Genomic DNA, 143,862 nt, shown 5'->3' with positions numbered 1-143,862 from the left:
ATATCTTCACCATAAATGCTCAACAAACAATCCTAAAGGAGGTGTTGTGCGGTTGTGTATCCCTGTGATTTGGCAGAAAACTGTATCGGCCCCGTAGTGTTTTCAACCCCTGTATTTACGGTACAAGAAGCCTCTTTTTTCATCCTGTTTCAAGTTGTCTGTAGTGGTGAAAATTATTTTGTGACATCGGAGAAGACAACACTTGTTGTCAGTGGGTTTGGATTTTTCCAGTGTGGTTTTATCTAGAATTAATGATGCAGGATGATGGCCACCAAAACAGTGTACTGAAATTAGCTGTCTGTAAATACTGGTTCATATTTTATATCTTTTAACTTGTCGGTAATAAGTCAGCATGAACACGAACCGAGTACCAGGTGTTAAATCCACCCTCCGCGTGATTAAATGAAAGATATGCAAATATAATCAGTAAATATTGGAATGTGGCTTCTTCTGTCTCCAAGGTGCCATGGATGTCGCTCTTGGCTCGGCAGCGACTGGTGTGTTTACAAACTCTGACTGGCTCTGGGAGCAGCTGCACAAGGTACTGCACAACAAGCACACTCACAGCATCTCAGAGTCTCAGCTCCTCTGTTGACTAATGGTGTGTGTGTGTGTGTGTGTGTGTGTGTGTGTGTGTGTGTGTGTGTGTGTGTGTGTGTGTGTGTGTGTGTGTGTGTGTGTGTGTGTGTGTGTGTGTGTGTGTGTGTGTGTGTGTGTAGGCCAGTGTTGTGACAGGTGACAGAGTGTGGCGGATGCCTCTGTTCCAGCACTACACCAGACAGGTGACTGACTGCCAGCTGGCCGACCTCAACAACATCGGCAAATACAGCCGGTACGTACCTCGCTACACTGAGTGAGCGTGTGCAGCACCTACCTCAGTCATGACAGCAATGCAGTGACACGAGACGGTTTATTTATCTGGAACTGTCAGAGCAGCAGGTCCTTCAGTCCAGACCCGTAGAAATGCAAGAGACAGCTGGCTTGATCAGTGTCAAGACGGATAGAAATTGGATAATTCTAGCCTGATGACAGCATGTCGGCCTGAGCCACAGGAGTGTATTTACTCACGTTTATTTACCTGAAACCGACTGTTGTGTCTGTTGATGGTCCCTCTAGTTCTGGCGGTGCGTGCACAGCAGCTGCATTCCTCAGAGAGTTTGTCACAGCTCCTCACTGGGCCCATCTGGACATCGCTGGCGTGATGAGTAACAAAGATGAAGTTCCCTACCTGAGAAAAGGCATGTCTGGAAGACCAACACGTACGCTGGTGGAGTTTGCTGCTGGACTGGCCCACGATAGCTGAGTGACTGGATGTCAGGTCGGACTTAACAAGACTCTCGGACTGTGAGTCTCTTCTCTGGCGGGATACGACGGTGGTCTCAAAACATAGACGGACCGAGCCGATGGCCACGTTTAGAAGTCCTTGTACTCAAACGGTATCATGAAAATGTTGGCTAAACAAATCTGACTGTGCAGTTTTTGTCTGAGCACAATGTTATAATTTCAGTGTCCTGCCACACGGTTGTGATTTCAGCAAAAAAAAACCAACAACCCTGAGGCTCTGTAGTAATTACATAGTTCACATAATTTATATGTTGTATAAATAAACTCTTAAGATTTTAAAGATGTGTTTGACGGTTGTTTCTGTATGGCTCATATGTTGACACAACACGGATCTACTCTAATTGATGAAAAGTATGTGGACATGCAAACACGCTACAGTATCTAGTCTTCTGAGAAAGCTTACCGTTATATCTCAGAACCTGCTGGCTGCAGGGACTCTCTTGCATTCAGCCCACAAGAGCATTGATGAAGTGGGACACGTACTGTTGTGTGATATGTCCTGGCTCACAACTCGCGTGCATCCACACCAAAACGCTATAAACATTTTCTTTATTTACCACTCATTGTGCAAGAGGGCACTGTCATAGCGAAAACAAGGCCGGGCACCTCCCCAATCTGTCGCCACAAAGTTTGAAGCACACCATTATTTGCAATCAAGTTTCCCGTGACCCCTTAAAACAAAAGCCTGCTTCAGTCCTCGAGTCCCTGCATGACTTGCGATTAGATATATCATCCGAAAAACTGTTTTTATTACAATGATCCCTCAAATATGGTTTTCATACACTTGCGTATGAAAATATATAACTGACGCGGGATATATTTTTACAATAAACAGCAGTGCAGTGACATTCACTGTGGATTAAATAATCATAATCATCCCCAGCATCTTCTCCAGCATTATTATCTTTGAGAGTAAGGTTTTATGTTTAAAACCTTTACACCAATACAGCTATATTTGTGATATGCCATTATTGGACGCTTAATATCAGATAACTGATATATCAGTCGAACTTGTCATGAGTTCAATCAGTGTTTTTCCTTCTTTTATTACTTCAAGTGACTGATTTGTTGAAAGAAGATAGAATACATAAGAATCTGAAAAAACAATGATAATTTGTGTAATATGTTATACACACCAGCCTAAAATATAGTTCTATGTTGTGGCATCAACATGACTCCACTAAAAGGCTGTCCACATACTTTTGGCCAGAGAGTGCACACAGGAAACTGTTTCTGCGCATGTGCGGAACTGGGGAGACAGAAAGGCTTCGGATCAAGATGGCATCGTCCATGAGTGGGATGTTTTCGGGCCAGCAGCCGTCTGGTGCGCATCCCGTCGGTGGTCCCGGTGGACCGGGCCAGCCGGGCTTCCCGGTTACCGCTCCCAGAGCCCCGGGAAGCAACACGCTGGTGGATGAACTGGAGGCTTCCTTCGAGGTAGGAGGCTGCTGTTCTAGCTTCCGTTAGCAGTGGGTGCTAACTGTTATTAGCATATTTAGCTAGCTAGGTGAGTTTTGCAGCTAGCTAACGTTTGCTTCACCGGTGTCGCTGAAATGATGCAGTCACAAAGCTCATCGTGTTAACCACGTCTTTAGAGCACACGAATTATGTAGATAACTTAACTAATTAGATAACTAACTAATGCTACATTCATACTGGCTCATTAGCATCACGTCCGAGGCTCTAGCTGCACTCCTGTCTCCTTATCAAACTGAAATCCTCGGAGTCCTTCTAGAGCTCAAACGTTTTTCTTAATCTCAGCCTAGAACATAAACAGCCATATAACATCATAATAATCTGCACAATGTACAAATGTATCTCGACTTCTTGTATATGCCGCAGACAAGACTACAATTCTTAATCACTTGCTTCATTACTTTTGAAGTCATAAACTGGACACTTGTATGCTTTGGTTTACATCTGTTCTGGGACTGTCTGTCATAGTTTGGGCTTGACTCTTGGTAGCAAATAATTAATATAGACATTAGTGTTCCATTAACTTTATGGTAACAGGAGGCACTTTACTCTATTCCATCAAGATAATCTACTTTGTAGTGTCAGAACTGTTTTCCAAGGACGATTAGTCTAAGAAGCAGTAAAACAACAGGCCTACCACAGGAGACATTTTCAGTTTCCTCTCACCAGCTAACTTCTGTGTGTTTATAAGAGGTGTGTGATGTTGTAATCAGTGGTAGACTGATTATTGGCCCTGGACGACTATTGGGGCAGATATTCATCATTTTCCGATTATCGGTATCAGTGACTTTTCTGTCAGATTACCGGTAGAACAGTCTTTTACAATGTTCTACTTTGCCTCTGATGCAGGATCCTTTGACACAGTGTCCCTCTAACATCAATATCTGATTGGTACCATGTCTCAGTTAAAATAAATGTAATTTTCCAGTCTCCTTGTTTGTCATTAACCTGTATTGGTATCGGCCATGAAAAGCCAAACCAGTCGACCCCTAATCGGAATACATGATATATACAAGATATAAATATATAGATGGTTTGAAATCTCCTCAAATGCACTTCATAAATGCGACAAATCAAATCATATCAATTATTGACTAAATACTTTGATATAGCTGCAATATTGATGTGATGGTATTGAAGGGATGTCTATTGGTACTTTCACAAATATCAACAAAATGAGACTTTTCATAAAGAATCACGAGTAATGTGGATATAATAATTAAGGGGGTAAAAGCAAGTATGAGAACAGTTGAAACAGTATGGAGAATTACATCTTTTGACTGTAAGGCAGACTTTTGAAAAACAATATAATACAATACTTATACTTCTCATATCAGAATATTGATATAGTAGCGATAGAAGGCCCGAGCAGACAGAAATAGCACTTTAATTAATCTCATTAAGAAAACAAATCTAGTCTCTGTAAATTTCATTTACATGTGATTTCTTATTTCACATGAGGTTCAGCAGGTGTGCAAGCAGAAGGCAGAACAGACACATAGGGGTTCAGTGTGGGGGTGTGTGTGCGCGTGTGTGTGCGCGTGTGTGTGTGTCTGTCAGTTGTTCAGCTGTGTCAGCATCCACATGCTCCATCTGCTTGTCGTATGTAGCGGCACCTACTGTACCAATCTGATCTGTCACGTGTTCCCACATATGAGATAACACTGGAGCATATTGCCTTCCCTACCCATGTGTTCATATACTGTTTATTTGTAAAGATTCTCATGAATTTGGAAAAAACTGACAAATCACAAGTTAAGGATATCTAAAATCTAACATATATTCTCATATCATGATAAAAAATATAATGAAATTGATTAATCAACCATCAGAATAGTTGCAGATTAATTTGATAGTTTGTTGTCTAGTAGACCAGTCTAAACATAGTCCATAGTGGCACCATGAAGCTGAAAGTTTTTTTGGCAGCTGGGATTTCCCTGAGATTTAGATAACAGCCTCTGCTTTATCCCTGTGCATCTGTAGAGACTTGGCTGACCCTACGTCTTTTCAAAATTACTTAGAAAACTAGTGTCATTCAAGGGGAAACTGTTTCTTTTCTGAAACAGCGCATCCTTATTCATCCATCAGGGACTAGTGGGATACAGAACCATCTGTACTGAAGCCCCAACAAGCCACATTTTGGAGCATTCATTAAGAAAAAGTTACTGATGTTGTTCTCTCTGCGTTTATTCTTCAGGCATGTTTTGCATCTCTGGTGAGCCAAGACTACGTAAATGGAACTGACCAGGAGGAGATTCGAACTGGTGAGTGAAGCCTTTAGATTTTTTTTGTTCATTTTGCTCATATTAGAATCTGTATGTTGATGTCTCTTTCTGTTGATGTCAGGTGTTGACCAGTGCATACAGAAGTTCCTAGACGTGGCGCGACAGACGGAGTGCTTCTTCTTACAGAAGAGGCTTCAGTTATCTGTGCAGAAACCAGAGCAGGTGGTGAAAGAGGTAAATTCTCATACTGACTTGCACTCTCATTTACCCTGAATCTTCTGAAGTGGCCCTCTCCATCTCCCATCCACTTTACATGACTCATGATCCCCAAATCATCTGTGTAAGCACAAAATGAACTCCCGGAGAACCCAAACTCCTTGTTGTGAACTGTTATCCGTGCTGTATTCATCGTTCACTGGCAGCGTCTTTGGTAGACTTTGTGACATGCCGTCAGTGTTTACATATTATTTATTCATCACCGTTTGTTCATTTTTAATTTGCCTTCTCTCCTCACTTACATGTTTTCTTCTCACCTCAGGATGTCTCAGAGTTACGCAACGAGCTGCAGAGGAAAGAGCTGCTGGTTCAGAAACACTTGTCCAAACTGCACCACTGGCAACAAGTGCTCGAGGACGTGAGCGTTCAGCACCGCAAACCCTCAGACCTCCCCCCTCCTGGACCGCTGGCCTTTCTGGAGCAGGCGTCCGCGAGTCTGCCCCCCGCCCCTTTAAAACCAAACTAACACACTAAAGGTACGGTCACATGAGTCTTCGGTTAAATGAAATTCGCCCCGCGCTCAGAATGTGATGTCGAACTCTGACCTACAAGGTAGCTACAACCAGCTGGACATCGCACTGACGCAAGAAATTCATCCCTGCATTGATCAATCAACACAGGCTGGATGTGAGTAACTGGGAGATGGAAGTTTAGTGTGGCTGCACCTGAACAAGTGAATCCTGACTTAGATTTAGTTTTATTTCTACTTTTTTCGGTATTTTGATTTATGTAAATATTTCTGTTGCTGACTTTTTACTGTAAAAATAAATTTTGTGAGTATTTTGAATGACTGACTGAAGTCTTTATTATCTGTTGTCGTTGCACACTGCACACATACTCACATGTTTCTGATTAAAAACAGGTTCAAGCATTCACAGTAGAATTTAAAGGGGCGTTCTGACAATTTCACACATGAACATTAGTTTACCAGTCATAAAGAGCAGTGCTCAGCAATTAAGACAGATGTATTCAGTGACTCTGGAAGTGCTTTAAATCTAGAAAGAGGGGTTTAACAAAGAGATACTATGAAATTTCATTCTTTAAACTGGTGTAAAAAATAAAGGAACAGTGCATCCAAAAATGAAAATTCAGTCATGATCTTGTCATCAGCATTTGGGGGGAAGTCAACAGAGTCAGTCAAAGTTTTGTATTCAACAAGACATTTCTGGAGCTTCACAGCAAAATTGTCTTGCAGTATTCTTCTAAACAACTGAAGCAGACGGGGACCAAAATCAAACAAACAAACAAACATAAAATGGCTCTCTAAAGCTCTCCCAGCGTAATCCAAGTCTCCAGAAGCTCTGAGATCCAAAATTGATTTGAAACGTATCCTTTAAGTCTCTCACGAGTGCCCAAACTTTATGTTAATTCAAGACTAAATCACTGAGTAAGCTTTCCCATATGTGAGTGATTAGTTAATAATGAGAATAATAAATAGAAATAGAAAAGCAGCACCTACAAACTATAAAACTATAAAAAACTATACCCTAACCCTAACCCTGTAATGCATGCTTTAAAACACATTACAGAAAAACAATAAATATCAAAGTGGAGTCTTGTCATTACAGGACAGACAAAACCCCGCTGACAGCTTTAACTTCCCGTCACTTTTGTAAGAAATCATGATAGAAATGACTTCAGAGAAGCCATGACTGAGCCTCCTGACAGCCTGTAACGTATTCAGCGTCTTCACACCATAACAGACTTGTTCTCCCCGGTTTCACAGCTATCGCCTGTCCGCTGACAGTACAGCCAGACAAAAATCTTCACAGATGGGCTCCGGGGACAAAGCTTTTTTGCAAAATGGGTCCGTGGACTTGGCATGAGAAAAACAGGGAACCGTGGATTGACAGGATTATTTGCAGAACTCCAAATGGGCTTCCCTTTTGTTCCATTCACACATTCTCTAATTGAGATAATGCGTAATTAACCGAAGTAGCTGTAGTTGTGTAAACCTTTGTTGTGCATCCTCTGGCTCAGTTTTTATGCAGTGGAAGCCTATGTGTGTCTGAAAAAAAGAGAAACTGATGCAACATTACGCATCGGGAAAATACATCTTGTGTAATAAGTCAAGTTATGAAATTTAAATGAAAAAAAACCAAAAAACTTATTTTCCATATACTTAATATATAGTATTTTATGATGACATAGCAACATTTTTGTGTACATTGAGGAAAAGCTTCCTATATGACACAAGGGAAATAGTATATATTTGGCTTATATGCCAAATTCCAGGTACATTTTCCTTATCTAGGGAAAAAAAGGGAAACATTACAACTTATCTCGGACCACAGAACTGAAAACCTGAAAGGGTTTTAATGAATATAATTTTAGCTGTCTGTAATATACACTGTGTGTTATAGACATATTATATGAGCAGCACGTTATAGACACTCTGAATGTAGAAGTGTCACACACAACTCGATGGTTGTGTGTGAAACTGTTTGAACTTTGATCTTTGTAAGTTGTGTATGGGGTCGGGGAAAGGTGACGGTACACCTGCACGAGAAAGTTTTAGTTTTGTCTGAGATCAATCAGCAGTGTGTGTGTGTGTGTGTGTGTGTGTGTGTCTGTTTTTTGTAGTCTGTAACTGACTCTGCGACTGCCCGAAGACAATCTTGTAGCTTCCATGGAAATGTGAATAATGAATAAAATACGTCATTTTTCTAATGTTGGGGTTACTTTAGGAAACATCATAAAAAAGATAAAATTAGTAAAAAAACAAATCATAAAAAAACAACAACATTTAAGAGGTTCTCTCTGCTGTTAAACAAAGTTTAGGGTTTTTAAAAAAATATTAATGGCTTAAGTGTAGTCTGCCTGTTTGTAATATACCCAGTTTGTTATAGACATGTTATTGGAGCTGAGGTTGACCTCTAAAAGAGAAAATACTATATGTGTTAATACAGCAAAAATTATCCAAAAATTAAAGTTAAACAAACATCAAATGTATCAGCAGTTGCATGAGAGATATGTTATATTATGAGACAAAGTCCCCTGTAGGACAGAAGGAGAACACAGGTACATTTACCCTATTTAGTGAAAAACAGTAAAAATGACAAACACTCACCCAGGACCACAGAATGAAAGATTGAACCTAGATAAGGAAAATGTACCTGGAATTTGGCATATAAGCCAAATAACATGGGATGTATGAATGATTTTATGCTATAATGACAGATAGACGGAAACAATAATCATATGAATGGTTTTAGCCGTCTGTCTGTAATAAACCCCGCTTGTTACAAACATATTATTTGAGCAGAGGTTGAACTTTCAAAAGAAAACAGTAACAAAATGTATACAATATGCATTAACACAGAGAAAATACAACAAAAAATGAAAGTTATAAAACATAAAATGTATGAGGGTTTAGTCTATGTGTAAAACTGTGACATCAGGTGGTATCACATGCTTCAACCTGCCTGTGTACGTACTGATCCCTGCGGTGCTGATCCATCTGAGCTGACTGTTTATTGACTGGCTGGCTGACTGGCTGGCTGGCTGCTGTGGTCCTCTCCGTGTCTCTCCCCCCGGTCAGTCTTCCACAGCTAGAGGGAGACAGTGCTTTCTTGCGGGACGCCTTCGCCGCTCGGTGGACCGTCTTTGCCGACATGTCCTTGTTTGTGCGTTTATAATCAGCGATTGGAAAATAACAGGTAGCGCTGTCCGTCCGCCTCTCGCACCCAGATACACCCAGGAATGAAGCGCGGACCGAACCGAGCCGGAGCGAGCCGCCTCTGACGCTGCGTCTGGCTGCCTTTTTAATTGTGTTTTTACGCGTTGTTCGGCAGGAGAGGGGGGCCGACAGGAGCAGCGGTCCACTGGGGTACAACAGCCGGGTTGAATCGCAACGTGTTTTTTAGTGTTGAGTGTCACCGCAGTCGGGGCTTGTGTGTCTCTACATGAAGCAGCAGGCTGGGGTTCACAGCCCGCCGTCTCGCCGCCTCCGGACACATGATCGCCGCTTGATTTAAGACCCACCAAAGACGACATCGTGTGGATATGGAATGGTGCATGCCGCTGGGCCAAGTTTTCAGCCTCTGAAAAACACCGGAATCATGGACAGTCATCCGCTGTAAGTGTGTGTGTGTGTGTGTGTGTGTGCGTTGACGTCTCCCACTGGCTGCTTGACTGATGGTGCCGCATTGACAGAGACAGCGGCCAGCCGGTGTGGCTGCTCGCTGACCGGGGGGATCGCTCACTGACACCCGGGGACTCGCACCGAGCCTGTCCGCAGCAGCAGCAAACACACTGGAGGGTGTGTGTCTGTGTGTGTGTGTGTGTGTGTTTGTTGTGTTATCATGTCACAGTGTGTTGATGTGCTGTGTTTAATAGGCACAAAAAGGGGGGTGTATGTGTTATATTAGCCATGTGTGTGTGGGTGTGTTTGTGACAGAAAACAAGGGCCACGTGATTTTTCCTTTTTTTTTTTTTTTTTTTTATTGAACAGCATAAATTTGTGAGAGTCGGATGTTTTATTATGAAAGGGAGAGGCTGCTTGTGTGTGTCTGTGTGTGTGTCTGTGTGTGTTGTATTTCATTTTCTGCTCTTTGAAACTACATTTCAGATGCAAATACTCAAGAACATAATATTCGATAGATAGATATCATATTGATAGATTATCGGACTGATATCGGGAAATGTGTGTTATCGGTTATTTATTGGTAGCTGATAAACAGGACAGGTGATGTGAGGCCAAGCTGGAGCAGCATTTTACAAACTCTGAAACATCAGGCGCCTTGAAAGTGTGTGAGCTGCTAATAAACAACAAGAAATTAAAATTGTAATCTGCATGGCGATCTTTTCCTTAACCTAACCATTTCTGTTGCCTAAACTTAATCAAACTGCGACTGAAAACTGTTTATTTGTAAGAAAAAAATATTTTTGGGATGGCTGCCAACCCGTCCGAGAATCCCAAAGCGTTGTTTTTTTTAAACGTTTTTGTTGATGAGTTGGGAATCCCAAAGACCCCAAAAATATTTATTACAAATAGGACCTTTAAGATACTATTTCAGATACTTAACAACAAAAAAATTATGAAGTCTAAAAACAAAATGACAATTAAAAGCTCTGACCACACAACAAAAAGAGCGATCTGTTTGTCTGTCTTTAGAGTACGAGCTGACTTCCTGAAGGCTTCCCTAGCAAAACAGAAGAAGGCACAAAAATCTGAGGTCAAGTACGCAAATTATTGAAAACAGTGTGCGCCCAGTGTGACGGGCTGAGGCGGTCACAGAGCTGCACTGCTACGTTCTATAAAGCCACGCCCATCCAGGTGAAATACCAAGTTCTTGGTGAGCCAAACGTGTCATTACCGCTGTCGACGGTTTACACTTTCACTGGAAGACAACAGGATTGCAATTTGCAATACAAGTTCAACAAGCAATCAGAAACTCTTCAAGTTTCAACACGACAAATCCAATCAGAGCCGTCCATCCCTCTGTGCTCACCATCTGAGCCTTTCTTACCTTCAGGTGTGCATGGACTGCAGGTTAGAGACTTATTTTGGATATACAACAATGTGAAATTATCGGTTATCTTATGCGTAACGACTATGAGAGGCAAGTAATTATGGATAATCAGTATGGGGCTAGAAAAAAATCCATATGGTGCATCCCTACCACTTTTCTCTCCACTTGCTTGTTTTGGGGTTTTTAAGATACTGCTTAGATTAGACACAATTCTGTGTAAATTTGTCTTTTTAAAACATTCCCCCTTATTAATCATCATCTTACAATCCCATAGATTTATCATGTGACCCTGTGGAGGGGCCCAACCCTGAGTTTGGGAACCACCAGACGTAAATGTATAATCAGCTCCAACTCGAACAGTAAAATTCGTCAGTGTAAACAACTTAAAAATGCAAGTACTGGTACTTTTACTACACGCACATTATCTGAGCTCTTCTTCTGTGCAGCACTGCTAAATATTACTTAATGTTTGTGTAATTGATTGAAGTGCTGAACATGTGCATCAAATACACATTCAAATTTACACTCAGTGGCTTCTGTTTTTTTAAAGGCCAAGACTTTTAAGGTTTATCTGGTGGGCCCAAAAACCGCCACAATCAGTGTTATGATGTGCTGATTTTTAAAATCAGTTATGGTTGCGCATGTTGTGGTCTCGTTTTGTACAGCAGCCACTTGAGGACCAGATTTAATAGATGATATCAAATTCAGTTGGTGCGTATCCTTAAATAAGTGTGTGGTTTTAGTCAATTCACCTCAAAACAATTGACACAATGAAAAACTGAAGCAGAGTCAGTATTATTCCAGAATAAATATTCTGGTCTGTCTTATCTTTACTTACAATTGTTCTCCATTGTATGTACACAAGAACGAGAACTATACATACTTGAGTCTGAAAACTCAAACCTAATGGATCAAAAACAAAACACTTCAGTCAATGTTCAGAGTGTAATAGAGGCCTCAGGTGACCTTTTGGGGAAAAAAATGGACTAGTGTGAAGGAAAGAGAGGAGGAGGAAGAGGAAGGCAATCCAATGTTGCTAATGAAATCCATGCAACATTGTGATTTGTGAAGGAAATGATTAACCCTTCTCAGTTTTGTGTTTAGGGCTTGGACAAATTGAGCTGTAGATGTAGAGAAAACTGTTAATGTAATTTTGAAGCAAAAGCGTAAAAAAAATGTATGTCCTGCTCTGAGGACGGGAGGTGAGTGTTGGGGGTTTAGTTTGTGCTGCTGTTGAATTACGTATATTGAAAGGTGGGTTTACATTTGTTATATTCTAACATTCTACCCAGTTACACACCCAAACACAACAGAGGTGAATGGAATTTAATATGTGTCGATCACAGCGTGAAAAATTACATTTTTAAAAGCACATAACGGCAACAATCTCTGCTCACAATGACCAAACTCCTCCGAATAATCCACACAACACGCTGTGAACAGTTTTTTTCATGGGGACTTTGTCTGCAATTGGAAGTATTGTGCTGTGGTGGAAGCAAAGCGGCGTCTGAAAACCCTCAGAAGATAAAGCCAACACCACATGGCTGGAAGTCTCTAGAGGTGAATGCCCAAAAATATACACCAATCAGCAATGACATCGAAACGCAGAAGGGAACACTGTTTGATTGATCATTTCGTTAGAATTAAGGCTGCACAACTAATTTAGATATTATCTGAAAAGCAATATGGACAAGCGTGGTTCTCCAGACGTAAGGAAAAGTATGAATCATACGGCAAAATATCTGTCAGAATAATCATAATAACCTCTTTTTTGACTACATTGTGCAGCCCTGGTTATAATGCAATGTGCTGTTGGGAAACCTTGTGTCCTGGCTTTCATGTGGATGTCACCTGACACAAATCACCCACCAAAACACCATCGCAGGCCAAGTATTCCCCTCATGGTGATGGCAGTTGCCCTCCCAGCAGGACAATGCACCGTGCCGGACACACTGCCAAAGCTGTAGAAGCCGAGTCAGGGTTTTCCGGCACAACTTTATTTACTTCCCCTGACTTCCCCGGTGCAAGGAGAAGGGGGGAAAAAGTATAAAGAGGTCAAAACTGCAGCAACACTTTAAATGTTGCACCATCTTCTTAGTTGCTCTTCTCCAAAATGTGGGTGAAGCCACATAATCTTTGTAGGTACTCCACTCTGATTAAGGCCACAAGCTTAAAACCGTTTGGTCTAATAATAACCTTGTTCTATATACTACAAGTGTTGCTGAAGATCTGACCTCTTTACACTGGAAAGAAATGCTCACAAACAGCCCAATGAACATAAAAAAAGAGCTCAACCTGGTCTCCGAATTCCCCAGATCCAAATCCTATCAAGCATCGGAGTCTCAGTCTGATCCATGTAGGCCCCACATCGCAACCCACAGGACTCAAAGGATTCGTCGCCAACAGGCTGGTGCCAGACACCACAGTAGCCCTCCGGAGGTCGTGTTTTCATGCCTTAATGGGTCAGTGCCAGGTTCAATCCGTGATGGGGGCATTGGGTATTGTCCCGCTTGGGAGGGCCACTGCCATCTGGGAGAGATGTGCCAAGAGAGAGTATAATTGGTCTTGGTGGGTTGTGCATGTCAAGTGGCTTCCACATGAATATACCGTGACCCAAGGTTTCCCAGCACAACATGAGATTGCAATGAGAAAACGTATAAGCAGTCGTCCACAGAGCGGACGGTCGTTGCTTTGATCCCTGGCCTCTGCTGTCTACATATCAGAGTGTCCTTAGACAAGACACCGAACTCCATATTGCATCTGATGGGCAGCTGGTTCCCTGCATGGTAGCCTCTCCCACCATCATATGAACGTGGCTGTGAATAGATGAATGCCAACTTATGTTGTAAGGATATGCGAGTGGTCTGTAAGGCTAGAAAAGCTCTGTGTAATTTGTGAGTTGTAAAGTCATGAGGTCAGAGTTGTAAACTGCTTCAGAGCTGACTCATACTGTTCCCTCTGCTTCCTCTTCTTCATGTAGCTTGGTGTCTGTGCTTGGTGTTTATGGATGGATGGTGTGTATGTGTTTTTTTTTCCAAGCTAATAAGAGAACCAATAAGTTCAGAGACTGTAGACTGTAGTTTATGAGGCATAGAAAGGGGGGGGAGTTCGTCAAGGTGCTCAAGGTATATTAACCTGAGGGAACCAAGATGACATTATATCGGCCCTCCGTCATGTGCAAAATAAGAACCCAGACATTCATCGTTACTCAGTTATTCTCTGTTAATGTGTGTACATGTTTGTGTGTTTGCTTCATGTTCATATATCTGTGCTGTCCCTCTCAGGTGCACTAGACTTTGTCCACACGCTCTGGACAAAGACGACGGAGTCGAGAGGCAAGGTCCTGTCACTCTCAACCCTCGGCACATGAGGAAGGCGTTCAAAGTCATGAACGAGCTGCGCAGGTGATTCATTTCTTTGTTGTGTCATTTGTTCCTGAATCCTCTGGCTGCCCCCGTTAAACATTAAACCTCCTGTCTCTTGATCTCTTTAATGCCCATACAGCCAGAGCTTGTTGTGCGACGTGACCATAGTGGCGGAGGATGTAGAGATCGCTGCTCACAGGGTGGTTCTGGCTGCAGGGAGCCCCTACTTCCACGCTATGTTCACAGGTCAGGACTCTCCACCTGCGTCCTTCTGTTTCAGTTTCTTTTTTTGGTTTTATGTCCTAGTTTTATGTGGTCAGGGTTGTCTAACACGTGTGTGCAAACAGGTGAGATGGCAGAGAGCAGAGCGAAACGGGTGAGGATAAAGGAGATGGACGGTTGGACTCTGGGCTTGCTGGTGGACTACATCTATACAGCAGAGATCCAGGTCACAGAGGAGAATGTGCAGGTACACACACAGACACACACACACACACACACACACACACACACACACACACACACACAAAATAATAACTTCTCCTTTCCCAGAGTCATTGTCGTGGTCAGAGTTGTTGTAAATCACCTCCTTACTGTATCCTCAGTCTTCAAACTGGCCTCTGTAGGTCGCACTGCAGTGTTCCCCTCATCATCCGAGGTTGTCGTGCGGCAGACGTAACCGAGCTACTTGCTAAATTGAAAATAGTCGCTACAACTGAAAATAGCTCCAGCAAAGAGTCTAATGAGCTGCGGTCAGCTGTGATGCTGCCCCCTATAGTTTTGGAGCTACTTTTGAATTCTGGCAATTTCTTACAAATTACACCTTGAACAGTCAATATACTGCCAATCCAGTTTTTTTTTACTTTTCCTTGGGTCATATTCAAGAGTTTGGGAAGTGTAAGAGATTAAATCAAACGTAAAAGGCACTGTTATTTATAGTTTGGTTTGGAAACATCTTAAACTTCAATCCACACACTTTTATCAGAGAAGTCTCTAGTGGAGCAGATTTGTTTCTCACTAAAGGAAACTGTAGCAGCAACAAAGAGGTCATTTTAAGTGACTGAACCTGTGATCAACTGAGATAAAGATGGTGTCTCTACACACATTGCTACCCTGCAATTTTAATTATATTCGCATTATATACCAAAGCTATCACTTCATGCAGGATATTGTGTGTGTGTGTGTGTTTGCCAGGCGTTGCTGCCCGCAGCAGGTCTGCTCCAGCTGAACGAGGTGAAGAAAGCTTGTTGCGAGTTCCTGAGCTCTCAGCTTCATCCATCCAACTGTCTGGGAATACGAGCCTTCGCCGACCTACACGCCTGCTCTCAGCTCCTCACACAGGCCAACAGCTATGCAGGTTTGTGTGTGTGTGTGTGCAAATCTCCATGTCTGTATTTGTGTGTGTGTGAACAGCGTCTGCTGCTCCACTGAAATGGGTTTGTGAGGATGTGGGACAGTGGATGAGACAGAATGAGAGCGGGTTTAATTAATGAAAATGTTGAGTCACAAAGTCGTTTTTTTTGTCACGACAGAGCAACATTTCACTGAGGTGGTCGGGAGTGAGGAGTTCCTCAATTTGGGCATGGAGCAAGTATCCAGCCTGATCGCCAGCGACAAGCTCACCATCCCCACAGAGGAGAAGGTATATACACACAAGCACACACAGACAGACACATAAACACACACACACCCTGCTCGCTATATCAGGTAGGGCAACATGAACAAATGACTGTACCAGATGTGATTTAAAGTGTCTGTGTACTTCATTCTGTAGGTTTTTGAGGCTGTGATAGCTTGGGTCAACCACGACAAAGACGTCCGGCAGGAACACTTGGCTCACCTGATGGAACATGTCCGCCTGCCGCTTCTCTCCAGAGAATACCTGGTTCAGGTACGAGCGTCTGCATCTGGGTGTCTTTGAATTGAGCCGTTGTTGTGTCGCTTCAGCGTCTGACTTGTGCAGCTGCGGTTTCTGAACGGGTCCAGCTAAACTGGGACTCACGGGGGTTTGAGAAAGCAGCAGCGTGATAAACTGGAGTTTCCATTGTTGCCAGTTTTCCCACATTGTTGTCCATAAACCAAAATGAGTGAATGCGATTACATAAAGAGTGATAAAGTGTGCATGATTATTGAGATTCTCACCCTTGATTCTCACACAAATCTAAATTGTACCGGAGCACGTTTGCCCCTATTTCTTTTCAATCTACTGCAGTATTAATTAATAAAAAGATATACATTTTTATCTTAGCATTATCTTACAGAACCTGGTTGTCAGGATACATGATATACATTTATAATTCATTGGCCAGATAATGAGGCATTTATATTGTCGGCTATTTGTTGACTATAAATACACCACAGTTCAACCACCACTGCTGCTTAGGAACTGCTTTATCCATCAGTGTCAGTCTTGTTTCAACACTCAGGCAGGACACATTTTGTCTGTGTTTGCTAGCAAACAGCCAGGCAACATGTTGCTTACACATCCAGATTACAGGAGACGTTGTCCAACTAGTTTTTTATACTGGCATTGACAGCGCTGGCTGCTAATGTTTTCAGTTTGTGGGTCTGTGCCCGCGTTTGTGTGTCTGTCATAGTGGGAACTAACACGGAAGTGAGTTTTAGGATTTTGCCAGGTGTTTGAATTTCTGTCTGTGGATGGGATTTTTGTCCGCCCAGTAGCATCAAAGCTGCGAGATACAGTCACGAAACTGAGAAACTGAGATCATAACGAAGGCCGATTTTGAGGATGGATGTCGTTGGAGCGAGGAAGTAGGAATGTGGCCATTGGCTCTCCACTTCATGGCATTGAGCGCAGTTTCTCCCTCTTTTTCTCCTCTACCTCTTCGCCAGTACCATTTGCAACTTCTTATCAGACATATTATCGATCTGCAGTGGCCATATAAGCCAGAGGAGTGTCAAAAAATGCTGCTTGATCCTAACAACGGTTTGTAATTTACTAGAGAGGTATCTCCTTTCACGTAGGTCACAGTCTTTGCAGTGTGTTAAAGTGCAGCTTTGCAGGAGGAGACGAGAGCCGACACAACAGTCGGCCTTCGATGCAGCTTGACCTCTGATGTCACTTTGGTGTGTTTGGGAATTAACCCAGTTTCAATCATTCCCCTCCACCGTATCACCGCTGGTATTGTCTTCACCATGTCCGTCTGTCTGTGGACAAATTTGTAACTGTCAAAGCCTCCGGAAACCTGATGGGTGTGTTTAGTGGTCATGAGACACCTATTGTGGCGGGAACTACCACAGAAGCAGTTTCTTGCCAAGTATTTCCATTGTCTGTCTGTCTGTGGTGGAGCGAATGTGAGCACTGCTTCACTTTTCATGAAAGACAAGGTGATTTTGTCTGAGAGGGAGAAGAGAAATCCTCTGCAACCGCTTCTTTAAATACTACTTTAAAGGCTCATGTCGAATTAAGAAGTATTAAAATTCCACCTCTAACTAAATGCTTCCTCTCTCGCTGTTTTGGCCGTGTTTAGCGGGTGGAGGAGGAGTCTCTGATAAAGAACAGCAGCGCGTGTAAAGACTACCTGATCGAGGCCATGAAGTACCACCTGCTGCCAGCTGACCAGAGGGCTCTGATGAAAACCGCACGCACACGGATGAGGACGCCAGCCTGCTGTCCTAAGGTATCCACGCATTCTCTACGGAGTTGAGAGAACTCACTCTTAGTTAATAAGAACAAAGAGTTGATCTGCACAATTGATGATTTCCTGCCTTTTTAGGTGATGGTTGTGGTCGGAGGCCAGGCTCCCAAGGCCATCCGCAGTGTTGAGTGTTACGACTTTGAGGAGCAGCGATGGTACCAGGTGGCCGAGCTGCCGACCAGGAGGTGCAGAGCAGGTGGGATGCCCTCATTTGCACTTATCACAATGAATCGGCTGAATCCTCTGTGGTACGCTGACTTACAAATAATGAGTTAATAGAAGTTTATCAGCCCTCAGACAGCCATAACAGGTGTTATGTATATGGCAAATATTGTACAAGGTTAATATTTGATAAACTCTCTCCGTATAACGTCATTTAATCTGTGTTTGGTAGACAAACACTTTGATCTGATATTTCCACCTGAACACTACTAGGATTCGGAGGGTTGCAGAGAATTGGCTGGTCATGTCCTCCGAATTCAAGCAAAGGGAGGCTGCGTTTCCCCGACAGAGTATGAAAAAGGAACAGGCCTCGTCGACCTGTCGTAATATATTCAGTTTTAGTTGATTTTTTCGACATGGACATAACGGTAACACTGGTACATGCTCAAGAACTATTGGAGGCTTTTTGAAAAAATAAAAGTAGACACCAAAGGGCGAATAAAATTACAATACATGTATAAAAATACAGAACTGTGAAGTATCAGTAATGTCTGTGCAGGTGTATTAGTTATGTGAACAGCGTCGTTTCTCTTCCAGCCATGATTTAACACCTCTGTTAAAAATGTTTAAGTTGTGTTGCCTTTTTTCCAACTCCTTGGGTCGACAGAAAGTTTTTCTCCTTTATCAGAGACGACTGATTGTCCAAATGAGGCTTTGCCCGTTACAATGTGACTGTTGCCATAAAATGAGGGCCTGTGTGTTGCCTCTACTGGAGTTCCTGATGTCTGGCAACAAAGTTATCGAACAGGACACGATGTGCAGGACCCCTGACATTTGATTCAGAAGCACAGACACGACTCCAGACTGTGGTAACATCTGGACAGACAGCTGCGTATGCTCTCGACTCAGGTGTCGGTTACCTTGGCATGTTCTGATGCACCCCTGTTTGTTTTTTCGGTACTGTGCATGTTTGAATATGATCTGGGTGTTGCTGCATACAGCACATGCTTGTTACCGTGCTGCCCCCTGGTGGCGCGTTTCTAACCATCTTTCATCACACACCCATAGACAGAGCTGCCATCTGCACTGCTCTGTCCTCAGTGTTAGATATTTGTATATAATTATATGTATTTTTACTAAATATTAAAGGTCCTCTAGTATGGCGGCAGGCCCATCCTACAATCACAACAAATTGGGGATGAGACTCCAAAAACAACTTATCGTACAAAAAGGGCTGTTAATTAAAAATGTGATAGCAGAGATATTGTGACTAATTCTTGTGTTTTGGATAAATGACTAAAATGATCTTCAAGATTAAATTCACAGATGAAGGCGGCCCTCCTCTGCTCAGTAATCGCCCTCACTCGACGGGTGTGTGAGTAACTCCTGTGTTGATTCCCTTTAGGTGTGGTGTACGTGAGCGGGTGCGTGTATGCCGTAGGCGGTTTCAACGGATCTTTACGCGTACGGACGGTCGACTGTTACGACCCCATGATGGACCGCTGGACGAGCGTGAGCAGCATGCAGGACCGTCGATCAACGCTCGGAGCTGCTGTGCTCAACGGACTCCTGTACGCTGTGGGGGGCTTCGACGGCAGCACAGGTACAGTTGTGATGGTGTGTCAGTGAGGTCAAGACAGTGAATCCCCCTTCAGGCTTTTATTTGGGTGTAACAACAGGAAACGATGAGCCCTGCACATTCTCATGGTGTTTCTGCTCCACGTCCTGTGTGTGTTCGCAGGTCTGTCGACAATCGAGGCGTACAATGCCAAGACAGACGAGTGGTTCCATGTGTTACCCATGAGCACCCGACGGAGCAGCGTGGGAGTGGGTGTTGTCAACGGTGAATACAGTTCTCAGATTTACAGCCTGCATTTAGAAATAGACCAGAGGTTGGACAAAATAACAGAAACACAGACACAGTAGCACCGCAATTAATACATTTTTGTATGTTTTTTTTAGAGGAATTGAAGCTGGTTTGTAGAGCTGAACGCTGGCTTTGCTTTCTAAATTATGATCTGCGTCATTTCTTGTGTTTTTTTAAGGGATCCTGTATGCAGTCGGTGGTTATGATGGTGCAACGAGACAGTGTCTGAGTACAGTAGAAGCTTACAATGCTAAAAGCAACACGTGGAGCTACATCGCCGAGATGGGCACGAGACGCAGCGGAGCAGGTTCATTCACTTATTCCGTTAATCCGACAACACAACACACTCAGTGGAAGATTAGAGTGTTTTTTCTCCTTTTGACCAAATGTAAAATGTGTAAATCTTTTGTCTTCCTCAGGTGTTGGTGTGTTAAAAGGTTTGCTGTATGCTGTGGGAGGTCACGACGGCCCGCTAGTGAGGAAGAGTTGTGAAGTTTACGATCCGGCCTCTAACAGCTGGCGACAGGTAGCTGACATGAACATGTGTCGACGCAACGCAGGTAACGCCGACCCCGTCCGTCCAACCACGCATCCTCTTGTTCGAGATGTTTGCTCCGTTGGATGTGCATTAATCTTTGCTCTGTTTGTGTTTTCAGGCGTGTGTGCTGTGAACAACTTACTGTACGTGGTGGGAGGAGACGATGGCAGCTGCAATTTGGCCTCCGTGGAGTTCTACAATCCAAACTCGGACAAGTGGACGCTACTGCCGACCTGCATGAGCACAGGACGAAGTTATGCAGGTGTGTAGGCGACACGTGAACGCTCGGGGCCGAAAGCTTGATTTGACATTTTGCATCCAAACCTATACAAGAGGTGACTTTGGAAAAAGACTCGGGCAATAGTTTAGTGGAATGTTTTCATCATCAGTTTTTGTTTTACATATATATAACCAGTTTTGTCTGATGTAATGCATTTTAAAAAAAAACTTTATTATACAGATTTTAAACATTAGCCCTGAACTAAAAATCAAATAACTTAGCAAGTGTGCTTGAAGTGGGCCGGTACTCTCAGGCACTTTTACATTTGAAAACATATATAATCCAAATTTCAACAATAATAATATGTCTGTGTAGAGATTTAATTGAATTCTGCCACCTTTCTAGCCTCAGACTGTTCTGGGGACCTTTTTTTCTCTAAATTCTTCCCTAAATTCACGTTTTCGCCCCTTTTGTGACCGATAAAATATAAAGAATGTATAAAACAAGAAGAGCCTGATATTTGACTTCCTTGTTTTATCAGTTATGAATATGTTTTTAAATTCTATTATTTAATCATAGTAACATATTTTATGGTCATTTCACTTACTATTGCAAAATTAGGAAATGAAAAAGCGTATTGTAAATGACCTCTTGTGGCCCACCTGCCGTTCTGTCACAGTCCACCTTCACACTTTGAGAATCACTGTAGTAGATTTTTCCAACATAAGTGTGATAATATGTTCATGATAATGATATGTATATATTTATTTTCATACCACAGGTGTGACTGTGATCGACAAGCCCTTATGACTGCACTTGACTCCTGCCATTGATTCCGAGCAGACTGTACTCTGCTGAATACTGATCTTGGATCTGTCTATGATGCCAATGCTTCGATGTCAGCGTTAGCACGTTAGCACAGGCGCTGACGAAGATGAAGAAAAATGACAAGGTTGTTGTTGTTGAGGAAGAAGATGAAGATTTTTTGCACTTAACCTGAACGGGGGGAGCTGTAACAAACCGGGGGGGATTGAACCCGCGTCTTGATCCCCTCCTGGGAGGACTGCCACAGCGACTGGACACAAACCAGTTTGAAGCACCGTTGCAGTGTCATTGAACGCTACTGACATGAAGCTACTTTAACTGCAAAGTTACTTTAACATTAGTAATGTTAACATGAAGCGGCTCTGAGAGAGAGAGACCACTGATCTAATCTATGGGAGAGGGAGGCAGAGAAAGGACCATTTGGGACTGACATCTTTGTTTCTCCTTCGTTTTTTAATCCTCCTGAAAAGTGTGTTTGTGTGTGTGTGTGTGTGTCCGTATGAGTGTGTGTGCGCGCGCTTGCATTTAAAGGTGCTCCTTCGCTTGCACATATGAGCATGCGTGTTCGTGTGCATCTGTGTGGTGACGCCTGGTCCGACGCCGCATGAGCGCACTCTGTCTGACCTCTGACCTTTTTACATTGTTGCCGTGTGGCTGTTTCAAGAGTGCCTGAATGTCAAACTACACCCCGCCCTCCCCCCGCCGCGTCCCTCCTCTCCTCTCCTCCTCTTCTCACGCCTCGAGCACTGTTTCTGGACAGAGCTCAGCCGGACTCTGCACCTCTGCACCGGGGACGAGGAGTTTGATTCCAGATCGACGATGCTGCGTTAGCCTGCATGAGTTCAGAACAGCCGAGGGAGAGGGAGTCACAAGGAAATGTACATTTCTACTTAAAAAAAAAAAAAAAAAAAAAAGTATTAAAAAAAACTTTCATGGGAACTCTTCTGGTGAGGGAGAGAAGCCTCGTTCGCGTTGCCAAAAAACAGTGACGGACCGAGGGAGAAGCTGTTTGAGATGAAAACAGTTGGATGTATCAGTGCTTTACTGTCTCCTGGCAGCCATCTTTGCTGTGGTTGTAACCACTAATGACAACAGCAGCCTGAACTCACTGCATGGTCCCCCGACTCTCCTTCAGCAGCCCCCTCCTCTCCCCTTGGTGTAGCAACCCTATTAACTACTGCGCACCCTGACGTACTATGAATGTGCCAATTTTAATATGTCTCTTTATTTCCATCTCTCTTTACTACTTTACTAATCTGTTCTCTTCTCTTTCTGGAAAGTGACCAAACCTAGTCTTGATTTATTTTTTCTTTCTTCAGTCTCTTTCTCTTCCCTCTCTCCTCCTATATTGAAAAAAAAAAATTGCTATAATAGTAACTGGTATCGCTGTTTCTCGTCAGTGTATTGAAGAATGTCATGTAGGCTAATGACTTTGAAAATGTTTCATTACTTGTTTTATATTCTCATTAATAAATATGCTTCTTGTATTTAAAGCTGTGAAATGATATACTCTGTTTTTAAAACTTTGCCAAATCAGTAAAACATTGAAATGGAAAAACGCTGTTTGTGATATTTCAATAACGTTGATACATTTGTTGAGTTTTATTTTATACATCACTATTAGTGGTGAGTGTTGAAAATGAATACTTTTTGGCTCTGATCAGTAAAAGTAAAAGCTGGCATCATTTGCCTTCCCAGTTACACACTCATCTTAAATTAGTCTCTCTATGGAGGACTGAACCTGCCAAAATAAAAATAAATAAATATAGAAACGGCTCAATTAATACATTTATAGACCATTCCATGCATGAAATAAATGCAGTTATTAATTCATATATTAAATTGGGACGGTTCCACCCGAAATGCAAATTGTAAATAAATCGGGAATGTAAAAAAATGTAAATGAATGAATTAAATGTGAAATTACACAGGAAAGTAAATTAATTGTTGAATTAACAAAAAAGGTAAATACATGGAAGCAAATTAAAGCTGCTTTTTATAAATTAATTTGGTTTTGGTACATTTATTGCCATATTAATTTATTTATTGTTTAGCCCTCTATATTTTCTGCCATTTTCTGTAAACGTGCACATTTCAGATGTTCTGACTGTTTCTCACTGGATTCACCGCCTGACTGGTTAACACACGGTTTGTCAGTGATGCCCATCTAGTGGACATATAGCAGAAGTACATCACCTCAGTGATAGCAGTGTTTCAAACTGCTCCTAGATCTGTAGATAGTCCCAAAGTGTCTCAATACCTAAATGCTCCCTAGAAAATATATTGTGTATGTGCTCAGTGACCGGAGTTAGCACACATCCACACAGCTGCAGCTCATTAAACTAAGAATGTTTAGAAAAAATATTGATCATTTATGTTGTTTTTATTGATAACTTGATAGCAGAGTTTTATGTGTGGACAGTCAGATATATCTTTCACAGATGAAGAAAACATGTGTATTGACACAGATGTTGAAGTTTAGGATTTAGGGCATTTGGGACAGAAACTTATTTATGTTGATATTCATAAGATTTTTTCCCCATAAGCTTATAGGGTGATAGATGCAGCTGATGCAAGGACAACGATGAGCTAACCTCTGAAGGAATTGATTTGACATAAGGTCAAAACTCAGGATACTGTAAATAGAATTTATTCATTTTGGAGGTGATTCTGAGGTGAGAGTTTATGGAATTACATTTGTGCCAAAAGAAACAAACAAAACTTCTTAAATGTCAAACAAAAATAGGAATTTGAGAGAACATAAAACTAATTCCAAAAATGAAACCTATAACTTGCAATCAAATGATTATTTTGTTAACGGTTCCCCCTGCTTCTCTCTCTCCGCTCTGACTGTTGCTGATTTTTGTTTGCAGATTCGGCACAAACCTCTCGGGTGGGCGGGCTTATTCAGTAGAGCGTCCCCATTGGCTAATTGGTTTTTGAATGACACAGCTCAGATGTTTTAAAATGGAGAGGAGAAGAAGAAGATGACGACGACAATGAAGAACAATATATGTACAGTATGTAATTACTACTTACATTTAAATAGTTTATCTTGTTGTGGATTGTTATTGTTGTTCTTCATTGTCGTCGTCCTCATCTTCTTCTTCTCTCTGCTTCAAAGCCAACTTCGTTTAGCGCGCCAGCTACCTACACAGCTGTGTCAGTCAAAAACTAATAAACCAATGGGGACGCTCTGCTGAAAAAGTCCGCACACTCGAGGGGTTTGTGCCAAAACTGATGCAAAAAAAAAAAAAAGATGCAAAGCTGAGAGTCAGCACAACAGTCTGAGCGGAGAGAGGGAAGCAGAGGGAACCATAAACAAAATAATGCATTATTAAAAGAGTAAAAGAACAATACTTTACACTATTTGACAAATCATTTGATTGCAAGTCATAAGTTTTATTTTTTAAATTAGTTTTATGTTCTCTCAAATTCCTATTTTTGTTTGTTTCTTTTGGCACAAATCTAATTCCATAGAAACCAAGTCAGAAAACTTTTTAGGGAGAATTTTTTTTTTCATGTTTGAAACAGAGTGAAAAAAGTTTTTAGCAGAATTTTTTATTCGTGTGTGAAACTGAGTGAAACGTTTGATACATTGATACTTCTAAGTAAATGATCTCAATGCTTTCCACCACTGCAAACAACTGTTCCCAAAATACCGATAAAATGAATTTCATTTGCATGAATGTAATCTCCAGTGAGCGTAGGCGTGGCGTTTGTGTTCCTGTCTTGTGTACCAGGACAGGGTACATTGATTAATGGTTATCCAAACCTTCAGTGCCAAACAAATGTAACTAGTTCAGGTTGCCATGCGGTAGAACTTCAAACAATCCAGTTTAGGACCAAAATTCATCTTGTAAGTTTAAGGACAGGCTATGACCTGGCATGGCCTACAGAAAACAAACAAAACCAAAAATTCATGACTGTGTCCTATCTCAGACCTCACATCTTTCATTCAGAAATCTGAACCAGAACTTATTTCATTGACAAGTGTGCTTCCTATATTGGACAAGAAAAGACCAGCGTTCAAATTTGGCTGTGATGAGTGGCCGGCATTCATTTTAAAACCCAACACCCAATTTCTCCAACAGGCTAATGTTGGTGTTAACTTCTCTAAAAGCCTCACATGAGTGTTGGCTTCGCTTTTTACCATCTCAAAAAACAACATTATTTGTCTCAGTTGTCTCATTGTCAAACAGAACTACCAACAGTGGTGCTGTCAGTCGGGCAGACATTGTGAAGTCAGGACAGATTCCATCTGCCTAAATAAGGACAACAAATTAGGAAATTCTTCAGTTTGGAGTTGGATGATTCTCCAGTTCCCAGATATGATAGGGTTTATTTTTCCTAAATGAAGTTAGGAAACATGTTTCTGTAGTAACAAAAAGCCTAACTGTAGGCCTAATTCTAAATTGAGATAGGACAGGGTTTCAGATTTTGGAGGTTTCTGAGTGAACAGAAAGATGGAAACCTCTGTAGGTCACAATGTAGCCTAATCCAAATCATGGATTCTGTACATTTGCGGAAACTGAATGTTATTAATGGTCATTGCCATTATAGATGAAGCAAAACATACAAATGTTTGAAATTAATCATTTTGAAGCTGCTGCATTGCATTACATGTAGATCTGTATGTCTTTTTGCATCAAGACACGCCGGGTATTTCCTTTTACAAGATGCTTTTGTCCCATGCCTACATTGTTTTCCAAAGAATACTGATTAAAAGTCCGAACTGAGATTGTCCAATGAAATGATCACAAACCATATTTGGTTAAGAAAATACATTTATTTAGTGCTCAAAACCACGCTGAAGAAGACAAGGAAAATGTGAACGTCAGTGTCCTGTGAGGTCAGATCAGCCAAAAATGCACACAACACACCCAGGACACATCATGAAGTCAAAGATTCTCCAAGGGGAGGCATGTTATGAACACTTCCACCGCAGCATAAACGGACCACAAGCATATTGGACTACTCCTTAAGAATCGCCGAGTCCGCCAAACTGCTTCGCCCCGGAAGTCTGTCCGCCTGCTGTGATGCGACTGAGGGGAATGATCTTCATGGTGGTCTCTTTCAGGGAGTACCAGCGGTTGTGCCATGTGACCCAAATAATGCCGTTGTCGTAGCCGTATTCACCTGCATCCTTTTCCGTGTACCTGCCACCTAAATGAAGAGACCAAGGACAGTTTAGAAAGGACATCAGATAATACGGGCTAGGATAGGAGTTTTGTCTTCGGGTGCTTCTTATTGACTTGTTAATAAAAACACACTTCTTGGACTTTCAGTCCGATCATGCAATCAAACACCAATGAGATGGTTTGGCGCTGGTTCTGACCACGTGCTCTTACCCTGGTAGTATCTGCCGTTCAAATGTGCAGCATGACATCTGTTCATCCACCAGCCGGAGCCGTCCTGCAGAGCACAGTTGCCATCGTACTTGTCGTTGTCCTGGTCGATGGTACTGAACTGCATGCCGTTGTGGGACGTGTAGAACTTGTCGCTGGGATCATCGCCGAAGTCAAAGCCATCGAAAGCATCTCCGGCATCGCCACCAAAGTAGTAGCCGTACGTCAGGCGGTACTTGTCGGCCTCTGATCCAATTCTGAACATGTTGTAGTCAGCATACCTGGAAGAAACGAGGCCACAGAGGGAGTTAACGCTGGTCTTCTGTAACCTCTGCACAGTTTTTTCCTCTTCAAAAGGAAACCGTCATCTGTGCCTTGTTATGTTTGCCTTGTCAGTGAGCCCCCTTTGCTCTCCTCTTACATAATCTGTTATCGTGTGTGTACGTACTTCTTGGTGCCATCCCAGTCAACAAGCTCTATCCTCAGGATAGTCGGGATGGTCGCAGTGGCAGTCAGCTGATGCATCTTCTCGTTGCCGAGCCAGAACTCTGTGGTGTCGTCTGGTGAGAGGTAACCGAAGCCGTTCTTGTACTGGATCCAGTCCTTGCGGAAGTCCACGCTGCCATCGCGTCTCTGTGGACATAAAGATTTACCTTATTACATGTAACGTTTCCCTTGTTTTTGGTAGACCAAAAGCAGTTTTTTCTGTGTATTAATGTCTTCCTCAGCAAAATAATTTGTTGAAATCATCCAGCAAAAGATGAGGACAAGAAAGAGCGATGATCCTTAACTGTGAAGCAATAAAAACAAAGCATACCCTCTGAATAACTGTGAAGCCGCGTCCAAAGTTGTCGATCTCACAATAGACCAGGAACGCCTCTGTGGCTGTCGCTGGCTTAACATAGTAAAGACCGCTGGTGGTGGCACCTTTGTTTGCAACGTCCTGACAGTCTGATTAAAAAAGGGAAAGAAGAAAGAAAAGTCTAAAATATGACAAAAAAACGTTGTTTTGTCTGCATTTCTTTTGATCGTAAAGTTTAGAAATAACCTGTGTGAAATCAGGTCACAACAGATTGCTTACTCTGCACTTAAGCACTGTATTGATTTTAGTCTGTAACTAAACACTGAACAAGGACAAATGTTGTTCAGATGAGGCGTGATTGAGAAACTTCTTGTGAAATGGGAATGGCCCGAAGGTCAGTGAATTGAATTTTTTCTGTGTGTGTGGGTGTACCTGTCCCTGTGGTGGGCTGGATCTCAACTGAGTCCTTGCAGGGCTCGCTGCATTTCTGCTGCAGCTGAATGGAGAGTGTTTTCAGCTCCGCCATTCTCCTCTCGTTGGATGTGATTAAATTCTGGAGTTCGCTGGAACAAGGGAAACAAATATGAGCAGAATTCTGAGCAATTATGTCTAAAAAAAAAGCAAAAAACAAGGAGGCGCAAACATTTTACTAAATTGGTAGATGATATAAAACAAAGAAAAACAAACAAGTTATTAACCAAAGACATGACATATGATTAAAATCAAGTGTTTTTTTTTTTTTAAATGTCTGGAGCGAGTCTGAGTGCAAATGTTTACAAATGGCAAAATGCCACATTGATCTGTGGTCAGTGCGACTGTGTGGTTGTGGAGGCTTGGTGTGCATTGACCCGAAGGTGTGGGCGGATGGTACACTGTAAAATCTAACTTTAACTAATAATTTGTGGAGTCGTTGAAGCTTTTTAGCTCGTACAGCAACAAATTTTTTAGTCTTTTATTAAACTTGGTAATTCTGTGGTAGTCGGTTTCCTGACTTTCTTTCTTAAAGTGAAGTTAAGTTTTACAATTTACAGTGTTAAGCAAGACTTGCACTGGTATAATACTTATAAAAAGTATCATACGTTAAGGTCGCAGTGGCAGTTAATTTTATATTTTTATATATCTTATATTAAAAATTATATCAAATAATTAGATTCTTGCAGTCTTTTAAAAAAATACCCTGAAGTCAAACTTGAGAAAAACTTCAGATAAGGCGTTAACATTTTTAGTTGGTAAAAGTGAAAAACCCTCATACAAATAGTACTTGAGTAAAATTCTTTACGTATCCAATATTAAATGTAGGTACGCATCAAAAAACAAGGAAATGTAACTTAAACATACTGTATGATTACACATAATGTATGTATATTGTTGCTATGGGTCGACCTGGCTGATTATCGGACCTGACATTTTTATTCTAAGAATTACTTTTATTTTTTAGGCTGATTTACGTTAGAATTCATGAAAAAAAAAAACCCTAATCCTAACCAAAGTTATCAAATAAATATAGTCAAGTAAAAGTACAATATTTCCAAAATGTAGTGGAGTGGTAGTCTGAAGAAGCAGAAAATAGAGGCACTTAAACAATGTACTGGATTGTTATCATGTATATGGTTATGAAGACTTTAATGTTAAAACTTGTAGAAAGGAAGCAAATTTTATAAATTTAGAATTTTGGGTTCTATCTTTAACAATTTTTTTTTATCAGACAACATAGTAACTACAGCTGTGTAATAATTGTACTGGATTATATAAAGGTATAAAGTAAAACATAACAGAAATACTTTGGTGACTCAACATTGTGTTGACACGCAGTACTATATTTGCTCTGCTACTTCCCACCACAGACAAATTCTATCATTTCAGAGCGTCACCTACAATATTTGCTGCTCCTGAGTGATGATGGTCTTCTCGAACCGGAGAACATCATCCAGAATGCTTGATGACTTTTTGAAGTGTGTGTCTGACATAAAAAAAGAAAAGAAAAAAGAAATCAGACATTACTTGACAACAATGCTTGAAATATTTAGACGTGATGACACCAAAGCAGACAGCAGACAGACCTGGTCCGCCACTCTTTTGAGCCGAAGTAACAGAATCTTTCATGTAGACGACGGTCTCGTCGGCCCCCTGAGTCAGATTGGCGATTGTTTCGAGATCCCGTTGCATACTGTCCAAATCCCTGTTCACATTTGGCAGATACCTCAGCATGTAATCGGCCACCCCGCATGTGGTGGGACAGTACCTTCCCTGCACACACACAGGACAGAGAAAAGCATTGATCAAAACTGCGCTCACAGGCCTATATGTTTACAATCAAAGCTTATTATTCGTGTACTTACAAAGCCGTCATTTGGGTTGCATGATGACAATCCGAGGTTGTCTCCTCTGATTTGCTACAAAGACACACGAAAAAGACAAAATGGTTTTAGACTTTTAGCGCTCAAGAAAACTCTGAGTGGAAAGCTGTCAAGTCGGTGACTTACTGCTGACGAGAAGGAGAAAAGGAGCAGAAGTCCTCCTGCGGCGGCGAGAAGTGATGGAGCCATGTTGCTTTGACCACTTGTCTTCTCGGAGAATGAAGAGCTGCTCAACTTCTGCGGGATATTTATCTGAACAAGGTCCTCAGTTCACTGTCTGATAAGAGGGTCATATGCAAACATCCCACTCACTGTGTAAGGACAAAGCTGTGACTCAGATGTCCAACAGCAGTCATTTCTCAGATCTGACGGGCTCTGAAGCTATCAGAACACAGGCAAATATGACATTAAAATAAAGAGTATATTTGTGCATGACGCAGCGTTGGTAATGATGACCAAGCAAGGTAAAAAGAGCGATGGCTCAGCTTTGTATGCTGCTTCATTTTCTATCAAATACCTCATGGAGTATTTGTTTTCAGTTGCACTTGGATCGTATTTGAACTGAACTTCTTCCAGTAAGAAGAACTCAGACTGGAACACAGTTTGTTTACAATTCTTAATCATCCTAAGATAAAAATCAAAGACAAATCACAGCATGAGTCATTCCTCAAAAAAAAAAAAGGAAAAAAAGAAACATACACCATTACAACGTCCCTGTCAAACATTAACGCGAGTGTGTTGTCAACAAAGCCGCGCCAACAAAGTCTGGATGAAGAAATTGTTTGTGAAATCACAGAAAATACTCATTGTGAACTGGTCAGTTAAACATATTTGAATATGGCGTCTTGAACATATGGAAGAATTTAGAAAATCTCCAGATGAAAACACTTCACAAATCCCGTACCTGATGAAGGCCGGAGAGACTGAAAAAAATATCATAAAATCATTTCAGCTGTAAGCGAGACAGTGAGTTCTCCTGTGTTCTTCTCATTGTTTCCAAAATATTGAATAGAATTACATGTTTGAAACTCTGCAGAACAAATGTCACACCTGGAAGCAGGAGACTTCTGCTGGCTTGATGTCTTGTAACCAAGACCGCAATCGATTTGAAGATTTATTATGTAAGAATTCTGCGTTCAAATTTCTAAAAGTGATTAGCTTGTATGTTTGTTGTATATTTTTGAGTCTCGTACTTAGATTAGCCCAAATGTTTCCAAGAGAGTTCAGACGCAGAGAATCAAAAAGTTTACTTGAGAGGTGAGAGTGAAGATATATCCACTTTTAAAAAGGTAAAATGTGTGAAAGTCATCTCTGAGCTCTCCTCCGGGTGTTTATTCCTCCAGAAGGTCCGGGTCTGCACCCAAATAGGGTTGTAAATCACTACATTGATAAAGACACAATATTATATTGATTCTTTGGACAACGGTACCATATTTGCTGATATCACAAAGGCTCATATCATCTGGCCAGAAATGAGCTTCCATCCAAAAATATAATGCGTATAACATTGAAGATATATATTCAGTGAAAGAAACAAAATGATTATGAGCTCTGGCAGCAGGATTAATCAGGACAGTTTGTGAATTAATATTCATTATTTCTTAAAATTTCAGTTTTACCCCTTCACTTATTCATGCTGCGGTTTGGTGGATGGTGCTGACCTCTTGTCTGAAACTTGGTTGCAGTGGTGGGTTAAACCACTAGGGGGAGTGGACCAACATTAAACGAAACAAACACACATTACAATCAGTGAGCACAACTTCAAACTGAAGACTGAACCCTCCTGTCTTCACATCCTGTATACGCTCCTTGTGCTCCGGGTCAGAAATGACCCACTGCAGCTTCCATGGAAATGTGAAGAAAGGCAAGATTTCCCTTTTTCTAATCTTGGGGTCACTTTAGGAAAAGGTCAGTCAAAATTTCGAGTTGAAAAAACAACATTTAAGGAGTTTTCTCTGCCGTTAAACACCCGAAGACAAGAGGAGGGTTAAGTAGCATTCAGAGCACAGAGAAGACACAAAGAATTGAGATAAATTCAACTGTTTGTAATGAGATTTACTGTGATATCACAGTGAAAAGATGTTGTATATTTTAACAAATGTCCCCAAGAAGCTAAATGTGATCGACAACTAACATAAATATTAACATTATGCATTAACGATATGTTTGACCCCAGCAGATGTGTCAATTGTAGCACATAAGGAAGACAAGTGAATCACTGGCGGAGCTATCGGTAGATAACTAATAGATATCACAGCTTTACAAAAAAAATATTCTTCATGACAACAGAGTTTAAGTAATTTTCCTCCTGCAGGGAAATCAGCTGCAGCATGAAAACAAAGTACGTTTTTCACAGGCTTTAATTTGTAAGAAGCACATGTGCAGCTGAGGGACTGCTGACTGAACCGGAGCTGGAACTCTGACACAAAGCGGATCTTTAGACGAGAGCAGAGGGACAGAAATCTCCTCGGTGTAACTGCTGAGCGCTCATCAATCATGTCTGTCTATAAACCAATAGATATGACCTTATTGGTCAAACCCTGAACCTTTTTCGATGGTGTTAAGAAAATGAAATTAATCTATTCGGGGTAATCTGATTAGGAATGCTAATCGTGCTAATCTGCATTAAAGTCTGAGCGCTTTCGAATAAAGTTTTCTTTTCTTAAAGAAACAAAAAAACAAAGAGAGTATACACAGCAATCACACCTTGTCAGGAAAGTGAGGAAATGACCTGATTTTGAGTGAGCCTAAAAAAACAAACCAAAGAAAAACTCAAGATATATGTTGTTGTTGTTGTTGTTGTTACATAGTACTCAATTAATAAATTAACACCTGAAGCATTCGGTATTTCTTACTTGGGACAACTTGCAGCCGAAACCTGGCGACAGAACCAGGTAAGTTCAACTTTTCTGGATTTGTCCCGGGGAGGGTAGATTGGTTTTACAGCATCAAGTGCAACATAGAAAAAAAACTGCAAATTCATCAACTGAACTGTCACCAACAGCAATTAATCAGAATCAGTATGAACGTAAAACAGAACAAACAAGAACAAAGTATAACCGGCAGCTTTACAACCAACGTACATCAAGAAACGTTTCCAGCACCAACGACATAATAGCTATCAGCATCAATCATCCCACAGGTCGGCACAAATGCTTGTCATGGGGGAGGTAGCTCTTATTTTCCTGCACTGAGGAGGGTTGTGGCTTCACCGAGGGGGGAATCTGAGGCGGTTGTCAGAGGGAAGGGATAGAAACTTCTTGACGAGGTTGAGAGCAGTCGGATAAACCAAAGGTGTGATCTTTTCCTAATCCTAACCGTCAGCATGTCGATGTCACAGCATGGAAACACAAAGAGTTTCAACACATCTGTGGTTTGCAGAAACACGATCCGTTTGAGTGGATGCTCCATCTTCCCTTTGTTAAAGGGATAGTTCGGGTTTTTTGATATGAATCTGTATGGCATCCCCGTCAGCAGTGTCGTGCATCAACACTGACTTACCCCCGACAGTGTCCTGTGCGTCGAGTTCTTGCCCCGGTTTCGGTGCTGACGAAAGTAGTCCGGCAAGTTGTCTGGGGGTCATGAAAATAAAGCCTTTTTCTTCTCAAAACAAATGTGTTCAAAAGAGTGATACATTTGCATCACAAAACCGTTGTCCACGAAAAAGTCAGACCTCATAATCGCTTGGCGCTATTTTCTCTCGATTCGTATCACCGTGCGCTGCCGCCAGCTGACAGCCACGCACGAATCCAACACTTTTTTCAGTTGTTTGGCAGTGTTTTACGTGCTCGGACCAACGACCACAGCGACGCGATAGGGCTAACGTGAGAGCTAGCTAGCGATAAGTTTATAAGCTTATATAAGCTATATAAGAATATATATAAAAATGGTGAGGACTTGTGACTATCCAGGCTGTAACAACAAAAATCACAACCACTTCTCTGTCCCTCCTCTCTCTCTCTCTGCCTGTTCTAACTCCATCTGGCGAATTTCGGCATCAGTGTATTCGAGTTCATAAAGATTGTTAACTTTCTGAGCAGTAAACACAGTGAAACAGGCTGGCAGCAGCGCGCAGTGATCGAATCGAGAGAAAATAGCACCAAGCGATTATGAGGTCTGACTTTTTCGTGGACAACGGTTTTGTGATGCAAATGTATCATTCTTTTGAACACATTTGTTTTGAGAAGAAAAAGGCTTTATTTTCATGACCTCAGACAACTTGCCAGACTACTTTCGTCAGCACCAAAACCAGGCAAGAACTCGGCGCACAGGACACTGTCGGGGGTAAGTCAGTGTTGATGCACGACACTGCTGACGGGGATGCCATACAGATTCATATCAAAAAACCTGAACTATCCCTTTAATACTATAGCTTTAGCTACAGGTCTGGCTTAAATGATCGATGATTCGAAATCAGGAAAACAAAAATACTCAACCCAAATGTGTCCCACAATGCTGGGCTCGTGGTTGGGTTTAGGCACAAAAAACACTTGGTCAGCTTTAAGAAAAGATGTTTCGGCTTAAAATACCAGCTTTGGTTGCCACAGACTCAGATGGAGATGTTCCGACTTCTCATCAAAAAACACACACGACAAGTCATACTAAGGGATGTTGAAACACAGTCTCCAGCCGTGGTCACTGAAGACCCAGCCTCGTCACCTGTTACTCCACCAACCCCTTCGACCTCAAGGCATGAAAGTCAGGTCATAAACGTGCAATGTGAACATGATATGATGTGTTTTGTAGGAATGTCAGTAGCCTGCGACACATACAACCGTCAATGTGTTGTGCACAAACTTTAAGTGGCGGCATATTATTTCGTCCTGGCGACCGGGCGGAAAATTTACAATCAAGCATGATTCCAAAGACAGCACAGCAATCCAAGAACCAAGACTAGAGTATGATAGACTTCAGCTCAATCAACTCTTTTCTCAGTCACGTTTAGCCTCCCACAGCGGCCTGGTGTCATGCCGCTGTGCTCGTTTGAGTCACAGTTCAAGGAAACACACCTCCTCTCCTTTGACAGATGATGCTGGAGCCTGTTATTTTAATGAAGAAGCCCCCCTGGTTGAGTTTGTCTGCAGTGGTCCTGAAGGTGAAAAGGTCAGTGGGTGAATGGATCCGCCGCTTCAACTTTATAAATGTCTGTAGCTCTGCTGGGTGGATGTGAAGGGGAGCAGAGCACAGTGTTTAGTTATGTTTGTACTAACTGCATACTGGTCAAGGCCACTCCACACTGGTCTTATCACGCTAATATTTTGTATGCTGTGCAGATCATAATGGCGAGCCAGTGGATGTTCTTCAGGGCGCTTCGGACAAACACACACACACACCTCCAATTTTTTTTTTTTTTTATTACATCAAAACAAACATTGCAGATACATGGGACAAGTCATCTGTAGGCCCCATGTTGACATTAGATGATAAATCTAACGGTAAGTACCTCTGTGTGACCTGCTTTTATTATGTGGAAAAAAACAGGCCCAGGACGGATATAAAGCCTGGCTGACCTGAGAATGAACTGCCAGGCCGTGAAACCTAAACAGTGTTGAACTTTTCCTGAACCGGCCTCTTTCTGTCGAAACGCCAGATGGAAAGTGTCTCTTTCTTTTCTCTAAGTGCCATGAAGATGCGGTCACTCTCGCCGAGCAGCGCGTCACGGATCTTGAGATGTTGTTGTTGGATGCGATCAGACGCTGATGCTAGGCTGACATTTCTGATTGTACATTATCAGGATGCAGAGAAACAAAGAAAGAAAACAAGAAAGAAAACAACACAAAGCTTTTTGGTTTTCTTTACGGGGAGTCAGGTCCAAAATCCCCCCACGTTTACCCTGCGATTCAAGCCACGCTAATATGTTGCTGAATCAGTTGTTTTTCACAGGAAATACAGTATCTTGGTCGGTAATCAACTTAAGTTTGAAGGCTGGAAAACAAAGTCAGCATAGTCTCCAAGTGGCCTGAGCGGGAATTAAATTTAAAGAGCCTTGTTAGGGTCTCCCATTGGTCACAACTATAAGTCTGGGGTTGTTTGACCGTGGTGTAAATCTCCCCCCGACAGAGGGCAAAGGTTTGTTATAACGCCACCTCAGGGTTCAACCTGTGGTCACAGACGGTAAGTCGACTCAGCTGAACGTGGATCTGAGGCAAAGCATGTGGAGAAGATTGACACTCTGTTGTCCAAACCATAAATGAGTTCCAATTTAATCAGTAAATATGAAAGATCTTTAATATAATGCTGTGGTCTCAGGTTTTCAGTAATTGTGTTACTAAGCAACCGAGTTCACCCTCTAAATTTTAGCTCTGCCATATAAATTTATTGCACCCTGCCCGGCCTTAATGCTCAGCACACCCATACTGGAGTGGGTTTATTAGTTCCAGGTGTGCTATAGTAAAAGAAGTGGGACAAATCTTTCATGTCGACAGAATATTAAAGGATGAGTTCAACAAAAAATGTAAAATCAGTCATTATCTACTCACCCTGATGTTGGTGGAAAGTGGGGTTGAACTTGCTGGAGCTGCACAGTTTGTCCGGCATGATCCAAGGCCTAAAATTTGGAAAAAACTGTATTTACACCCCCGACGTGTGGTCGAGCTCGTGCACCCACTTAACACATGAATGCTTACACTGATAGCTATGCAGCTACAGAGAAGATTTCGGCGTTAATAGAGTGTAAATAACATATTTTCAAGTCAATTCTGGTACATCATACAGGTACAAATAGAGAGATTTTCTCCAACAAACTGTGTGGAGCCATTTTTTTTGGTGAATGTTTTAAAGTCCCCTCAGTTGCTCGGGAGAATACTGCTTACATATCAATACCAAAAATACAGGTATATTTCACAGGATGACTGGCATACTATGACAAGACATGTGGACTAGAGTAACTGTGACTCAAATTGACTTGAGTCACTGTTTTGATGACTTGCTGCTTGACCTGATGTAAAATAAATGACTTAAGTTGACTTGGACTTGGAAGTTAAAGATTAGCGACTTGACCCCGGGAAAAATGTACATTTTTAGACTATTATTTTATTTATTATTATTTGATTTATTATGTATTACTTATAGCTTCTCTATTGTAGTTATAAAGACTGAACACTTCATGATTAAGGAATCGACTTAACTTGCCCAAGAATGATGACTTGAGGTTTGCTTGAGACTTGAACTCCTTGAGTCACATCACTAAAACTTAAATACAGTATGCGCCTCTAAGTTTACTTTACTATAGTTCTTCCATCTTTTCATCTCTGACAGCCAGATAAATCCAGAGTTTTTGTAAATTATAAAAGTTTGTTGATAATAAATATACTTTTCTGGTCCAAAATATACAACATAAACTGCATTAGAAGTGTAAAAACTCAAGGAGAGTTAAAAAAGAATGTATTACTGAGTCATATGATATGAGAGTTTGTTTATTTTATTGGCTTATAATTTATAAATGTACATTTATCAACTGTAATATTTGCAGGTTAGAAGATCAGAGCTCTGCAGTGCTGTAAACTAATCAATCACACACACACTTCCTCTACAGTAGGGAACGTTCGCTTTGTGGGTCAGACAGTTTTTCTCAGAGTCTGATCAAGCAGCTGGCCTGAGTAAAATACCAGCCACCATTCAGGCTTGTTTGGCAGTATTTCACCGTATCTAGGTCAGCAAATGTCCCGAAACAAATGACTCAAAGACAGATCAAAAAGGCTAAATGCTTCTCAAGGTATCTCCTGGGTCTAAAACATGAGCGTGTAATTGAAGCCTACAGGATTATGATAATCTGGTCGAAGGAATGTTTTATCTCATCATATGGTTTCTCTGAGAAGGTGCAGACCATCCAGCACACACCGCTTTTTTCCCCCCAACACTGATCCTGGATTGACGAAGGCACAGAACAGATTAGCCAAGTCAACAAAGTCCGCTGTCTACCAGCGTCTCTGCAGCTCATTGTGTGGAGGGTAGTCAGCTTAATGGGCTGATTAAAAATGTGTTCTGTATCACCAAACAACACTGAAACAACAACAGTCAGTTCAGCAAAGTACAAATGAAAGTATTGTTATTTATTATCCTTATTTATTTATTTGAAGGACTTATGAACCTTTCAGTTTGTTATGAACCTCAATAAACCAAACTTTTAAAAAGATCAGCTGTGGAAACTCAATTAAACCAAGTGCTTTTATTTTTTGAGTACAATTCTGAGGTATTTGTACCTGTACGATGTACCAGGTATGTGGAGAGATACTGTACTGAGGGGGACCATTCTATATTATGAATGCTTTTGATACTTTATGCATGTTATGTTGTTATTACTTTAAAACTTGTTAATAAAGTAATATATTGAATGCTAGACTTACTTGTGATGAGGTATTTTATAGCACAACTCACTTAAAGCACCAAAAATAATTTTTTTTTTTTCACATCTGGCGCCCCCTGTGGACAAAAGCTGTATGAGCACCACCGTCTCCTGTTGTTTTGTTGTGATTACAAATTTTCTTTTATGAATGCAGCTGTTTACAGGATGCATATCAATGCCGTATTGTATCCTCATGTGGCTATGAAAGATTAATAACAAAATAAAGTGTTGAGAGATAGTTCATAGTCCTACAACAACCTCCGCTACAAACCTTTGAAGGGTGGTGGTTGGAGGCTAAATGCTAGTCGCTAACTGTGTCCATCTGCAGTTTGGTGTTGGCCGGGTACAGCGGGTGAAAGTAAACCAAAACAGTAAAGTTTCAACACAATGAACTTAAGAAGATGCTGAAATGGGGGAAGTGAAGAGTTTGGTAATCATTTTCTGTGGGTCATCATTATCAATTATACCTTACAAGTTACAAGAATCAATGTTTAGGTATTGATTTACATTTCTGTTTCAGGGCTGAAACTGATGATGAGAAAATCAACGAGACTGTATTTGAAATGATATTTGGAACTCATTCATTTGCAGTAAAAATGCAACAAGGGATTAAATAAATCAATACATTTTATTCAAGTGCTGCTCTTAAGTACAATTTTGAGGTACTTCACTTGAGTATTTCCATTTTCGACTGCTTTGTACTTCCTCTCCACTACATTTATTTTGATAATTATGGTTAGTATTTACCAATCAGTTGCTATTGCAGGTGGGACATCGTGTGAGAGGGCGTTGCATCAGAACTAAAGTAGCACATTTTTAGAAACTACTTTATTTTATCTTCAATCTGACAGAAAAATCACTGAAGCCGACAATCAGCAAATGCTGAATATCGGCCATGATTATAGGTCTGCCCCCCATCAGTATCTCTATATTAGTGATGAATAAGTGCAACAAGTAGACTGACAATGATCGTGTTGCTGGGTTTTGTAAAGCGATGCCTCTTCATGTGACAGTGTTTGTCTTTTTCCTAGTATCAAATCACAGTAACACGTCTCAGCACATTACTTGTTAAATCTTTTCACGTTCCTCTGAATGCTGCTGCAGTGATAAATCCCACACAGTAACACAGTATTAACACTGCTGCACACAGCTGGAACTTTTGTAAATTTGCTCATTTTACTCACTTTAACATCTGGGCCATTATTGATGATTGTTGCGCTAAACCAGTTTGTCCCACTTTGTAATATTCTGTTTTCAGTGAAACGTTTAAATGTAATCTTTATGTGTTGAATTTCATTATGTATCTGTTTTCAAACTTTATCATCAATTACAGATGGAAAAAATGAACTGTTTTAAGTTCACAGAGTGTTTTATTCGTGTCTTTTAAAATACATGTGCTGCTCTCTCTTTCTTCATTGTTGTACTTTGTATGAAGAAGGTTTAGTGCAGAGCTGTATACGTCACACCAGAGGAAAATCAACAAGATGCTGAGGATCTGGATGAAGGAGAATGCGCACGTGCGCACGGTCCCTCGTGCCCAATCCTGTCCTGGAGATGTCGTCAGAGCTCCCTCTCCTCCTCGTGCCAGTGGAGGATAAAAAGGCTCACTGGACTCAGTCACGTTCGGGTGTTTGTCCTGGAAACTCTCACGATGCTGCAGCTGCTGACCTTCCTGGTGGAGAAGCTCTCCCTTCTCTCCAAGTTCAAACTTTTTGAGTCCAGCTGGTCGGACCGTGATCTTGACCAGAGCTGGGAGCGCCCCGTGCAGCGCGGTCCTCCGCCTCCCCTCCGCAGGGGAGACCTGCTGGAGGTCCCCAGGACCTTGTTCACCCACTACGGCATTTATTTAGGTGAACACAAAGTCGCACACCTGATCCCGGACATCCTGCCCGTGTTCAGCAACGACCAGAAGCTCATCGGCTCCGTCATCACCAACAAGAGGCTCATCCTCGGCTGCGTGTACAAGTGCGCCACGGTGCGCGTGGACACCTTAGAGGACTTTGCGTACGGCTCCAACATCCAAGTGAACCGTTTGGACCAGGTGATGAAGGGTGACGCGCTGCCTAATGAAGATGTGGCGAAGAGAGCCGAGAAACTGATCGGAGCGATCCCCTACAGTCTGCTGTGGAATAACTGTGAACACTTTGCGACTTACTGCAGATATGGATCTGCAGCCAGCAGGCAGACAGAGCAGGTAGAGAGACAACACTTCCCTTTAAATGGAGCCTGTGTCCTCTGGTTGTTGATTGTGTTAACTGCATTATTATTGTTTGATTGTTAAAAGATGCGTTCAGTGTCGTGGCCACTCGCTACACAAAAAGATGCTACGTTCAAGTCCTCACTCACTCTGTACAGTTTGTTTGTAGAGTCAGCCAGGAGGTGTGTTGTCCTCAGATTGACCCTCTTGGTACTGTGTATGCACCCTAATCCCCCCTCCCTCTCCCCCAAGTCACCATTAGATTTATCATCTCACTCATACCGCAGATGTTTTGTGTGCAGATTAGTTTGAAGCGTAACTTATTTAGGAATATGCTGCCTGTATCTAGAAAAATAAGAACATGAAAGCTTATTTTGATAAAAGACCTCTCATAAGGGTTTCCTGCAGGAAAGGAGTTAGCCAAAGTGGATCCTTACACATTCAGTTTACATGATTAAATATAGACCACCAGTGAAGTGAAAAGTACTTGAGTGAAAGTCTTTAAAGGTGCACCTCTCAAATTCATGCTCCAAACAAACAAGGGGGCGATTTATCACCAGAGTAACCGCCAACTGCTACCAACTGTGCTTAAGTAGCTCAGTTAGCCGTGCAGCTAGCGGGTCGGATTGGGTTCGCGGGACCAGGGAAGTGTCAGTGTCTACACCGTGAGCACAGGAGTTTTAGACGGGGTTGGGTTGGGGCTCGCTAGTTAGCATGCTAACTTTAGTAGATATCCCTGCAGCAAACCCAATAATCATCATAATGTTGAAACTTGTTTATTGACTATTTTTGATCATTTTAGATGATTTTTTAAATTGTTTAACTTAGATTCTGACATATTTCCCCTTTAAAATATCTGATATTTTATGTACTTAAATATCAAAAGTACAAGTAATGTAAATTATATACATATTTACATGTGTGTATAAAATGTGGGAGTCCACCAATGATGAGCACATAAAGTAATTAATTGAACAGTTACCTACTTCGACTCTGATGCTGCAAACAAACAGAAGAAACTAGTAATGACAGTTAGCAAATTAATGTAGTGGAGTAAAAAGTAGAATATGTACCTCCAAAATGTAGTGGAGTAGAAATATAAAGCAGTAGAAAATGGGACTACCAAGTAAAGTACAAGTAATTTGTAACTGTAAATACAGTACAGAGTAAATGTACTTAGTTACATTCCATCACTGGATCATCTGCTGTGTGAATCAGTGCCAGTGCTTAAAACAATGCACAATAGGTGAAACTCACTGAAGCTGTGAAATAAACTCTGATAAAGCAGGGCAAAACTTTCATATTGCACTTCCAGAGGTGAACACAATCTGCAAATAAGATTAGTGATACTGAAACCGAACAACAGGGGACCTGGTTTTTAGGGCCACTAGGAGTTCGGAGGCCGAGGGGTGAGCCTGCTGCTCGGGTTGTAATCCAGCTTTGGGTTCAACACAGGGCCGGAGCTGTAAAACCATCACAGGCTTCCTCCAACTGTTCATAGAGACTGTTTTTATGAGAGGAAAGATGTGATTTTCTCAGCAGGTGACAGTGGATCAGAACTGTTCTGTAGCCGTGGTATAAAGTAATGTGAATCTGCAGAATGTGTAAAATAATAACTGTTTTTCTTTCCTTTTTGTTTTTTTTTTATAGTTCTGTGGGTTCTTGAAATCAATCATCAGAGACCAGCGCAGCGTGATTATCACAGTCCTTCTTGGAATTGTCTCAATCGTCTGTTTCGGCATGGCGCCCTCAACTACATTACCCACAGTCCTCATTCCCTTCACTCTGTGGATGGCTGGTTAGAGGGAGCTCAGCACAACGAACCTGCAAACAAACTGAACTGAACTTTTACAGTACTGTATAACGTGATGCCTTATGAGTCTGCTTTACAGCCATACTTTGATTTGTATTGTGCAGATGATGTTTAATGTTAATACATTAGTTAATTCGTGAAATTATGGGGGACAACTATTAAATCTTTGACATAAGAATACCGTTAGCGACTCATTTGAGTCACTAAAAATGTAAATATACAGTCCACAACAATGCCTTACTGTGTTTGTATATATATTATTTTATAGTAGTGCACTTAATATAATGTTGTAAATATGAAAAATGTGTAATAAACAATTTATTTTTACGTGTGTGCCTCATTTGCGTGCAACTCTCCGACATCTCCAACCTCATGCTGGTTCACCACAACCACAAATAAACCTGAATATGTGATATCTCAGAATATATTTTCTCATCAAGTGCAGATATACTGATTAGAATGTAAATGCTGAGTAATAATAGCAACATTTCAAGCATGTCTAAGCAGTGTGATCAACCTGCAGGGTCTCATCATTCTGGCTGTAACTCTGCACATAGGGCCTTTAATTTTCCTATATATTATAATGGATATACATTACATTTCACATTCACATCATTACATTTCTATACCTATACTTTTATGACTTGCATACATTTTGATTAATATCCGATAAAGTGCTGAATAACGATGACACAAATTTCAGGCGTTGCAGCCCAAATAAAAGCCTTTTATTTGGGAGCGATGGCTCAATATCGGTGACCTTTTAAAGGATTGTACTTATTGCCAAGTCAGCCTTCTTAATGAGGACCCTTGACCTTAATACACCACAAACGAGGCCCGAGTTTCAACATCCAACCACAGTGCAAAGTAATTAGAGAAAGCGCCTTAATTTTTGTCAAAATCACACCCAAAGGTTGACCAATATCTAATCCTGCTCACCGCTCTGGCCCCGCCCATTTCTCAACATAGATATAAAAAAGGCTGTCGAACACGCTGCTGCACACTGCCATCATGTTTCTTTACCAGCTGCTCAACTTTTTCTTTGCTGCTTCCAATAAGGAGGAGAAGGAGGACTCTAAATATGACCTGTCTCTTTACAAGCGTGGTGACCTGTTAGAAGTCCCCAGGACATTGTTCACACATTTCGGCATCTACCTGGGGAACAACCGCGTGGCTCACCTCATTCCGGACATCCTGCCTGTGATTTCCAAGAATAAATCCGCAATCGCCAAGATGGTGACAAATAACCGCCTGCTGCTGGGGGTCATCACTAAGGTCGCCAGCGTTAGGGTGGACAACTTGGCAGATTTTGCATATGGGTCAGAGATTCTGGTCAACCACATGGACAAGGTGTGCAGCCAGCCGGCCCTGGACGGGGACGAGGTGGCCAGGAGGGCGGAGAAGCTCCTCGGCTCCGTCACCTACAGCTTACTGTGGTACAACTGTGAACACTACGTCATGTACTGCAGATACGGGATGGCCATCAGCTACCAGACGTACCAGGTACAGTCCTGCTCTCAGTAGAGAGACTGAAGGATCTGTTGACAGGTTTTCAAGATTAACCAAAGATAACATGACGCTTTAACAGTCTGTGTTAGTCAGAGTTAGTTTTTTTTCCTGCAAACTTTCCTATTTTTGTCCCCTAACAAACATGTCTGGTCGACCTACATGATAGTAAAAGGGGAATATTGTCACGATACGCCGATATTGAAAATAACCGCGATATTTATATCGATATGTACCTGGTTGCAGATAAAACAGCAGAATTCATGAAGTGTAATTGTTCTTTCTGCCCAGTTATGGTTACAGACTCTCTCTCCACCTCCCTACACCATTATTGTACTATTTTGAGTGTAATTAATTTGCAGAAACAGAAAAAAACCACACAATAAACAAAGTTAAAGATAAATCTGACTGATAGAATTAATGTTTTCTCTAAATCTTCCATAGATATTGAGATTCTATCATTATTTTGAATTCTTAAGGCAACCATAATCAGGTGGTTCAAATCTGATATTGTGACAGCCCCGCACTCAAAGTACATTACATCTGGAAAACATTTTTATTAGGCTATGTCAGACTGATGAAGCCTCATATTAGCTTCAGCTAAAGATTGAAATACACTTTTTCAAGGAGCAAACTGTACATTTTGTCCTCCAGGAATCTTTTCACAGTCGGTAGGGACAGGAGAAAATATCTCAGAGACCAATAACTCTTTCAATAAATGGAAAATTGACGTGGGAGTAATGTTTTTGTCTAGACTTGCCCTTCAATACAAGATTAAAGCCTTCCATTCAGTGCGACTGAATTAGACTATGAAGTCTGCCTAATGCTAAATACTTCAGAAAAGTAAACTCCTTTTTTATAACATCGTGTCTCAAAACAACCAATTTGCACAATTTATTTTTCATGCAATGATTTAGAGACTGGAACTGATATTTCCCCTCAGTCATCTTTAATTCTTCGTCCTTTGCGTCCTGCAGACTAATGCATGACAGGAAGGGCACATGCAAAAGCCGAAAGGTTTAAGGTTCTCGTGCAGCATTTACAATTCCGCCGGTTATTAGCCTGGACTTCGTGGAAAACAGATTATTACACAAATTTGCGTGCGGCGCTCGGTGTGAGGCAGTGTTACAGCAAATGTGCTTAAACGTCCTGACATTTGGTCACATGAGGATTATTCCCACAGCAGAGAGCTGTTTGCTTCAGTCCGCTGGAGTGGAAATGAACTTATTCATGAGGCGAGCAGCTCCATCTAGTGTTAGTTTATCCCCAGATTACTGCCATTCAGGAGCTAATGAAGACCTCCCTCTTGATAATAGACCTCCACTGCTGCTGCTGCTTAGCCTCAAACCACGGCTAATTCTCATTGTCCTTTCTCGCAGTTCTGCACAACAGTACGGAAGATCGTTTGCAGCCGGATGAGCTCCTATCTGACGGCTCTGTGTGGTGTGGGCATCCTGCTGTATCTGGGCTGTGTGACGCCGCTGACGGTTTTACCCACTCTGCTCATCTCATTCACCATCTGGATGGCAGCCTGACGGCCTCTGGAGGGACGCATCATGAGAAAAAAAAGACTCATTTAACACACTAGTGGAAGCTGAAACGAGGTCCCGTGGTTCAGCCGCGAGACTGAAGGCATTGGGAAACAAAATGTGTTAAGAAATGTCAATAAGTTTTACTTTTCTTGACCTGTTTTTATACATTAACTGTGGTTTTTATCTTTCTTTGCCTCTGTGATTATCGTTTCCACACTTCTTCTCTGTTAGATGTCTAATTTTTGCAAGTTATTCATCATTAATGTTCGCCCGGCTCTGATATTCAACATTAATCTCTTTAACAGTAGCAGCTCATAGATTATAAATGACTCAGAACAGAGGCTGAGATAAAGCTTAAGAGATATCTGGAAAGAAGAGACTGACCTATGAAAACATGATGGATGTTGCAGGAAAATTGTACTTCATGTATTTTTTTTCCTTCAGATTGTTAATTACATACTCACATCATGCTTCGGTTAAAAAGCTGGCTTGGACAAAGTGCAATAAGTTTCTCCTTTATCTGAGCTCGTCTGCCCATTAAACATGTATTTCTACCTGCTTCTTGTCGTGTTTCTTGTATGAAACATCCAAACCCTTTTACCTCCTCTGCTGTTATAAAACTTCCCTGGATTCCCCGGATCGCGCACAATAACTAAAGCATATACCTTTGTTGGTTTACAAATGAGGAAGAACTCCACAGGGGGAGTACCAGGCAGACACACATTCTGCAAGTCTGCAACAACGATGTCGAGCTATGCACAGCAAACAGCCCGGCAGTCTCGAGAGAGACGGCCCTTGAGAAATAGACTCGAATTCACCAGGCTCTGATATTCAACAGTAATCTGATTTAACAGTTACAGCTCATAGATTATAAATGGACTCTGACTCAGCACAGAGGCAAACTCCAGGAGGGTGCAGATAAAGCTCAGAGATATTTGGAAAGAAGAGACTGACCATCCATGTTCGCCGTACGGTGTCACGGCTTGTGTGATCTCATCTCAAGACGGTCTCCAGTTTAGTTTGTCATCGGTGTGATGCAATATGGAGCCGTAGGAGTGGCATAAAAAAGAATAGCACGGAAAAAGTTTCAAGGTTATGTTGTGAGTTCTCAGCTGAGGACCCACAAGCAGACATGAAAAAGACAGGGAGGTATAATGAACAAAAGTAAACTTAAATAAAATTAATTTGCAGTGGTAGCAGAAGCTGGAAGTCCATGAAGTCACTAATCCAAATGAGAGAGGTCCGACAAAGCAACAAAAGGTTTCCAGACGGGTATTATGAGGAGCTGACCACGAACATGGGGGGAGATACCCAAGAATAGGAAACCAACGCTGACGAATGGACAACAAGTGAGGGACAAGACGGACAAGGACTAATCAACTGATGAGACACAGGTGAACACAGGCAGGTAAATTACAAGACAAGACACATGAGAGAGAAACCTTCAAAACAAACAGGAAACTACAAAACTACAAGGCCCATTCAAAGCCAGCTGACTGACAGCTTGGCCCTTCAAGGAACAGCTAAAGAATTGTTATTCTCTCATTTATTTCTCTTAATATTTTCTGATGTATCTTCTTATTCTTTTATTTTACTTTATTCTTTTTTTATGTCACTCTATGACTCCATGATACCTAACTTACAGTATGCTCTCGCTAGACAAGACATCCAGTTTACAGCCACAATACAGCATCAGTAGCGCAGATCTCAAAGTCTGGAGGAAGAGCAAGGAAGCTGCTCACATCGGGGCCAGACAAAAGTCACAATCTTCCCCCCGTTTATCACCACCTGTCGCATGAAGAAGGTTCAGCTGAAGGTAACTACAAATGAGCCACATACATGATAACCTGCTGTCGTAAGTAGACATTAAGGTACGATTATTCTGCCCTATCTTTAATTCCGAGGTCATGTATGAATCTCTTTAATCAAACTGATGTCAGGATGTTTTCCATCAAACTACAGTTCACCTGGTGGACATCCAGGATAGGATATAAAAAGATCACATGGTATAGATGTATCCCTTCAACCTGAGTGACGCAGGTAAAGACCAGTGTTAATCAAGGATAACTGTCTGGACGTTACACAATCCTGCAGTGAGGCATCATGTATTGATTCCAGAGAGGCTGATGTAATAGGGTCTTCTATTAAGCGGAGTGCAGGTGCACAGCCTCTGCTGAGATTGAGGAGTAACTGAGTTTTGCCACCTATGATATCGAAGCCTTTCAGCTTTTAGCCCGGGATTCACAGAGGGAAATCTGATTTTCATATCTATATTCCCACAGCGAGCGTCTCCTTTTAGCCACAATCAAATACATTGAACATGGATCACATGGCTGCTGCAGGACTCATGTTTTCAGGGGATGGATCTTCACTGATAGCACAAATAAACACTTTGTCTCCAGGATGAAGTAGGACTTGCTCTGAGCATAAACATATTTACATCGTCCACCAGTCATAGGGGCCACTACAAGGGATACAAAAACATTACTGTACTCTAAGTCCTGATTTATTTGTTTATTCAGCATGTATGCTTTTGTGAGCGTTCGATCCATGTTTTATCCTTTAACGTTGGTGACTTTCTTACTTCCTGCTGTTCGAGCGCAGCAGTAATTCTCTATTTCCTTGTTTTTATCAGATTTCTGACCCACACCACAGCCTCCGGGGATTTTAAAGACCAAACATTCCTGCCGTCAGATGGTTCCCACACCATTTAAAGACTGGTATTCACTCAATTTAATTATTATCCCTCCAGCAGTTGCCCTGTAGAAAGATTTCAATTTAGGTTCAGATGTAGTAAACAACACATCTCTTTGCCTTACATTCACTTGATCTGATTTGAGTGCAGCGCCTTTTATGCTTTTCAGTTTCTCCTCTTTTCAGTGTGTTATAAAGGTTCTTGTGTGTGTAAAAGAGCGTTAAAGTTAAAAAGGTAAAAGTCCACACCAACAGAAGCTCCTGTCTCCCACAAAAAACACTGTTCCCGAAACGCCTCGTCAGCAGTCTTTATTTCCGTGACTCTGTGACATCACACTACCTCACAATATCACATATTTGCATAATGTATGCCTTGAAGCTGGTTACAACTGGCATGTAAGTATTAATTAAGCACCGCTGCTCTGTTGTTGTTTGTGGCGCTGACTCAGGTGTGTGTGAGCTGACCAATCACTGGGTATTCTGTAGCGGGGTCCTTAAAGTGACAGGCGCTCAAACAGAGCGTTTCAGACCGAGGGGGAAAAACAGTATGAAAAGACTGATGTGATCTTTTTTAACATTAAATGATGCAGACCTCTTCTAGTAGTAGAAATACAATACAATTATAAACCTGAACATGAAGATATGTCTCCTTTACTATCCTTTTGAGGAATCTAATGTAAAGTGTACTATGATTGATGTACGAACGATGTATTTAACACGGTATAACATTAGTGAAAATACTATTCTAAGCCACCATGTGAGATGCAGTTATAATTAGCAGCATAAAATTCAGAGTGTTTTCTTTTCTCTAATGCTGTACTTCAATAAGAAAAGCACTATATTCCAACTATTTTAATCTAAATCATATTTTGAGAGCAATTCAATCACTACAAAATCAAACAAATACTTAAAATGTCCTTTCAACACATTTCAATAGAATTATAAATAGACGTCTTATTTGATAACAGTAGCAATCTCTTGAAAAATGGATTGAAAGGCCGAGACGTTTCCAGGGGAGGTTACTGCGGAAACAATCGGGTGATCCTGGTCTGGTGCTCGGTTGAAATGAGCACAACTATCGCAACAATGGCAGTTTCAAGGCTTAAGAAATGTTAGCTAAGTGGGCTTAGCAATAATGATAGTGTTAGTATTAATTGAAGAAAGGTCACTAACTAGATCTCCATGAATGAATGATTAACCGTACCAAGCGCTCTGATAGCACCCTGTTACCACGGAAAGCAGTGGTTCCGGTTACGACATGACATGCAGCAGGATTCAGTGGAGGCCTGTACAACTTTCTTTTTTCTCCGATTGTTTAGGCAAAGTCTGCCATTGTAACAGTATTATCTTCACAAAGGCAGACGACACCCATCTATATGCAAATTAAACCTAACAACTACTCACAACCCTCCAGAGTACTCACACACAAAATGGTCTTATATATTTAACAGGCTGCAAATGATATTCCAACTAAATATCATATGTGAATGGTTGGCCCACATTCATGTGTGTAATGTACAATTTTGGCAAAAACTGCTGCCAAGGACTTCTTCCGGGTTTCTCTGAGCCTCAACTCTCGTTTTAGTTTTAAGCAAAGCATAATTGGACAAACAACAAATTTTGTCCGTAACGATGCCAAATATAGACAGTGACAGTGGATGAGCCTCTGAATATATGACAAAACTAAGCTTGTTTTAGTCTGTAGGACCAAGTGAGGATTATTTAGAACACTTATACAATACCTCACTTTTATATTTATTTTTTGGGATTTGATTTTATTGATAAAATGTGCAAAACCCCTGCCTGTTGTTGTGGATAGTTGGTCTGGTCTGAAGCACGACGGAGAAATTAAGAACAGAGACACTACAGTTGCTGTTTTCCACAGCTTCAAGGTTAATTATGGGACTGCAGCTGAATTAAAAATTCATTCTTTTAACTAAATGATGAACACAGAGGCAGAGAAGTAGTCATCCGGCAGACAAAAAGACTACTTGAGCTGCCTGTGAGGAGGAAGTGTTGTAGACAAGACTAAATTGACCGTATAGACACACTGGAGGAACCGCGTGAGCGTGAAGAGGAAGGACAACGCTTCGACGTTATTAGAATGCAAATGTGAAGCCACTGTTACTGCGGCTGTATCAAGATCATCTAATTTAGATTCATATACGACTCTGCTGTGTCTGGAGTTACAGACAGGTATTGAAGTACACTCTTAGACAGACATCCTTTAAGTGAAGCCTGCATGGCCACATGAAGAGGAGGTACCTTTAATCTTATGGCGTCCACGCTGCGAGGCCGACTTTTGTTGAGTGTCATCCGTCCTCTTTGTCCCCTCATTTCCTGTTACTTCTCCACTGTCACTACCAAAATAAAGGCAAACACATCTGTGAAACAACAGAATGTGTATGGAAAATGAAAATGTCATTGGCGCGATAACGTCAAAACCAGCTGCAACACCGAATTGTAATTGTTTATGATTAACTGTCGAGATCAGTGGTGTGCACAAGGGGTGGTCGTCCCCCCTCGTGGCCCAATTGTTGAAAAACGCGCACTAAAGTGCCCTCCTGGTTGTCAAAACACTCTAAACTGCCCCCTTGGCTGGTTAAAACATGATAAACTGCCCTCTTGGGTGGCAAAACACACGCTAAAGTGCCCTTCTTTTCGCCCCTGCCCTTCAAAAAGTCTGTGCATGCCACTGGTCGAGATAAATTCAGATTGAGCCTATCGATAACCCGTTTACCTCAAAAGTCAAGAGACAAGCGTCACTTTTATTGATAAAGAGCACTGACGTCAGTAATTCTGGCCCTAGTAACAAAACTTCCTGCGAGCATAGTCCATCACAGACAGCGTCACGACTAGATCGTTACATCACTGCAGCAAGGTCAAAAATTTAAAAAAACACAATAGCTGTCTGACAATAACTTTGCGTAACTGTACAGCAGAACAGCTGAAACCCTTCAGACACAGTGCTACATTTCTTTAAATGGCAGCAGAAGAAACTTTTTCTCGTGCTGACATTCACGTTTGAACAAGGTCGTTGCTGTGTGCTCAATCATTGAGAAACTCTCAACATCCCCGTCTATTCAAGGTTTCCTGGTTTTTCCTCATTACTCCACCATCTGTGTAGCTGCACCACGAGTGAAGTGGGCTTTTGCCAGGGATGCTACTTGACACTAACTCGATTTCCAATGGCCACATGGTGTCTTGGTTTATAACAGTGGTAATCAAATTATGAGCCCAATTATCAGCCTGAGGAGCAACAGTTTGGAATGGGTCAGCTGCATCGCACTGCGCTTTTTACTGTGAACTCTCATTTCTGTTGACCGTTATGTAAAATGGGACTTCAAGTGAGGTCTCTAATGATGAAGCAGTCAATCATAACCCTCTCAGAGAAGTGGCAGTTTGCTAAAACATCGTTTTCAGGCTCAGAGTCCAGTTTAACTCCGGGCACGCTCTGTTTAAGTGGAGTGGACACCATATTTAATGAAGGTGTGCGATTGTGTATGTGTTGGCCGTGTGGTCAACTGGCAACCTGAAGGCGTCCCCCCCCCCCCCCGTTTCTTGGGCCAATCTTTGCTGGAATGGACCCCGGCCATCTGCGACTCTGCGCATGATGCACACAGATTACTGATGGACGGGTGATGGTGTTCGTTTCACTCAGTGCTCATGAAGTTGTTAGAAAGTAAACAAAACCATGAAACACATCCATTTCCAACATCCGTACGCACTGGGAACCGCCTTAGGACCTTACCATGCACAGTATGAGGATCTACTCCAACCATAAGCCAGATGCAGTGAGCATCATCGTCGAGGGAATCCCCCGAATCACTGATCCGACAACCTAGCCAGGGCGTGCTGACGACTCCTCTGGGTGACGTACCCCCTGAATTTCAATTAAACCTTCCCCAAACTTTCGAAAGTCTCTCTTAAACTTTTTTATTGTGGGACTTGATATGCTGCACCTAACAGCTGACCTTCAAGTTTGTTCTAGCCTTTAGGGTAAAAAAAACACAGCTGTCGGTATTTACACTTGTGAAAGGCTGTTTTGTTGTACAGTTGTACTGTGAAGGTAAGCTCAGGTAAGCTCAGGTCAGAAGTTCTGGTACGTTAATCGCTTTTTTTCTTTTTAACCTTGAGACATTTTTACACTTCCACAATACTGAAATGCACAGAAATGTTAAAGTACTTTACGACTCATTGTCACTGACAGCATGTTTGGACCTGGGAACATTTATTTGCAGCCGTGGAAGCAAATATGTCCCTTTTTCTTTATTTGTTGATATGTTAGCCAATCATTTGATGGACACCTAAAACAGAGAAAGGCAAAACTGGTCAAAACAAATAAGACCGAGGTTCTTCCCCTGCACATGTGATGGAGTCGCCGTGGAAAATAACATCTTCAACCTTATCTGACCAACTTACCTGCAGCTGGTCTTATTGAGAGACAACCTGCTGTCCAGATTTAAAATAAAATGCCTCCTCATCCTCCATTATGTTTATTTGATAGTAATGATAGTTTGATAGTATATGTAGATACGTTGGTAGCAAACAATCAGCTACTTTTTAGATACTGTCAACAAAACACCCAATAAGGCTTAACTGGCCTTGATCTCTTTAAAGAAAGGAGTAGCTTTGGAAACAAAGATGAGCAGGCAGACAAATGATCAAAGTCTGATATATTATGAGATAGGAGTAATTATTTTGAATTGTAGGCTTTGTCATTTTGACTCACACCTCTTACAATGTATCCTATAATGACAGGACAAGACAAAATCTCCTTTTCCATGCCCTCTTATTCAAGTCCGCAGAACTTGGTGTGATTCAAGAATGTAAATGAAACGATTAGATTAATATAGACTCGGCTATATTAAACACACACAGATACAGCCTGTGTTATTGTGATCATGCGCAGTGTGGGTGGGTTCTTAAGAAAAACAACTTTAAACACGCGCTACATTGTACAAACTTATGATACATTACTGAGAAACGAGTAGTAACGCGTTACCTCAGTCTTTTGAGGCTTTTAACCATAATTTCACAGTGCAGATTATTTCATTCCTCAGTTTGACATCAAGTCTTAGTAAACGCACACATCTCCTTCTGTATCTGGTGTGCGGACGCGCGGTGAGACATCATTAACATCATCTCTCTGTTTGAGGATGTCGGTGAGGAAAGGACGCGCTTCCCTCTCCGCTCCTCAGCCCTCCTCATCCGCCCGGCGCTCAGACTCTCACAGGGCAGGTAATGCGCTCTCGGTGCCAAACGGGCTGCAGTGCGCACCGACGGTCGCTGTTCCTCCTCGGAGACGGTCACTCCGTCCGTGTGTGAGTGATATTGTTTTAGTTGATGTGGATATAGCGGGGAACGAGAAGTATGTCTGTCAACAAACTTCCGTGGAGGCAGAAACAATGAGAGGAATCTGAACATCTCACTCTGGATCTGAAGGTGAGGTTGGTTTGATTTTGATTTTATGATGATCTTAACCGTTTTCAGTGCGCAAATATCAGCTTCCTCACCAAAGGCTTGTGTATATATGTGTGTATATTTCTGTTATGATGTCTTTTTAAAAAAACAATAATAATAACAACCCAGTGATTGAAAACTGCGTTTAAATTCCCAAAGCACTTTTTATGGCGGAATCAGCCACAGATTCGTGAAATACCAGAATTTATAAGGCAGGGATAAATGACTCCTGAGAGTCCGGTTTGTGTCGGGAGGAGACAAATAAAAAGATGATTTTTAATAATGATAATTATAAGACGCAGTTGCAGGAGAAACCTGTAGCTGTGGTTTATGTGTTTAGTATCTTTTTAAGGGGAAAATCCAGGATCAGGCTCCTGAAGGCGTCTTACCTTCACCTGAGTATCATCAACGTATGCAGTTTTTTTTAAATTATAATTTTCTTTTTACTTCTACTCCACTACTTCTCACAGGTTTAGTTTCATAGTTTTAACATTTTCGTACCCTTCTTGAAAAAACAAAAACAAAAACATGTCTCTCTATTTTCTTCATTCTTCTAAATTTAAATCTGCAATTTAAAAACATGTTTGATCGTCATTCTGAGCTCATGAAATACTGACTTTAGAAGAGATACATGGTTCTCTCTGGACATACATGTATAATGATAAAAATATCAATAATATATGATGATCTTGATAGCACATGATGCAATTCTGTAGATTAAACTACCCAGCAGTATATGAAGTAGTTAAAATGCGCTCAACACTCATATTTTTAATACTTTAAGTACATTTTTCTGATAATACTGATATTTTTACTTGGTATAAGTACTTTAATTAAGTAAAGTATGCCATTATTTCTTCCAACAATGTCTGTCACGCTCAATACTGTAAATACATCCATCTCCCCTTACAAGGCTCCCACACATGTGGTTTTAACATATAAGATCATAGTCGCTCCTCCTCTGTAATGCAAGTTGGATACTTAGTAGGCATCAGTGCAATCTTGACGGATACGTTCACCCAGAAATGGACAGTCATTATGCACTCACCCCCATGTGATGAAAAAGCCAGGGGAGGTTTTTGTTGTAATCATTACATTTCCAGAGCTTCACAGCACAACAGTGTTGCAGCATTCTCCTGAACAGCTGAGGTAGATGGGGATTGAAAAAAGACAAGCATTAAAAGGCTCCTAACAGCTCATCCAGAGTGATGCTCGTCTCTGACGGCGCGTAGATATCAAAATGATTTGAAAAGACATCATTTAGACTTTTTTTCAGATCTGAAATCTTCACTGTAGCTGCTGAGATAAAAGCATTTGAGATCCCTGGGATGACACCAGACAGGCTGTATGGAGCCATTTTTATGTTTTAAGACAAAGTCCCCGTCTACTTCAGTTGTTTCTTTTCTGCTGTTAAGCTCCAGAAATGTTTTGCGTTGAAGCAAAACCTCACTGACTGAATTATGACTGAACTTTCATTTTTTGGGTGAACTTATCATTTAACTGAAGGAAATGTTCGCTTCCACAGAGTCACAGCCGTCTGATGCCACAATTTCCACCAACTTCTGTTATTTATTATTTTTTTTGCCAGACTGTTGCCTGTAAACTAATTCAGAGTAAGATTCAAAAATAATTGACCTCGTCTGCTTTGCTGAAACTGGTGTCCATCTTCTTACAGAGTGACTTATGGGGGCTGTCGGCCATGGATACAGCGGATCAACTGAACGCGACTCAAATGGAAGAGCTGAAATCTTCCAACTGCTGCGTGACTGCAGACACAACGCACGACGAGAACTCACTGGAGCTCGACGACAGCACGAAGCTGGTCGGGGTTCAGGTCGTTCTCATCCTCGCCTACAGCACCATCATACTGTTCGGGGTCACCGGAAACTCCCTGGTGATATACGTCGTGTACAAGTTTAAAAACCTACGAACCGTCACCAATTTCTTTATCGTGAACCTGGCTGTAGCGGACCTGCTGGTGAGCATGCTGTGCCTGCCTTTCACTCTCGTCTACACGCTGTACGGCGAGTGGAAGTTCGGCCAGGTGTTGTGCTTCATGCTGCCCTGCGCTCAAGGCATGGCGGTCCACGTGTCCACCATCACCATGAACGTCATCGCGTTGGACCGCCACAGGAGCATCGTCTACCACATGGAGACCAAGATATCCAAAGACCTGTGCGCCGTGGTCATTGCCATCACGTGGGCCGTCAGCGCCCTGTTGGCCAGCCCGCTCGCCATCTTCAGGGAGTACGGGACGTTCGATCTTTCGCCGGACACGTCTATTCAGGTGTGTACGGAGAAGTGGCCGGGAAGCAGCATGAACGGAAGCATCTACAGCATCTCGGCGTTTCTGGTTCAGTATGGCTTACCACTGGTTATCATTTCCGTCGCCTACATTCGCATCTGGAATAAGCTGAAGAAGACTTCCGGAGGTCGAAATGACCGCCACCAGCGCAGGAAGAAGACCACGAAGATGCTGCTGACCATGGTGGTGGTGTTCGCCGTCAGCTGGTTGCCTTTCTACGCCTTCCAGCTCGCTGTCGACATCGACAGCACCGTGTTGTACATGGAGGACTTTAAGCTGCTTTACACCGTGTTTCATATCATGGCCATGTGCTCGACGTTTGTCAATCCCATCCTGTACGGGTGGATGAACAACAACTACAGGACGGCCTTTCTGTCGGTGTGTAAGTGTTACCAGCCCTTCAGTCTGAGGCTGAGATGCTCCAAACGCAGAGAGACGCAGAAGGTTGAAGACAAGGTTTGCACGGATTGCAAGTCAACAGATGTCTAAGTGGGACAGTCGGTTCATCAACGAACGTTTGAGGAAATGTGAAGTTTGTATTTGGTTTTGTGTTGACTTCTTGAAACGAGGGATGATGAAAAAAAAGGGCTTCAAAGCTTGGGACGTACCTGCTCTCATTTTAATCGACAATGTGAGTCAAACTATGATAGATGTTTTCAGTCTAGTCTTGATCTATTACGCGATCTCATCTTAAATCTGAGCACAGATGAGTCAATCTTTGGAGCGCTGGCCATTTTTTGTCTCGCGCTTTTATTCACAAAGATTTTCTGACTGGAGTCTCTCTGAACATTGTTCTCTTGCAGCCCAGTCGAGTTAACCTTTCCGCAAACATTCACATTCATGCGTGTCGTGCAAAGACCACATTTCCTCATTAGTGAGGGTGAAACTGGTTATTCTTCAGGAGACCTCGGGATAATTTCCAGCCATGTTTGTGGCGCCAAAACATCACCTTTTCCCGTGTTTTTTGTTCCTAAACCAAACCAGACCATCAGCATAGCGCTGCCGCAACATAAAAATGAACCTTGGACATAAAGAAACATAAAAATGGAACGTAAAGAAATGTCATAGGTACAATTTCAAGGATAAGTTCAATCATTATCTACTCACCCTCATATGTCGATGGAAAATTCATGATGATTGATGATGATCTGGAGCACCGCAGCATTCTCCTGAATAACTGAAGTATACAGGAGAAATTATTGATTATTGACATCATTGACACCCAGTCGAGCTTATGCACCCACGTCAGACAGGGTGCGAGATTTCAGCTCTAAAAGGTGTAAATAATGTCTTTTGAAATCATTGTACGATTTCAAGGCCTCTGCAGACTTGGATCACAATGGATGTGCTGTATGGAGTCACTGCACGTTCACTGCAAGTCTTTCACACCTTGAGGCATGAAACTACAATCCCATCCTAGAAAATTAAAAATTATCATACGAAGCCAAACCTTTGAGATTCGACCCGTGACGCACTTCTGCTGTCGTGTTTCCAACTGTGACCCTTCAGGATAAAAGTCCTTTTCGGCTTCAAGCTATCACGTGACGAACCTGACAAAGAACCAGCCTATAAAGTATACATCATGGTAAAAAACAGAAGAATGATGATTTGCACGTACACATTTATCACTTGAAATGAAACTCGCATGTATCTTCTCAAGCTGTAGAAAACCTGCTCCTCAGTTAGTCATGTGAGTCACTACTTTCCACTCTGTACATGCGCCAAGATGTGTGCAGGAACGTTAATTGCGGATTAACATGTGAATGTCCCTACATAATGATGCAGTCCGTAATGACCTCTCACAGCCTCGTTTCAGGTTTCTGAGTCCCTGCCATATTTATGACAAGTGACACAGAGGCACACAGTCCCGGACATCGACAGAGAACATGTGACAATCAAATACCTTGAGCTTGAATAATTCAGCTCAATCAATCAACCATTAAATCTTCTGCAGAATGGTTAATGAAGACACTTGACCTCGCCACATACGTCAAGAGCCTCCGAACTTGAGTTTAGATTTGGAGACAGTCATCTTCCGTCATTTGACATGTAGTCACTCACTGTAGCATGGATTGTTCAACCTTAAATGATTGAAGTAAAAAAATATTATTGTATTCTTTTGCTTTAGAATTAGAGCAAGAACAAGACTTGATTTTTATATAATAATACCGAAACCAGTACTAGGGAGGAAATCTTCCAAGACCAATGAATTGGCCGATGTCCACAATTTCTTTGGCCTCAGTTTTTTTGGCTCTCTGCAGTTTCTCGTTGTTCTGTGTCTTTGCTCTGGTGAGGTTTGGCCGTAAAATACCACAAACACGACTGGAGGATGTCCCAAGTTCTCCTTAAAAAAAATATCCAATGGTGTCACGCTTGCAAATGTTGGAACACAACCTTTCCGCCTGGACTGTGTGAATGGACGAGTCATTTGCCGAAATACTAACTGCCAACATTTCACCCTGACGATTGATGGTGGATGAGATCGTGTGTATCTGCTGTAAACGTCATGGGTCAGTTTGTTTTTATACTTGTGTTGTCGCTTTTTTCTAGAACAATCACATCAGCTGGGAAATGAAGTGATAAAAGCAAGCTTTTGTACAAATTTGCCAATATTCATGTGCCATCAATGTTGAGGAACTGTGTCCGATTAAATGTTCTTTAAGTTAAATGTACTGCTGCTGTTAACAATCAGGAATTCATCAAATAATGAAGGACCTTAATTTAATCCAGCCAGCGAGGGTCCACGTACGTGTACAGTCACATAGGCACGAGTGCCTAGAATTCATATATGTATATTTTCACACGTGGGTGGTTGTTTGTTAGTCACATTATGCAGTGTATATCCTGTAATGCTAATGCTGAGATTAATGCAACCAAACAATGCATTGTACTTAGTGCAATTAATAGGGCGCTTTCAAATGAAACTGAATTTTAAACAGGCAGCTACACCAATTTCGACAAAACATAAGACAATTTGAGAGATATCTCATCTTACTAGTGTGCATCTTTGCTATATTACAGGCTCATTAAAGGATAAGTTCACCCAAAAAAGAAAATTGGGTCATTATCTTCTCACCCCCATGTTACGTAGCCCACAAAACATTTCTGGAGCTTTGCAACAAAACAGCGATGCAGCATTCTCCTAAACAGCTGAAGAAAACAACAGAATGGCTCCATAAAGCTCGTCCGGCGTCATCCAAGTCTCCGGAAGCTCTGATATACCAAACTGATTTGAAAAGATGTCATTAATACCCTTTTTAAAGCTGAAATTGTCAAGCACACAGCTTGTCTGAAGTCTGTATGGAGCCATTTTATGTTTTGTTTCTTTATGTCCACCTCTCCTTTAACTGTTGAGGGGAATGCTGTGGTGCCGTTTGCTGCGAAGCTCCAGAAATGTTTTTTTGTGGACTGCCATGTGGGTGAGCAGACGATGACCTCATTTTCATCAGTTTTTGCTTGAACTTACCCTTTAAGTGCTTCTGGCTAACATGTTGGTGAACGTATGTCCAAACAACGAGTCATTGATCAGATGACTAATCTCTGACTGAAACATCGATTGTCGCCTGACGATGAAACGAACGTGACCGCCAACAAAATAATCTGCATCTCAACAGACGCCCGTGTGAAATCCCTCTGACATATGAGAAGTCGGATTGTCTTCGCAGACCTTTTGTTCGTTTTGGCTGTTGAAAATGATTTTAAAATGAATCGTCGGGATTCAGACATAAATGGACTCATGATGATTTCCGGTCCTTTCAGGCGACGTTGAAATACTGCAAATGTTGCTCTGTGGACACTGAATGGAATGGTGAATTCTACTGCATGCTGACATATGGAAACAAATAAATATCTTATTTACATGAACTTGCAGCACTTGTCATGACACACACGTACAAACCACCACTTTAATTTCTGTGTTTCAGCTTTGACATTTATGGGGGTCCGAGCTGCAGTGAAAGCGGGATGCAGATGTTTATGTGTGTGTTTGCATTATGGGCTCAGAGGGAAACTGAAATAGTTCCTCCTCCTCCCCGGCTTGTCTTTGTTTGAGGCGAGCGTCCTAATTACCACTATTTGCTTTTACAATGATTGCACCGGTGCTCAGGTTTTGAAGAGCCCTTCCTGTTGACCAGGTCCTCACTGACTTGACTCTGTGCAGACGTGAGGGGCCGAGCGACTGGGGCATTAGCTCCCCGTGTCCATTTTTAGTCACCCTATTCATGGTGTGTTCGGCTCCAAATCAATAATTGTTTCTTTAACTGTCTGACGTTATTGAGCAGCTGCCACGGAGCCTTCTCCCTGAGGACGACGAGGCATGCTAATCAGATAAATGAACAATAGCTTTGAAACTAATTAAATTCCTCCTTGCTCTCGTCTTTTGGTTTTCATAAGAAAGAGCACTTACGTCACTCCCCCATGTCTCTCTCTCTCTCTCTCTCTCTTGCATCAATGTGTATTAATATTTGATTAATGACATTTTCTGAGTAGACTTTACATCGATTTTTTTCAATAATTGTACTTCTGCGATGAAACGCTTGGGTGGAGCCGGTAGTGAAACGCAGTGTGACAGCATATTCATCAGAGATGGTTCACTTCAAGTACAAAGGGTCGTCCTGGAGATGGTGGCCCGACATGGCTTTATTTAGCCAGTTGAGTCCATTTAATATACTTGATGTTTCAAAGGGAATGCTGGTGCTGGGAAGATGAGTTGTATTAATCAGTTGTTGAGTTAGATGGACAGATGGAAATGAAATCTACTTTTGGGGGGAAATAAACCCTCTGTCACTCACACACACACACACACACACACACACACACACACACACACACACCCCTGACGTAGAATTGCCTTTGAAAATAGTTTTTACTGAAGCTAAAAAGGTTCGCAGCTGCTGTCACACATCCAAATAATCATCATTTCCACATTGAACTCAACATGCCTGGAACACACTGAAGCCATTTCAGCTATGATGTGTTCTGCTGTTGTGTGACGGTCAAAGAGCTAAAACAAAAAGACACTTCAGCGCCCTCTGCTGTCATAACGGCAGCAGGAGTCACTGCTCTCAATATACAGCACAGTGTGTGCAGGAGCTAATCGAAGCACCTGGAGTTTTGAAGGTGTATCAACCAGTAAAAGGCTGATATTTAATAACCCAGTATAATCACACCGTGAAGACTGTTTCTGACTGTTTCAACAGTTTGTTACACTTGCATTACCCTGATGCTATTTTTGAATGACTTGTTGATTGTCGTGTCAGCGTCAGTTTTAAAAACTCAACATGGCTGAGTGACGGTGGCGAGCTTCGTCCTCAGCGCACCCATTTGTGTAACTTTTGTTCTACACGTGTTTACTGAAAGGTCTGATAGTGACATTAAAACCGCTCCTGTCTTACGCTTAAAGGTGATATTTGTATTTGTAAAGTTGATTTTTGAGTCTCATTCCCATTTCGACAAAAAACAGACGTTTTGGGATGGCGGCCGACTCGACCTGAGCTTCATTATTTGACAAACTGGGAATTAATTCATTACTTTTCTTACAGATAGCAACTTTAATGGGCTGATGAAAAAGATGCTGCCTTTTGCTGTTGGATGCAGGAAGAATACTGGTGTTAAGGGAAGATGTAACAGGAAAAAACTGAAAATGACTCGAAGCAGCTTGCCTGGCTTTATCCAAGTCTACAGAAGATCCCGAACCGATCGAGTGGTTCAGCTACTGCAGACACGTCAGATCAGGAGCACGCTGATGCTGCTAGCTCAGCAGCTACAGTTGAGGTTTTGGTCTTAAAAAGGGTACGATCGACAACAAACGGGAACCAGAACGCTCCTGGTGCAAAGTCCTTGTCCCCTGCCTGTAGATTCTGCATTCACATGCAAATATCTGTTTACAGAGATCATCCAGGCCCAAACCAACCCACAAATGTTTTCTTTAATGTGCTTTCAAGGACAAACGTCTAAACTAATGGAGACAGTAGAACAGCCACTGGTAAACAACTGCGCATCCTCCCTTTTCTTTTATATGTGTGCAAACATTATATATGCCGAGTTATTCTGCTTTTGGCCAAGGCTATAGTCCAACACGTGGTGCTTTGCTTTTCATCTCTGGACTTAACATACAGATGACATCTTACAGTATGAGCAGAGGTCTTTATTGGGAAAACATCAAGTTGTGAGAAAGGAGGCAAGATGGAAATGGCAAATCAAGCGAGTTTAATAATCGCCGTGGCCCGGCTCCACAAACAACCAGACACTTCCAATTATCACCAAATGTTCCAACGCGGAGGTGATTTACGGAGTCAAAACATCAGGAGAAAAGTGTTTCATTACTCAAATATTATTGCACACAGACAAACACATCAAAGTGCAGATAAACACAGCCATAGGACGTAGTGTTGGCCAAAGTGTGTCCGTTAATCTGTGTGTGTGTGTGTGTTTGTGTGTTCTCTTAAGAGGGGAAGCTATGCGGGAAAGGTCGTGATGAGGTCGTGTCCCTCCGGTGGTCTCATTCTAGCACGAGCGTGAGTCTCACAGTACAGCTGCCCCTCCACGAAGAAGTAACCCTTCTGTTTGAGGTTGACGTCACAGTCGGAGCACACGAAGCAACCGGGGTGACGGTATTTGTCCCGTGCTTTCACCACCGTCCCGCTGAGGGCACAAAAGACAAGAGAGGGAGACGTCATGGGCAAAGAATGGGGTGCGATGTGGAACCAACAAGATAATTAAATAGTATAGTAAAGTCAACAAAGGCACTTTTAGGTGGTTTTTATTAGGAACACTGCAACATTTTGCATTGCATGGGTATAAAAGTCTTTCCAGTAATTGTATAAAAAAACATATTTTTAGGATCTAAACATGGAGTCAACAACAACAAACACACAAATAACTCTTTCACAATAATTTGAATAATGCTGTAATAAATAATGGTATGATGACGATGACGAAAGAGCCTGATTTGTTAAATGTGATGACACACAGAGCCTAAATGACTTAATACATACAAAATCTGTGCAGTAACAGGTTTATAGTAAAATGTATGGTTTGTGACGCATTATAACACATTATGATGTAGTCAAATTCAAATAGACGGACAAATTAAGTATTTATTAATGTTAGCCGTGATTACTTGTCATGATTTGGGGTTTCAGTTTAGTCATTTCCCTGTTTAATATTGAAGGTCGTTCCTCGTGTGTATGTTTTTGATTTACACTTCCTGTCTTTGTCTTCTTCCCGACAGTTTTCTGTGTGCAGCTGTGTTTAGTGTGTTAATTAGTCCCAGTGTCACTAGCATTAAGGGGCTGTTTAAATGACAATGGTTTTCTGCCTAATACGGTAAACTTAGGGTGTTCTCCCCTACAGGAATATAAGGGTGTAATCTTTGGAAAATGCCACCGTTGCCATCGTGGTGTAAACTGGCATTATGCTGACGCTTAGGCGTCGCCTAATAACAGGAAAAAACAGGAACAACGAAAGACTCTGGGGCTTTGTTTGTTACTCACTGCTGATTTCATTAAAGTTCCTCCAGCAAAGTGTGGGTTTGTGTGGTGTTATTCTTTGGAGTTTAATTGCGTCACCTACTGGCCTGGCATGCAGACTTCGGCGTAAGTGAAACTGTAGTCATGTAAACTTTGTCGGTTCGCCTGCATCCTTTCCCCCTATCGTGTGTTTTTGTGTTGTGCGTCCTCAATGTTCTCGCGTTTGCTCCACATGGTTTTCTGTTTTGTTTTTTTCTTCCCTTCCGTTCTCACCTGCCTGCTTGTGAAGTTATTTGGATTTCAGCTTTATCTCAATAAAGCTTGCTTTCTTTTTTTGCCCAACCAACCAACCCTGCCGTTGTGCGCCGCAAACGACTTTCAGCTAAACTGTAACACAACATCTGTAACGGTGTATATACACAATTACTTGATAACACTTTTAACATAAATATTTATCATAATTAATGACATATATGTTATTGCAACAAATGATTACAGTGGGTAATTAAGCATTTATTAGCTGTAAATACGTATGAACTGATTGTGAACACACTTCATTATATATGATTGGACTTGTTGGAAAAATATAAAGCTCTTTATCAGGATTTGACAAACAGCTTGATTGATTTGAAAATGATTCTATATTGTTCAGCGCTGTTGTGTAAAGGCAGCCGTACAGTAAACTTGCCTTTATGAACCCTGTTCAGCTTGTGTGTGTTCAGAGAGAGGGCTGCTGATTACTTTCTCCATGAGCTATAGGTTGTGTTGTGCTGTATTGTTCCCGTTCTCCGCCCTTTGTCCTGTATTGATTTGTTAAGGCTCTGGATGTGAATCACAGATGATTTTTTTTTTCTATTTTTACTTACACAATCCCATTCCCACACTTGTCGCAGACGGGCAGCTTCTGCAGGTTTCCTGTGGGCGGCGTTGGTTTGGTCGTGGGGGCTTTTACTGTCCTGGTCACAATGGGACGAGTGCCTGTCCACACAGGAGAGAGAGAGAGAGAGAGAGAGAAACCACTCAGCATAACAATACTGTACTTATACACGACTGGAGGCCACAAATAAAAACAAAACACTCAACAGGTATGAGGCAGGCCCACTTATTATTGTGTGGCTTGCATCAAATCAGCTGATGACGTAAAACATCAAATATACCGTCTCTGTAGGGTTTTTAAGTGAATATATATACTTTTGTAGAATCACAGTTGTATAAATACCCCGCGTGATGCCACTAAATCCTCCACATATGACCTTTAAAACATCTACAGTATGTCTACAGTGGAGGGTTCTGCCTGTTTTAGCTGTTGGTATATATATGCGGTAATCTTTTCAACCTGTGAGATGTTTTTGTGTTGCGGAGGAAATCGTTTGTGAGAGAGGAAGAGCTCACCATCACTGTCAATAAACTCCTGCAGGGCTTTGAACGAGCCAGACTGTCGAGGAGCTTGAGGCTCCTCCTGGTCTCTCTGCAACATCTGGTACACGTCAGAATCCTCGATGCTGGTCAAAGTCCGGGGGCTGAGCACACACAGACACACAGGGCAGTACAACACCAGGTCAGGGCGCAAACACAGAAAGCACGCTATACTTTCTACCACTGCTGTGGTTTATAGGACAAATTAAACTTTATTTTCCCACAAAGCTAGAAGTTACGGTGGCCCTGTGGGTCAAAACACAACAATTTAGAAATTGGAAACATTTTGGAAAACACATTGTTGAGGGTTCTGAAAGGTCTTCTCCTGTGAATTGTTGTGTTTTGTGAAATATTGTGTTTTGTAAAAAGTTGTGTTTTCTGAATTGTTGTTCTCTGTTGCAAAATGTCGGTGTGTTTCTTTAAAAGTTGTTGTTGTGTTTTGTAAAGAAAAAAATTGATTTGTCAAATGTGGTTTTCAGGCTTGCCGCTGTTTTTCGTGAAGTAACATTGTTTTCTGATATGCTGCTGTGTTTCTGAAACGTGAAGTTTCCTGAAATGTTGTGTTTTGTTTGTTTTGTTGCTTTTTTTTGCGGGCGCCGTTACAAACTGAAGCAGATCAGTTGAGGACAAACCAGCCGGAGATTACAGAGTAAGAGCCTGGTTGAGTCGAGGCTTTGAAGAGAAAGAGGTTTGGATGCTAAATGCGTGATTAGTGAGAGCGTTCATCAGCCGAAGCGTGTAGAGAAACACGAGAAAGGGAATCATGCTCTATTACATTATAATAGAAGCGCTAGCGTGCTGGTTCTGGTGGTCATGGATCCGTTACAATGAAATCTACGTCTCTATTTTCCATGTAGGAGAAGTCGGTCGACATGACTTTGGCTTGATATGATACATGTCTTATTCAGAAGTCACGGTTAAGCCGTGGAAAGATGAATTCCTGCGGGCTGTGGTAATATATTCTCAGCGTGACACACCATATATCAGGTAGCCTAATGGAAGCCACATGAACATGCTGCAGCACATCTGCGGCCGTATTTAGCTGCTCTACTTCATCCGACGGGACGGGGAGCAGCTCGGGAGGTGAGTCATGTAAAGAGCAGGTTGATGACGGTAAATGTAACATCGGCAGACGGACATCATGTTGCTATATTTGTAGCTGCGCGAGGCTGTAATGATTATTACACCAGAAGATACAACATGGACAGATGAAAATGGACTCTTTGCTATTCCGAGAGCCTTTTAGCAGCGAGGGGACGGACGTTTGGTGACAGAGAAAAGGCTTTTTATGTTAGAAAAAATATGGTTATTGAATCAGTTGGTTCGTTGATAAAATATTCTAAACTCAGTCCAGATTCCCCCCCCCCCCCCAGAGCGTTTGACTGGAAAAAGCTGGTTAGTGAACTTCATTTCCCTTCACTGTAGACGGAGTGAGAACCATCACCTCTCAGGCTTTGGGTGAACCAGGCCTCGGATCTGTCCTTCCATGGCGTCCTGGATGTTGCCTGACGAGTACAGGCCTATAGGAGTGTTGTAGGCCGCGCTGACCACCTGCCGCTTGTCGTCGAGGTTCGCCGCCGCGATGAACGGCTGAGCTTTCCGGTTGTGAGCGGTGCCAATGGGTTTATATTCCTGCGGGGGGAGGACGGGGAGGTGAGGACGGCGTCGAGAAGGAAAGCGCGAATCCGATTCTCACACAAGACAAACAAACCTGCTGCTCGGCTTCCAGGTTGATTTTAAACGGGTGAGCTCTGCCCTCGTCGACGACGTTTGGGGACCACAGTCTTGGTTCGTTCCTGGGAATTAAAAACAGATCCTGGTCAGAAGGTCACAACAGAAATGATAAACTGACCGTTCAGTGAGTTGTCTATAATCCCGACCTATAAAACCTCATAAATAGGGGTTTAAACTTCTGGTACCACGTTGGCCTTTTCCTGTCACACCGCGTTCATACAATAAATATGAAATTTAGCCAAAATCACAACCCGTACTGAATGTATCCACACAGTAAAAGCAACAGGAGCACCACGTGAAAGCACAACAATGGCCTCCAAACTTAATTTACAACTGAATGAACAGCTGCCTGACACAAAAATGGAACAATAGAATCTGCACAAACAGGCTAATGTATTCAGTTTCATTATATGCGCAGGTGTTGCCTTTACTGGGTCCACCACCTGTTCGTGCGCGTGCTTTTTTTGATTCGGCGTACAACCTTTCGATAGTGAGACAGAGCTGACTGCTGGACTCCTTGATCTTGTTCTGAGCCTCACAGTGCATCATGTCTGAGGCGGGGATGCCCTCGATGGCGAGGATGACGTCGCCGGGACACAAGTTGGCCGCCGAGGCCTTGCTGCCGGGGGTGATCTGGAGGGGGAGAAGAAGAAAGAGTGCTTTTGTATGAGAAAGACTGCGGCTGTGATATATCAATGAGACGATACAGACAGGTGACGAATAACTTCTTTTTATAAGAGCGGTGCTGTCCACCACCATTTTCAAAACAGCAACTTCTTCCAAAATATGAATTGGAATAAAGGTATTCATTAATGGTATTAGTTTCAGAGGTGTGCCCAGGAGGACCAAAGATATTTAAAGCCAGGGTGGTTCAGCAGCTTTCTATAACACAGCGGACCAAAACGTTCTTCCTAAGACTGTTTATTTTCATCTTCAGAGAGCAGAGGCACGGACTATTTCAAGAAAAAAAAGAAGAGAATGAGAGCAGAGAAGCCTTCTCTCATGGCTCCACTTTTTTCATCACTGAATATGAATCCCTTGAAAATACGTCCATAAATAACAACAAATAAATGTTTTCTATGTGATATATTTGGAGTTCCGACCAAACACACAAATATGCTTCGCTCGAAATCGGCTGACGTCTGTGATCGCTGGGGGTCATGTGAAGTTTGGGACCTGAAAACAGAAAAGCTTCCAAAAAAAAGTCCTGATTCAGCACATTATGAAGGTGAAGGTAAACAAGTCTGTTGTTTCATACAGGAGGGCCCAAACATGATATCTGGTATATGATACTATCAGCTCAAAGATTTAGTTCAAATGTTAAATCTTTGAAACATAGACTCACAGAATATCTTTGGCATGTCAGTTTTTTGCGCTCGGGTCCACACAAATCTGTGTGCAACCTGATGGCTGAAGTTCCTGCCGTGATGTCGCAGTTTTCCACCAAGCGTCTTGTGATGTCACAGAACGTTTGGCCCTCTCAGTCTTCACGAGCGCCTATAAATGTTCAGCGGTGTTGAGGTCAGGAGACTGTGGAGGAGAGTCCACAGTTCATGGCACGCCTCAGAGCTTACAGGAACCACTTAGAGATTAAAGACGACCACGACGTCCTGACTGCTGCCCAGTGTGTAATTACTTCTGGTGCAACTGAAGAAGCCAGTTGTTACGTCCTTCTTTCACTCTGTTCAAGGTGCACTACGTAGTTTTGGGGAAGACGTGTTAATCAGAAGAGAAAGCTCTCCAAAGACTGTTTTGAAAACTGAATAAACGGAGTAAACAAACTGACCTTAAACAACAAAACAATTTCATACTGTTTTACTCTGTTTATATGTGGCGGACCCTGCCACCTCTCTAGCTTAAAAAACATTGTTCTTGGACCTTATGTTCCTCTGAGAACAGCCTGTTTATTCAGTTATGGAAAAAAATACTTAGTTTGTATTATTACCTCATTAAAAATGCAATGTGCAAGGATTGGCCACCTATCAGCATCCTACTCATAACAAAGTGGGCAACATACAAACACAGTGACCGCTATTTGCTGCCAGCGGTTCAGACTGGGAGCTCAGGGACCGGAGTGTTAGTTGTTTACACCCCTAGAACAGGAGCTTTGAGTGCCTTTGGACCTGGGCAGGCCAGGGCTAGTTGGTTAGCATGCTAATCTAAGGAGATACCGCTTCAACACAATGCGTAGACATCGTGACATCAAAACTGTTATTGACTCACATTCTCTTGATACTTTAGCTCATTTCTAAACTTTTGATTACATACTACCACTTTAATATTGTAAATATTAAAGTGGTCAAATATAACATTCTGGGTTTGAATGAGATGATATACTGACTATAATTTGTAGGTTATGACACATTAGAGTGAATCCCTGGATAAAAAAACCCCAGACTTTCCCTCTCTGTCTCCCCAACAGCCCAGTGTGTTCAGGTGGGGCAGCCTTGTGAAACGCTTCGGTCTGTTCTCCATCACTGGCACCTCATCTCCTCACGCAGAAACTCAACAGCATGACCCCGTGTTCATGCTCCACTGCTGGGATCACAGCTTTATATAATCATTTTCATTCTCTTAGTCTGTAAATGCAGAGGTTCACAGACTCCACCAAGAAGCCCAACTATTCAATAAAACTCAAATCAGAGACGATTGAAGCCAATCATGACTTGAATCTACTTTTCTTTTTTTTTTGTCCCACCACATGCACTCTGTAAAAACACCAACTGCTCTCTGAGATGCAGCCGGGAGGGCTGCCGTTACAGAAAGGCCGTGCCCTGGTCGGTATGCTTGCGTGTAAACCGCCCGTCTCTTGTCATGGAGATAAAATAAACATGCGCCGCTTCCCACTAAGTGACAGCATCCAGATGGAATATGTATTCTGCCGGCCAGGAAGTGATCAAGATTAATAAGAACTCCCCCCAGAGGGTCACGGAGAAGATCTCAGGAGGCAGCTTCAAAAACCCGACCCAACATTCCCCCTTACACTACACAGGCCGTGACCTATGCTCGGGCCATATTACATTACGAGACATAGCAAATTTAGCTACACCGGGATGTTACATTGAAACTCGAATGAGGTCATCTGCCTATAAATAACCGTGGATGAAAGTGCTGAGGGGATGTCTCATGCTGCCTGAGAGGGAGCGGTGATTTACAGCAGAGCGTTTGCTGTCCGTGTCTGTGTTTTACGGCTCTGATGTGTGTTACCTGAATCCAACACAACTATGCTTTTTATTGGATTCCTTTGTTTCAGCTGTCGCGTCTTTATCTTTCTGCCTGTGGTTTCTTCCGTGGTTTATTCCCTCTGTCCTTCCAACTTTCCTTTCCTCCTTCTTTTTTTTTTTTTACCTTTTCGGTTTCCTCCAGCCTTTGTTTATACCTCATGTCTTCCCTCATTCCTTCCGCCCCTTTTCTTCTTAAACAGATCCCGCAAGCATGAAAATCCCCAAGAGCACAACTAAAGATTCTTCTGTTCTCAACTGTGGGAAAATAATCACTTCATATTTGTTTTATGATTATAGGAACAAAAAACCCCAAAACAAAGTGAGAATGAATGATGTAAGGAATTAAAAAAGGAAAGAGAGAATCCAGTCACGGCAACAAGCAACCTAGTAAACGCTGCTCTCTTGTCAATGTGTTTATATGAACAATGAATCAAATGATCTTTTTCACCTCAGCTCTACAAGAGAATTTCAGCATCTTTAAGCCCATCGTTTCGGTGTTTAGATCCAGTAACTTCTCTCACTCGCTACACTTACATGTCTTTCATCTCCCGGCAGGCAACAAACAAAACTTTGAGAAAGCTGCCAGAGACCGATTGAAAGAAGAACTGTCAAAATTGATGCAGCAAGGGTGAGGGTTCGGTTCCAAACTTGTTTCTTTTAAAGGATACCGACCAAATGACATTGATACTACTGAGTACCAAATATATGGCAACCACTGTAATAGCGACGACAGTGTAACAGACGATGACAGTGCTGCTTTTTCTACTCTGGATAAGACTGACGTTATGAAGTAACGGCCTGTTGTTTCCCTCTAATGTTATATTAATGTTGTTCCTTTTGACAGTTTATATATATATATATGTATATATATATATATATATATATATATATATATATATATATATGTATATATATATATATATATATATTTGTATATATATATATATATATATATATATGTATATATATATATATATATATATATATATATATATATCTATATATATATATATATATATGTATATATATATATATATATATATATATATATATATATATATATACACAGTCCAACACTTTGCTGATACTCCATCAGTTTCTACATTTTTAGTCCCGCTATTAAAAAGTTTGTATAACGGCTTCAAGGTCCTTTAACAGCTTCTTCTTTTGAAACGCTGCTCGATTTTGTACCGAATGTTTATTATAACAGAAAGGGTAAAGTATTGAAAAAATAACTGTTGTGTGCTGATTGGTTCAAATGTCAACAGTACCCAACCATAGCAGAGGCTAAGACCTCCTTACCTAGTCTCATTAATGGGTCAAGCTCCAATAATGCTGGATCCTACGCTCCCCATAATGCACCTCAGTTATGCCCTTCATTAGATATTACATATCTATGACCCGACCTCTGTACTGGGACATGGAGGGGATGGTGGAGGAATTGAGTAAGAAGGCTGCCAGGCCGGTAACCACAGTTTGTGACTGCGTTTCAACAATTTAAGCGTGAAACCACCAGAGACCCTTAATGAGGGACCTCGGCATCGCAACATTCGTAAACATGACATCACTGGATATTTTCAAGGAGACATTTTCCAGCCGTGGATAAGTATTTTAAGCCACAGCCAAGTGTTTTTTGTGCCTACATGTAACACACCGTAAGCACAATGTTACCTAAAGAAACATAAAGGATCAACATTTCGGGGTCGCAGCTTGTTAAATGCACACGCCGAGGGAACCATGATGACTTTTCTCAGACTGAAATAGTCCCTGCAGAGCCACAGAGGACAGCATAAAAGCTATTTTTACGCACTAAGACGTTCTCCCAATGACATGAAGATCACGTAAACTGATGTGTAGGTTCGGCAGAGTGCCCCTTTAAGGCTGCAGTCAGCTGCAGAAGAAAAGATGGTAATCGCTTGTGTTTACTTTCCTCGACCAGCCGGGAACACCGTCGGGACATAAAGAGGAGGATGTTCCTGACCAAACATGGCAGTGAGGGGAGACACTGGGCCCAATCCCTTAAATAAATCCTCAGTGTGCAGAAACAATTCCTTTGAATTTGTCTCACAGAGCGCACTGGTGAGGTGTTTCGTCTTCTCTTCTGGTTTATTTCCACATGAATCTCTCTCTCTTAGATTTTCCTACACGTGGCTTCTTGCGTTTCTGCTCGCGCATTGTTTACACACCCTTAATTCCTCTCCTTCCTCGCACACCCAGTCTTCTCTCGTCACCGTTCTCATACGAGGCCGCCGAGTGTCCGCTGACACAACAGGTGTGAGGTTATTGGGCAGAGCCACTGGATTGGAAAGCTAACTATGCTTTTAGTCAGTTGTAGTTTCTGAGGTCTGACTCTAAATATAGACACGCATAACCCCAACAGAGCGGGATTACTGGGTCTCCTCACATCTGATCCCAGAGGATACAGCAGATGAATGCTGATGAAGACACCACTGTTCATGTTCCAGCCCCAACCCAACTGGCAATGTCTGTTTCGGCAAATGTCCTATGTCCTTTATGTCCTAATACCTTTGTGCTCATGGTCTTGCTTGGGTTTTGGCAAAAAATACACTTGGCTAGGGTCAGAAAAACATCATGTTTTGACTTAAAAAAAAATGTTTTGTCACCTCAAACACAGCTGGAAATCTTCCTCTTTAAAAACATCCAGCGGTGTCACACGTATCAGCTGTCCGCAGAGATGTTAACTGCTGACTCATCCTGGTGACTGTGCTGGGCAGCCATAGCTATTATTTATTTTTGTTGTAAAGCACTGCTTACTTATAGTAGATCGGGATTTATGTTTATGTGTCTGTATGTTATATTTCTTTGTTTTTACCGACTCTCGAGTTTTTCCTAACTTTTCCTTTTCCCCTAATTATCCATTTGTTGCCCTCTTTGGTCTTTCCTGCCATCATTCAGGGGGGAAAGACAGATTAGATTCCTTTCAATTGAAGTTGTTTTTATAACGTTGTAAGATGACACATCAGTCGAAGAAGTGCAAAACGTAGAAACTACTAAAAGTGATAAAACAGGAATAAAGCTGTTTTTAAGAAAGGGACATGATGCACACATTTTGGGATTGTTTGTTGTCTAAGACGTGAGATCAGAAAAGATTGAGACCAGTCACTTACCTAGATTATATTACATTATGTATGAAAAATGAAGATGGATATCTATACATGCGCATTTGAAGATGGAGAGGGTTAGCTTAGCTTAGCTTAGCATAAGCACGCTAAAGGTAAACAGCTAGCCTGGCTCTGTCCCTAGTCACCAGATCAGCACTGCTAAAGCTCACTAATCTTAAACCAAAGCGTAAAATACAACTTGATGTCTAACAAAAGAGCTCAGAGGCTCCAGGACTGAGATACAAAATGTTACTTAGTGAGTTTTAAAGGCTGTGATTGTGCAGATTTTCGCTCCCTTTAGTCAGAACCAGGCGAGCTCTTTCCTCTTGCCTCCGGTCTTTGTGCTAAGCTAGGTTAGCTGGATGCTAGCACCAGCTTGCAAGTCCCTTTAAACAGAGTAAATTCTTCTAAGTAACCTTGTTGGTTATTTCATGATAACACGCGGTTCTGTTTGGATTGGATCCTGTTTGGTTTTTACTTTGTGTAAACAGGAAATACCACGTTAACTCCAGGAAATTATCATTTTATCAACAGAGGAAGATAAATTCTGATCTGAATCAGCGGCCACGACCTCCTCAACGTTCTTCCTCTTTACCAAATATCTGTCAGATAAATCCTTTGTTAATGCAAGAGAGTCTTACAACAACGAAGACGAGCTGCATGATGCTGAGCGGTGACCTCACACTGCACCGTGAACAGCTGCACTGTTAATATAGATGCATATAAAATAACACTGTGCTCATCTTCTCCAATCTCCGACACATCCATTCTTCCATGAGTTGACTCCTGCCTCTCAGTGTGTGAATCAAGTTTGTTCAAACTTAAAAAAGTGGATTCTTTCTTATTCCTTTTTCTTTCTTCATCAGGTTTTTACTCAAAATGAACCAACAAACTCTTCAGGATTGTTTGGGAATAACGTCATAATCTCAACGTGCTCCTAAATTCCTCCGCCTGAAATCCACTCAATGAGACATCCGTGCTTGTGTTTGTGCACATGTCGGAGTACGATGTAAGCTGCTATTTGTATCTAAGCCTCTTACATTTGCTGTGGCACAGGTGCAAACCGCATACCATGCTGAGTCCGGACAGGCTCGTTCTAGAATGAACCCTCCTGCAACCGCAAACACTGACTCCTCTGGACTGGACCACCAAAAAGTTGAGGCACATTTTAGACACTTTGGCTCATCAAATCATCGCGTCACTCACAACCAAAAGTAAAGTTTTTGTTCTGTGGAGCCATTAAAAAAATGATCTGTAATCGTGTGTTCTCATAATAGAGACGTCCTCATCACTCACTCACCCTGGAGATGGTCAGGGGCTGGTTGAAGTCCTTTCCTCCCGTCAGGCGAAACCCCCAGGGGGCTGGGCCGTCCAGCACAACATTGAGTGGCATGACCCTTTAAAAGTCTTCCCCCCCCCTCCTCTGCTGTTAGATAACAACAGGACGGACGGATAACCGCTGTACACTGCGGGGGACAAAGTTAAAGAGCACAGGGAGAATCGAAGTGATGGAGATTTTGAGCCATGTGGGAGGGTGCAGGGGGGAGGAGAATGGACAGACACCACCCCGGCAGTCAGGCAATTGGTCAGATTTTTGGGAACTGGCTCCCACCGGCACTTGCTCGCCAGTTTTCCTATTTCTCGGAGCCCTTTTCTCTCACTGTGTTTCATTTTCTCTCTTGCTACTTCTCTCTCTCTCTCTCTCCAAAAGAAGGAGGCCAGTGTTTTTCCTCTTCAATCAGGTGCTCCCACTCAGATCACAGCCCGTGAAAACACCTACATGGACAAAGTGAGGACAGAGTGAGGATGTAAACCAGCAACCCTCCCCCCTCCTCCTCCCTCCACCCTCCTCCCTGCTCCCTGTTCCCTGCTCCCTTGCTGCTTCTCATCCCCGGGCAGCTCGCAGTCTGGCTGGCCTCCTCTCGCTCTGGTTGACGGGTCTTGCTGCTCCTGTCCTTATTTGGTCTGGAGGCGCAGCTCCGCTCTGAGGCCCTGGAGGTCCCGCAGGAACATTCCAGCCACTATTGATCTGGATGGGACCCAGGACTCTCACCCCCGAGCTTATCAACACTTCAGTTCAACACACAATGTCTCATTTTCTCTCCTTACACCAGAAACAAGGTCTGTTTTTTTTCTCTCTCTTGAGCTAAAAAGCCTTGTCGAGAGAAAACGTATTTACTGTGATCTTTACACTTCATCCATCCAGCTGAGAATATCTTTAGAGGCATATCCAAAAAATATGAAAAGAAATACACAAGGAGGCTTCAACAAACTCTGAGCGAGGCTTCTTGATCTATACGTCAACACTGACAGACTCCCTCAGAGTTTCCACCGTGTGAATGAATTTTTAAAGAAAAAAATCACACCACAAAAATCCATCATCTGCGCAGTGCGTTGAAAGTCTGAGTCCAGGCAAAGTATTTTCAAAGTGGATCAGAGTCAGGGTTTGTTTCTGCAGTCGCCATGGCGACGTAACTCCCTGACAAATAAGGGAAGCTGATGATGATGATGATGATGATGATGATGATGATGACGATGATGTATTCATACTGCACCACGTCTCCGTCTCTCTCTGGACAGACATGCAACAGTGAGAAGCTTTATTCGCAGACACGTTCTCTCCTTCTCTCCGTCTTACGTATGTTTTACCTGCTCAACCTGTGAAAGAGCGACTGATGTCACTTTTATGTTGCGTATAAACTGCCTGGAGGGGCTTTTAACAGCATCATTGAAATAATAATAATAAAAAAAGTGTTGTAGCTTACGTCGTACAGGTGCTGGAAAGACTTGAAAACGCTTACATATCGCTGTTGTGTTTTAAAGGATTGAAAACTGCGTGTAGGTTTAACTGCATTACTTTCACAATAAACACTTTTATACCAGCTCAGCCAGGTGATAGGATGCCAAGTCTACTTACAGTCAGGTGAAACATGAGGCTGGTCTGTAATGCCATCCCTCTGTAGAGTGACATCATGGAACATCACTTTAGGTTGTTTACAGCTGTGTATAAATATGTAATTTGTCACAGCTTAACACGGCACTTGAAAATGCCTTAAAAGTGCTTGAATTTGAATAAGGAAAATATGCAGGAACCCTGAGTTAAAGGAATAGTTCACACAAAAATGTCAGTTCAGTCATCTAGATGCCCTCATGTCAGGTGATATTTCATAGTCCACAAAACATTTCTGGAGCTTTACAGCACAACAGCGTTGCAGCGTCCTCCTCCGCAACTGAAGTCAAATAAGGACGTTTTCTTGAAAGGTGCTTTTTGGTAGAAAATTTGATTCCTAACTCGTCAAAAAGTGACGCATTGGGTTTTTGATGAGTTGGGAATGAGATTTAAAAATCAGCTTTTCTTACAAATAGCACCTCAATGGAAAATATCATAAAATGATTGCACACAGCTCATCTTTGGAAACTCTGAGATCCCTCAATGATGTGAAAAGATATTTACACCAAAAGCCAAAATCTACACTGTAGCTGCCAAGCTGTACGGAGCCAACCCCCCCCCTCCCACAGTTATTATCAGTTATCAGATATTTAGGAAAATGCTGTAATACTGTTTTGCTCCAAAAATGTTCTGCGGATGACAAAACTCCCATCTGCATGTGGGTGAGTAGATTTGTTTCCAATTAAACAAACTTGTATTCATTCATAAGGTTTTTAGAAAGAGCACTTCATCTCACGTTGGACTGACACACTCTGGAGCTGCAGCAAGCCTGGGACGAGTCTGGTGATATTTTACATCATCAACATCAAGTATTGGCTGCATTGCTAAAGCCTGGTGCATAAAGTGTTTTTCTTTTTGACAGAGACACATCCATTGTTGTCAAAAAAGCAATCAGGGAGCCTCGAGCGCTTTCATTTAATCTGAATATGGGAACTGTAGTTTATTTTCCTTTCATTTTCTCCCATGCACCTACCTCCAGACAATCCAGCTCTGACTGTCTCACAGTTCACGTCTCTTTGTGTTTATTTCCTTTGAAGATGGAGGTCCTGTGTTCCAGTATTTGCAGCATTGTTTGATAGATTAGTTATTGCTTTTTCTTTTGACAGTTTTTGTTTATTAATTACAAAACAAAAAAATATAAAAAAAAAAAAAAATCAAACTTGTGAACTCTGGTATGGTGTGTTTCTTTGTATGTTGCCAGTCACAAACAAACTGTTTGCTCATCATGGCTGTAACGGTATTGATCCACAGCTGAAAGTAGTCCCTATACAGTTAGGCTTTTTACTTCAGTACCACAGATAACAAACACTTTTTAAACCTTCTCACCACCCATGACGTGTTTCAGTAGGAATGTGGTCGGAGCTGAGTGCAACAGAGAAGGAAAATCAGAATGTACTGAGAGATGGTTTGTCTTTTTATGGGCTTTGTGGACAACAGGAAAAATATATAACACCAGTCTTTTTCTCTATGAAAGTAATCACGCAATGACATGTTGCTATTTAAGTTTCATCACTCATAACTTAAGACTTTTTATAGCATTGTGCCTTAATAATGTAATCAATTATGTGCACAGCCTTTTCCCCTTTTTTCCCCAAACTTCTCTTCAGCTGGCTGATTTTTACCGCACATTACCGCCACCAGCTGTCAACCTGTGGTATTGTGTGTAACAGAGCTAGAAATGTGCATCGCGTCACCTCTATGCTTGAGTGAAATTCTGGAAAAAACTCTGCAGTGTACCTTTAATGGTCATAAACGAGATTTCCCTTTCAGCCCTCAACGTCTCTGTTGAGCTGAAAAGAGAAAAATAATTGGGATATATTTCATCTACCAGCTGGATTTTATTAGCAATACAGCCCCCAGAAAAATCATCCAACAGATGCTAAGATATTAGCAGATAGAAATACTTAGGTCCAAGAGTGTGCATTGAATTTGATATTAACATGAATAACATATAAGATTTACAGTTGTATTACATGTATAAACATATCAGGAGTCAAACTCTTCAATCCAAATCTGTTCCTAATGTTGTATCAAAGGCAAACTAGAGTTTGTGACCATGTCCTGTGCACACCTCCCGACACGTTTTCTAAACTATATATGCATAAATTAACTCTTTTTTTTTTTTTTGCATCACAGAAGAGGTTTACATATACATGGCTATTAAAAATTAGCGAGTTGGATGTAAGGCAGCAATCAACCAACTCTACTGAGTCTACCTACAGTAACTTGAGTTTAAATACGTCACTGGCTCCTAAAACAACAAATAACTGGAGGAAGAAGAAAAAGGCCTACATGCCCGGCTATGTTCAAAGATTAGCACCACTGATGGAGAACGTGAGGAAAGAAAGAAGGAGAGGAAACCAAATGTGATGGTGGGTGAGAAAAAGCTGACTTTATAAAGCAAGTGGATGTTGGCCATTTTACAGCTCTCATACAAAAGGCTTACAAAAACACCACAGACGCCAGACGCACGCACACACACACGCACACACACACTCAGACACACACACATTCATGCACACACACACACAAACACACTGGCACACACACAAACAAGTGTTCTCACACCAGCTGAAAGAGTGGATGACATGGAGGTGACATGTGATGCGTGAATGAGAAATCAAAATATATCTTAAGGTGCTTCAACAATTGTTTTTTCGTCGTCAGTGTCCATCCTATGTGAAACACGAAAAATGAGAAAAGAAAAAAAAAACATAAATCACATTCACTGAGCATGACAACATACGGTGGAAATTGCCAGTAATTCCTAATATAGTATATTACTACATAACACAGTGACAACTGGGTTAAAAGATGCCACCAAAATCTAGTGGAAAAAAAACTGCAGTTACGTGACTGAAGTTTCTGATAAAATGCCGTCTCATCCTGCATCTGGCTTAAATAATTCAACATAAAACATCATGACAACCGGCATAATCATAGCCCGTCAACTATAGTGTTACTGACAATTATATTTTACTTGACAATAAAAAAAAAAAAAACAACCCTTCAAATGTGTTGAACGTGTTTCCATTTCCATCCCTTCTAAAATCATCTCATAACACAGTTTGACCAGCACTTGTCCTCTAATAAATATAATACCTAAAAGGTCGGTGACCTTTTTGCATACACTTTCCAAACATGACCAATATACCCAGAAGCCCCACAGTCCTATCAACCTCTAGTGTGAAAAATCTGAAGTGGAATTTTGAGAAAAAACAAACATGAAATTGTGTTAAAGTTTTGTTAAAGTGCATCAATCCTAGTGTGAAGATGTTCATGATGAAGAACTTTGTGTTTTCTAATCTTAAACTTTAGATCTATCAGGTTTAGACAGCGAGTACACCAGCTTCAATGATATTTTCTGCCACTTTTACATAATTTGAGATAATGATGTGTTTCTCGACAAATATATACCCAAATTCTTAAGAGTCGATCAATACCTCGGGTAACACGTAACATTGATACACGCACAGTCTTTTCTGTGGGACGTAACATCCTTTTACCTGAAATATCGGCTGCATGGCTGCAATCCCTTCAACACAATTCATATATAACAGACCTGCTGACAGAATACTGTTTTTACAACACTCTCTGCTCCGTCTTTGGGGATATTTGTGAATGAACAGTAAAATAAAATGTAACAGGTGTTTTTTTTTTATGTGCGGAAATAAAAAAATAAGGTGATCGTTGTGATCTTACTGCCCTTTAACAGAAAGAAACGCACCAGCGCGGTGCCGTTTTCTATCACTGAATGTTTGCAAAGGTTCCTTTGATATCCTTCCATCACTGTGAAAAGTTAAAGGTCACTGACTGGAGCACAAAGTTTGGGTTCTCCATGATAGAAAAATAAGGATAAAAAGACAAGATTAAAAAAACAACATTATCTTTATAGAAGTCTTCCATTAAAGATGGCTAGTTAGAGCTAAATGTTCTGTCTGTGTGAAGCCGACAAGCCACACATACACGCAAACACATAAATGTGCGACACGTCTTGAGGGACGGCGTGAGCGTTGGGAGGTGGCGTCCTGCGGGTGCTGTGCTGAGGGGCAATGGACGTGTCACAGAAGGGGGCGGGGCCAGGGGTGGAGGAGTCTGGAATCATCATTATAGCTGCTTCACGTAGTTTCCTGGGAAGGTTCCAAACAACTTGCTCCTCCGAGAGGTCCCTTCAAAAACAAAGAGCAATAAAAGGAAATGGTCAGTGTTTATAACTTGGCGGCAGCTCTCACTAATATTATTCCAGCTCACTGCAGTCTGGACATCAGCCAAACCTGGAGATCAAACTGAAAAACATCTTTAGAGGGCGAGGAATGTAAATATTATCATGACAAACATATTCTCACAGTCACTGACCTTTAACTGTGAGGTTATAAATATGTGCTGGGATCACAGTGCCATCTAGTGGTCTCAGTCCTGAATTGGACTGCATAGTGTTTGTTTTTGACTGGAACTAGATATTAAAACTTGGATATACTGCATTTTCATTTGCAGTTTTTTTTTTTTTGGGGGGGGGGGGGGGGGGGAAGATTTGGATGGAAACCTCACTACTGAACACAAATTATTTACTTGCCTTCTCTCTATTGTACCACTTCTATCAAGTCCTCTACTGTAAGTGTTTTTGTGTTTGAAGCGAAACATCAAATCAAATGTCTTATCAATAGGAAACCCAGAATTCCCTCTTCTTACCAACAAACCAGCCATCGTCGCACTTCTCCATCACATCCACAATGTCGCCCTCCTTCAGCTCCAGCTCATCCTCGTTGCGAGGCATGTAGTTGTACACGGCCTGGTACCTGTGTGAGAGAAGGCGGTGGTGAACTCACATCCAGAATAATGCAGCAGTAATGCCACCTTTCTTTTTGTGTTTAAATTTTATACGCATAAAGCAAATGTAAATTTAAATGCACACACACTGTATACCTTGTTATGCCTGAAGTTAAACACAAAGTGATCTTTTCTTGGGTAAATATGATTAAAAACAAATGTCACTTACGGGTCTCCTCCACCTTGAAGTGCATCCTGTACTAATCGCTGTGGGAAAGACAGAAACAGACAGACAATTAAAATGTGGATATTGTGAGGCTTATTGGTTCAGAGTTTCTGGAGGTGGAAAACAAAGACTTGTCTGCTGTTGTTGATGAATAAGGCAGGTTTTCATAATCAGAGATGTGACCATTTCCTTGAAAACAAATATAACAAGGCAAAACCAAACAAACACTCAGGCCTTGATTGAGCAGAAAGACTAGAAGGAAAATCACACTGCATATGAAAATCAGCAAACTGTACTGTACATGCTATAGGACATGTGGTGAATGATGTGTGTATGTCTAAAGATTTCCTTCCTGCACAGTCAGATCATGGTTGAATGAAGACATGCCCCCCTACCCTTCGACCTCTAATCGAGGACAGATGGGACCTGCGGGACAAGATGGGGCTACGAGGAGGTTTACCACCCACAAGTGGATCCTGCTTAACAGGCAGAAAGACCAGAAGGAACACAACAATAATCTACAACAATAACTGAGTCAGCAGGCTTCACTATGAGCTCAACACACAAGCACAGAGGCCAGTAACGTGCTGTAAAATGTCACCCAACATGCCGATTCCATTGATAATCCACCTCAACATAGAGCAGTACAACCTACATGAGCAACACACCAATTCAAGAATGTTCTCTGCCGTCCATAAATCATCCCCATAGGTTTACTCGATAATGGACAATTTATTTATTAGTTAGCCATGGCTGCAGCAAGCATTTTCCTCAGCTGTTAATCTGTTGATTCATGTTGATTAATCCTTTGGTCTGTTTTAAATCCATTAATAATGAAAAAACGCCCATCACAATTTACAAGAGCCTGAAGTAACATCTTGAAAGTTTTTAGTTGATTTTACACCGACTACATTTACATGCACAAAAATGTTCCAGTTTTTTGCCCTTTTAGAAAAGCTGGGCTTTGCAATATTTGTGCATTTGCAAAAACCTGTTCACATCAAAGTCTTTTATAATGTTTAAAAATAGGTTGGATGCCTATTGATCTTCGATTCCTTTCCTCGCCTCCTGGTGAGAATAAGACATGAGTCAAGGCAAAACCTGTTGAACAAAATGTGCCTTCTGTCCTTTCGGATCCTTCATTTTAAAGCAATGTCAGCTAAATATGACGTGGCACAGCTGCATCATCCTAAATGTAAAAGAACATCTGCTGTGCTCCCACCATGGCCTGTGTTTTCCAGCAGCTGTGTGTCACAACTCTTTTTTGTCGCCAAATCCCAAGTAAGATACACCTGTGCATCCACCCTCAGCACCTCCAGCAAGCCTCCTCTCTCCTCAAAATGCATTTTAGGAATTGAGACATCCTTCAAAATGGCTGTTTGAGATCAATTTCCAGGTCAATGGCAGGAGGATGGAGGAGAGAGGAGACAAGGAGGCACACAATAGAGAACTGAGAAGAGCCCGTGGGCTTTCCTTTGTGCACGCATCACTACCCCGCCCTGATGGCTAGTCAGTTTGTGTACAGTGCATCCACGACACACACAGAGCTGACGATAGACAGGCTAAAGGCGATGTGTCACAAAACTGTGGTAAAAACCCAAATTGAGGATATCCTAAATGCACAGGTATGTTAAAGAATGCTCCTAAACCCCCGCAAATATCGATATATCCCACATATAACAGAATACTGCATTCAGAATAAGGTCCATTTCTAAAATGAATATCTGCGTTTTTGTTTATCTGCATATCAAATCATGAATATTGTCATATTCTGAATAACCTAGTGTGCATGTAAATGTGGGCAGTTAGATGCGGCAGAGAAAATTGTCACAGCATTTTTCCTGCATAGACAACACAAACAATTAATCGGATGAATCACAAGAATCACAAAATGTCGTCCATTAATATTCCGTCAGTTGATTAGTTGACCATTTTTTTTCAACCACAGTTTCAGCTGCACTAACATCAATGACAGAAAAGTTAGAGATGGGTATTAACAGATGAGCTCTTGTCATAACCTTAGCACCACAAACACGGTCTAAATCAATGCCATCATCTCCACAGTGCAGCTTTACCTTCACCTTGGGAGACCTACGTCCTGGATGGGGTACAATGGGGGGAGTGGGGGGAGAGCGTGGAGTGGTGAGGGGAGGAGAGACAGGTTTAGGGGAAGACAAGGCAAGAGGGGAAACAGTCACCTCTGAGTCGGGGCGTGATGTGACCGGATGAGAGAGACAGGGAGAGGCTGAGACAGAGCGCTCGGAGGGAACATTCGAAGGTGGGTGAGAGGAGTGCAGGGGAGGAGGTGAGACAGGTGGAGAGGGAGAGACTGGAGGGAGTGGTGACGTCATGAGGCGAGGAAGGGACGGGGGCCGAGGGGAGACAGGGGGAGAGCGAGGGACGGTGTTATGATCCTGCTGTTGTGACGGCGAGAAAGAAGGCGGAGAGGGAGTGAAAGAGGAAGTAGAAGATGACGAAGGAGGGGGAGGTAAGGAGGTCAGAGGTGGTGGTATGGGGGGTGAGGGGAGGCCGGGGGGAGGAAGCTGTGTCAGAGTGGAAGGAGAGACGTCAGCCTATGGAGGTAATGACACACACATCAATTAAGAAGCTGAATCACTGAAGCTAAATGCTGATTCTGATGGCTGTATTTCTCAGAGCCGCGGAAGAGACATGGAGGAAATTATTTTACATCAAAGATTTTTCTTTTTCTTTTAAATACCTACATTTGAGTGTTACTCTAAGACATCGTTAGCATTATAAAGAAATGTTCTGCTTATGTCCCACCATGATAAATCAACGAGTAAACTAGGACGCGCTCCTCAGCTGTTCAGTTATTTAACATTTAACACACTGCTTCTCTGTTAAGTAACACAAGGACACCGAGCATCAAACTTTTTAAAAGAGAATAAAGAAGTGGGTCTGTTTTCTTAGATTTAGAATATTTCCCTCCATCTCAATTCCGGGGGCGCTGTAGTGTTTGCAAACTCAAAATGCAGCTCACACCATGCTCTACCTGTGGACTGAGTCTCTCATTTAAACCTTTAATGTCCTCCTTTTTGTCCTCTCTAGTTTCTTCCTCTTCCTCAATGAACAACTCAGTAAATCCCCTTCCTTTCACGGATGGTGGTCTCTGAGACTCGACGGGTGGCTCACTCAAAGTTTTTGACCGCCCTTCCCATGTGATGGAAAGAGGCTCCATCGTCACAGGCTTGTGAAAAAGCACCTCTAACCGAACACCGCCGGCCGGGTCGCTGGCTGGGGACAACTCTGTGGGTTTCACTGCTGGCTGATGGGTTTCCTCTGATTTTAACTTAAACCTGCACTTTGATTCATTGGTTGGTTTAGCTTGTGGGAATTCTACAGGAGATAATCTTGAAAAGTCATCTGTACTGGTGCAATCATCCAGGATCATGGACAACAGCTCATCATAAGGGTCTTTTACATGCAGCTCAATATTATGGATTTCGCTGCTTTCGTTTTCTTGCACGTTTAACTTGTGCTGCAGAGGAACGTGTGTGGGTGATTTGATCGGCTCTGGCACCGTGCAGTACAAGACCTCTGGCTTACAAACATGTGAAGTTTGGGCTTTTCCTTTGCCAGTGTCATACTGCGGCGAGGAGTCTGGCACTGGAGAACTAAATGAGGAATGAGGAAGGGGAAGAGGAGGAGGAGGAGGAGGAGGTGGAGGAGGAGGCGGAGGAGGAGGGGAGAAAGGCAGGGCTGGGGTGTGACCTAAACCCTGTCTCCTTTCTTTATAAGGAGGAGTTCTGGTACATGTCTGGCCTGGCAGGGCAAAGCCTTTATATGAGGGCACAGGTGAGGATGCCTTATGCTCCTGAGCCTTTAGGAAAGGTGCAAGGTCAGTGGGGAGAGGTGGTGGTGTGGGAGGAACTGGGGTGGTTGTGAGGGAGCGAGCTGGAGTAGAAGCTGATGAGTCCAGTGTGAGGGACAGCCACTCATTGGTGATAGCTTGCAGGTCAAGCCTTCTCAGCGGAAGGTGAGGGGAGGGGAGGTCACGAGTTGTGGAGGATGGGGGTAGATGGTAGAAGGGCTCCATGAAGGTAAAGTGAAAAAGAAGGAACAATGTAATTTATAAAAGAGGAAGAGAAAGTCAAGTGGTTTCTGTGTGTTTAATGTCATCTGAGGGCTAAACAGAGCTTAAAAGCGGTAATATACTCCATTAAGCAGATGATGTGTTTACTTATTTATTCAAATATTCATGTTGGCATTTATGATCTGGTCAACGACTAACCCTGCTGTAAACAACTATAAACAAATAACCCAAAATGAATAAATCAGTCAATTTACTTATAAAGCAGCTCAAAGTACTTTGATTCCTTCAATTTTAAAACAAATTGCTCCTTAGAAATCTGTAACTCTGGTTCCCCTACCTTGATGGGTGTAGAGCTCGGTGTCCTGTTGCTAGGGTAACCATGTGGGTCTATGTGGTGGGTGGAGCTCTTGGACGGGGAGCGCTTGATGATGTCAACGTATGACACAGGAAAGATGCCCTGTTTGGTTGTGTCTGGGATCTTCCCCTCATACCAGTTCTGGTCCACCTGCCTTAACACAATCACTCTCTCGCCCTACAGACACACAACACACCCAAAACACATGATTTTTAACTGCAATACAGCACTGTTAAAACAATCAAAGTCCAAAGTTCTGGACATTATGCTCGCCTGCTATTGTTGACTTGCTCAGGTCGTGTTTATTTTGTAATCTTTTACATGATTTTTGTGCCTCTGCAATGGCTAAGTATGTCGCATCGCTAAGGTTTTGTTCTGTTGTTTGACTGTTTCACGTGTTTATTAAGAATATTGACCAAAAGCTCTATTCCATTTCTGTTCCTGACTTCCTGCCTGGCTTGATCTGCTCTGTGCAGTTTGCCGTAGCTGCTGTCCGCTTCCATCAAAAAATAGACTTGGCGTGTAATCTCAACAGAGTAAAGAGGAGAAACACCTCTGGGACACTTCTCAAACGTGTCATGGCAAACCGGTGGAAACCACAAGCACTATCTAGAACAACCGCCGTAAGCCATAATCACATTAAAATTACATCCGGATGATGACTCCTTTCTTTATAATTTGTGAAAATGTTGCATCTTTTGAATTTAAACAATCACTTCAAAGACTAATACATTCAAAACAGTATAGGTCTTCAGGAAATCCAAGGTTTCTTCATAATTATAAACCATTGAAAAACATTATTTCACATTTTTTATGACACAAAAATACTACCTTTCTAAGAGACAGCTCCACATTAGTATCTGCATTGAAGTTGTAGCGAGCTACTGCCTCTCCGATCTCTCTGACATGTGCTGGTGGAGGTGGACGAATGGGCTGCTGCTTCTCTGTGGACGGCATTCTCTGTTTATGTGTGTTGAAGAAGGAGAAATACCAGTAAGACCAACTAGGGCAGAAAAAGATGCATATCTACAGGACTCACACACAGTTTTTCAGTTGCACACTTACTTCTACATATGACATGGGAAATATTCCAACCCGTCCGCGGTGCTCCCCTTCATACCAGTTGTTGTCTATCTGTCGGATGATGTTCACTGAATCGCCCTTCTTAAATGTCAGCTCCCTGCAACATGTTCATGTCAAAACCACCTCAACCAGCACAGCACATTTCATTTAAACAGCATCAGCTACAGAACTTCAGCCACAGTAGCAGGATGAAATAAGATAAAGCACAACAGAAATCAGCTTTCGTCATGCTTATATTTAAAGACTGGAACCAATAAATCAGTTAAAGCCATCCAGGTGTGGTGGTAAAATGTGACAATGACATCATCTTTGAAAGAAAAGAAACTTTATGCAAGAAATGCTTAAGAATCTGAAGAATGCAATGGGTCGATATGCGCTGAAATGCAGTTAGGCATTCATGCTTTAAAGCTTGGCTTCCTTCAGCGTGCGTTGTGCATTTACTGTACTCACTTAGCTGTCTGTGCCTTAAAATCATAAATGGCTCTTGCGGGCTGTTTCTGATGGAGGAGAGAGAACAGAATAAGTTGTGTCATCTGTTTATGGGAGACCTAAGAGATGGGAGTGAGAAAAAGAAAGCCGGCAAAACATAAAATATAGCTTCTTAATCTTTGTGAGGAAATGTACATGTGCTGTGGTATCGTCAAGCTGAACCAATCAACCAATTGTCACACATTATGAAGGTGTATTTTAGGTGTATTTCTCAGTTATCTTTGAATTGATTAAGTGCTACTACAGAGGTGCACACTGCCGTTGGGAATACTAGCAACCAGTTTCAATGTTGTACCTCTCTGTCAGGAACAGATCTTCTACTCTGGGGTGTGAGGCGTCCATCCATGCTGGAATAACACCTGGAGACATCCTGGTCTGTGTTTAGCAGAGACACACGAACATGTCACAGGAGTTACCACGGCAACAACTATTACAACACATGCATGCTCACGATACAAAAATGTCCTTCGGGAAAATATAAAGAATGGTACAGACATGATGTCATTCCAACAGGTAAATAAGGGAATGAAGGCTTGGAGTCAAAAACAGGTGTGTTTTATTTCCATTTTTTAAGGTTAAAACATGGTGAAAGTGGTTCTCACAATGTGACACATGCAACCCTACAAAAAAGCTGAAACACAAAATGAAACAAGGGGAATACAGCCCAAAGGTATGATAAAACCATTGACGAACATGAACAGACAAGCAAATGGCTTGAGGGAAGGAACGATAAAGGGATAAATAATTTATTTCATGAATCTACAAACAGACAAATAATACAACAAAAACAATAATCAAATAAAAAACAAACAGAGGGGTATTTACATGTATTTAATCCAACCAGAGTAATATACTGTAAATTCTCAATTATTTTGTTAAATTCATTTGAGACACCTGCCCACTGAGCCAAAACATGTCCAAAAGACATCAATTTTACGTCTGTGAATTGTGGTTGATTCCAACACTGAGCCTCAACCTCAGTAGCCTGCATGAGGCATGCACTTTAGGAGGTGACCCATTTATCAGCTTTATTAAATACCATGTTTTTGTCATCCAAACGTGAAACATTAGTCTACTCGATGAAGGTTGGATAAGAAAAATGTAAGTATTCAATAATACCGTCAAATCATTTGGTTGCAAATCTTCAGATTAATAGACATACAGCAGGTCAAGTGGCGTAATGCCCCCAATTTAGTAGCAGACCTTTCATGTGAAAAATCCACATTAAGTGTTTAGTTTCACTGTCAGCAGCTTATCACAGAATTAAAGAATGGTTGTTACTCTAATACCAGGTTTTACTTGAGAGTTTACAGCAAACAGGCGTCAGATAAATATATAAAAAGAACAGTAATGAATGCATTGGCTGACCAATGAGGGGAAAAGGGCAACATGACCAAACAATACTGAAAGAGACATTAAGGTAAATGTATGTGGATTCATTTGGAATGGACATGCATGCGTCTATGTTTAAATGTAGAAAAAAACTATACGTAGGTGGCTATGTGAAAAAGTGCACATGAGCATATTTGAGGTGTGATGCGTGTATTATCTCCACCTGAATAACAGAGACCGTTTCCATTGCCCTGCTCCTCGCCATATTCATTATTGTTTGAGGTGTCTGAGTGGCGTCCATAACAGGCACTGATCGGTGACTGTAGCCGTGGTGACTGTAGCCGTGGTGACTGTAACTGTGGTGTTGAGGGATCCCCTCTATATGAGGCATACCCAGTGGGACTCCCATCTGGGTACAAAGATGCGGAGGAGTGACCCCCCTGCAGACAACCCCTCCTCCCACGCAACGAGGAGCTTCGTTCAGGCACATTTGGGAGCAGTTCGGCCAGTATTCTTCTCAGGATGCTGTCATCAGGTGCCCTACTTCCTCTGTGGCCTCTCTCTGCTTGGATGTGCTCATATATGTCTCTCAAGGCTGCATCTAGTGCTTCATAAATGGCCTGTTTGGACTTGGGTCTGCTACCTCGATCTCCATCACTCCTTCTTCTGGAGGTAGGTGGTGAGCCCTTTTTCCTGCGGAAAGGCACTGGGCTGACCAGAAAGGCCAGCTTGGACATCGCTTGCTGGGACTGTGAGCTCTGGATTTGGGAATGGCTGCTGTGGTTCTGCTGTGAAGGTCTCTGACGCTCCTGGCGTGCTCGTTCTCTCTCGTGGCGAAGCATTGTTGTAAAGCGGGTATAAGAGGCTGGGCAGCGGCCTTTGCAGGTGCTGATGAGGTGGCGGTGTTGGTAGCCTTGGCTCTGGCCTATACTTTGGTGACCAGGGTGGTGGTGGTGATGGTGGTGGTGATGACGGAGGTGGTGATGGTGATGGATGCTGGAAGAGCCATACAAGCTCTCAGAAGAGGTTAGTGAGCAATGGTCAAAGTCACTCTCACTGCAAAATGAGGAGCCCTCTACCTGGATAAAGTCACTGAGGTCTGACGCAACAGCATCTTGTTCACTGTCAGAGTAGTCTTGGTTGGCTTGAGAGTTTCGGGGAACAGAAGGAGCAGGAAAGGACCGCCCACGACTGGGCTCGGGTCCAACCCGAGGCTGGCCTTCAGGTGGGCTTCGAGGTCGATGCAAGTGATCCATGGTGTGGGGTACTGTTCCACTGTTGCCGTTGTTATCTTCTTCTAGTAAAGACTCTATGGAAAAACGGCGTTTAGGAAAACTGGGTGTGCAACCACCACCACTACTGGCTCGAGATGATGAGCCACCTGGTGTGGTAGTGCCTGAAGGCAACTCACCGTCTTCCAAGTTAGGCATGGATTTGGACTTCTTAATAAGGCGCTCATATTCAGAAATGCGGTTTGGCACCATATCACGTGGCACTTCCACGCCCCAAGAGGGTGTCCAAGGAGAGAGGCGATGCCGATGCAGGTGAGGTTGGCGTTCTAGGTCCAGGATGCGAGCACGGACAGAGCGGATGACTTCAGATGGAATCAGCTGAGCTCTGTCAATCTGGTGCATCTTACGATAGAGCTGGAGAAAGCCCGGTGAATCATGTGCCCGTCGCCGGTGGGGGCGAGGCAATGAGCACGTGGAAGTGGAGCCAGTCGAACCTGAGGGATTCCCATCACAGACCAGTGACCCAGCACTTTCTGAGCGTGTGGCGTTGCGCCTGCCTGAGCCAGAGTGCCCATCGTTGAGTAAGTCATCACAGCTACGTGATTTGAGCTTGCCAGGGGAGGGTGGTACCTCCTCCGCACTGCTCCATGTCTCAGGATTCCGGCGTTTTTTCTGCCAAGTGTTCTTACAATAGACAGACTGCTTGGAGGAGGAGCTGCCTTCCTGGCTGCCATCCTCCTGGCAATGGTCAGGGTCAGAGGGGACAGGGGGCAGACAGGGTCCCTGATATGACCCTGGGGAGGTCAGACTGTTTGAATACATGTTGCATGCGTCCCCACCTTTCAGATGTCCAATAAAGAGCAGCGTGGTGAAAAAGAAGGAGGAAAGCATGTTAAGCAGTAATACCCAGCAAAAAGGTGGAAGAGCTGGGGAGAGGAAGAAGAATTAGTAGAGAAAAGAGGGTAGGGAAAAAAGATGATTCGATGCTTTTTCGTCAGACTTCGACCAACACCAATCAGGGACACTTATGACCAAGACAGACCGACTTCGTATCGAGCAAAACACAACAAATATTCTTTGATTTTCTGGCGATGTGGTAAGTATAGTACACACATGGTAGTCTGGGGAAAAGCAGGGAATAGAGAAACATAGAGAGAAAAGAATATAGAGTGAAAAGGAGAGGAGGTTGTATGAATGCATGTATGTGTGTACCTTTGGCTCTGGAGGGTGAGGATGGTGAGGAACGAATCACAGGTTTCTTTAGGCTGCTGCTGGGTCTGTAGGCATCCACTGGTTTAGGGGAAGTTGCAGCTCTGTTCTGAGACTGAGCATTCACTTGGGAACTTGATGGCTCAGACTTCCTTCTCTTCCTGTAGTCGCTGGCAGCACTGCAACACAGTCAGACATCAATGACAACTGCTTTCAGAAAACTATGCACTGATGAATTTAGTTAACACCAGGTCAATTGAATCTGAGTGTCTTGTGAGTATATTCTATTTCAATTTATTTCCTGTAACGTCAAACCCTGTATAGACCAAATATAATAAATACTGGCAAATGGAGTGGTGTTTTCACATCTTTAATTGACTCACTAAATGGAGTGAAAACACTATGAAACACTTAGCCTGAGTGGTTTAGAAAAACGTCAAAGGTAGAGACAAATATACATTTATTGCTACTGTGAGGCAGAAATGTATTTTCCAATTTTGATTTTCATGTCTAACTTATACTGAAGTTTTTTATAGCCATATAGTCGCTGGCATCAGTGATGCATTTTTAAGAATAGCCAAGCTCACTTAACTATAAATTAGGCCATTATCTTTGTGTCTGAAAGAGAGACAACAGAGTTACGGTAACTTCTCTCATTCAAGATGTCTAAAAAGTAATGGGCTTTCTATTCAGAAGAAACCCACTCAATGTCACTTAAAAGAATTACATGGCCTATTCATCACATCCCATTTCTGCCCTTTCTGTTCAGAGAGGAGAATGCGACTGAATAAGCAGGCCACTGGTGAAAGGGACTACGACGAGGGGAGGAAGAGTGGGGGTTGAGGCAAGGAGAGGAGGTGAAGGGCAGAATCAATAGGTTTGCTGGGTTAATTTATTCTGGCTCAGTTAGAGGGAGGGAGATGCAAAGCGCCCTGCCTTCAGTGACAAAGGCAAATAAAGACCAACAATAAACCTTGCAAATCATCCTCAATAGAAGGCACAGAGGCTATTTGCACCAGAGCGGAGGCAAGAAAGAGCAGTTTTGATTCCGTGCTGAAACACAACAAGAGCCGCTGCTGTTGAGAGGATGGGGGAGAGGGAAGGGGTTGATGCAGAGGAAAATAAAAGAAACAGAGTTTACCTCGCAGGTCTCTCCGGAGCCTTGTCAGCAGGAGCGATGTGCAGGGATGTCTGAAATAGGGCAGACAACAAAAGGGAAAAGTGAGCTCCGCAAGAACAAAGACTCGAAGCAGAGCAGCTCACAATGCACAGCCTGCATGCGGTTGTTGCTGTGCCACGCTTAAATCGCTCCCCCAGTTTAAGGTGCGATGGATGCTGGTTCCACATAGCACACCTGACTGAGAAGAGGCATACCGGTGTAAGTGACGAAGATAAATCTCTGCTCCCTCTTGGGCTTCTCTGGCGGATGATGGTAAAGGTGATCTAGCAAAGGATGTTGTGAGCTGAGCTCAGGGGGCAAATGTTGCCCTGCAAAACCTGGCATGGATCAGCTGGAATGGGTCTTGGTGGTAAAAAGGGTTGATACACTATCATAGCCTCCGCAAGTCTCTTCAAGGAAAGGCTAAACCATAAACTGCAATCACATGATCATTTTGGAAACATAGAGACATGATTTCAGTGAGATAAATGGGACTTGTTTTTAGTGAATTTTACTTCCATTCCATTGGCAGATTTTTCTTTAACTTGTAACGAGCAAGACACACCTTGTATTCGCTGTTGTTTATTAAACAATTTTTGTTGTGGCATTTTTTTCCAGTGTATACCAGTGCTTGTGGAAATGTAAGAACATTTTGGAGTTCAGTTCTCTTAAACAACATTGTCTTCTAACCTTAAAAATTGCCTAAACTGTATGTATTAAGAATTTATCTAGTCAAATATCCAATGGAGAAAGAAAAACAACTGACCTATGTCTACTACGGTATAAGACCACTACTCTGTGTTCCTTCTTGCCCTTTCAGAGGAGAAAGATGTTCTGATAAAATAAAACCAGTGTATGCCGTATAACCAGCAGAATTTCATACAATGCCAAGCAATAAGTGAATAGCATTTTAAAGCTACTAGTTCAACAGTCTTGAAAAAGCAACATCATACTCATTTTGCAGTGGATGGATGGATGGATGGACACTGAAATGTTGCTTCCGTACATTAAACTCATTTTAAGCAATTATATCTTATATTTTTCTTCACAACATATATTTGATTCCTGTGACTGCTTTGAAATTGTGAGATTAACAACAATACTGGAACACTCATGAATGTGAGATTACCTCAATGCGCTGGCGAGCGGAGATGTCTGGATTATAATCCAGCCGTTTTTTAGGAGGCTTGAGCCCCAAGCAGCAGCAGTAGTGAGCAGGAGGAGGAGGAGGAGGAGGAATAGAAGGAAGGTGAAAATGAGGTGAAGGAGGAGAAGCAGTGGTGACATCATGGGGAGAAACCAAAAAACAAGAAAAATGTGGAGAGAGTGACACCCGTTAGAGAATCTGAGTAACCAGAGATGGACTAGTTCACATACGTTGCCCATGTGCTTTACATGTACAACACATACATGTGCACACACTTTTACATACAAAACACACACACACACCTACATATAACACATGTTTGTTTATAAGCACATTCAGTTGATGGTTTATTCCGATACTAATCTCATAATAACAACAATTTAACTACAGTATGCCGATGCTACCAACCTTTATATCACAAACACACACACACACACAGAAATGTGCCCATGTATCACAAACACATGCAGAGTGTGAGAGCAAGCTGTGAAGCAGAAGGCAGAGTGAAGCACAAGCTGCAGTGTTGTGTTTATTTGAGTGCAAAGAATTGTACGATCAAATCCTGTTATTCAGTGCTCGTTTACAAGTGCAGATAAACTCGTGTTCACTCAGTCGGTAAAAACTTCCCGATACTTCTTGTGTCACCTCAATAAACACTCAAACACTGAACATACTGTGAGATTGTGTCCCAGCTGGACCAGTCAGTGCATGTAGGAAAACCACCTACACTCTAAGGGCTTATTCAGTGATGTGAAACATTCAAAATATTGCAGGTAGAAATCTCAACTAACAGGCCAACATGACTGTGGGAAGTCATGACAGTTCCAGTTGTGATATTTTCACCTGAACATTTCGAATAAGCCCAACAAATCATTAGCTGATGTCATGGTGACATGGACAGAGGCATGTCCTCATGACACTGTAAATCAGTCAGGTTGGGGTAATTTGATCCCCGATCTGTGGCTAGAGGCATTCCCTGCCCTGAGCCACCAGGATGTAGTTACCACCGACATCCAGCAGAGGGCGCTTAAGTATATGGCTTGAAGATATGAGGCGCATTCCTCCACCAAGAGTGGAGAGGAACAAAAATACTGGCAGAAAGGAATTAATGATAAGTTAATACACAGGCTTAATAATAGGCTGATTAATTGATGCACATTTTAGCATGTGCAAGAGATGAAGAAACTCTGCAGACTCAGATTGTTATGTGGAACTAAAGCATAGTTTATCAATAGAAAGCTCATCGTTTGCATATTTATAAATGTTATGATATATTGATTGACTGATCTGTGCCATCTGACCAGGTCATCTAAAGCATTGGGGGCATCTAAAGAAAATAGGTCTTTTGACCCATTTTCTTGCTTAGACACATTTTCTTGCTTAGTTTTGGATAAGATGCAATAAGAAACCAACTGAAATAACAATTTCAATACATGAAGGTTTGTGTGTGGACATTTCAGTGCCTGCTAGCCACCAGACCAAAAAACCCAGCAACGCAGAGACATAACACAGCCCGTCACAGGGGTGGGGGGAACGTGGGGGGTCACAGCACCCAACAACTACCACATGCCCATACAACTAGCCCCACCCAGTCTATTGGTGTACACATAAAAAAAAACATGGGTGGGGTGGAGAGAGACGGTGTATGCCTATGGCAGGGTTGTGGTTCAGGGAGCAGCTACGGCCCTGACTTACCGGCCGCCCAAACTCCAGCTCGGAAAAGAACTTATACCAAGGCTCGTTCTCTAAATCTATGTCATCATAGGTCTGGAAAAGCATGACAGTGACAGAGAGAGGAGGCAGAAAAGAGACAGAAGAAAGGAAGTGTGGAAAGAAGTGACACACAAAGAGAGACATGGACCTCATGGTTAGGAATGGGCCAAGGTGGCACAGGGAGATGGGCACAGGATGAACCAGGATGAAGATATAGACTGGCTCATGGGGACGAAGAAATGATGCAAAAACCCATTTCTTACAGACAAATGCTGCAATAAAATTATGCTTCACCACTTTAACTGGTCTGACAGTTATTCCAAAACATTACAGCACTCATTTTATTTGTCAGACAGCATGTAATAGTGCTTTATTATCAAACAGTAATAAAACCTTTTATACAATAAATCATCTAACATGCACAGTCCAACTCTTGTCACCATTAGGGACCGGAGAGGCAGACTATTTCAACACCTTGGGCTTAATTCATACACTTAAATTAACAGGGTTGTAAATCCGATGACAGAATCACATTACCACTGCCTTATTCTAAGCCATAGCACAGGTGACAGATAATGAAAATCAGCATGCTACTTTGAGCATTACATATCAAACAGCCAACCTCATTATCAACACCTTTGTGCGGGCTCTGTGGATGGCACACAAAAATTCTCGCCAGGAGAACTTATTACATTTAAGAGGAAGAGAAAAGGGCACGCACTCAACATCGCCTCTAATAACTCCAAGTGAATCTCATATTGTCAAACACTTTCATCGTTATGACCTGAAATACCTGATCAGAGTTAACGTACGATGACTCTTGTGCTATTATTTTCCGTAAGTAGTTGCTTAGAGAACTGGGAAATCATAAAGCGCTAAACTGGCTGAACAGATAGTATTTCCAAATCCAAAATTACTTTTTTACATTTCCTTATTAATCCTAGGTATGCGTCTTACTATATTAGTTTGTGTTACTTTTAATGTCTTACATAAAGCATTGTGAATTGCTCAGTTGTCTAAAGGTGCTATAAAAACAAACCACTCACCCCTGTAATCATCCCCAACAGCACCCAACATGTTTAATAATGGAGTTGTTTTAAAGTCAGATTTCAATAAGAGTTCAGAACTGACATGTCTCTTTCATTTTGCAGTATGTCAGCTGCCACGCAATGTTCAAATACTGTCTAACATCCACTCATTTCCATTTATGTAATGCCTGTGTCATGTGATTTTACTGTATGTAAGTAGGTTGTGTTGGAATTTTTTTGATGTTTTCTTTGATATTTTAGTTTTGGCCCTTACACTCCTTCTCCCCTCAAGAGGCTTTGTCTTTTTGCCAGACTGTCCTTGTACACTGTGAATTTGTTTTTAATAACCTACCAAAATAAAGGTCAAATAAAATTTAAAGAAAATGCCTGGCATGTAAATGAAGGACATGTTGCCTTTAGAAAAGCAAAATGTTATCTCTGCTGTTGTCACACGATGGATTATTAGACCCAGCTCTTCCTCTGTATCCCAGCTGACAGTTCTTTGCAGGTGGATTTAAATTTAAGGATGTAAGAATTCACATTCCAAAAAAGTAGACAGGTAAACAAAGACAATGCTTTCTGCCATGTATCAAGTTAATCATATATGTTAATCTATGTTTAAACTCCAACAAGAAAAGCTTTCTTTCTACTTGTTTCCATCTATACATTTCAGCATGTACTACAGTGAAGAAGGTTATTCATTTTAGAAGCTTTACTGTTGTTTTAAACCGTAGAGATGATGCACCGCTGGTTTACTACACAGTCTGCTCTTTCTAACCCCGTTCCCACATGGTATTGGAGTTTTCACGCCAACTGAAACACTGCCAGGAGATGTTTTGTAGGTGTTGTGGTGTGACATGTCTCCTGCTGAAAAGAGAATTCGGCTTTGAGACAAATGAGTCATCCTGTTATAAAGTTAAACCTAGAGCGCAGACTGACGATCACGCTAGCACTGTAGATGCACACACAAAAGAAAAAGAGAAACAATTAAACAAATAAGAGTGCTGGGTGAAACACTGCTGTTTACTGTGGCTCATAATTACCCAAATGGACACCTAACAACTCAAGATTTTGTTGTGTGCCATTTCTTTCCATGAAGAGCGGAGAAAAAAAAATCAAAAAGAACATTAATAAAGAGACAGCAGATTAGCCAGCGTGGGTTCACATCTGATTTCTCCAGTGTTCTCCTTTTATTGCTACATCAGGAACTGACTCATGCATTATTGCCCTAGGAGAGCTGTCTCCCTCTCTGCAGCCATTACAATAAACCTTGACAAAAACCTCCTCCTTTCAATCTTTCCCCACATGACTGACTCCACTTCTATAACACTCTCTCCACTATCTTGTCCTTATCTCACAAACATCATGTCTATTATTTTTTGCCCTCCTTCTACACAGTAATTATCTCTGCTGTCTGCTTTGCCATTCACCCCACACAGAGTGAACAGCCAACACAGCCACTAAAGGATGCCGCGCTAGAAACCTTCGCTTTTAAAACGCCCACACTGTGTCTGGTGGAAAGAAGTCCAAGCAAAAACCCATATTATGAAAATACACTGTCAACACAGTAATGTCTAGAAAGCCTAGCAGATAGAAAAGGTAAATGTGCTCAATTTTTGATTTTGTTTCGTTCTGTAGCTCTATCACTGCATCATATTTACATCTTATTGCTTCATGTTTGGTTGTTTTCCTCTGAAGAAATTGACTTTTAGCTCCGAAGTGAAGCAGCACAGCAACAGAACAAATCTTTCACTAAACAATAACAAGATTAACTACAATAATAGAAACAGACTCTCTACAGTAATAGAGATTATCTTCCAAGACGCTGGGAACAGGAAAGTGAGCATCACGTCTTCTCAATGTTATAAAGAATAAACTTCACAGGCCTCACATGTTAAATATGAAGGAAGGCAGTAAAATGAGGAAGGCTACCGACTTTTTACAAAACATTTTCAAAATATACTCACCGGCCTTTCTTGTTCCAAAATAGAGGACTTCCCAGGCTCATACTCAAAAATACTCTTGGGCTCTGCGCGGTACTTCCGTGTGTCCACTTTTCTGTTGGGGGGTCCCCATTCATTCCTGGTGAGTAGAACATTTTTTAAATAAAAAAATACTAAATACATCGAACCAAAAGATTTCTGAATGTACAAACATGAATATATGCTCAATATGCTCACAACTACAAGAAACACTGTGCTCAAAAGTACAAAATACACTATGTTCAAAAGTATTTTCAGTCCCTCTGTGACAACTATCAACCTGCTTTAAAGAGCTGAAGTGGAAGACACAAGCCAAGACTTTCGGCCTGAATGGTCAAGCTGTTATGATTTACATTATGCATAGATTTAATTAGGATCATGTAAACAACCATCTCCTGCAGCCAGTTGAAAGCTGCCAGCAGAAGGTCAGTTTTCTTAATGTAATCTATGGTGTGTAAAATTTATGCGAGCAATAATAGTTAATTTGAAAGATAAATGTAAGATGCAATCAATCCCATTCATACGGTCTTTCAATATTGACTGGGTGCCAGTATTGCATAACTAATGAGGTGTAATAAATAAAAAAAAATTAAAAAATAAAGAAAAGACAAAGCTCCTCTTACGAATCAGGCGAGTCTTTCTCGCGGTCACTGTCTCTCGCCCTAAGTTGAAGCAAAGATGGCATTGGCGGAGGTGGTGGGGGTACAGGGGATGGTGAAGGCTCCCGAGGCCCCAGATGCCCTCCGTTGTCTGAGGGGCTTTTGGTGAGAGGCCTGTACGTATGTGTCCGGGGAGCAGGGTGGGCCATCGTGGGGTTTGACGACTGTAGGCTGTAGTCATCTGTTAGGAACAGGACAGAGGAGGAAGAAGTGATGAAGCAGAGCAAGCCAGACAGGAGGAGACAAATGGGTTGGGAAGAAATTACTTATTGTATAACACACATAAAAACATCTCTCACCACTGTTTATGACAGCATATGTTGCATTGTATGTGTCAGAATAGTCGTCATCTGTAGAGGAAAGGCACAAAGAGTGATTAAGATACAGGTATATAAAGTATTCATAGCACAGAGGGTAAAAAAATGTGTAGTCTCCCCTCTGGGGAGAACAGCACCTTCAGTCAGCTTGGATACAGTCAGTTACAAAGTCATTTCCAATAGTGACCAACTTTTCACAGCGGGGTAGAAGGATCAAAACCACCTAAGCAGCATAAACTACCGCTCTGTTCGTCCACAAGCTCAGCGTGTTTCAAACAATTGTTTTTCCAATACAGCTTCATGTTAAAGAAACAAGCAAACATACTGCCATTATTTTGACGACATTCAACTGCGATAAGATTCACTATAAGTAGGAGTGATTTTGATTATATTTTGATCAACTGCGCAGCCCTATTTTCTAATTTGTCTTTTGTTGAGTTACTAGAAGGACAATAACAGCCCATAGAAGCAGCATATCTGCCATAATTAGATGTAACTTTGAGTGTTTGATTCAGTCCGAATTCAAAGCTGCAATTTTCCGCAAAAGGAAACTAAACATTTTCTCAAGACTTTTGCAGGGAGTTCCTGGAATACTATTATATAAATTCAAGTGAATTTGTGAATATGTGAATATTCACCATGAGAACTCTCTAAGATGCATCATAAAGATGTTATTCAGGCACACTGAATCATGAAAAATTATGTGTGAATGTGTGTGTGTGTGGCGCAGTAGAAGAAGCCTGAGCAGTTATGAACAAACAAGCCTTGTACTGACTGTGAAAGTCTCTCAAGCCCACAAAATTAGAGCAGATTTCCCAGGACAGCTCAGTGTCTATTAGAGGTTTCTCTCAAATTCTCCGCCTCCGACTCTCTCGCTCTCATCTAATGAGTTCTGGCTGAGAGCTGCTCTGGCACTTGTGGTTTAACAAGAACCGACATGCAAAGAAAAAGATTACAAACATGCATGTATGCATGACCAATTCTGAAAAGTGTCTAATGATCACAGCATCAGATAAAGGGACATTTCTGCTGTTCTGTGTGATTCAGTATTGACGTACCTGCTTTGTGAACCTTGTGGATCTGTTTGAACATAGTTTTGTACCAATCCTTAGGCCTATCCACCGTCTGTGAAGAGAGACATAACCATAAAGATTAACATGCCGTGAAATACAACATAAATTGGATAGCTGAAGTTAGAAAGTAGAGAGCGTTCCCACCATTTTAAAGAACATTTGTGAGTAGAGAAAAAACGCACTCTGCTTCTCTAAGGAGTCATTTCACTAACAGAGAATTTAATTTGTGGTGAAATACATGAATACATTATTTAGAAGACCCATTTATCACATATGTAGGCACTCTCCATAACTTGCCTTTAGGAAATGTTGATTGATAAAAAAAATCTTCTCAAGAATCCTTTACATCAGGTTATTTAACTTAATTCAAGGTAACTGCTCTATTTAGCAGCTAAAACTGATAAGAAACAAGTCTGAAAAGTGGATTTGCTTGGTTCTCTCACACATTCTCTCAAATGTATCTCTTTAATATTTGAATGTGGGTACTCAATACCAAAATCCTTTTTTCCTTCTCTTCCTGGTAAACTATCATACTTTTTGACGATTTCCCTGGAACTCGAGGAACATTTACATCCATTTATCCAATCAAATGTGACGAGCTTACCCCCCTCATAGAAAAACACACTCAAGTGTCCAGCTAGTTGGTTGTACTAGCTAACACAGTGTTTGGATATCAGCTGACAAGACGTTTGTTTAAGGGAGGTGCATATAAGCAAGAACAGCAGCCCCTGCTTTGTTTCATAAAATGATCAAGATTGATTGTTGTTCACTGTACAGAAGAAACTCCCATGTGTCCAATACGTAATATTAGGCCGATGTCTCTTGTGGATTAGCCATGAAAAATAAGAAATGTGCGGGTTTCCCTTTTGTGTCAAGCAGCAAAAAAACTGTAGCATGTGATGTGACTATTTTAAATCCATATTGCAAAGTTGCATAAAATCTACATTTGTTGATTTGGACATATTTCAGCTTTTGAGGATACTCAGTATATATTCTGCCACAAAATCCAAACATACATCCAACATGGTCTTAAAAAGACAAGTCAGTGTTATCAGTAACTACATAAACTACTACACCATTAGGTTTTGGTATGATTGCATCCTATGCTATGCTAAGGTGATTGTGCCTTCTCTCAGAAATCATTGTCAGCATGTTTGATTTTGCAAAACAGAACCAAAGCAGGAGCTTCAGGTGCTCTGCCTGGAGAAACCCTGGTATGTGTCTCTTTGTGTATACAGTATAGATCTAACAGCCACTTCAGAAAAGAGCTATCAAATGGCAGAGAGACTTAATCCTCTCTTTATTCAGTAGCACTAAACAGCGAGTCTGGACTCTGGTCACAGAAGAGGCGGTTTGGCTCCACAGTGAAGGAGAGCGTGTGACTGAGCATGTAGCATTGGCACTGCCATGAGACGGGCCAATTACCACTTCACTCTCCATGGCTACCATATAAAGTGTCCACAAAAATGTTTGTCTGCTCACAATAAGGAGCATCTGTTTTTCTTCTTTGCTGTTTTTTTTTTCTTTTCACCTTTTCTCTTTGCTTTTATTGGCCGTCTTTCATTCTTCCTCTTACTTTCTCTGGCTCACTCATCCTGTAGTTTAACATGTCTGCCTCTAAATGCTGCTCTTCAAGAAATGGATAACTGAGTGGTACTGACACGAAAAGCCTTAACAGAGATAACATACAGCAGCAAGGAGGGCCTTGCAGTTCAAAAGCAAAGTCCTTTTCTAAGCTCATCTTTATAACTAACTCACAGAGGAAGAGTAAAAGAGATACTGAGAGATACTGGGGGCAAGAAAAGGCTTTTAATATGGAGTCAAAAGTTGCTGACAGCTGAAAGTAATCCTCTCTTGTGAGAATGATCACATATCAACACAAGAGAAATGGGTCAAAAGACACTCCTGTGCAACATTACAGTACCCAACTGATCCAGTCTGCTGCAAAAACCAATGAGTTCAACTCACCGTGCGGATAGCGATAGGGATGCCAGACTCATCCACGGGGCCGATGCCTTCATAATGAGGAGCTTTAATGAGGGACACCTTTTTCTCTTCTTCTGAGAAGCTGGCAATTGGCACAGTGCTACTGACACTGGTGTGGCCTGACACCACAGACTCTCTGGTGACTGACTCGCTGCCCTCTGGATACAAGGAAGAGGAAGAGGGAAAAGAGTAAGACACACTGTCAGCTGTAGCTGCTAATAATCTAAAAAGGGAATTAAATTCTGGGCAACAATGCCAACTAAGATTAACTGCTCTTTTGTATGCTTAAAAATGCGAGTGGCACAAGAACATTCTTTGTCTTTCTCTCAATGTCATACTAATTAATGATATATCATTGGATTGTAAACAAAAAACGTTTACCTAAATAACCTTATGAGTCAAGCATGATGATAATTTGCTAATCCTTCTTGACTTATACTAAATTGAATACAGTTTATAATATCATGTCTAACAAATGAATGTTGATATTGTCCAAGAATTTTCAATGCAACATGTGGTGTCGTCGCCTCTCATAAAGGGACAAAAGACCAGTGACTCACCTGAACTCCTGCTCTGCCTCTGGAGCCCAGTGTGGAGTGAGACGGGGGGAGGAGGGTAGGCCGGGGGAGAGAGGGGCCTCTGTTGATGGCTGGTACTTCCATTCATTGCGTGAGAGAGGACCTGGCCCTAGGAGTGACCCACAACAGAGACAATAAGTCACTACCAATCACAAATGGCAGCAGAAAGCACAAATGTTCATCTGCTATAGCGGAGAATGTTGCTTCTCTGCCCTACAACATTAGTTCATGATTGTAAATGTAAAAGACAATTAGCAAAACAAGAGAATGATTAGTTTTATGAATCCTTTATGACTCAAAATACTTCTATAAAACTTAACATTGCAAGAGGAATGAATGTACATGTAGGCAGATATTGGGCCTGATGTGATTCTTAGGAACTGCTGAATCTGTTGACTGTGCAATGTAAGAACAGTTAGTGAGGGTAAGGGGCACTCATTGATCACTTCACTTCAAAACAGACAGAAGAGATTAAAACAGTGACAGTAAACAAACACAACTCTTTCAAATTCACATACGTTTCATTTTAAATTAGTCGTGACATAAACAGACGGTAAACAGTGAAGATACAGTTACAATGGGAGGCTCTTCTGTAGAATGCTCTCCCATTCAACACAAGAACATCTGACTTCATCTGACAGAGGATAAAAAACATTTTAATTTAAGGGCCTGTGTGTTCAGATTGAAGATTCATGATAACTCTAAAACCAAAAACTACTGTACCAATCAAGCAAAACAACAATCTGAAAGTGATTAATTCACTTTACAGCAACACAGAAACACTCAGTGGACAACCCTTATGAGTGTATCTAACAGTCTGTGTACACAGGAAACGTTTGAGTTCTGTTTTTATTTGATTGCGTCATATGTGTCTCATGGAACTAATACATTTCTACTCTAAAAAATCCTGCTCTCTACAGACTTGTTTGCTCAGGCTTTATATGCCCAGCTGCGACCTATGGTACAGTTTCATGCTTCAAGTCTATTTATTTCTATGCTCATAACTTTAGTGTAGGCTTTGAGTGCTGACTTACAATCAATACTGTGTCTGAACACATCCTGTGTGGACAAAGACAAAGCTCTAAAGCTGCTGCTCTGCTAACACACTGCTCCATTCTCAATATCAGTCTTGTTACAACTGGGAAGAAAAGGGTGCACATGGAAATGCATGCCATAATATAAAGATGTGCATTTTCTCTGGCAGGGTCCCTTATTTTGATTCTCAGGGAAATAAAATGAGCTGAAAGGCAATATAGCTGCAGTCCTCATGTATGTTACATTATAAAACACTCAACCTGTCTTTCAAGATGCCGGTCACCTGCTGCCAGCAGCTTTCACTCTCACTCTGCTGCAAGTGCAGAAAAATGGTTTTCTTTCATCATGAATTTTTTATGTGAACTGGCCTTTAAGAAACAGCATTGATTGACTGCACTGGATTGCAAAAAAGGGCATAACAAAAAGAAACACAGACAAGCACACAAAGACATATAGTTCTAATGAGTACAGACATTAACATAATAAGGGAACAGAGTTTGCTGAATTTATTTCTGGTATCTGACAGGTAAGTTGTAGTTGGTGGTTAGTGAAAGCTAAAAATCTTTAGTAATAACACATTTTGTGAAGGTCTCGTTCAGCATTCCAAATGAGTCGGGAGAGGGAGGGAACCATTTGTTTTTGGTAATGATATGTGTTACAGCAGTGACATGTGGGGATAATTACGTTAGTGAAAGTGGCTGCTGCAGCAGTGGAGGCCACAGACGTTGTTAGCACATCATCAAGGCCAGCAGTGGATGTGTAGGCAGAGACATGGCTGAGGGTGGGCGATGGTGTGGGTGAGGCGCCAGGTGAGTCCAGGCTACAGATCTGTAGCTCATCCAGCAGCCCCGCCGTGGACGTTGAGTAGTGGCTGAGGGCTGACACCGTCACAGGGGAAGCTGAGGGTGACACGCAGCTACCGGTGCTCACACTGCTGACGGTGGGAAGGCTTGGCTCGCTGACTGCAGCAGCTGTGCTGCCAGCTCCACTCGGAACATATGGGGTGGGTGATAGAGTCTTGGGCATTAGGCCTGACAGGTAGTCGAGTGAATCTGAGCTGTGGCAGCGATAGGGGGAGTGCCGTGCTGCGGGGTCGTGTAAGGGAGGCCCCTGGTGTTGGAGGGAGAGGGAGTTGATTGGAAAAGGAGGAGAGGAGGAGAGTGCTTAGTGATATTACTCATTAGCCACGTTGTCACAAAGGATGTGTGGAAGTAATACGTGAGCCTAACAGAAGGTGAAATGCTGTTGTGAAACCACACCGGGCGTCACGAGGCTGCAGCATCATCTTCCTTAACGTGATTAATGCTGTGAATTGAAGAGGCTTTGTTAGTTCAAACTGGAAGGCAACAAATACACAGACAGTAAAATAAAAGTAACAGTTGGTTATCACACATACAGTATGAGGTCACACATATGTAGAATCATAATTAGTTTGGTTGGCGGGTTGGATGGCAGCACCAAGTCTAACAAACTCAAGGGCATCACACACAAGCAGCATATGACATGCAACAACTGCACCTCTGTATCTTCACTACTTCTTCTGTTTGTTTTATTGATGGCATGTGCCAGTGTGTTACCCTTTAAGCACTCTGGATGTCACCACGACAAAACCCAGGGATGTTTTATCATAGTGACCTTAACATGGACACAATCATTGCTTTCCTTTGTTGTATTGTTACTGTATGAAGTCAGTTATGTACCAAAAGTTGAGCAGCAGAGGGTCTTGGCGGTACTGCAGGAGGTGCCTTCGTTATCTCCTCCTGGGTTGGACCTGCACTTGGGGTTTGTTTTTGGGCTCGGTCGGGGACCTTGGGTTCCACTGTGTCTTTTGAAGACTCTGGTTGTTTCAGATTCTCCGGGCCCAGGTTGACAGAAAATGAGGCTGTCTGTGTCAGGGGTGGAGACAGGATGGGACCCTTTTGTGGAGCTGGGGGAGTGGGTGGTGGGGAACCTGTGGTCTTAGTTTGGGGGTCAAGGTAAGAGTTGCCGTGAGCTGGGGGGTCAGGGATGGTGACAGGGGTTAGCTTGAGGGAGGACACCTTACGCTCCTGGGACTGTGAATTAGTGGTGATGGATGCACTACAGTTGTCATTTGGGACAGTGGACTGGTCTGTCTGTTGAACTGGGTCTGTGCTGGTCTCTGAGTAGGAGTAAGAAGATGTGCTACTAATAGTGTAGGTCTCTTTCAACATTGATTTTTCATTCTGAGTGAGGGTTAGTGTTCCTGGGCTAAAATCATTAGCCAGTGCAATGATAGAGTTGTAGTCTGGCGGATTACTGCCAGTGGGCGAAAAGTGGAAACTCTCTCTTCGGGGGGGTGGCAAGGGCAAGTGATTGCTATCCTTATTGGCCAATTAGAATGCAACAGCCAAGCGAAGTTCAAGCGACAACAACAACAAATCATCAGAATAAAGCTTGATACAAATCATCAAGTTGTTCCCGACACATACTCAGAAATACAGTTTGGTTCATAATTATGATTGTTTGTGGTCTCATTTAAAATACCATTGTTCACAGAAACAGGACTTTTTCTATCTAAAAAGCATTCATTTAAAAATGTCAACATCTGTCAATGTTGTGTGTGAGACATTTTACCTGTGTTGGAGACTTTTTGTCCTGTAGATTGGGTCTGACGCTACGAAAGCCTTTGGCAGCAAGAGATGAGCTGCTGGCGTCTCCATTCTTAAGCCCATCTGTTACACTGCGTGACCGCCAGGAATCTAAAGATAAGGTTAATAATATTAGCATGACGCACTACACTGTGTTTTAATTAAGTTTTCTGGTCTCCTGCAAGGCGTTTAAAGCTTCTTTAGTCATGTACAATCAAGATTCTCCACCTGAATTCACCGTAAGGTAGAGAGACTTACCCAAGTCTGATGAGTGAGAATCACTCCCTGGGGAGGAGAGGAGACACAGCAAAAATAAATGACAAGACTGAACATGTTATAATATCTATCCCTGAAATATAATTCTGAAGCTAGAATTCACTCAGTCTGAACAGATAAATGAATGCCATTATATACATTAACAGATCATTTGTATGAGATTGAGCTTACTTTAAACGGTTTCTCTTTCGGTAATTGGTATACATGATTCGGGCTCTTTTATAAGAATGAGTACAGTACATATAGCTAGCAATAATGAGCGTCTGTTTTGTTCTGTGATTAGTTTCGGTCAGGCTCATAGACAAGCAATCGAAATAATTCATGTGTATAAACTGTTAATTAGAAAGTTGTAGGAGGTCCTGATTTAAGTTGTTTTGCAAAACTGCATTTCTCTGAATCTCTACAACGAAGGTGGCGAGAGCAATGTTAGCACGACCCATAGAGCCGCAATAACCACACTCGTGGCAAATACGCCAGATTTCTACAAAAGAAAAAACCCAGAATTTTCCCTAAACCAAATTCTTCATGAATACTTTCATACACTCATGGTTAACATTTTTCTGATTATGGATATGTCTGTCAATTTATTCCAATTTATTCCAATTTATTCCAATTTATATGGTTATGTTAGCTAGCTTTCATGAATCTGGACAGCTCATGCTTGGACGATCCACTCCACAGCACACAAAACACTCTAAACTGATTTGTTAACCTCATTTCTGTGGTGTACAGTGTTGGAACCAACCAGGAGAGTGATTTCTGTATAGGAACCAGTGTTGTTCCTCCATGTATAACAGTATGCTGCATTGCAATGGTGATTGTATATTACATCCCTGCCACGGCTGAGGGTCACTCACAAGCTGATGTCTGCACATCTCCTTCACAATAATACTAGTGGTTGCCCACAGGGTCCTAAAGCCCTCTGGATGGTGGTTTGATCAGTCTTACCATACTCCTAAACCTTCTATATCTGATAAGTCTTCTCTTAAGTTTTCACAGAGTACCCTACTTTTGTTAAAAGGATGCGTACAGTACTGCGATGCCTACGTGGGTGCAGCTGTTAACCTGGATGCTGACAAGGTTCAGGCACTAACACTGCTCTTTCAGCAAAGAAGCACACTAGGAATCTGAGGCGACCAGCTGTAGCCTCGTGGAAAATGAGAATGTACTTCAGGTTCAGCTTTTTCCCTTGCTATATAATATCCTCAGTTATTTGTCTTAACATGACCTGCAATTTTAAATTATGTGTGAGTAATAGGATAGTTTAGAATGAAATGGCTTATTAATACAGCAAATTCACAGTAAGTTTGCATGCATAAAGCTTAAAAAGACTGAGCAGAAAAAACTGAGCTGAACAGTGCCCAAACAACAAGCCTATCCAAGAACATTTCCACATTCTCCAAAGCTCAGGGTCAAGGGAGTTGTGCCACGTCTAACCAATCCATGCTGACAGGGAAGAAAGAGTAACAGGGGAGTAAAAGAGGCAGGAAACTGTGATAAAAAAACATTAGGACCACAGGAAGAGCAGAATAAACTACCCTTAAAGAAAGGGAAATTGTATGGAGCAGACCAAGTGCATGACATATGAGAGCTGTCAAAAGGAAGGAAGATTAACATCAACAACATCAGGTATAGTATGACTTATGACTGATTCAGGAAGCAAAAACAAGCCCAAGACGGAAGAGACTTAAGTAAAAGGAAGTAAAAGAACTATACAATGAACCGATCAGCAAAAAATAGCATTCCACAATCACAAGATTGCTTAAGCTAAAGCAAAATCAGGCGGATGAAGCCCAATCATGATTCTGGAAAAACAACAAGCCACTTGCTAGACTTACCTCATGTTTTGACATTTTAGTTCAGTCAATATGTATTTTAGCTATCCAATTGTTCTCATTCAAACATTTTAATTTGAAGTGTGGTCGTGAGTGTTAGTACCTGTGCCTAGATTTGGTGAGCTCTGGACCCTCTTCATGGGAGAGAGTGTGAGTGACAAGGCCACGCTTTTGCGAGCAAATCCTCCGCTATCTGAGAAATCACAGCCAGGCAGGTGATCATCGAGGCAGAAGCAGCGGCGCACACATGCACATGCATATAAACAAAGGCACGAAGACACACACGCTCAGACAGAAAGGCTTCCAGCCAGAAACAAATCAAACAAGCAATCAAGTAGAAGTAAAGCACATGCATTTAAAGAGCCTGATTTGTACTGCATGAGCTCAGGATATTTGATGAAACTGGTGCAGAGCACAATCACAAGTTTTGATTGTAAAGTAGAGGTTTGAAGATGCTCTATTGCATTAATTTCTGCTGATTTATACTTTCACTCCACTACCTTTTAGAGGCAAATACTGCGCTTTTTTACTTTACTTCATTTAATTAATAACTTGTTCAGTTCCATAATTGTTCAGTGTTGATAGGCTATTACTTGATGTGTAACCAACCACATTCCGTTGTGTACTGGACACTCAGTGAGACCACAGTGTGGTGATGACAGACAGAGTCAGCTGAATCTGAGCCAAAGTGACCATAAACTAATTTATTTGATCAGCAATCAGACAAAAAACTAACAATAACAAAACACTAATTCCAATGATATAAACTAAATGCTGAATATCTGGTCCAATAATTGAAAATTTGTGACAATTTTGTAGAACGTGGGGGCTCATCTGGATCAAAGTAGTTTGCCACGAGTAACTTAGCTTTAGCATAATGTAGCCTTTTTGGTTCCTTGCTCCAGATTAAGTGTGTGTGTTGCTTCCTTCTTTGTTAGACAGTGCCACTGAATTTTAGTCTTGTAGGAGTTGTTTTTGTTGAGTTGTTTTGTTTCTCCATCAAATTAATTTTCTGTTCCAAAATGTTATTGGCTGTTTTTCAACACACAACACAGCTATTTTGGTATTGTCTTCTAGATTGTAAATAGAGGCAAACAACCAAGATGAGTCAAGCTACCACTGGCAGAGTGTTGGTGTGTGGTGTCTGAAGAAGACTGAAAGACGGATTACTCATCATTGATTCTCTGGCTGAAATACACTCTCGGGATGACTGCCAAGTTTAGGACAGAGCTTTGGAAATGTATTAAAGAAGGAGTACGTCACAGTGGTTAAAAGCAACGGGCTTACTATACTTATTGATGCTTTAACTCACAATAACCCAGGCCCAAAATGGACCGACACCAAAGTGGTGAAACAGGGTCAGGGTTAGAATTACAGAGTCATGCCAGTGGCAGAGGAAAAGTAGCACACATAGCTGCCTTTAAAATAGCTGGGTGGTCTGACATGTGGACAAATATTTATGTTTTTATTACAGAGTATGAAGTGTAAACAAAAGTTTTATGTTGACTTATTTTGTGCTAGTAAATACAAAATAAAAACAAAATATAATTAGGAAAGGAGGGAAAATATAATTTTTCAACTTTGCAAAAAACAAAAATAATGGATGGATGATTCCCCAGAGATCACATGTAGTTTGTGGTTTGTGTATGTATGTTTGTGTCTGTGTACTTGTATACCTGTATTCATATTGAAGAGCACTTCTTACTGAGCAGGGGGATACACTTTCCTGGGAAAAAAAACAAAAAACAAAGCCTTTCAGACACAAGAATTCAAACATTTCCAGAATAAATATCTTCTAGAGAAGTAGACGGACGCTTTACAAGAATTTATTGTCATTTCCAGTGATTTCCACTCACAAACTGATCTCCCTGAGACTGCAACAATAAATAATTGATCTATTGCAATTCTGAGATGCGACCTCATTTTTTTAGTGTAAACTCTTTAATATTAAATCACTAATCTAAGCATTTATTTTGGAAATCTGCCAATTTCCTGCTGGCTGCTGCCCACAAGGTCATTAGCTTTAATTTGATTCAAATCAGACATTTTAAAGAGCCAACATTTCTGTGTAGGGAAATTCTGGAGAGATTAATGACGTTTAGGAGAAGGAATGCAGTGTGCTGACATACCACAGTTGACTGCAAGTCAGCTCAATTTTAAACTCCTTTCACACATTTCATTTTTGCAGTGCCAAAAAAACCCTAAAGGATTTCAGTAGATCTCCAACACATGAAGTGTGACAAACTGAGAGTTGAGATGAATCATAAAATGCAAAACTGAATTTCCTGGCAAAATAAAGAGCCATTTGATTGAAACCTCCATCCACATCTTTGATGTGTTCACAGATTCATTCGCAGTGAATTGAAAAGCTAGTTAATATGGCTGCGCTCAGACTGCAGGCGTATCAGATTTGCTTCTTGTATCAGAACTTCAGATTGTTTCACAGTCAAGCCAAATTCATTTGAACATGACTGTCCACAGACTTTTGTCCCCTGTGATCTTTTCGACACAGATGTAGCTAACTATATATTAATGCTGTTCGGAAAAAATATGTCACATGGTTCTTCCTGATATATTCATAATGCAACTTGAGTAATATTTAGTGTAATGGCAGATGAGGAGCATGTGCCACAAAGATTTTTGGCCAAATTGCTAACCCTTATACAGAAATATATTTATATCTGACTGTGACTGTGTGCAGCTAAAAAGGATTCAAGCAGCAAAAAAGAGTTCCTGATATCTTTTAATAACAGCTATGGACGTGCTTAATAGCAAAACAACAAGCTCACTTAAACATTTCCAATCTCTCTCCCTCGAGTTACTATGCAGCAGTTGAAAATGTAAAAAGTGAAATTAAATCAACTCATATTGCCTGTCATGTTTAAAACAATGCTTTACCCAAAGTCTAAACCCCTGGAATCCAAATGTGGGAACATAACTTATCTCCCAGCTGAGTGAGAGACTTAATGACCTCCGCACAGACTTCATGGCACATAGATGAAACATAAATATCTTAAATGGCACTGATAAATGATACAGAATGCCATGATTACTTAACTGTACCCATATGTGATGCCTGTCTCTTGCTATATGGAGACCTTTTCTTGGAACTGTTGCAGCAGGGGGCATGATTGATATGAATGGAGCACACATCAAAAGCCAAAGGCGCAGCACGGACTGTTGCATCGCTGTGTGAATGCATGCACGTGTGTCATCACGGGACTTAGCATGTATGACAGATACTACAAGCGACAGCCTACAGTGGCTGCAGTGGGGATCATACATGTCTGGTATCTAAATAACTGTGACATACAAAAGGCTACGTTTCACACATACTGTTGTGATGTTTCAGGAATGTGATGCATTGTAGCTGTGGTTTGATTGTTGTTGAAGAAGGCTCCAGAACTCTTGAAATGGTCCGAGACATTATGTCTGGGATGATTTCAGTATCTTAAAACCAAGCAAGATAAATGAAGTCCAAGTTGAAGTTAGGGGATTTTGATAATACTTATCAATGATTTAAGAGAGCAATTGTGTTTAAATAGGGTGGTTAAATGGCCACATGACTTTTTAGAGACATATCTTTGACTATTTCATGCCCCAAGCCACTGTCTGAGGATCTAAAAGCAGCTGGAAAGGTCAAAGTCTTTAAAAGGCTTTTAATTAAAAATGGTTTCTAGACATTTTTTGTTTTATTCAGTTATCTTATTGTATCTATGTAGTAAAACTGTATTCTGATTGTTTTTCTAACATCGTCATCACCATCATAATTCAGTTTCTGTCCAAAATGCACAGATGTTTCATCTATACCTTCATCAGTGCACCAAGTAATTAAATCTGTACAAATGATGAAACACTAGTGTACATTAAAAGTCTATGTAAACAAGCACATGCTTATGAGTGTTGAGGGATCCCCTGTAGACATACAGGCTGTCTCCTGATGGACGCATACACCCAAATAAGCAGTTTGTGATTTAACTCATGTTTCATCCTTCTTAGCATTTGTTACAGCTCTGAGTACAAACAAACTGACAATAGAAATGATGCATTTCTAAACTCGACCCAATTGCACATTGACCAGGAAAGTACTACTAATTGTGGCTACCATTTGCTGGGGCTTATTTTGGTAAAGGTATGCGATCATACCCTGACCTGAGTGTGTAAACTGCTTGAGCAGTTGGCTCTAGTGATGAGTGGCACTAGATGTATAGAGTAACGTTAACAAGTATTTGACCATGCTTAAAATTTTACAGGTCGGTTCAGATGAGAATATGGTAAACATCCATCAATCTCATTTCTCAGATAACTACCAAGCTACTTGTCTTACTTTGTCTGCATGCGATCTTAGGAACGATAGTTCACATAGCAGTTACATTTACCTCACCAATTAGTTATGCATATGGTTTGATTAGTTACGCATGGGTAGAAATGAGTGCTATGATTGTTTGCAAAATGTACTTTCAATTAATGCAAACAGATTTATCTCAGTTACCGCCAGATGTTTCATTAGGAGGTATATAAAACCTTTATCTCAAAGACCTAGCACTGGCTACATGGAATTAAAAACAACATATTGTAACATATGAGTTTACTTATTTCACAAAGTATTTCTTTACAAAATACTACTGTACAACTTATTTCCAATACATAATAAATAAAGGTCACTGAATACTCACTTTGGTAAATGTAAATGGGGGCAGATTATAGAACATCATGCATGATTTTCAGTAACTTACAACAGCTTTTAAGTGTTAATCACCCTCCTAAATTAATGAACAAAAAATATACCCTGATTATCTACTTATACTAATATTTTGTTTTCACCATTTGAGGATTTCCAAACAAAGTTCATGCTGGTGAAAAGGAAGTGCCATTACTTGTGTGACTCCATTAAGCCATACATCGTGGGATACTTTCAGTCTCAAGACCTTATCCTCACCCTCATACAGTATGCCCTCGTAAATCTATCTCCGAGAAACACACATACACACACGCACTGGGGTAAATCATGGGTCTGGCGTCGCAGGCAGTCGGCGTCCAAATGATGGTCAGATTATAAACAGGATCATGTTTCTTGGGGACAGATCAGCGGCGACACAGCAGCTGTGGCCATGGTGTAATGTTATGGCTGGACATGGGAAGAAAACTTGAGAGGCTCTACACCTCCGAACAACTCTGACTGTCCAGATAGACTTTAAAAATGTTTTAATGCAAAAATGTGCAGCACTCTCTGATGATAGATCACCATTAGCAGCTAATGCTTTTCAGCATGCAGATCCCGGTATATACTGGAGAGGTGCCAAATGTTCCCATAAATATTCAGTGAGTTTTCCAAAGTGTAATGCTCAAAGGGAAGTGGGAATAAATGTTGACAGATCTAACATGGGTCATCCTCCCCTTTTATAATCATTTAAGAACGTCGTTTTTCTAAATCTTCCCTAAATGAAAACTAAATATGCTAAATAACTAGATAATAAACAAGAGACCATTTCTAAAGAGTTGTTTGCAATTCTTGTCCAACTCATGTTGGCCAAAACATTTGGTATGTCAAGTCTGTTTCGAGTCACTTTATTTTCTTACTCTGGTTTATCCCCCGACTGTAATTTAGACATTGGTGGGCCACTCTGGAGACTAGTGTGTATATAATTACTGAGTGTAATAGCTGTGGGACTGCAAATATACAAGTCAGAGCTATAAGCCACAGAAAGTCATGACGTCCAACACCACAAGCCCATCAAGTCTCATTAGTCTGTTGAGTGACCCACTGGGACCCATACCGTTCATATCAGTGGACTTACAGGGTTTGAGCCTCCAATCCCTTTTTAACAGAAGGACCTGTAGTCTGTGGTAGGTGGCTCATCTTACTGTTTCTTTATTAGAAGAACATTACTGTTGATATGAGCTCATCTCCAGAAAATGGTTTCTATCATGGCATGACCAATTTCCTCCCATTTGACAAGAAAATTCACAAAATTTGACAAAACACGCAAGGGTATACGGGAATTTACACAACTTCTCTGTCTCTCTTTGTACCATTACAATTATCTCATTAAATGAGCATGTAGACAGCACTTAGATGACAAAGCACGGGTCAAGAACTTTCAATGCTATTGGAGAATGAGGTTAAAGCCGTTATCCCCCTTATAAACAAAAAAGGGACATTAAGCTAGATCATTATACTAAGAGAAATGTCTGGACAAAACAATAACATGGATAAAAATGTGACGCAGACAGTATAACAGAAACACAATAGGAAGGAAAGAAAAACACAAACACATCCTCAAAGAGAACTTGCCGGGATACCATTAGTCACTGGCAGCCTGCCTTGGCATAGACAAAACAAGTGTCTGAAAACAAATTGGTCACCATCCTTCCGTGAGAAAATTGATAACAATGAAAACATAAGAAAAATAACAATGATTTAACTATCTGTACCACCCAATCTTACCAAGCAGGTCTAAAGAATATCACTGGTAGATCCCACTCCCATGGCAAAAAACAACCACTAGAAATGTTTTATGGTACTGTTTATTTACTTACCAACCCTTTGTTTGCCTTTTGTACTCAAGTGTTTCCCTTGGCAGTAGTTTATCCATTTTGGTGGGAAGGACTGCTTACAATTGCTCAGGACGAGATTTTAAGGTCTTACTATTCCTGTTCATTAATTAATTATTTACACTAGGTCATGATGATATCTTCCCTTCATGGATAGGTTGTTCTCTTCACAAGACAACAGAGAGACTCAAAGATTAACCATTCAGTTACTCTGTGGTGGAGTAAATGTGCCATAATTGAAAGAAAAAACAAAAAGGAAAATAGCAAAATCACTGATTAATAATATAATAATACTGTCATGTAACAAATTAAAACCCTAACTTAAATGCCAATCAAATTCATGTAATTAGGATGAATTATAAGCTAAATGTGTTGCAGCAGGATTATATCATAACTCACCATTTATATCGATTTAATTGAAGCCATTCTATGTTTCCCTTTAGATTTATTTAATCTCAGAATGGCAACAAAGGTTTTAAAGGTCTTTTTTGAGCGTCTGCGCATGTGTGAAGGCAGCAGAGAGAGTGCACAGTCATTGGAGATAAGCCGACCATGGGCTCGAGGGTCCTGACCCTGGAGTGGTCGGTCAGACTGAGACATACTCACAGGATGTCAACAGATTAAGCTCCTTAGCAAATCTATTTAAAGATCTACCAAAAAGACATCAGATAGACATTTTCTGCTCTTCTGTTCTGTATACAAAAGCTTGTCAGCTTTTCAGAGCTTACTGAAATCAAAATATTACATTCTGGTAAGACACTAGGCGCTATTTTTTAAAGTAAAAATAATAAGAAACTATGTATTACGAGATGTCAAGCTCTGCATTGAACATTAGTTATGAACATGGCTTCAGCAGTTTGATGGGAATGAAACTGAAGTGCTAATCTCACTGCAGGAATCAAAGAGAACAAATCCCTTTACAAAAAAGTAGCTGAATTTCCCTTGAGGTCCATAAATCCTTATCAAGACATGGCTAGCCTGGAACCCAGCTCAAAGGAGAGTCACTCCTCCAAAAAAGGCAGAATGTAGAATTGCTTCATTCCTAAATTACTGAATTGGAGCCAAGTTATTTTAGTTGAGCATTTTTGTGGTTTAGATGCGGGCAGTACAGGGTTGTGGTTAGGAAAATAAAGAAAGGCTTGGGAATCAAAATAAGAGTCTAGCTATAGGGAAATACCCAATGTGCTTTGAGCAACAAGTATTTCTAGCGCTTCTATTCATGTTAGACATCAGCCAAACAAATAAACATTTTAACACTATATAACTCAGTGCTACAATACACCGTGCAGGAGAAGGATTGCTGTACTATCTTGAGTTTAGCAGTTCAAATTAGTAAACAAGTATTTGAGCAGATTCAGTTGTAATGCAAACAATGGTTCACTTAAGCAAGCTAAAGCAGCAGAAACGTATTCATGAACCGAGGGCAACCATGACTCGCTGTTGTCTCCAATTTATTGGCTTGACAGACAACCTGCTGGACTGAGTACAGTACAGTGGAGCTATACATCTGATTTTTACAATGTTGTTTTAAGGTCAAAGAGAACAAAGGCTGGTACTGCATACCTGCTCGGCCCTGTTGGACCATACTGTATAAGCATCCACATTTGCATTTCCATACAAACAAGAGAAGAAATTAAACCAATTTTTTTTTATCATTAATTTTCCACCGTGATGGTTTCATCATTCAGTTGAAAAGAAATCAAGATTAATCAGAGATTGTGGCACTAGGTTATAATCCACATCAAGGTGCATTTAAATCCTTACATAGAGTACTTCTTAGCTGCAGTGTTGAAATCCTTTAATGCACCCATCTGAGTGATTATCCTGCTTGTATACTGGTCACTTGCCAAAAAATGTTCACATTCACATGTTACATTCACATGTTAAACATTTACATCATGTTTTGGACAGGTTCTGCAAAAAGGTTCTGAATCAAAAGTTGGCGCTCATATGCTTGGGTTGCTATTGTTTCTGCATCCTGCCATGGTTACATAGGTCTTATATTAACTTTGTGGCTGGGCTGTATTTGAATTTAGAACAGATAATAGCCCTGAGGCCAAAACAGTTTAGGCATGGTTTAATTCTAAATAAATACAATACATAAAGGGGCTTTAATGCGTTACTGCAGCTAAGTACAGAAGTTATAGCTTCCATTAAATAAGTTTTCATGCAAAGCACTGTTTTAAACTTCTCTTTCACAAAAATGCAAAGCTGCTTGTGGTTAGATGCCATTTTATGAGGAAGATTTTATCAACAACATGTAACTGTTCTACCACTGCATTACTGCCACTAGTTGAACAACAGCCACTTCCAACAAAGTCTCTGTTATCAGCCTTGTTTGTTCAACCTTGCCACTCATTAGTAGACCCCCCTCTGGCTGTATGAATGGATAGGGAAGGTCAATACACTGACCCTACATGCCCACTCACTACCCATACTGCAAACAACAGAGGCCCATGTGTTTGGCAGATTGCATCACAACTTCACTAACGAGCAGAGCCATCGGCCTGAGAGCACTAATGCAATTATGCAACACAAGCCCCAGCACTGTGAGACAGGACTATGGGGGAATAAGAATGAATTGGATGTGACAATTCGTGGGTTTCTTATCCTACCATTACTATACAGAACTAAAGATGCATTCACTGGATGTACTGATACACACAGAGGAAGAAAGAGATACAGACAAGATACAATAAAAGAGTGTGGACAAGCATTGAAGCATTTATTCGAGGCAAATACAAACATAGATAAACACAGAGAAAGATAGAACTGCAAGAGGATGGAGGTAGAGGAACGAAGAGGGAGAGGAAGAGATGAGATATTAAATAAAAAGGACTAAGTTTGAAAACACTAGAGAAAATGGAACGAAGCAGATACTAGCATGTAGTATTATGTAAGCTGTCTGGCTAAAGCTGTCTGGGGACATGGCTTCATCAGTAAACAACACTTCAAGAGCCGCCTCTGTTTCATCTCCTCTTCTCTAAGATGCATACACTACATCGAGAGCTCTGTAATAAAAGATAGTGATTACAACACTACAGTACCCCAGGCTGCAAACCGACACAAACACAACAAGCTAGTATAAGCATATAAGCAGAGTTATAATGACATGATAGGTGCACAAATGGGGACGTTGATGTTACTTGATGCTGAATGCCAAAGCAATTCCAAAGAAGATGATTGAGCTTCTCCTGACTCGACAATGTGACTCTGTAATAGCTGGGCCCCAGTTATGGTTCAGCTTTTTCAGATGGTTGAATGACGGGAGAACAACTGTTGGTCAACTTGGAATCCCAAACACTTTAAAATGTGATGTTTAAACTTGAATGCTGTCAGCTGAGGACAAACTAAACCACTGCATCCTACATTTTTCTTATCCTCTAAAAATAGTGAACTCAGGCTCTCTGTCTCAGCAGAAAAATCTAATTTCTTGAAATGCTTCCTCAGGAGCAGGAATCAATGGCAGGTAAATGCCGTAACTACCAGCTCATGAAAAAGTTTAAAAGGGGGTCTGAGATGAGTACCATAGCAAAGACAGGTCATAGTCGTATTGTCAAAGGCAGTTAAGAGATTGTAAGTTTCATGTTCATACTTTTAAGAAAGAATATTTATCTCTTGCAACGCTAAATCTAAGCCTTCCCAGAAGTACTGAATACTCAAATCCAACGATGGTCCCTTTTCTTTCACTTCTTTGAATCCAGTCTGGTACTAATGCATAAAGCCTAAAATTATAACTTAATGTGGCACCATCTGGTAATCATGAGGCCTGCCGAAAGTTGGGCTCAGACTACAGGAGATGAGGGCCTATTTAATCCTGATTCCCGACAGTCAGAGGAGAAAACTGGTATTGGACCTTGGTCAGTACAGAAGACAGGCCCAGACTATCTGGTAATGTGAGGGATTTACAGGTCCAGGAGACATTATGCTTTTTTGATTTTCTACCTTCCTAAGTGCTTGCACAATCTTCAAGGCCACCCTGATCATTTCAAACATGTTTGATATTGAGGAGAGAAAATCTGAACGTTTACAGTGATACTTTCAGATTGGGATCACAATAGTCAATGAGACACACATCTCAGAACAGCTGATGTGTTTGGCAGATAACAGACCTTCTGCCATTAAGCCAGCATACTACAGTTAATAGAAACTCCTCCAGTTCTTACTAAAGAATAGACAACGGTTGTCTCTCTCTCACAAAACACTTTCTCATCCAGGTTTGTATAACCTTTTACTTTTGTTTTTTCTACATAGCAAATCAGTCTCCAATTTGTTTAAGTCTACTTCCCCATGAGATCACCTGAGAGAGATGAAGTGAGGTAGTGCATCACTGTAATGTGTGATGCATCATTATTTTCAAATCTTTTACATCTGTGAAATTTCTTCTTATGTGCATTATGAATCCCGAATCTAAAAACGCTTACAATTTTAAAACTGTAGTCTAAGTCAGCTTAAGATTCGAATTGAGTAGCTATAGTGCAGAAGTCATCTTATTCAATAAGTGGAGTCATAAACACTTTGGTGTAGAGAATGAGGGAAACAACATTTAAAAAATAAATAAATAAATGTCTTACTCAGCACCTCCACCTAAATTGGTAAACACTGCTTATTATTTATCAGTTAGTTCTGGGCAACTTACAGTATGAAAGGGAAGAAGCTTTGCGGATCACTGCACTTCAACAGGAAAAATAAGTGGCTGAAGAACAATACAATCATCGTCTCGAGAGATCTGACAGAAAATCAACTTAAAATGATATTTAAAGTAAAAAATTTGTATGCCATTCTTTTATAGATTCTTCAAAATCTAAAGATGAAAACAAATGAAAAACTTTGAAGCAGTCTTTCGACGACAGGGGTACACTGAAGCAGAATGGCTATCAGCTGCGGCTAATATTACATTCCCCATACATAGTCTAGATTCCCCAGGTACCAGTGTTAAGTGTCGAGCATGAAGATAAGAGGAACTTGATTAGCAGGGGTGCTATATTTACTACCATTAGGCAGGACCCTTAACCCTCTGAGGTGGTCCGAATCATTAGGAAAATCCATCTGAGGAATCTTTATGTATTCCGGGTGTACACGAAGAGGAAATGTTTTACATTTTCACTTCCTAAAATTCACCAGAGACGTGGTAAACTTCACAATCTTGATGCACAACATGAACTATCCGTTTATCTCACACACTATGCATAAGACTTAAAATTATGGGACATTTTGTTTTGGTCTAGACTAGACTGAATTGCAGATGTCAAATACTCCCAGGGTATCCTGAACAGTCCTATTCATTTTGGCTTCATTAATAATAATCTAGCCATTGAAAAAAACTGTAATCATCTATCAAAAGTGTAGCTAACACTTCAAGCAATGACTATGACTATGAATCAGCACATTCTCAAATGTTTGTAAAAATAAAGGCATCTTAAAAAAGGCTGTAGAGTTGTACATTCACATGAGACTGTAATCCGAGAGCGCTGTGTTTGCTGTTATTCTGTGAAGGCAACTTCTGAATGTCTTTGTTCTTTTGTACATTAGCCTTTGAACAAATACCCAGTATCAGGTAGGAATGAGGAAGAGGAGGAAAAACAGGCTGACACTATCAAGGGAATTATAGTTTTTAAGCTGCTGAAAGTGAAACAATAGTATTTCGGTAAAGCCCAGATAAGCCTCCTGATTTGCATAACACACATACCTCAAAACTTTCTGTAGTTGCTTGTATTAATACAGCAATCTTTGTTAAAAACATGGCTTATTTCAGTCTCTCTCCAACAGATTAACTACTTCCTACAACCCCATTACAGGTGATGCAGATACAGCCAAGAGAGCCAGCCATTTATGTCCCAAATATTGTTAATAAATGTTTAGGAGAAGTCAACTAAATCATTTACATATATTAATAATGTCATATCTATTTGGAAAAACAGGGTGCCCTATGACGTTTACAGGGAACAGACAAAGTGCCTCACTCTATGTCAGGTCCAGGTAAAAGGAACCAAGCGAACCCATGTTACGAACCAAGGCTGGGAACCACCCCTTACTGTGTACCCAAGGGTCAAGGTGACATTCCACAACACCTCTGAGACTGGCCTAATGGAGGGATTGGTGCATGGCTTTTGTTGAGTGGGAAAGAGGAGACCATGAAAAAGTGTGTAACAAGATATGGAAGTATGTAAAAGGGACACAGGCAGGAAAATGAGATTCTGGGGCAGAATTATGAGAAGGTACAGGGGTAAGTTTTGGGGGACTGAGTTGATGTTTCTCCACTTTTAGTCAATCAAAATAAAGAAATGTGAATAAAGTTTAACAGGTTAATTTATGTTGTATGTACAACTAACTTCTATTTTTCGTTTTCAGTTAAGAAGTCAAACCTTATTTTTTTCCTTAAGCCTCAATATATCTTCTAGGGTTTACGTATAAAACTTTTTTTAATCCACAAAACTGGAATCGAAGTTATTTCCTGATGCTATATCCGTGGTGACCGTGGTAGCAGCCGGGGTTTTATTTGACACCATTTCCCCTGTACGCTGTCACAAAAGACAAAAATTCTCCTCTCAGCCTATAATTGTGGGCTTTGGCAGGACAGATAAAAACAATTCCTTTTTGGTGTTTGGATTGTAAAATCTATTCACATCTCTTGTAATTTGCATTCCCTTTAAGGCATCGATGTCTACATACCAAGTAAGTCACATCACACCCTTCAATGATTTGTTTTTGAGTGAAAAGAATTTCGATAAAAGACAGATTTCAAAACACAAATCTATGTAAATGATGCAGGCTTGTAATTACATATCATATTAATTTGTGTTTTATGAATTAGGAAGATAAATAAAACATTTTTTCCCAATTTATCATAACAAATCTTCAACCCACTTTAAAAGACTGGAATGTAATAAACAAAGTTCTTCTGTGTTTTATCACAACCCTGCAGTCTGATTATCTTTTACGACATTTGACCCCAAAAGCTTGACCTCTCAACCAGCAGAGTGCAGGAGGGAAATTCAACTCTTACCGTCATAAAACCAAAAGACTGGAGACTTGCTAAGAAGAGTCAGGTATAGGTGAGCTGTGAGCCCAACTTCCTTTTCCTTCCTCTTTCTCTTCTTATATTCTGATTAGATCTCTCCTTCTTCTTCCCTCTGCTCAGGATAAGTCTCTCCTCCCGGTCAAGCTTTATTCCCAGATCTCACCCCGTTTAATGCCTAGGAAGCACAGAGACAACAGAACGAGGAGAACGTTAGAGAGCCAAAGAGAGGGAGTGACAGAGAAAGAGAGAGTTCCCTGTTTGGGTGAAGCAGTGATCAGATACGGCTATTTTCAGACTCAGGCATGCTCGTCTATGAGACTGGAAAGTTACCCCCCCAGTGTATATGGGTGGGGGCTAAGTGACAGGGCTGACTATCTCTATTTTACCACACGCACACATGTTTGCATGCATGCATACCACACAGCATGCACACACACATGCACACAAAAACAGACTTCAACTTTGCATACTGCACACACACCACACGTCACTTAAACTTCGCATTTCAAAAGGTACAAAATGCATCAGGTAATGTAGGTACACCTCTGAGGGGAGCGGTGCTAGAAACTCTCTCCTCCCTGGCTCTAATATCACACAGTAGCTGATGTCGTCAGTGCGGGACTATGTAAAGTGGCCTTCTCCACACAGAGACTGACAGGAGTGTCAAACTGTTCTCACATGAGATATTCTTTGACTCTGTGTTGCTGACACGTTGATTGCCTGTGAATAGGGGTCGCTCAGGGATGTGCTAATGCGCACGCAGACAGACCAACTCTTAAAAAAAACAAAAAACAGTCAGTATCATATCAGGCTGCAGATATAAATGGACTAATAAAATGTCCACTCACCTGTGTCATTAATAATCTTATTGCTGTGTAATCCATATGGGAATGTATGTATTTTGGGAAATGACCACACACATACACACAGGCTGAATATACACAGCAGAGAGGTCAGCTAGAAGCACCTCTAGACCCCAGACTCCCTGCTATTCCCAGAATGATGATGTAACTACTGCTATTAGCATCTCATATTTAGAGCCTGGATACCTAAAACCGACCAGGCAGCTACTGTGCAATAGGCTTTTTTGGACCTCCCTTCACACCCGTACTCAACAATAAACAAAACAGGCACAGAAATCCGCATCTAATAAATAATTGAGTAGGAGTTGCTCAACAGTTACTACAATGGAAATCCGTTAACTTTTTAAGTAAGTGAGGTAATGCAGCACCGTTTGTGGCAGGAGGATGCTGATAAGATTGCAATGCGGTGATTTGTTTTCCCCACAAAACAGATAGCCCAAAACATCTGTGATTAGCCGTGTTCCCATCTAATCGTCAAGTGAATCGGGTGCAAACTTTCGAAATGTCTCAAAAAAACCCCAGAAAAAATAAAATGCACATTTTGTACAGTTCCATCAAATGGTTTGGAGCAAAAAAAATTAGGCCCTGCAAAGAGTAGTTTCATCAGAAGTGTGTGAATAGGATATGTTACACACGGCTGAACAAAGAGAGTAGAAGAAGTAGAGGGTGTAAATCAGAAACAAAACCAGTTGTTTGTATACTGCTGATAAATTTCAAAGAAGAAGAAGAACCTGCTTTCATCTCCCATGAAGCACTTTAACCTTTTTTCAAATAAGGCAGAAACCACCTCAAGTGAGCATAAATACTGTTCTGCAAAATAAAGGAAGTTCTGTCCATTTTTGCTGTTATTACCCACTATTTCAACTTTTTAAAAAACACTATGTCTAAATGGGTCAACATCCAGTACTTTAAGCATATAAATCCAGATAGAGAATACATGAGACTCATGAAACACAGCCAACTGTTGACATGATGCCAACCTTTAAATCAAACATGGCTGGACTTAGTTGTCCCCGGATCAGCACTATCTGTGTCTGCTGTCATCGTGCAAATGATGAAGTGCTAATGTAAAAATCCCATCTAGACGAGCGCCCACGGCTCCAATGATAAGTAGCAAACGTCCGTGCTTCAAGCTTTGGGGCTCCTGCAGCCCTACTTCAGTGATTGGTGTGTCAGCAGATGTAATCAAACAGCAGCTGGCCCCCAGAAATCTCTGGTCACGAGCCAAGGATCAAGGAGGTATGGTGAAAAGCTCACGACTGACAGGTGCTAATGATGTAACTTCAGGGCCAAAATCAGGGGAGTATCAGGAGACCAATAAAGTAGTGAAGGGCCAAAGTTTAGTTCTCCATTATAATCGTTATCTATTTACTTCAGACACTGTCCTTTAACCTACAGGAAGCTTGAAAAGAGATCTCCATCAGTATCTGCACAAAACATCAACAACTGTTTCTGACATCTGATGGATGTAAGCCCACATTTCTGCATTCAAACCAATGCATTAAAGCTAAAATGTGACTTTGATAAGCACCTTCTATCAAGTTTTGCATGTGAAGGAATGGTTGAAAAAACAATTAAAACCAGCACGACGCTGCAGCAGCTTAGGAATGATCTCCTTAAAGTACCAGAGCAAACTTTTTTTATAGAGACTGACACACACTCACCCTCAAACACACCGACGCTTTGACCTATGAGCCACTCTGGACTACAGTGACCGCGACGACATGGTCTCACCCGTACAGTTTCAACACCTAATTCATTATCAGCTCCTGCAAGGCCCTGCCATTCCCAGTTAAGTAAGTGGCAGGTTATAAAAAGCAGAAGAGCTGTGCGTGTACACATTAGTAAAGTGTCTCTTACTAGGAAACACTTAAACAAGACCAAAAGAAAGGAAAAAAATAATACTGTATATCGACAAATATATAATTCATCAGACACGGTGCCAGTGTTTTGTTGCTTTGGAACAATACACGATGCAGAGAAGGTAGTCTTCCAACACAGCTAAGCAGGAGAGACTAACTCCTCTTTGCTATGTTGTTAATCTGTTTAAAGCGTGTCTCTATCCTCGACTACTTATAGCCTCTCTTTCTTTCTTTCTTTCTTTCTTTTCTTTTAAATTCAGCTCTGCCAAACATGTTACTGTTCTTCCTGAACTGGAGACATTATAATTTTGCTGAACCGAAATAGTATGTGCATGCCAGCACAAATAAAAAATACAAAAAAATACGGGATCCTTGCTGGGAAAGATGAACAAGTAAATACATTTATTGTTTTTATATTAAAATGTTCCATTCATTCTATTTATTCAGCTTTAAGATGTAAAACTTCTAAATGCTCTAGTTCTGCATGGACATGTTAAATTCAACTATATAATATTTATAATATAATTAACCATCCCTTGAGGTCTTGGTTGTGTTAAAGTTTAAGATATTTCCTTTTTTAATTTCAACAGATTTTAAATGAACACGCACAAAACCAACGTGCCCTTTATTTCGGTATACTCTTTTTCTGTCTCCAGTACTGTCCAATCAGCACATGAGATGCTTCCCCTTGTGTTCAATGTTAGTTATTGCAAATAATAACAGCAGCAAAAAACAAGATATGACTATAGACAGGAACGCACGATATATAATGAACCGATACATTTTCTGCCTGATATGGGGACATTTATATTATCAGCTATTTATTGCATCTGTGAAATTATAGCCTACAACTAGAGCCGAAAAGACGAAGCTCCATTGCTTTCCTTGGCCAAAGAAGCAAAGCATTTGCAAACTCCAATATAGTAGTTGTGTTCACACCTTAAAAGAAGATACAAATATTAACATAAACTTTGAGTTAGAAAATATAAAATACAAAAATACGAAATTGTGTGTTCTCTTATCGTTATCTGCGATAAAAAAATGCTGAGAAAAAAATACACTTGCATCCTTGATTATAGATGTTATCATTTTATCCATACTTAAATAAATAACGGAAAGGCACAAGCTTTGTCTATTAGCACCATTCTTAATGATTATCTTAATAATTAAAAGACACATTCAACATTATTGGCTCAAACTCACCCAAAATCACTGATCATTTCAGTCAAGCTCCACAGTCGTTAACAAATGAACTTTGTTTACAGACAAAAAAAAGGAATTGTTCTGCATTTTAGGTTTAAAGCGCTGATCATCAAACAGCTTTGTCTTTGATAAAGCTCGGGCAGCAAGCGTTGCCTGCGTGTGGCCCCTATTATCGGCAAGATTGTGAATTTGCCAAGCTTTTCACACATCACTTGAGGCATGACATCAGCTTCTGAAGGAGAGGGGAAGATGTGAGAGAGAAAGCACACTAAAGGGACGGTGTGAAAATATGGGACACCGAAGCAAGGAAATAAACAGACAGAGGAGAATTAAAGTGAGATGTTTGTGCGCGAGATGGACAGAGATCAAGAGAGGGCGACACGGCTAGAGAGAAAGAACGTGAACTATGAGAGTAGCGCCCCTGTCACATTCTGTACTTTTAGGAGAAAATGTATCACATTCTCCTATTCCCTGATGGCCTGCCTTGATCCCCTTTCCTCCTCGCTCTCCCTCTGCCTCTCTCACTCAAAGATGCATGTACAGACTCCCCCAGTAACTCTAAACTGGCAGGTGCAACCGAGTTAACGCTAACAGAGACATACTCGCTGGCTCATCAATCAAGTCAAAAGGCTATGATCGCCCGTTAAGTGTGTATATTTAAGCCTCTGTGAGAGGATGTTTATTGGCCGAGCAGGCCCTCATGAGACAGATAGCAGCCAACTGTTGCTCATCATGTTGCACCCGCTGTGCTGCTTCCTCTCACCCAGACACAAGTATGCGCTCATAGAAATACATAAAATATTACATCAAACATACCGACCATTAAAGCCCACACACACACACACACACAGACACACATACAGACATGCGCACACACACACACAGACACGCACACACTCTATCTGTCACACACACACACACTCACACAGGGCAGGTAGGCCACACTGGGAGTGGTATGAGGTTCCCGGAGTGATAGTATTACACTCTGTGCATCCTTCCCACTCTCCCTGTTAAACCCAGCATTCAAATGGGTTTTACTGATACCATCCATCGCTGCTGGCCTTTTCTTTTTTTTTCCTCATTACATCATCCCTTTATACCAGTTAGCAGACAGTGTTTAAAGAGCCCCACTGGTTTTCATCCCAGCCCTCTCATGCTGATGAGAGACTTGCTGTAGGAGGAAAGAGGAAAACTGTACCTCAGTATTGACTTTACAGTGCCGAGTGACGCATGGGGGGGATTGATAACACACCATCCAGATGTGTTGGTTGATAAGTGATGAAATGGTATCATAAAATAAGTAAGTCCACAGGGCACAATGCTAACCTCAGAGCCCTATTTTCTCTAATAAAATAATGGAGGAAGATAAATCCACTCAACAGAGCAAACTAACAACACTGCATGTGTTTGTGTTATTGCACAAAAAGCACTGCACTGTAGAAGTGGAAGACAACAATAGAGATTATCCTAAGCATTTGGGATGTAGGTTAAACATGGATATCTCAAGTCATGCTCACTACTACCAAACATCCTGCTGTGATTGTCCCTCATGCTGACGGTCTTCAGGCTGCTGCTAATGTTGAGGAATATATCGGGTAATTTTTCTTTTCCACAGCTTAAAAGCTTGTGGTTTTGAGTATTCATCATTCTTCCCAGCCCTAACCGCATCTTCCCTTTAATGCACTGGAAACAGCCATCCACCGGAATGCACTTTGGTGGCGACCTTACCGCATCCCGGATGAGCTGATTCATTTGCCCCTGGTCACGCCGATTACAACTGGAGGGGTCTTTGTCGCTTGCAACGCACTTATAAAACAAATAAACAATAAACAATCACTCAAAAAAATAGCTTGTTAACCCAACTCGAAGAGCACTAAATTCAGCTCTTGATCAGATCCGCTGCAGCCGCTTAACATCGGCGCGGAAGGAAGCAAGGAAGGAAACAGATAGTAGCGACAACATTGCATCGCTGATACCGTGTGGACCTTACCTTAACACGACTGCCGCCTCGACTCGACTAATTCCGCAACATATCGTCGGGCTACCAGCTTCTTCTTCTTCCATGTGGGGAAGTCCTCACTCGAACCAAACACAAACACACACTCAGAGATAGAGACACACACACACACGCGCGCGAACACGGTGGCTCGGAAGCTAGTGCGGCGTCCGTGTGATGAAACCGTACACCTGTTTTTTCGCCGCGCATGGATGTTGCCGGTCAGCGAACTCAAAAGGCAACTCCCCTCTCTCGGGGGGTCACCGGGGCTCGGGTAGCACTGCGGTGAAGAAGCAGCCCTGTCCCCCCCTTTTTTATTTCCTTCTTTACGGCACAAACCTCCACAGAAGAGGCGGCACAATTAGTTACCGCATGCCCCCCTTTTCTTTTCTTTTTTTCCCTCGTCTTCTTCTGACAACAAGCGCCAGGCTCGCACCTCTGTCCCGCACCACTCCGCCGGCTCTTAAAGCACTCTCGTCCCCCTTCCAGAAATGGGCAGAACCTGCCTCCTGTTTCCGTTTTGTTTTTTTTTATTATTATTGAATGATGCCGCGGCTTCCTGCGCAAAATGGCCTCTGTTTTTTTTCATTCAGCAGCAACAGTCCGGCGCGAGCTGCCTCTCATTGGGTCTGCGTGTAGCCATGGCAACGGCCGCGGTTCAATCAGTGTGCCCAGAGGACGCACACAGTGGGCCTGTGTGTGTGTGTGAGCAGCTCGGTGCTAACAGAGCAGGGCCACTTTACCTTCCTGTCTGCGGTGGGAAACACAAAAGAATGACCTCAGCTATGAAGGAGCCGAGAGTTTATGGAGGCTGCATGTCGTGGTAATGAATAGAACATGGTAATAACTTAGTCAGGGTTAGTGAGTGATCCACAGATCCCGCTAGAAATGTGCCAGCATTTGAATCTGTTTTTTTTTTTTTCCTCCCTGGCAGCCTATGTTGTTGTCATCAGGCAGTTTCAGGGGACATGTTGAGCTATATATATGTATATACATGGCAAGTATGTTATAGCTTGACATCCTTGTAGGATATATAGGCTACTGAATGAATCTGATGAGCCGGACCTGTTGTCTGAGGATAGGGTTACAAATTCTGGCAAAGAATTGCAAAAGAGAGCCTCAGATGAACCCTGCATTTTTCTGTTATCCTCGTAGGCTGTAGAAGTGCAAACTAATAACGGATGGAGATTATCTGGAGCACAGGATGTAGGTTAAACAAGGATATGTGGCAGTTGTATCATTACTCTCATTAGGCGATAGTAGACATTTTAATTGTGGACAGTTTCTGCAGAAACGATTGACAGAATGACCTGAGTTGTTTTTATTTGTTCTCTGCTGGGAAAGGTTAAGAGGGTGGCGAAAACAAATTATAGTAGCCTCAGTTCCAGTGTTGTGCTCCAGATTAATCAGTTTCTGTAGTTAGCTTCTACCAATCATTAAAGGGGCTCTGTGGATCGCAACCGTGTCCTGCTGAAAGTCACATCTTGTGGACTCTCCCGGAAAATCTGATCCGAGTCCTTCATGAAGTAATCCAAAAGGTTTTAAGCAACTTTAACAAAAAGTCCTTAGGTTGTACAGGCAACGGAGAGGGACGAGGGAGGTCTCCTTTGCAGTCAGCTCACAAGTGGGTAATAAAAAAAGTCATTAATACATTTAGAATTGCTCAAAGATTTTACATACAGGCCCTTTAATCATTTTTGGCGCACAGCAAATGTCTCAGTGTTAACACCCCAAGCAAAATCCAATAATGATCTGAAAGTGTAAAACGCTGATAGGTGTGGATTTATATCAGCACTGGCATGGTGTTGGTTTTAACACACAGCATTTTAAATTAAAACTGGCATATCTGCTGTGAGGTTTTTCCGCCCCTTGCTTGGTATACGCCAGAGACTGAGTTATGGCATTGCTCATTAAGTGTCGCTCTGTAGCAAAACTGTTTTTGTTTTAGTGTAATGTCTTTATTAAGCAAAGCGAGTGGACCGTGTCTTGATTTTTTGATGGCTTAACTGGGGGAATTCTCCCCCCTACACCGCTGTGTCTGTCTCTCTCTCTCTCTCACACACACACACACACACACACACACTGAGCTGTTAAATTATTTACAGACTGGATGGCAGTCCTGGTCAGTCAATGCCAGGTATCCTGTGACCGCGGCACAAAACACAGCCTTCACACATCCATCTCTTTGTTTTGCTTTTGTTTCAAAGGAAACAGCAGGCGTGGCTTTTCTCTCCCCCTCTGTGCACTCAGAGAAGCAGGTGAACCAACAGGCTCAGAAAACAAAATCCATCTATCCATCTATCTTTTTTGCGCTGATTGCAAATGTGGGGTCGCAAGTGCAACATCACAGACGGATCTGCAGTCTGAGAGAAAGCAAAAGCCCCATTGCTCATGAATTCTTAAAACATTTAGAGGGTTGTTAGAGATGGTCTAGTAGGTTGATACGGAATCAGACAAAAAGCAAAGATATGCCCCTTTCACCTAGTTTAAAGGACACTTTGGGAATGCATCAATTAATATCTGACAAATACAAACCTTTCTGAGCTTGTGTCATAGTGTCAGCTGTACTGTCTGTGTTCACCTATTCAGCCACATGCTGTTATTAATAGCTTAAGTAGCTCATATCATTTACTAAACAGCAGCATCATTTGCATTGATTGTGTAAATACTAATAATGAAACCACCTGCACTTCATTAAATTGATAAACAGCATTTTTTACTTGCCATGATGCAGTGCTTTTAATCTGAAAAGCGCCTGGTTCTGTGTTTATAAAATGTAAATTTTCAGTCAAATTCAGTTTTTTTTTAATTGATTTTCCTGTCAGTTGATTTAGTCAAGTGAATATTACAAGATGACTTCTATATAAATAATACTTTAAGTTACGTTAATGACTAACGTTTAAATCCGCTGCAGTGTTATGGTGTTTCAGCACATGCATAAAGAGCCCTTTCTTCTGTCAACATTAAAGGTGTACAGATTTAGACCGTTATTGATAGCTGACCTTTTCCCAAGTGTCAACAAGACCACATCTGTGAGTGTGTGTGCACGTATGCATGCATGCGTTTGGCCTTTTATCACCAGCTCTTATGTGCAGTGTAGGCAGCCCTCACTGAATCTTACTGTTGTCAAGTAGGTGCCTTTTTATAGGTGGTATGTTATCCACAGACATACTCTTAGCGGTCCTTTCTGACGGGGCCAGAGAGGACGATGACGATATATTATGTCTGGTATGCGGCGGCCCATTGGTAATACAGGTGCAGACATACCAAGGGCGGACCCCAGGATTTTTAGAGCACATTAAAGAACAAGACTAACATCTTGATTGCACAGGAGGTGTTACAGACATGTTTTTTTAATTGCCTGTTCCAAACACATCTGATAGAACTGATTTTCTTTTCTTTCAATCGATACATATCTCAACATAGGTTGAATAACAGCTGGCCGCTATATGATTGTAGCCTGACCCAGAAGAGTCATTTTTACACTTCAATTGTATTTTACACTCTTTGTATTGGGCTATGTAGAAGAGTGTACAGGTATACTAGTGGCTCTGAGAGAGTAGGAACCACAGAAAGACCGATATATTTGGTGGCAGATTTGTGCTGATAGGAAAACTTTTTTTTAATGCAGAAAAAGATGCTTGGGATCATTTTACATTAATTGAACCATTGTACAACCAAGTGTACTGTTTTGGTGCACTTTAGACAATAAAATGCATTGTTAAACTCTGAAATATCTGTCCTATGTTTACTTACATACGTACATGTTTGTCAAAAGTGTGTTTGATAACTACATTTTTAAATTCCTAATATGGGTATCGCCATTGGACACATAAATCGAGTATCGGTTGGCTGTATTCGGCACAGCTGTGCTTTGAGCTAAATGCTAACATCAGCAGTGCCAACATGCTCACAATAATGATGCTAACAAGCGCATGTTGTGCAGGTATAATGTTCACTGCAGTATGTTCACATGTGTTATCCTGCTATCAGTAAAGACATACTACTACTAAGGCTGTCAATTTAAATTTTGCACACATATGTAGTATGTGTTGCATGAAATAAAATTTGGATTTTGATGTCTACACAAATTGTAATCCGTCCAATAGTTGTCGGGACAGATCACTGAAACACATGAAAATGACCGTCATTTGGCGCTGGAGTAAAGCTCAGGAGATCACCAAAGTCAATCGGCTTAATCCTCTCAGAGCCATCAAGCAGTTGGCTATTTCAGCTCAGACCGAAGTGATAAAACCACACAAAAGACCATCCAACACAGACCTACATTGCCATCCACGGAGACATGGGTTCGAAAAACCAGGACAGCTTGGCCTCCTGGACTGTGTCACTGCATATAGTCACTGGAATCCTTCACCGCCCCCTCTGAGAGCCAAGAATGGGCTGTAAGCAGAGGTAGTAGAGGTGCCACCACTGTGCAACATTCGTCTAGTGGAGTCAAGTGTTGACGTGAGCGCAGTCCAAAAGCTGGCCTTGGATAGAAGATATGCTAAAGCTGACCACAGTGAAAAAAAACAAAAAACATCACAATCCACAAGTACCTGGATCTGTGCCAGACCTCCACACGCAAATGTGTAATAATGCTTCCCATTATAGTATCTCCCTTTTAGGATGGCATCATGAACCTTATCTTAGAGGCTGTGACATCAATAACCATGTGTAAGGCTTTTATGGCAGCAGCTACCTATCGTCATCCCCACCGTGTCTGCAATCATCTAATGTCCGAGCCCTCGCATATACGACCGCCACACCCTCATGGCCTCTCTTAGAATAGCCGACAATAAAGCGGCGCGGGCTGGCACATGGATCTTGTGAGAAAATAACTCTTCTATCTCAGCAGTGGCACTGTCTCACATCTTTCCACTGTTGCTTTCCAAAGAGATCCACATTTGGAACAGCTGATACCGAGGTTCTGGCCAATGTTAAAGTAGCACAGTGGTGCTGAATGAGTGGATGGCATATGAGTGCATGAGGACATTGTCTGGCAATGACATCACGCCATTTCGCCATTTCAGACTGGCTTTGATGTCTAAGAGCTGACCAGGTGAAATGCCTAATCAGATTTGTGAGAGAACAAGGCTGCTGAGTCGTCCATCTTCTCTCTGTTCTCTCTGCAGTGTCAGAAAGTGCGAATCAGTCCCCGACCTTCTGTTTAGCACCGGCTTGTTTTTTCACGTTACCTTTATTGTTACTTTCCGACTCCTTTCAGCTTCATTAATTGCAGTTAGTGTGAAGTCTATCTTAATCAAGCAACAACGGCCATTTCTCTTTTTTTTTTTAGGTCAATCAGTGAAGAGAGCAAAATCTGTCAACCAGCCATCATTCAGCCACCAAAAAAAACAAATTACACTTCATCTCACCCAACACTCACCCCGGCCTCTGCCATCCCACTGCGCTATATCAATCAAAAAGAGTCAACACCGCCCCAACGAAGATGCCAGCGCCACTCAGGGCTCTTCATTATGTATATAAAAGCTGACAGTGCAGTGTTGTGACAGATGTTGGGGAGAGGCTGACATAACAGCACCGATAGAAATGGTGGAAGAGGGAAGATGAAGGATAGCAGGATAATAATTCACACGCTGAAGGACGTACAGGAACACAGACGCGAGATAAGAGTCACGGGCTGGATTTTAGCTTACAAGAGTTGACATCATCGTTTGTCAACCTGTCTAGACGGACTGCCTCTTGGTAATCTCCGCTGGATGACAACACATATTATGACTTGAGTGAATGCTTTACAGTGAAGTTTCCTACATTAACATTGTTACTCTGCATAAACATTTCCTCATAATGTCTGTGACATTCGTAGCTGACAGAAGATAACTTGGAGTCAAGCTGCATAACAGGCAGACAATACAAATTCAGAAGCATATAGATAAAATACCGGGCAGGGATCCCACTGGAGTGGTTATTGTTATCTTAGAGCTTTGCAACAGTCTATAGTCAGAAGATAGCTCACTGATGGATGACAGAACCACACAACCATTCATATCATATAATAAATAATGCATCCACGTTCCGTTTTATGTTTTGATATTAATACTACTATGTGTTGAAGGTGATTAACTACTTTTGAATTTTTATAATCCAGTGGTGCAAAGAATGTTCAATAAGGTGATACTTTATAATGGGCATAGTCTATTTAGCTCAATGATGTTAGCAGGTGCTGTCACTTTGCGGTGCTGCTCAAGTAGCCAATCAAATTCGATTCACTATTGTCAACTTCAGTTTCAGCAGGGCTCCGGTTGCACGCTTGAGGTGTTCTTGAACGTGTCATTGGACCCCCGCTGACTATCTTGACATCACAATATGAGTTTACCTCATAACTCATCGTGGATTACGTATTTCACGAATGAAATGCATGTAAGTGACGATATAGCAGGAACAATAATATTAGTGAAAGGACAAACTTATTTCGAATTACACTTCACTTGGATTGTATCACATGTTTTTGAAATAACTTATTTCATTAAAGAAAAACAACCACAACAAACATTTGAGTACCACTAGATGGCGCTTGAGTGCCACCAGTGGACCTTTAGGACCACGGTTTGAGAATAGTGGGATTAGATGATGATGTGTCAAAACTCTAACATCTACAGTGCTTAGGTGATTTCTAGCCTCTTTTAGCTCATTGTTTTGGTTATACTTACCCCAAATTCCGTTCTTATGAACACCATTCATGACCACAACAGACGGCTGTTTTCAGCGACAAGGCACCAAGACGCCCAGAGTCCCAGCATGAAAATGCAGACAGACAAAAATAGTGTAAAGACAGTAAAACAGCTAGTAAGAGTAAAGACACAGTTGCTCCTCTGAGGATTCTGAGAAAGCTAAAACAAGATAAAAATTAGACTTAGTGGTTCTCATACTGGTGCACATAACCTACATAAGCAAAGAATACCATCAACAAGAAGGCTGACCATTCCTCTGTCGTTATATTTAATGCCTGTCACCATCTTGGATTCCCAGCGAGGTGACAGTATAAGAGAGTTGTGTTTTCCCCGTCCAGTGAGAAAAAAGAAAAACATTAATGCTGCTACCATAATTGAAAACAACATGATCTCCCAGACTCAGGTTTGAAAAAACACAGACACAAGCATAAATAATACCCCCTGCATGTAAAACTTAACAAATACACTACAGTAGTAAACAGACACAGACTTTTATGTCCATGTGAATCAGGTTTTCAGTCTTCTCGCCTTGGGTAGACCCTTCATGTCGCCAAGCTGACATCGTGATTTACTTTCAAATTAGCGACAATATTTCAAGTTCAGCACATCTGCATGGCACAGAGTGAGGCAGGCCCTGCTGGGTTTCTCCCCTCAGATGGGGAGTCAGCAGCTGTCAAGCATCAGAGGCAGCTCACACCAGCAGAGCTGCATAATGAACATGAGTCAAACACTTACAACAGCAGGAGACAAGGATGCTTTTAGTTTAGAGTGCTAATTTCTCTGCCAATCTCTCCCCCTTTCAGTTTCCTTAAGTGGGACGCTACACCAGGTAATAAATCATGTCTAAAACACAAACAGGTAAATGTGTTCAGACGATTTAAAATCGAGTTTGTGCTAATTTGCAATACCTTCGAGGTGTATGCTTAGTAATGTTGTAAACAACGTTTTATAGTCAGACAGTCTTTAACAAAATTCCACAGATACTTTTTAATATCCCTCGGGTGTAGGGGGATGTGTGCTGTTAAGTCTACTCAGCATTCAAGCTGTAATACGGCCCAAATCATGAATTGCCCAATAATTTGCTTTATTCAGCATTTGCTAGTGCTTCACTGCGTTCAGCAATAAAAAACTAATATTTCTGATGCAGAGTCGGTGCATCTCCCGCTGTGTTTGGGGCACCACAAACAGGTATTTTAAGCCAAAGAATGATCTCTTCCTGACACCAACCCAGTGATTTTTCCACCCAACCGGACCATGACCACAGTGTGAACCTCAAGAAACACTGGGTCGGCCACACAGGACTCCAACCCTTTTATTCTTGATGCTACTCTACCTTGTGTTTGAGGAATCATACGCACATCTAATAAGTCCAGTACCGGGATCATTGTGATGCCTACAGTGCATGCAGTATGATCCGTTACTATCCCACCCTGATGTTAAAACATCTAATCTGACTCTTGGTGCTCACAACCTCATGCACCTCTCTGCTTCTCCTTATCGGGGCATGGAGCGAAGGCAGGGTGTCTCACGCTGGTTATGCAACTTGCCTCTTGGTCTTTCCCACGTGTGTCTTCCAAACACAATTACTGATAGACAGTCCCTCCGGAACACATTTCTAATATTACTCTGCACTTCATCCACCTCAATACCCTTCACTGATGTTGGTAAGCCAGGCCTCTCCTGTGCGACTGCTAAGTGAATTGATAAGCGGCGTAGAGGCTGATGAAATGTTGCATAGTTGGATGCTGATGCGCTTGTCTGCCAGAATGCTCTCCAGGAGGGCAGGAAGGAAGTTGAGACTAAGCCCACATAGAAAAGACAAGATAAACATGAAAAGACAAGGAGTAGTGAAAGAAGAAACTTTGAAAAACAAAACAATGGACCGCGAGGAGGAGAAGGGGAACAATGAGAAGTGACGTGACGTGAGAGAAAAGGCATCTCCGAAAAGAATGGGATTCCAGTGTGGATATGCCAGCTGGCTCAGACTGTGCGTTCACATGGTCTTTGAACCTTTCAGTTTCACACTATCAGGTGTTTTGTGAGAAAATGCACAGGGTGGTTTGGAATAAGGCCTGCATGGAGCAAGTTATTCTGTTCCTTTTTAACTGTATTTTACACAGTAAACACTACAAAATCAGTTGAATTTAGTGTAACAGTGTTGGTATTGTTGTACATTTCCAAGGCGAGACAGTGCTCTCTAAACAAAGTATTTTTCTTTCATATTCAACAATCAACAATAATTTTGAAAGGCATCAGTATGCAGGATCTTTGAATGGAATCTCACTCTGTAGCCAGTTTTCACAGACAGCACAAACAGGTGACACCGCCAGACGAACCAAAACACAATCAAACATCCGGGAAAAACATTTGGACCGACTGTGTGCTTCATGTCACGCTTCAGACGCTCTGGTGTTTGAACCCCCAGCTGTTCTCAGCCAAATTGTACATTTGCCATTGTTTTGTCTAGAAGCACACTCTCTTCATACAGTAGATGGAGAGTCAAGTTGTTCTGAAGCTAGGATGCCGACCAGTAGAGGGCACCATATGGACCATCTTAACTGATCCTATAAACCCATTTCAGATTTTTTTTTCACGATGTTTCACAACTCCTATATCCCAGCATAGGTTGAGAAAAATAGATGAATACATGTTGAAAGCTGGCCAAGCCTCTGTGAAATTACAACAGGACTTTCAGATATTAGTAAATGCCAAAACTGTATATCTCTGCAGTATGGGGGGCGCTGACGGGCCAAAACACAACAACATTTCCGAAAACACTGATACATTTCTACACATTAATGTGTATTTACAGATCTTGGGGAATAATACTGAATATGTTAAAATTCCCTCCAGGGATGTCACTCATTGGCTAAGTTGCATTGTGGGTAGTCTGAGCACTGGGTTTTGAAAAGCAAGATGAATAGCGTGGGGTGTAAAAAAAGGCGATATCTCCTGTTATGCTGTATCGATTTAGATTTTTTTGGTTACTAAACTGTCCATAATGAGTTTTATAGGAGTGCAATGCAAAGACCAGCGGACTGCTTTTCAACACCTCATGCCTACATTACCCACGATGCAACTTAGCCACTGAGTGGCATCACTGCAAATGAAAGAGTCAAAGTCCAAACTATGGTGGAACTAACAGCTTCACAGGATAACTACAAACATCACGACGAGTCACATCCCTTGAACATGTTTGTAATTCTCATTAACACTAATTTGATGTCTTTTTTGCCCATCTCTGCACTCTGCCATGTTCAGATCCTTTCACTGAGTAATTATTGTGACGCTTCCTTTTTCAGTAGTAGGGAAACCAGCTGGGGTTGCTTGGACAGAGTTGGCAGAATTAACCGCATTACCAACTCTTTCCATCATCTACTTGCTAATGAGCCTGTTAGTGCAAAGTATTTATGAAAGAAAGAGATCTGCTTCAGAATTCTGCCCTTGATTTATTGGTAAAGCTGTAAATCCTCTTCATAGATTTCCAGCTTCTTCTCGGGCTTGTAATTAAGTAATGGCTCGATTAATCCTATCAAACCTGCATTGCCAGAAGGGGGGGAGAGCAGGGACATTCATTAGAAGCCAACTGGAGGAGATTAATACAGATCAAACATACAAAAGCACTGGGACACTGTTGTGCACATAGTGGTGAAGATAAAGACACCAGTTTAGAGGATTAAATAAAATAATAAACAGCCTGCCTCATCTCTGAGGCATCTCCCAAACATGCATGCAAAATAATTTAAAAAATCAGGGGGAGAAAATGAGCTTTGGTGAAATAACAGTGTAGTGTTTACTTTTACCTTTTTTATATGAAGAATGAGCAACACAGAAGATCACTGCTGATGAGTTTGGCTATTTTCTATTCTAGGTTAGAGTATGTTGTGATTATTTTGAGCTCAAACATTTTTACAGGAAATGTTAATAAGGGTAGAATGTTGTCCTGCTGTCGTTAGGGCAAAGCAATCTGTCCGGGCTGAACGTTTTTTAAGATGAGGAATGTGACCCCTGAATCTCCCCCTTCCTTCTTTGGTAACAGCGCTGCTGTGCTACATCAAACGAGACCCAAATCGCTAAATCAGTTTTGACCACATGACCCGCAGAAATATTTGTGTATGTAGCCAGAAGAGGATGAACTTATTATAGAGGGGAGAACGGAAGAAAAATGTCACAAGTGTTTATGTATTTGTTTGTTTTTCAGCTGGAACCTGCCGGGACAATCTACAAGCTCCTGTGAAAATAATGGATCTTACTGCTTTATTGTCTTTGGCCAAATCTGCTTCTCTTGCACTTTTGGTTTGTTTGTTTGTTGGATCGACTGTGCTCTGTTGGATGAGGATTATTCTGCACAGCACATAACAAACCATGCAGTCAGTTGCAATAACGTTTCCTTTCTCCAACATCATGACGGTGAATGAGGATGATGAGAGTGACAGCTCTTGTGCTGTACTTGACTTTGAGAAATTCTTACCCGTACGGTGAAAGGAACCATTAAACCGCAAACATTCCCTCTAGCCATATGGCGTCTTAAACGAAGACGGCCCATCTGCTAACTATCACTGACAGGCTGGGCTGTTGGTACCGCCAGGCTGTTGTGGCCAAAGCTTAAGGTGCTGGCACGAAGCTCCGCCTGCCTCCATGCACCAAGTCTGGTGCTGGAGAGGTGTAATCTCCCTCTGAAAAGGCCACTTGTCTCACAGCTTTTAGCACATGGTAAAAGCCACGCAGTGTTAACACAAATGTGCCTGCAAAACCACTGGCCCGAGCGCTTGGCACCCTCTGTAAACCGCAGGCACAATTTCACAAGATCTAATCACACAGCCTTTTGAAAAAGACGTGAGAAGCTACAATTCAGTCGACATAATGGATGTTTTAGCTAACTGCTCTGATTTTTAAGGCCCAGTATTTAACAGTTTGGTATTTGGCTTGACATCAGACAACATTAGCCACTAGCTTACATCGGGGTGTGGTGGAGACCAAAACAGAGCAAAACAGAGGGTGAATAATGGACTACATACCAGGTGCCAAAAATCACAACAACAACAAAAAAAGTCTTATTATTAATCTGTAACTTTTGGATGTCTAAAAAGTGAACTTTTGACTAACATTCAAGCTGTATCCCCTTTCTTTAATGATACAGTGATAATGTGGTGATGACAGCTTGTTTACACTGCCTCCGGTGGCAGTTTTGATTTGGTTCCTGTTAGCCTGACTCACCGACTGTTCACTGTTGGTATAAAGCCAACCATTGGACACCCATTCTAAGCGACACTTTTTGAAATCGCTATATGGAAAACAAAAACATTAACGCCTGATCTAGTTGCTTGGATGCAGCCATTTTGGTGCCAGGGCCCACCTCCCGACGTGGAAAAACATGTTCCCCTCGACGCTATTTTGAAGGTGTGCCATTGCTGCATCCTGCACAAGATATTTGGGATTGGTTTTATGACTAACATCAGTATGATAATCGGTGCAACCAGACCTTTCTCCAATGTTGATGGCGCCATAGAGACACTATCTGACTATGGGTAACCAAGTTCCTGTGAATGCAGATTATACTTATTGTTTCTCTGTTTTAAAATATATGGGGCAGCATATCACCAGAGAAACCAACAACTGCTGCTCTTTGCCAGCTATCCTTGGCTGTAGCTAGCTACCATTAGCCATTTAGCTCGTGGGCCCGTTAGCTATGGAGCCAGTTGCGCTAGAGTAAGTCTCTTGAGGTACGAAGTGGTAATATGAGGCCAGGGCTAGCTGGTTAGCATGCTAGCTTGAGTAGACATATCTGCAACACAATACATGGAAATCTTTGTATTAGAGAACGCTTGTTTCTTTGTACTCTCTTGGAAATATTGGTAAGTTTTTTTTAAAAATGTTTCAGACAAATAGTTTTTGCCGTAACTAAAAAAAATTGCTCCTTTGAGGCTCCTATTTTGGCTACATTGATTTGTTAATTGGATCAATAGTAAAACAATCCAGTAACACCGAGTTACTAAGGCCTAATGTGATTTGCATCATATCTGCCACATTTCCAGCCGTGCTCGCCTTGCATTTTTTGAGCTGCACTGCAGAGAGTTAACAGTCCAGTAGTAGATCCATGCTGCTGATTCCAGTTCAGTATTGATGTCCTGTCACCCCCGGGGGACCACTTATAGTGAGAAGAGACCTGAGTCAGCACTTAGTGGGCACTAGCCAGTTGTAGAAGCACATACCATCAGCTAATGCTCAAACGAGAGAAAAAAAAAAAATACAAGGAATATGTCGATAATTGCACAACAGTGGCAGCTGACGCCGAATGTTCCGACCGATGATAAGCAAAGTGACTATGGATTTGAATTTTCAGTCACGTAGCAAATCTGTTTTCTGACATGTGGGTTTCATCGATCTCAATCAGGGGTAAAAACTTCCACGGTTCTTTCAGGTTGCTTCATCCGTGCACATGTAACCGACATCGCCTGCTCATTCTCGCTGTCGTCTTGTAGAGTGACACATTGTGAAGTCATCCGTGTAGTGTGTGTGTGTGTGTGTGTGTCATGTCAGAACAACATCTTATAAGGAACACTGAATCTAAAGCATTCTCTCTTCTGTTCCACCATCTCTCAAGCACAGCATGGGACTGAAATCAAAATGCACATACATTACTATAAACCACTCGCCCCACCCTTCCTCTGAGGCGTAATAACCAGTGTTATTGAACACGCCGTGTGTCAGTGGCTGACACCAGTAGTGGAGCTGGGCTGTCTGACCTCCAAACATCATTGGTCAGCAAACTGGGGAGGGGGAGACACACGGTGCTGCAGTGTCTTTTTTTTCTGCAGAGGGCAGAGTGAACATGCTACAACACTGCTGCTCCTGCCTGCACCACTCCTTGTATGTACATCACCCTTATTCCTCTCCTCCTCATCCTTCCCTTTCATCTCACTTAGCCCATTTCCCCTGTTTCATCTCCAGCAGCCTCATTTGAGGGGGGAACAAGGAATTCACCCCCCTCGTCTGCATAAAACATCAGTGCTAAGTCAGGCTAAAAGAGACCTCACTCACCGCTGCTCCCCTGCTTTTTAGGAATACTTGCTCTAGTTTTTTTGTTTTGCTCCTCTCACCTTAGCTGCACATAAACAGCAGATTCCCAGTCACATCAGACAATGACGATGCACTGCTGTCCGGCTACTTCACGATGTTCATGAAGTAAATACACAGGCAGTTACAATGTAAAATTTTTGTCCGTCAGTTGGTTTATGAACACACTGATAATGGAGTTACTGTGTGAGTTAATGCACAGGATTAGACAACATGCATCCACCGTGTACAGCAAACTCACCTTTTGTTTCCGAGGCATTCCAACACTCCTGAGATTCAATCAGCAAATGAGAGGTGAGGAGATTGACCCGAGGCGATAAGATGGAGAATGTACACTCCCATTGATGGAGCCGCTGCCGCCCCCGCAACCTCCACCCCCGCCCACATTTATCCCTTTTGCATGAGTGCGTTCAATCACACGTACGCATGACACGCAGCAGCCGCTCTCTGGGCTGACCGAAACATGCACGGCGACGCTTGTCACTCCTCGGCACAGCGAGGGGTGTTTCTCCTTACTTTTAATCCCTCATGCCAGGGCCAAGTTGTCTCCCCTGAGAGAATCTGATGTGCACCTAATTCCTGTCAGCTTTCATGTCTGTTTGCCTCCTTCCTCCTGAGCTGCTGCACCTCATGATTTAGCCAGTAATAAAGCGGGACAGAGCTGCAGAAACGCTCTGGTGTCTCATCACGGCCCTCACTGTCTACATGCACCTTCTGCTCCAGTTTCCTTGCAGAAAACTCCCGAATCTTATGTCTTGTTTTCACTCATCACATTAACTAACTTGACCACCACAGTCGTGCAGACCACACTAGCTGTCTACACTTTTACAGATCTTCAGCAGCAGTCAAGCCATTGGCACAAAGCCCTGTAAGCTGCCTCGGCTTAGCACCGGGCTAAACCAATCAGGTGGCCTGAGGTCTATCCCAGGAAGGACCTGCTCTATTAATCTGAGCGAGTTAAGAGGAAAAGAGAGGGGATAGAAAGGTGAATATGTCTGTGTCTGACTATGGAGGATGAGGGAGGAGTTTATGGATTGGGGGCGATGGGGTGTAATGTGTCCTGCTTTTCATATTGTTGAACCACCAACACGAGAGGTCACAGTGTCAGTGTCCACATGCCACAAATCTCCACATAATCAATCTGTCAGCACAGAGAGTGCACAAGGAAGCTGGAAAACAGGAGGGGGAGCTGACCAGCAGACTTTTTAAACAGGTTCTTACCACTTTTGGGATGGATAACCCTAATCCACGGGATAAAACAAACCAAGAGTTTATGTTCCATCTGAAGTGTTGCCATGTTGATGTTGTTCCAGTGCCATCATTGCCACAATTAGCCCAACGCGTGTTACAAATGGTAACTTCCTGTATTAATGCATGTTGCAGGTCCTTTCCATTAAGGAACAACACCAACATGGCGATATGCACGTATACACATCATTATGTTCATGATTGTAGTTCAAAGTGTCAGCAAGATAACGTTTGCTAATTAGCAGCCCTCCTCCAGCACTCTGTGCTCCTAGTCTGAACTGCTAGCTGCGCAGCTATTTGAGCTAAGTCGCTAACATGAGCTACAGTTAGCAGAAGCCCCCTAGTTGTTTTGAGTTTGAATTTGACAGGATGTTTTGCATATGACACCTTTCAAGAATTCAAAGTGGTACAAATTCTTATGAGAACCGAGAATGTTTCTCCCAGAGTTTCTCCGAATTCCATGAAATAGTTTATTAGCTTATTTAAATAAAAAGTACACTGGTAAAAATGTCACTTCAAAAATTAGTATATAAAAAAAAGCACTGAATACAAGGTGTGTGGGCAAAATTGCCTTAAGAAAAGGTCTCATGTATGTCACTGAAATGCAAGTTTTTAGAGGATTAGGAACTAGGATGACCTAAGTGGTGGACCAGCATACAGGCATTTCCACTGAGCCACACAGCTTAAAAAAAATGTTTTCACAAATGCAAAGACAGAATCGCTCTGTGTACTGATCTGACACTGCCTGAACAATGGATTTTAAAAAGTCTGGAAACACAGACGGACACTAATCAAAGTTCATAATGGACTTCATTGGATTTCATCCATTTCAGCAGCACTTTGACACAGTGCAGCTCTGAACAGTGCCAGCGTTGGTCTGGTTGAATGGAATGCGTGATAATGATGGGATTTGAGTGTACTCTGCTGTGTGAGGACTGATGGCAGTCTAATTAACACACTGGTTAGAGGTGTTGATATGAAGTGATTTACACGTTTTGACACTGAGGGTATTCCAGTGGGAGATGTGCTCGGATAGGAAACTGTCAACAGGAAAAGAAATGACAGAAGGAGGTCTTTCATTGTCTTTGCTTTTGGAAATGCAATAGAAAGGTCTGTTGATCCACTGAGGTTCTATTTAATGGATCATTTAGCGCCTTCAGCAGGTAATTTCTGCCTTCACGTTACTGCTGACCTGTCGAATAGGTTTAGTCGTGTTGTCATCATCGGATTTAGTGTTCGCACTGTCTCAGTAATGCACCTACCTGCTGCCAAGAACTATAAAGTCAGATCATTTTCAAATAATTTACCTTTACTCCAATAAATGCAGCGTATACTATAAGACAGTTAATTTCATTGAAGATTAATGTGTTCTTTTTCTTTTTTTTTCTTTTAAAGGGGCACTATGTTGGTTTTGGAGAAGAAATTCAAAGTCAGAATTTTCATATTTACAACATCAGTATGTTAATAATACAAACTGACAACATTTTCTAC

General features: G+C 41.7%; 9 protein-coding genes across 25 annotated transcripts in view; 6 read left to right on the top strand and 3 right to left on the bottom strand.

Moving 5' to 3' along the window:
- Window positions 1–1,624, top strand: part of lap3 (leucine aminopeptidase 3) — a 5,549-nt gene extending 3,925 nt beyond the window's left edge. Inside the window, exons 11-13 of the mRNA XM_030394808.1 lie at window positions 462–541; window positions 720–832; window positions 1,117–1,624. Of these exons, the coding sequence (XP_030250668.1) occupies window positions 462–541; window positions 720–832; window positions 1,117–1,303 (380 nt within the window). The 3' untranslated portion in view covers window positions 1,304–1,624. The remainder of the gene's footprint in view (window positions 1–461; window positions 542–719; window positions 833–1,116) is intronic.
- A 960-nt stretch (window positions 1,625–2,584) lies between these two features.
- Window positions 2,585–6,111, top strand: med28 (mediator complex subunit 28). The gene is made up of 4 exons (XM_030427420.1): window positions 2,585–2,781; window positions 5,018–5,084; window positions 5,167–5,279; window positions 5,584–6,111. Exons 1-4 carry the CDS (start codon window positions 2,623–2,625, stop codon window positions 5,785–5,787), a joined length of 543 nt encoding a protein of 180 aa, XP_030283280.1. The 5' UTR covers window positions 2,585–2,622; the 3' UTR covers window positions 5,788–6,111.
- A 2,699-nt stretch (window positions 6,112–8,810) lies between these two features.
- klhl2 (kelch-like family member 2) lies at window positions 8,811–22,989 on the top strand. Its single transcript, XM_030434155.1, has 15 exons — window positions 8,811–9,399; window positions 14,080–14,199; window positions 14,300–14,406; window positions 14,508–14,629; window positions 15,355–15,517; window positions 15,693–15,802; window positions 15,935–16,051; window positions 17,652–17,801; window positions 17,898–18,015; window positions 19,387–19,584; window positions 19,723–19,824; window positions 20,027–20,155; window positions 20,268–20,408; window positions 20,505–20,648; window positions 21,388–22,989. Exons 1-15 carry the CDS (start codon window positions 9,332–9,334, stop codon window positions 21,414–21,416), a joined length of 1,818 nt encoding a protein of 605 aa, XP_030290015.1. The 5' UTR covers window positions 8,811–9,331; the 3' UTR covers window positions 21,417–22,989.
- A 3,211-nt stretch (window positions 22,990–26,200) lies between these two features.
- Window positions 26,201–30,209, bottom strand: fgg (fibrinogen gamma chain). The gene is made up of 9 exons (XM_030417535.1): window positions 30,065–30,209; window positions 29,921–29,974; window positions 29,642–29,828; window positions 29,457–29,541; window positions 28,014–28,144; window positions 27,597–27,730; window positions 27,228–27,412; window positions 26,783–27,060; window positions 26,201–26,597 (listed from the first exon to the last, which is right to left on the bottom strand). Exons 1-9 carry the CDS (start codon window positions 30,125–30,127, stop codon window positions 26,413–26,415), a joined length of 1,302 nt encoding a protein of 433 aa, XP_030273395.1. The 5' UTR covers window positions 30,128–30,209; the 3' UTR covers window positions 26,201–26,412.
- Window positions 30,210–39,849: 9,640 nt separating this feature from the next.
- On the top strand, window positions 39,850–42,315 carry lrata (lecithin retinol acyltransferase a). Its single transcript, XM_030429237.1, has 2 exons — window positions 39,850–40,476; window positions 42,130–42,315. Exons 1-2 carry the CDS (start codon window positions 39,934–39,936, stop codon window positions 42,280–42,282), a joined length of 696 nt encoding a protein of 231 aa, XP_030285097.1. The 5' UTR covers window positions 39,850–39,933; the 3' UTR covers window positions 42,283–42,315.
- Window positions 42,316–43,303: 988 nt separating this feature from the next.
- LOC115579650 (lecithin retinol acyltransferase-like) lies at window positions 43,304–45,888 on the top strand. Its single transcript, XM_030413232.1, has 2 exons — window positions 43,304–43,795; window positions 45,178–45,888. Exons 1-2 carry the CDS (start codon window positions 43,304–43,306, stop codon window positions 45,331–45,333), a joined length of 648 nt encoding a protein of 215 aa, XP_030269092.1. The 3' UTR covers window positions 45,334–45,888.
- A 7,561-nt stretch (window positions 45,889–53,449) lies between these two features.
- npy2r (neuropeptide Y receptor Y2) lies at window positions 53,450–59,596 on the top strand. Its single transcript, XM_030413498.1, has 2 exons — window positions 53,450–53,469; window positions 55,163–59,596. The coding sequence occupies exon 2, from the start codon at window positions 55,187–55,189 to the stop codon at window positions 56,279–56,281; it is 1,095 nt and encodes a 364-aa protein (XP_030269358.1). The 5' UTR covers window positions 53,450–53,469; window positions 55,163–55,186; the 3' UTR covers window positions 56,282–59,596.
- Window positions 59,597–61,916: 2,320 nt separating this feature from the next.
- Window positions 61,917–74,356, bottom strand: LOC115579936 (PDZ and LIM domain protein 3). The gene is made up of 7 exons (XM_030413740.1): window positions 74,058–74,356; window positions 66,893–67,044; window positions 66,389–66,473; window positions 66,122–66,309; window positions 64,654–64,781; window positions 64,128–64,239; window positions 61,917–62,434 (listed from the first exon to the last, which is right to left on the bottom strand). The coding sequence occupies exons 1-7, from the start codon at window positions 74,148–74,150 to the stop codon at window positions 62,248–62,250; spliced, it is 945 nt and encodes a 314-aa protein (XP_030269600.1). The 5' UTR covers window positions 74,151–74,356; the 3' UTR covers window positions 61,917–62,247.
- Window positions 74,357–77,525: 3,169 nt separating this feature from the next.
- Window positions 77,526–127,975, bottom strand: sorbs2a (sorbin and SH3 domain containing 2a). Of its 17 annotated transcripts, none has more exons than XM_030435179.1 (30): window positions 127,346–127,973; window positions 121,413–121,602; window positions 109,528–109,577; window positions 107,955–108,044; window positions 105,999–106,025; window positions 105,727–105,851; window positions 104,832–105,473; window positions 103,816–104,241; window positions 102,079–102,205; window positions 101,501–101,676; window positions 99,518–99,584; window positions 98,442–98,492; window positions 98,107–98,323; window positions 97,469–97,583; window positions 94,456–94,527; window positions 92,743–92,799; window positions 91,596–91,645; window positions 90,458–90,633; window positions 88,237–90,084; window positions 86,977–87,056; window positions 86,643–86,740; window positions 86,175–86,289; window positions 85,941–86,069; window positions 85,092–85,286; window positions 83,714–84,751; window positions 82,776–83,273; window positions 81,096–81,176; window positions 80,704–80,741; window positions 80,397–80,503; window positions 77,526–79,876 (listed from the first exon to the last, which is right to left on the bottom strand). In XM_030435179.1, exons 3-30 carry the CDS (start codon window positions 109,535–109,537, stop codon window positions 79,815–79,817), a joined length of 6,717 nt encoding a protein of 2,238 aa, XP_030291039.1. In that variant the 5' UTR covers window positions 109,538–109,577; window positions 121,413–121,602; window positions 127,346–127,973; the 3' UTR covers window positions 77,526–79,814. The 17 variants fall into 17 exon arrangements, with proteins under 17 accessions (XP_030291039.1, XP_030291209.1, XP_030291121.1 ...); XM_030435349.1 differs by having other exon boundaries at window positions 86,643–86,689; window positions 127,346–127,972; XM_030435261.1 differs by lacking the exon at window positions 121,413–121,602 and having other exon boundaries at window positions 127,346–127,975.
- Window positions 127,976–143,862: the final 15,887 nt, after the last annotated feature.

This window comes from Sparus aurata, chromosome 1 (assembly GCF_900880675.1).
Source record: "Sparus aurata chromosome 1, fSpaAur1.1, whole genome shotgun sequence".
NCBI classification, from domain to species: Eukaryota; Metazoa; Chordata; class Actinopteri; order Spariformes; family Sparidae; genus Sparus; species Sparus aurata.
The sequence above is the reverse complement of the archived record's forward strand: the minus strand, read 5'-3'. Positions and strand labels throughout refer to the sequence as shown.

Excerpts from the sequence above, each read along its gene's own strand:
- med28 (XM_030427420.1), top strand. The coding sequence starts at position 2,623 with ATGGCATCGTCCATGAGTGGGATGTTTTCGGGCCAGCAGCCGTCTGGT. Across the intron at positions 2,782-5,017 it reads AACTGGAGGCTTCCTTCGAG|GCATGTTTTGCATCTCTGGT; the intron begins GTAGGAGGCTGC and ends TTTATTCTTCAG. Across the intron at positions 5,280-5,583 it reads CAGAGCAGGTGGTGAAAGAG|GATGTCTCAGAGTTACGCAA; the intron begins GTAAATTCTCAT and ends TTCTCACCTCAG.
- klhl2 (XM_030434155.1), top strand. The coding sequence starts at position 9,332 with ATGGTGCATGCCGCTGGGCCAAGTTTTCAGCCTCTGAAAAACACCGGA. Across the intron at positions 9,400-14,079 it reads ATCATGGACAGTCATCCGCT|GTGCACTAGACTTTGTCCAC; the intron begins GTAAGTGTGTGT and ends TGTCCCTCTCAG. Across the intron at positions 14,200-14,299 it reads GTCATGAACGAGCTGCGCAG|CCAGAGCTTGTTGTGCGACG; the intron begins GTGATTCATTTC and ends ATGCCCATACAG.
- fgg (XM_030417535.1), bottom strand. The coding sequence starts at position 30,127 with ATGGCTCCATCACTTCTCGCCGCCGCAGGAGGACTTCTGCTCCTTTTC. Across the intron at positions 28,145-29,456 it reads ACTCAGGAGCAGCAAATATT|CGAACTCCAGAATTTAATCA; the intron begins GTAGGTGACGCT and ends CCCTTGTTCCAG. Across the intron at positions 27,061-27,227 it reads GACTGGGATGGCACCAAGAA|GTATGCTGACTACAACATGT; the intron begins GTACGTACACAC and ends CGTTTCTTCCAG.
- lrata (XM_030429237.1), top strand. The coding sequence starts at position 39,934 with ATGCTGCAGCTGCTGACCTTCCTGGTGGAGAAGCTCTCCCTTCTCTCC. Across the intron at positions 40,477-42,129 it reads CCAGCAGGCAGACAGAGCAG|TTCTGTGGGTTCTTGAAATC; the intron begins GTAGAGAGACAA and ends TTTTTTTTATAG.
- LOC115579650 (XM_030413232.1), top strand. The coding sequence starts at position 43,304 with ATGTTTCTTTACCAGCTGCTCAACTTTTTCTTTGCTGCTTCCAATAAG. Across the intron at positions 43,796-45,177 it reads TCAGCTACCAGACGTACCAG|TTCTGCACAACAGTACGGAA; the intron begins GTACAGTCCTGC and ends CCTTTCTCGCAG.
- npy2r (XM_030413498.1), top strand. The coding sequence starts at position 55,187 with ATGGATACAGCGGATCAACTGAACGCGACTCAAATGGAAGAGCTGAAA.
- LOC115579936 (XM_030413740.1), bottom strand. The coding sequence starts at position 74,150 with ATGCCACTCAATGTTGTGCTGGACGGCCCAGCCCCCTGGGGGTTTCGC. Across the intron at positions 64,240-64,653 it reads GGAGTTTATTGACAGTGATG|GCACTCGTCCCATTGTGACC; the intron begins GTGAGCTCTTCC and ends CTGTGTGGACAG. Across the intron at positions 62,435-64,127 it reads AAGTGTGGGAATGGGATTGT|CGGGACGGTGGTGAAAGCAC; the intron begins GTAAGTAAAAAT and ends TTGTGCCCTCAG.
- sorbs2a (XM_030435261.1), bottom strand. Across the intron at positions 106,026-107,954 it reads CTCACCAAATCTAGGCACAG|GGAGTGATTCTCACTCATCA; the intron begins GTACTAACACTC and ends TCTCCTCCCCAG. Across the intron at positions 86,070-86,174 it reads TTCCCATGTCATATGTAGAA|AGAATGCCGTCCACAGAGAA; the intron begins GTAAGTGTGCAA and ends ACACATAAACAG.